This window comes from Xenopus tropicalis, chromosome 1 (genome assembly GCF_000004195.4).
Source record: "Xenopus tropicalis strain Nigerian chromosome 1, UCB_Xtro_10.0, whole genome shotgun sequence".
Taxonomy (NCBI): Eukaryota; Metazoa; Chordata; class Amphibia; order Anura; family Pipidae; genus Xenopus; species Xenopus tropicalis.
Window position 1 is genome coordinate 31,700,405 of NC_030677.2, and position 127,279 is coordinate 31,827,683.

The 127,279-nt window shown below is 40.6% G+C and overlaps 3 protein-coding genes, 1 long non-coding RNA gene and 1 pseudogene across 7 annotated transcripts; 3 read left to right on the forward strand and 2 right to left on the reverse strand.

Moving 5' to 3' along the window:
• Positions 1 to 17,987: 17,987 nt before the first annotated feature.
• Positions 17,988 to 20,107, reverse strand: LOC100492129 (annotated as a pseudogene).
• Positions 20,108 to 46,631: 26,524 nt separating this feature from the next.
• On the forward strand, positions 46,632 to 62,586 carry pi4k2b (phosphatidylinositol 4-kinase type 2 beta). The gene is given in 10 exon segments (NM_001016953.2): positions 46,632 to 46,924; positions 50,721 to 50,875; positions 51,977 to 52,177; positions 53,995 to 54,126; positions 56,090 to 56,243; positions 58,330 to 58,415; positions 58,597 to 58,690; positions 59,614 to 59,747; positions 61,397 to 61,456; positions 62,012 to 62,586. Coding segments are annotated over 10 exon segments (1,479 nt in total). The 5' UTR covers positions 46,632 to 46,635; the 3' UTR covers positions 62,186 to 62,586.
• Positions 62,587 to 69,078: 6,492 nt separating this feature from the next.
• zcchc4 (zinc finger CCHC-type containing 4) lies at positions 69,079 to 77,946 on the forward strand. 3 transcript variants are annotated; one of them, NM_001008133.1, is made up of 14 exons: positions 69,079 to 69,133; positions 69,409 to 69,581; positions 70,510 to 70,628; positions 71,274 to 71,356; positions 71,924 to 72,199; positions 72,517 to 72,597; positions 73,190 to 73,262; positions 73,913 to 74,060; positions 74,875 to 74,972; positions 75,092 to 75,213; positions 76,415 to 76,490; positions 76,944 to 76,995; positions 77,283 to 77,427; positions 77,521 to 77,946. In NM_001008133.1, exons 2-14 carry the CDS (start codon positions 69,491 to 69,493, stop codon positions 77,618 to 77,620), a joined length of 1,464 nt encoding a protein of 487 aa, NP_001008134.1. In that variant the 5' UTR covers positions 69,079 to 69,133; positions 69,409 to 69,490; the 3' UTR covers positions 77,621 to 77,946. The 3 variants fall into 3 exon arrangements, with proteins under 3 accessions (NP_001008134.1, XP_012810057.2, XP_017945078.2); XM_012954603.3 differs by lacking the exon at positions 69,079 to 69,133 and adding an exon at positions 69,182 to 69,204; XM_018089589.2 differs by lacking the exon at positions 69,079 to 69,133 and adding an exon at positions 69,215 to 69,237.
• Positions 77,947 to 78,852: 906 nt separating this feature from the next.
• anapc4 (anaphase promoting complex subunit 4) lies at positions 78,853 to 96,769 on the reverse strand. Of its 2 annotated transcripts, none has more exons than XM_031896353.1 (29): positions 96,627 to 96,769; positions 96,132 to 96,287; positions 95,559 to 95,664; positions 94,310 to 94,442; positions 93,633 to 93,707; positions 93,024 to 93,050; positions 92,887 to 92,931; positions 92,181 to 92,265; positions 90,244 to 90,348; positions 90,074 to 90,157; positions 89,881 to 89,967; positions 89,103 to 89,167; positions 88,836 to 88,878; positions 88,680 to 88,756; positions 87,920 to 88,020; positions 87,502 to 87,553; positions 87,047 to 87,102; positions 86,363 to 86,409; positions 86,076 to 86,132; positions 84,648 to 84,704; positions 83,684 to 83,777; positions 82,844 to 82,941; positions 82,236 to 82,297; positions 82,110 to 82,148; positions 81,918 to 82,019; positions 81,519 to 81,596; positions 81,178 to 81,348; positions 80,767 to 80,890; positions 78,853 to 79,655 (listed from the first exon to the last, which is right to left on the reverse strand). In XM_031896353.1, exons 2-29 carry the CDS (start codon positions 96,237 to 96,239, stop codon positions 79,464 to 79,466), a joined length of 2,370 nt encoding a protein of 789 aa, XP_031752213.1. In that variant the 5' UTR covers positions 96,240 to 96,287; positions 96,627 to 96,769; the 3' UTR covers positions 78,853 to 79,463.
• LOC101730811 lies at positions 96,463 to 99,734 on the forward strand. Its single transcript, XR_001169351.3, has 3 exons — positions 96,463 to 96,542; positions 98,490 to 98,563; positions 99,694 to 99,734. It is a non-coding gene; the product is annotated as an uncharacterized LOC101730811 (long non-coding RNA).
• The last annotated feature ends 27,545 nt before the right edge of the window (positions 99,735 to 127,279 follow it).

The following is a 127,279-nucleotide window of genomic DNA, read 5'->3' on the forward strand; positions in this document are numbered from 1 at the left end:
CTACAAAGGAGCTTATTTATAATCTATGAATAACACTAGACCTTCTGAAACAAACACATGCTATTTAGAGATGCATAGAAAGACTATATTAAATGTAAATGTGACGTGTTGCTGAACTAGCTTATTCTAACTACTATTCCCAGCATCCCTTGACAAAGGATGAATGTAAGAGAATTCTGGGAGTTGAACTTCATGGATTAAAAGACCTAAACTCTAATTATCCTCTTACTTGCATCTTGTAAACAAGTTGCCTTAGCAGCTGTAGATAACCTAGTATGTCTGTCCTGGCTGCTCCCAACTAAATGAAACTCTCTGCCAGGCCTGCAGGGGTGCTGCTGAGCTATGGCTGGTAGCTAGCATTGTGACATCACTGCATAGCAACAGTTGTCATAACATTGATAAACGCCAGCAAGTAATAGCAGATAATGCAATATTATCTGCAGGCAAAACCATATGAGATATCCATATTGCACTGACCCTTATCTCTCATCTAACATGTACCAAAATAACTGTAATTTATATTGTAGTCACTACAGCTTATTCTTTAGCACTACAATCCCAAATATCCCTCCTTACCAGCCAATGCTGAAGCCTCTGCATGCACATTACAGGGCCAGTAACAAACAAAAAAGAAAAGGATCAAATCTGACTTTGCCCTGCCTGGCTGCACCCTAACAACCAAAGATCTCTGTCTCAAAAAAACACCAAAATACATACTTCCCCTGTTTATAGTTTATAAAGTAATTTTTATCTGTTGAGTTGTGCCTATATTCATGAAGGAGCTTATTTATACTGTATGAATGGCATTAGAAAAAGACTACATTAAATATACAAAAGTTCAATAATTTTTTGTGTTGTTGGACTAGCTTATGCTAGTCCAACAACACCAAATGGAATAGGATGAATGGAAGAGGATTATGGGAGTAGGTTATGGAGTTTTCAAAACTCTATCGGGGGAATGTAATATACTGTAAGTCGTTAACGGAAAAAACTCCTTACCGTAGCAGCTATAAATGACCTTGTCTGTCTGTTGGCTGCTCCCAAACAAATGATCTCTTGGAGAGACTTGTATGGGTGACACTAAGCTATGACTGATAGCTAACATTGTGACATCACTGCATTATGACATCACTGCATAACAAAACTTGCCACAACATTATCTTTCGAAATGCAAAGCATTAACAATCATACAGAATAAATGAATGATATTTGATTTGTATAAAACTTGCTTTTTAAAGGGTTAGTTATGAAAACAATAAAAAAATTGCTTTATATACATTTGGTTCAATTACAATTGCAATTGCAGATAACATTTTTTTGGGGGCAGTGACAGCCCCGTATGACATCTGTCCCATTTTAATATCATGTAGTAAAATAACTGTAATTTATATAGGAGTCAATGCAGCATTATAACTGCCTGCACTGATCCATGGAAGGCAAGAGCTGCCATCCTGCTAAATATTACATTTCTATCAGCCAAAAGCAGGCTGTTACTATGTACCCAAACCCTGCTGTATACAAAGTGGTGCCCATATGCCTTCCTGCACCTATACAGGAGAGTGACTTCAGATGACAGAGTGCCTTAGATGGCATTACAGCTTCTGAAGCAAACACATACCTTTTACAAATACAGGTCACTACATTAAATGTAATGCTAAACTACAATTTCCAGCAGCCCTTGATAAAAGATGAATGTAAGAGAATACTGAGGGTTGTAGTTCAGACTAAACACCAGAACTCTGAATATCTTTTTGCCTGCATCCTTAACAGCCAAAATCAGCCTGTTTCTTTCTGTACCCAAACCCTGCTTCTTTGTTTAACCTGAATATATGTCAGTTTCAACATCAGAAAATAATTTTCTGCACAAAACCTTTTTTTATAAAAATATTCACAATAAATAAATCACCTACAAATTGATCCATGATCACCCCGGGAGCAGAGAGAAAATTGTGTGGTTTTATGTCAAACTCAAAATAAATAGCAAAGACCCCCTCTAGCAAGTATAACTAAATGAAATATACTGTATGTAGCACCATATTTGTACCAATGCTCTTGGGCTCATGGTTAGCAGCTACTTCTGTGGGGTCTCCTAATTTTAATGATCACAATTAGAAATATTATACATGTTAAGGCTTATGGAGTGTTTCTATAGAACAAATCTCACTACTACTACTACTACAGTTATGGGATCTGTTATCCAGAAAGCTACGAATTACAGGAAGTCCAGCTCCCATAGACTCCATTATAGGCAAATAATTCAAATTTTTAAACGTGATTTCCTTTTTCTCTCTAATAATAAAACAGTTCCTTGTACTTGATCGCAGCTAAGATATAATTAGCCTATACTGGAAGCAAAACCACCCTATTGGGTTTTATTAATGTTTACATTATTTTTTAGCACACTTAAGGTAAAGTGATCCAAATTACAGAAAGATCCCTTATTCAGAAAACGCCAGGTCCCATGAATTCTGAATAATAGAACCCATACCTGTATTAGAAGGTGCAAAAACACCTAAAAACTTGCAAAATGAGAAAAATAAAGCAATTGCTTCTATGTGAACAAATGTCACCCAAAAGGTGTTCCTTCCCTTTGTGCACTGTTTCTTGAGCCAAATTAAGGCATGTACTGAAGGGGCCAATAAGACAACAGTCACACCCTGTAAGAGTGAAGCCCACAATGATACAAATGCAAGTTGCTCACATTTTACAAGTGGGCGCTTCTATACTTTCATAACCTGTGCCTAGTGTTGATTGTAAAATTTTGCAACAACCTGTATTATTTTAAAATGGTAATGAAATTCTAGAGCAAAAAAACCAACATACTGAGCAAAACTGTTTTTGCAATTAAAATTGCAAAAATGAATCCTCATAAAGGGCAACAAAACCTGGAACTATTTAAAAAAAAGTGGTTTACATTTGGGGTCGATAGGTGTATTGCTGATTTTATAATGAGTAAGCAGCGCGGGGGAAGCGTTTTCACTAAACAGAAAACTGGTGTAAATCAGAGACCTAATGAATTACTCAGATTATCTGTGGGGACAGCAGCAATTCCAGACCCCTGTAAAAATCCTAACATCTGAGGCTTATTTGCCCCTCAGCTTAAAGGACTAGTTGATCTTCAAATAAACTTTAAGTATGTGGTAGAGAGTGCTATTCTGAGACAATACGCAGTCGGACTTATTTTTTATTAGCTTTTTGTTTAGCAGCTCTTTCGTTTGGAATTTTAGCAGCTATCTGGTTGCTAGGGTCCAAATTTCTCTAGCAAGCAGGCAGTGGCTTAAATAAGAGCCTGAAATATGTATAGGCGAGGGCCTCAATAGAAAGATAAGCAAAGAAAACAACAATAAAATTGCAGCCTCAAAGAGTAATAGTTTAATTTAGAGTGGTGCTGCTGGTTTGCTTACAGTGTCTTGTTTCAGACCCATGAATGGTTCTCCCATCTTAATGAGTAACTAATCCTACACCGGGATTTTGCTCTCTGGGATACTGACATTGCTTTATGTCAAAACTAATTGTAAAACAAAAAATGAATGAACGGAAATATTGCATTAGTATCCAGTCCCCATTTAATTTAGACCCCAGAAAAATAAAATGCAAAGCAAAGGACAAAAAAACACTTATTTCTGCACTTGCCTACCTCCCATGAGGTTGACAACGCTGCCCAAATGCAGTCAGCCTTTATTGCACTTGTCACCCTACCTTGCAAAAATCCATTTAAGATAATATTTCTACATTGAAATTTAATCCTGCAAAAAAAGGGTGTGGATTTAAACTGAAATTCAAACTGGCATGTAATGTATATTCTCTAAGCAGTAGCTGAATGGGAGATCTATGACCTGCAACCTGGTTATGAGCCGAAGGGGGAACCCTAACCAAATGCTGGACAAGGAGGGGGTTATGTACTGAAAAAAAGTCCAAAAACCTCTGTGTATCTGAGGGGGCATGAACTGGTCCTTTGTGTATGATACAACCTATTAGTGTTATTATTCGCTATCATTTTAACATTTTCTCAGCATTCCTGTTCTATGATACAAGATACATTAGAGCCTGCTAAGAAAAAGCCCGGGGCAGATGGATGTGAATGGCTCCTGCCCCCAGTAGCCTCTCACAGTGAAGTCATCCCAACCACAGAGAATCTCTCTCCCAGAAATTTAAAATGAACAATTCTTAAAACCAATTAAAAACACAGAATACAATGAGAGGTGCCCTGAAGGCAGCCATTGCTAAAGCTAGATCGCACTCTAAATACATCCTGTTAGATTTGGAGACAGCCATGAGCTCCTATGAAACAGCTTACACCGCTGATCCCACTCCAGAAAAAAATGCTAGTTTCGCAGACGCCCTTAGACGGCTTAATTTGCACAGAGTAAACCTAACCAAAAAGCAACTTCTCCACACGGCTAGTACTATGTTCGCCTACGGCGATAAAAACGGTAAACCATTAGCTTTCTTGGCTAAGCCACTTGAGAGCACCACGGCTGTCCCCAAAATACTATCCTCTAATGCAGAGACAGTACTTGCTCCCATAGACATAGCCGCAGAGTTTAACAAATTCTACGCCTCACTCTACACATCCACTGCCCACTACTCCAATACAGATTTACATAACTACCTTAATAGAATCCCTTTACCCAAGCTATCACGCATGCAATTGAGATATATAGACTCCCCCATTACTAAATTTGACATAGCGGAAGCTATCATGTCTCTTCCCGCAAGTAAATCCCCAGGCCCAGATGGCTTCATTGCAGAATGGTATCAGTCCCAGATCCGAGAAATAGTCCCAAAACTACACGAAACGCTACTCTATGCATTTGAGGAATTCTCCCTCCCTAAATCATTCTCAGAAGCAACTATTGTAGTTATCCCCAAACCCGGGAAAGATCCAACTCTGTGTTCCTCATACAGGCCAATTTCTTTACTCAACATAGAGATCAAAATTCTCACAAAAATCCTAGCAAAACGCCTAGCCAAAGTAATCTCCACACTAGTAGAACCAGACCAAACTGGATTCATGGCAGCAAAATCCACAAGCTTTAACCTTAGGAGATTATTCCTTAATTTTTAACTACCTCATGAAAATAGGGGTTCCAGATTGGTAGTATCTCTGGATAAAGCCAAAGCCTTCGACTCTTTGGGAGGTAATCGCTAGAATGGGATTTGGTCCCACCTTTGTCAAGTGGCTTAAGCTGATGTATAGTGAACCCAAAGCAGCTGTCAAAGTAAATGGAATCTTTTCCACCCCATTCCAACTCACTAGAGGTACTCGCCAAGGATGCCCCCTCTCCCCACTACTCTTCGCCCTAGCGATTGAACCCATGGCAATCCAAATTAGACACTCCCTGCAAATTAAAGGACTTATATACAAGACTGTTGAAGAGAAAATTTCTCTATATGCAGATGACACGCTGTTATATGTAGCAGACCCCAATGGCTCATTCCAAGCAGTATTACAAATAATCAAGTCCTTTGGTACATTCTCAGGCCTACAGATCAATTGGGAAAAATCTATAATCTTTCCTCTTGATGGCCAAATCCCAACAATGACAGACCCTGACTGCACCCTCAAAGTAGCTAACAGCTTTAAATACTTGGGAATAACGGTTCATAAAGATCCAGCACAATTCCTTGAACACAACTTACGCCCACTATACAACAAATTCTCAGAGACCCTCAGACATTGGACAAAACTACCGCTCACATTAATAGGAAGAATCAATTTATGCAAAATGATCTTCCTACCGAAATTCCTATATCAATATAGTAACACTCCATGTCATATACCCAAAAACTTTTTACTAGAAATAAACCAAACCCAATCTGCATTTATCTGGGGAAACAAATCTCCAACGCTTTCTAGGTACACATTGAATACCCCACAAGACCAACTAGGACTAGCATCTCCTAACTACGAGCTCTACTACCTAGCTTCCCAATGTGCCCATGTTGCAAACTGGAAAGTGTTTGACCCCGAAAACCCAGCCTCAATTTTAGAAGCCCTTTACTTCACCTCAATAGAAAGCATGCACAATGCCCTATATAGAACAAGGAAGGATATTAGCCCACTACTCCCAGTTTCAGATGCCACCAAAAAAGCATGGGACTCCATGACCCTATTAACCAACAAAACAGGAATAATATCACCCGACGCCCCACTATGGGGAAACAGTAACCTACCGCACTTCGCTTCTTTCCCAGAAGCAGGATCCTGGGCCAAACTTGGAGTAAAGCGCATTGACCATCTATATACAAAAGGAGAACTGCATACCCTACCTCTCCTGCAGCAAATTATCCCCCGACCCAGCTTGTCATACCTTAGATACGCACAGATTACACATTTATGTGGAGCACAGTTCCAACAACCACCGAATATACAGCACCTAGACTTAGAACTGCTGACAGCTCAGACAAACAAAACGAAACTACTCTCGAACTCCTACAAAATCCTGATCGCTAAAAGGTATGACCCAAGACCAAGAATCAAGCTTAAATGGGAAACCTCCGGGGTACACCTAGACCCAGAGGACTGGGACGAGGTCATTAGCAACTTATACCAACCCTTAATAAGCACAAGAGACAAGCTTATACAATTTAAAATCATACACCAGACCTATCTCACCCCGCAAAAGCTGCATATCATGGGGAAAACTGACTCAGCGAACTGTCAGAGATGCAAAGCATATATGGCTAACTTCATGCATCTGATATGGGACTGCCCCATAATACAAAAGTTCTGGCACAAAGTCACAGAATTTATGGGTACAGAACTGAACCTCCCTCAAATACTCAATCCAACTACCTGCATACTGGGCCTCCTAGACTCACTGGAACACAGAAGGAACACTAAATTACTAATGAGATTGCTACTATTTTATGCTAAAAAAACTATCGCCCTAAACTGGATGGGCCCATCACCTCCAACACTCCGCAGATGGATTACTCTTGTCAACTCACAATTGGACCTATATAAACTTACCTATCTTGCCAGAGGATGCCTGGCGACGTTTGAAAATATTTGGTCTCCTTGGACTGATTCACCAGCTACAATAGTGTAACAACCGTTAATCTCCATTTTTCTCTCTCTCTCTCTCCCTTTCCTTCTTTCCTCTCCCCTTTCCATTTTCTATTGTTGTTGTAAAACTCAATAAAAATCAACCTTTAAAAAAAAACAAAAACACAGAATACAGGATTTAAGTCCTAGCCTAAGAACTGTAGGTAATGTTGAGCATTTGCACCAAATGTTAGAGTACTAGAACTAGAACAGTACCCCCCATAGAAAGTGCCCCCATAGACAGTACCCCCCATATACAGTGCCCCCAATTGAGACAGCGCCCCCCATACACAGTGCCCCCAATAGACACAGTGCCCCCAATTGACACAGTGCTTCCTTCTTCTTCAGTGGATCCTCTGCATATGAGGCTCCTTTCGTGGCGGCGACAGACCCTTTTATAAGGTTGGGCACCGTGTGTACGTGTGTCGTCAATACGCATGGAGCACAACCTTATAAAAGGGCCTGTTACCGCCACGAAAGGAGCCGCATACGCAGAGGAGCCGCTGAAGAAGAAGGAGCGCATCGCGCTGTCCCGGATACTTTAATGAATGTTCGCATTTCTGATGCGGGACATTCATGGAATTATCCGGGACTGTCCCGCGGAAAGCGGGACAGTTGGGGGGTATGGAACTCAGCAACATACTTACACAGATGAACTACTTGGACAATGATAAATGTTGTTGTAGGCTCTGTCAGTCCAGGACAACTGGGATCAGCTGATGCTCACTATAGGCAGAACGGTCTCAAGAAAAACTGCAGCAAACGCCAACTCTCTAGCCGGTGTCCCCACTTTTACTGGTTCTGTAGCAAAGCCTGCCAAACAGAAAAATCAACCATAACTAGTGGTGCTGCAGCTTATCAGCACTAGCACCCAGCACTCAGCTACTACCCCAGCAATATCAATCTATCTATCTATCTATCTATCTATCTATCTATCATCTATCTATCTATCTATCTATCCTATTTACATATCTTTCTGTCTATATATATAGGCACCCAAGGGCCATGCCTAGAGTGGCAGCTTAAGTGGAGTGGCCCTTAGATGCCTGTACATATGTTTAACCTCAGGGTCGGACTGGGGGGTGAAGGGCCAACCGGGGTTCCCGACCCAGGGTCCCTGCAGGTGCCCGCGCCCCGCCCCCCCTAACCCCCCTCGCAGGGTCCCCCACCCGACGTCCTCCCCCGAGCGTGTAAATTTAACGTGTCAGGGGGAGCGTCAGAAAGGGTCGGGTCTGGGCCCCCGGGGCCCACCGGGATTTTTCCCGGTGTCCCGGCGGCCCAGTCCGACCCTGTTTAACCTCATACATTCCCTGTGTCCCCCAGAGACGGCAGAGAAACCATACTATAAATGATCAGCAAGAGGAGGGGGCAGCTGAAGGTCTGGTGCATAGAACAGACCAGAACAACTTAAATACTAATCTGCCTGCACCCAAAAGGGCACAATGTTCAACTGACAGTACAGACCTGCAAGAAAATGAATTTTCTTTTCTGTGTAAGGCCTTTCCTGTCTGTGCAGGACCACTGGCAATTTCCCATCACTATCCTAAAGATGTGGAGACAAAAAAATCAATCTCTGAAATCATAAGAACAAAACTGAAGAGAGTGCAACCAGCAGTTAAAGAGGGTGAGCCGGTGGAAGCTCTTTAGTTTTGTGCCTACAATGAGATGCAACACCAATCCCCTGCTCCGCCAGGTAAGGCCGCACATAGAAATTCTGGCTAATGCTGCTTTATACCGACTTATGAAAGAAATCCAGGTGTGATACAGAAACATTTGCAGGTTTCCAACCGCCAGATGGCACCTAGGGTCCACTCCACATTTCTTGTGGTACCAGGGCATCTTTGCTGTTCCTCTTGTGTAGCTTGAATAGCACATCATGCCGATTCAAGGAGAGAACTGCAGATCTATAGGAAAAATAAAAATATTGCTTAGATTTTAGCTTGCTGGCACCATAACTAATGGCTCATATTCCCCAAAGGCAGGGTCGGACTGGGGGCTGCAGGGCCCACCAGAGGCCCTGCAGGCCATGTCCTGCGCACACCCTAACCCCCCACAGGGGGAGCCTCCTTAACCCCCCGCTCAGCCTCCTTAACCCCCTACAGGGTCCCCCACCCGACATCCTCCCCTGAGCGCACATAAAGGGTCCCCCACCCGACATCCTCCACTGAGCGCACATAAGTTTAATGCTTCAGGGGAGGATCGGTCGGCTGGGGGAGCGCCAGCAAGGGTCGGGTCTGGGCCACTGGGGCCCACCAGGTTTTTTCCCGGTGTCCCGGTCCGACGCAAAGAAAGCACAACAGACATACAGCAGGGAAATGACATAATATCACTCATTTCAAACCAGCAGCCTCTACATTTAACAGAATGCTATCATGAGGTGCAGAAGTTATTTTTGGCATTGCTTAACTACATTATGTTAAACTACTATTCCCAACAACCCCTGACAAAGGTTGAATAAAAGAGGATTCTGGGAGTTATAGTCAGGGGCATTTATGCAGCCTGAGGCACCAGTCCCAAAGTATGTGCTGGAGTTTCTCCAACTGTTGTACACAACATTAACAGTAACTGGAGATTTGTGGGAATATCTGTTTCTTGTGTAGTATGCCCTGTGTATCATGTATAATTGTAATGGCCTGTGCCTCAGAGATCCTCTTAGGGGCTTGTAGAATTCTGGCCCACTGATAATCAGTGAGTTGACTATTTTCTTTGTCCCGAGCCTTTCTGCTCTTGATAGGAACATTCACCATCTTATAGTTTAGGAGTATGCTATATACTGTAATTGGGATATTTTTGGCTTTGGGTCTGATGTGGAGTCTATGTTGGGTAGTGAAGATGGATTTGTATGTCAGCCATTGTGAGTTCGGTGGGCCCTTCCTACATTTCCTTTTTCAGCAAATGGAATGACTTCTCTATGAGACCATACCTTTTCCAGGGTCATGTTTGGACCAGTAGAGGGTGGCATAATCATATACGGTTTAGGAAATGGTTTATTACCCCAGATAGGTATAGCTGGGTATATGGACTGACCTGGATATACTGCATGTGCGTTAGTTCTGACAGTGGTACACTTTCGTATGATACAGTTGGATGTTACAAGGGGCTTAGCTGGTACCACCTGAATTGGGTCTGCTCATTATATTTCAAATACGCATTATATATATATTATATTTTTATATATTAATAATAATAATAATAATAATAATACTTTAAAACACCTTTATTTTTGTTGGTGTTACTGTTCCATTAAAAAAAGTGGTTTCCATTTGGCGTGGATAGGGCATGACTGTTTTTTGTGTGGCTGAGGCACAATATGCAACAATTTATAATGTGTTTATTACAGAACCGAGCTACTGTATCAGTTCCTATAGATGATCCATATGCATACGCCATCTTCCCAATCCCCAGGTACCATTCCAGGCCTCAACTCTTAAGCAAGATCATCTCCCCCAGGCAAAACATATGTGCAATGGGATGCCACAAACTACCAGTCTCTAGTGTGCAAATATGAATCTTGGGACGCAAGTAAATATTAAGAAGCCACTGTACAGTTAAGAGCATCTGACGCATTGCTCCAGGAGTCATTACATATGCCAAATGCTACCACTAGAGGATAGCAAAGCATTGAATACGATCATGTAAGATAGTATTTATTATTATTTCCTGACATTTATATAGTGCTGACACATTTCCGCAGTGCTTTACAAAGCTATATGATTTGCGTCTGTCCCTGCCCCAGTCTACAATCTAAGGTCCCTATCACAGTCACACACAGTGGGGTCAGTTTTATCAGGTGCCAATTAACCTGCCTTTTTTCATACACAAAAGGTCTGAAAAGATGTTTCTTTGGGTTATTTAGTCCAATGTTTCAGTCCCTTGCTGGGACTTTCGTCAGGGATACCAACACCGTGTACAAACACGTTTGTACAAGGTATTGGTATCCCTGACAAACACGTTTGTACACGGTGTTGGTATCCCTGCTGATAGTCCCAGTAAGGGACTGAAACGTTGGACTAAATAAACCAAAGAAACTTCTTTTCAGAACGTTTGTATATGAAGATTCCTGGGAGTGCCGTCATTTACCTAACTACAGTATTGTGAGGCGCTCTGCCGGACCGGCGCGTTCTCCTACCTTAGGTCGCGCCGGCCGGCAGACGCGCTCTATTAGGAGCCCGCACTTCCGGGTTCGGCAGGGACGGCGCGGCGTTACTGCGCATGCGCGATGACGCGCGGACATGCGCAGTCGCGCGCCTTGAAGCATTAGGCGCCATCTTTGTGTAGGTTTTCTAGGTTTCCGGTTCCTTTGATTTTTGGCGCCAAATTCGGCTATTTAAACCCCTTCCTTCATTGTTTTCATTGCCCAAGCTGGCTTCTGTTATCTACAGTACCTGCTCTTGCGTTTTGTTTGCTGTTTCCGGATTTGACCTTTGCCTGTACCCTGACCACGATACTTGCTACCTGCCTTGACCTTTTGCCTGTACCCCGACTACGAATATTGCTGCCAGCCCCGACTTGTGCCTGTACCCCGACTACGTTCTGCCTTTGCCTTGCCTGTACCTCGTATCTTGTCTGAACTCTGAAGGTTTGCAGGACCCCAGCTTGGACCGCAGCAGAAAGTCCGGGGCCCCAAAAGGGCGTCGGTGAACACCGGAAAGAGCTGGGAGTTCCTGTTATACTGTAGGAGTCAGATTTTGCATACAGCGGTCGCACACTGGTTCCATTCTAACTTGAACGTTACAAGTATACTATGAACTCTAAACGAGCACCCGGGTATTAGCTTTTTCTTATGGAGTGGAGTGCTGCTTATATATATATACACACAAATTTCTGCTCCCCTTGCTGAGGTTGTGTGGCTGGTGCATTTGGATCACACACTTCACTCTTGCTTTAAACTTTAATTTTCTGTGTCATACATATGCATATTATTGGGGTAGGCCAGATTAGGGTCGGCTGCAGGTTGGAAAATCGGCAACTTGTGCAGTGCTAGGAGTCATGTAGGCACCCCCTTTCTGATCCCTAAATTAGGGGGCAGCTGCTAGGCACACAACAGGGCCCTGGACTTACATATAGCTCTTTCTGGGGGTTAAAAAGCTGCACTTACAGAGAGAGAGAGAAGCTCTATTCAATATATATATATTTGACAGCTGGCTATAATAAGATAATTGGACATGTGCAAAATTGCCACTAAAGGCAAAAAATTCTACCCCTGCATCTGCAAAACTATCAAATTATGTCTTTAAAACTCTTACTGCGCATGCGCGCCCGGAATTCACTGCAGGACTTGGGGAGATTTCAGAAAAATTGAGAACGCAGCTGTGAGACGGAAAACCGGGGGTCAGCCAGCAAAATCTGGTAACTCCTGAACAAATTGGGGGGTTGACAGCTCATGAGAAACATGCCGCCTTGGGCTGAGGTGCTAGTGACAGAGAGACACCATTAGAATTGCTGCTTATAGATTGCCCAGAGCCACCATATATGTGCTTCCTATATATAACTATGGGAAACTGATAGTTGCACCCCCCCAGTTCCAAATCCTCTGTGTACTATGGGCCTAAAGCTTATGAGAGCTATTCCAATGTCATATAGTTTTATATTTACTTGGCAACTCTAAAGGCATGCATATACAGCTACAAAGTAGGCTGAAAAACAGAAATGCAAAAACAATGCAAAACAAAACACCCTAAGCAATCTCCCTGAAATAAAGTATATGTCTCTGAATTCAAAAGAGCAGTCGCACCAGTCCCTCGTCCCTATACCACTTGTTTGAAAGACATTTGCCCTTTCTTGAAACGAATTGTTATTCCGTTATTTAGGAGTTATGGGGCTGTTTTATTTGGGAAACAAATAAAACTTTTTTGTTAGATAGCACTAAAGCAGACACAGGACAAATAAATGAGGGTTTACCCAAGAATCCACATGTAATACACAGAGCAGGGCCCTCCATATGGAAATTGGGGACATTTCTGGAAAACCCAGCTAGAAGGGCTGAATTGGTGACATTTTGTTTAAATGCAATTTATGCAGCTTTTTGTTCTGGTAACTGTACCCTGTTTGCTATGAGGGGATCACTATGAAGTATGTTGGTGCATAAGGGTGAGATCACACGAAGTGTAGATCCACTCGGATGGGGACTGGGACCCCAGGGGCCCACTAGAAACCTTACCATAGGCCCACTCTCCAAACTTTTTTTCCTCCTTTCTTCAACCAACTCCTTTATTCTCCTAGTCTCTTATATTAACATGCTAGCATCTATTCTTCCATCTATTTCTCTTCTTTGAAAAATGGAATGACCATGAAACAGGCCAAATGCATACCCCCCCCCCCCCCCAACTGTCCCGCTTTTCTGGTAACAGATAATAGATTATGAAAATGCGGGACATTCATTGAACCAGCACAGCGGGATGCCCTGGCTGGAGCCGGGCGCTCCGACTTCTTCTGCTGTGCTGCTTCTCATGCCGCTACTTGTGCAGCGCGTCAGGCCCTTTTATAAGGTTGCGCCCAGTGCGTACGTATGACATCAATACACACAGGGCGCAACCTTATAAAAGGGCCTGTCACCGCTGCACAAGGAGCCGCATAAGAAGCAAAGCAGCAGAAGAAGTGGGAGCGCCTATGGGGGCTACTGTGTATGGGAGCTACTGTGTATGGGGGCACTTACTATGGGGGCATTGTGTATGGGGGGTACGGTCTATGGGGGCACTTACTATGGGGGCATTGTGTATGGGGGTATGGTCTAGGGGGCACTTTCTATGGGGGCATTGTGTATGGGCAGTACTTTCAATAGGGGTACTGTCTATGGGGGCACTGTGTATGGGGGGTCCTGTCTTTGGGGCACTGTGTATGGGGGTACTATCTATGGGGGCACTGTGTATGGGGGTACTGTGTATGGGGGTACTGTCTATTGGGCCATTGGGGGCACTGTGCATGGGGGGGGCAAAACTGGTACCTAGTTATAACTCACTTATAACTGACTGCCTTCTCTCTATATTTGTATTTAATATGTAGGAGTTGCTATATTGTTTTAGGTAGTACAGTATGAGGGTATAGCACATTTGCGTCTGATCCAACCATTTCAACTATATAAAAGGAGTATTTTTTGTTTAATGGGGTGTGGTAACAAAAGTGGGCATGGTCCAAAAAATTGCAGTGCTGCACGTGCCAAATCTTTTTGTCCCTCTTTTCATTTTTCAAATGTTGGGAGGTATGCCAAATGGTCAGGAGCAGGAGGACCCACTGACACATGGGCCCACCGGGAGTTTTCCTGGCAGTCCAACACATCCGCTATTGCCAGCCCTGCATTTTTCTGTCAGCCTGAGAAAAGCGGGTCCGCTTCCCTACACTGCCCCAGTGCCTGCACTGAAAACTAAAGAATTTGCTTCAGGGCAGACACAGACACAGCGGAGCACAGGTCCACCTGTAAAACGAGAAAGAAGGCAGATGCACGAAAAAATGCAGGGTTGACAGAAGCAGAGGTGAGACCTCGCCCTAAGAGCTGACAGTTAACAGGCAGCAGGTGTATCTATTAATGCACTAACAGGGTTAGAACTGACAAATAATGTAATAGTGCACAGCATCAATATACCATCCAAAACAGGTCCCAATGCACAATTTGCACAAAATCAGATATTAGAAATATGTCAAGTCATCAGCAGCTGCTTGAATGGGAAATAAAAGAACAAATATGTGCCATTGGCGCGCAGAAGGAATATGTCTTTAACTCTTTAAATGGCAGCAACATTTCAACATTTCAAATTTCAGTTCCACGAAATGCCAGACATTTTTTTTAACATTTTGTGCTCTCTGATTTTAGGCACATTTCCTGGGGGGGGGGGGGGGGTAGTTTAGGTACGAAAACTGTATTGTTTTTCTTAGGTAAAGCTGAGCTTTCTCAATCTGTCTGACTTAGACAAAAACACAAAAAAAGACACTGTCCCCCCAAAACAACATGTTTCTGGAAAGTACACATTAGAGTGAATAAAAAATGGGTACCAATGTCTTTCTTCTTCAAACTACTGAGTCGCAATGCTTTCCCAAAATAAAGCCGGAAATACCGGAAAATCGCCATAAAATAACATTCTTAATGCCAATGTATTGAAAATACATTGACTCCCAAATCCATAGTTGTAATGCTTTCCTGAACTTGGTGTGCCAGAAATGCATAAATGCAATGCTTTTATGGCATTTTTTTGGGGGTGAAAACACACAAAATTTATATTGACCCCCGAAACCATATATTTTTGGAAAGTACACATTCGGCAGAATCAAAAATGGGTACCAATGTCTTCCTTCTCCAAACTCCCAAGTTTTGTTGAAATACTGGAAAATCGCCTCAACGCTTCCACTTTCAAGCACCTTATCTCCCATATAGCATTGGGTACCATGAAAAAATACCCTAAACATTAATGCCAATGTACTGAAAAATACATAGACCCCCCCCCCCCCCAAAGCCATATATCTTTGGAAAGCACATTCACGTGAGTCAAAAATGGGCACCCATATCTTTCCAAAGTTGGATCTCCTGCACAGTTTAATGTGCTCCACATTCAATGCTAAATAAAAGATCTCTGTTCTAAAAATAAATATCCCACTTAAAAAATATGCCCCTCCCCCGCCAAAGACTTTGTTATTCAAATCAGCCTTCCCTATAAGAGTTGTAGTTGAGCCACATGGGAAGGGCTGGCCCTGCTACATTAGGCTACTGACCCCCAGATATGGCTTGGGCCTGCTTACTACCCTAGTCCATAGCAGAACAAATACCAGTGTCAGGGATAGGGTTTATCTCACAGCACTGCTGATGGCTAAAGCTCTGTGTGCGGCTCCCATTCCCAGTAAGGAGGTTCCAGAAAGTTCCAAGAGGGAGTGAATCTCCAGCAATGTGCAGAGACAGAGGGGCCCAGTCACATGATCAAAGCTGTCAGGGAGATGAGATAAAAATGAACTGTTAATATCCTGACATCTACTGGCAGGAGGTCATATAGCGCTCTCCTTATGCAGAGACCTCAGCAGGGAAATTGTATTTTTTAGCACAGTGAATCAAGGGGTATTTAGATGTTATACTTATCTGAGATGTGGTCATCTGCAAAACAGTAAGTGGTCCCTTCTATATTTCCCTTAATATAGGGAAATAATGTATAGACTTATAGACTATAAGCATTTTCTAGTGAAAATTCACAATCTAATAGCACAAAGCACCATATAAAAGAAAACACATGGTATTGCACAAGCTATTTATGGCAACGGCCCTAGTGGGCCCCTGACACCCCAGTCCTCACCAAGTGGTGAGGCAGGTGACACTTTGGGGGGTGAGCCAGTGACATCAGGGGGCAATTGGCTGATGACACGGCACCACTTCATAGTCCTGTCAATGTACATGTGTACAAGATTCCCAGCTCACAGGCACATAATAAGCAGGCTGCGGGTGACACAGTATAGTTGACTTAAGACTTCCCCTAATTATAACAGGATACATTTTAGCTGTTGTTGTACTACAGTTCCCATCAGTCCTTACTGTATGTTGTAGTTGCAGATTTGCAGGGGTAGCAGTTATATCTTTAGACAACCTCAGTAATTATTGCAAAGGAAGCCTTATTTCCTGCAATAACTGTATAATTTGTTTTACTACCTCTCAGTGTAATGGGTGAATATGCAATGTATTAGAGCATATATTGAAGTAATATGTGTCCCTAGATCTCTTCAGGCAAGCACCAAATGCGTGCAACTTTTTAGCACATTCTGTGGTGCGGATAGGTACTTATATCAATTATAGTACAAGCCCATATGGATTCTCAGATGAAACAAGACGTGCCTGTCCCTCACACTGATCTTTGGACAACACAGACTATTTGGCCACTACAGGAGCATTTTCAGATTCAACAAGGCTGTGAGTTAGACTTAATTTTCAGCACTCGCTTATTAAAAGTTAAGGGAACTCTCTCCCTGAAGTGGTTGCACTGACAGACATTAGATAAAGTACAGTATTGATCCAATGAGTGGTTCAAAGGTATTTGGAGTCAAGTACTTTTATCCCTTATGTGCCAAAATACAAACAAGACAGCTTTGGGTGGGTTTTTACACCACTCTCTGGACCAACTAGACATTTATGTATCCACATTCACACACATTAAGTTTCAGCCACTGCAGAAAAAACAATGTATATTTCCCAGTTGGATCGTAGATGGATATACTGTTTTCTGCAAACATCATGGAGATCTTTTACTAAGACTACACTAAAACAACTTGTAACTAACGGCTTACCAAAACTTTCCCACCCTAGAAACAAAGAGCAGTAAATGAAATTGTGTCACTGTTGGCACACAGGCCAGCAGGGAGGCACCATCTTAATCAGGGGCGGGCCAAGCCGACCTGGCGCCCTAGGCAACACGGTCGGCCAACTCCGCCCACCTCCCCGCCCCCCCGAACGGCGCATGCGCGCCAAAGCACAGGAGAAGGTTTGGGGGGGGGGCGGAGCGATTAGATCGGTCATTGCCTCCGCCGCTAATGACAAGCAGCGGAGGCAATGACAAAGTAGCACTAGGAGTAGGCAGGAGAGGCTCCTGCTTGGCGCCCCCCAATCGTTGCGCCCTAGGCAGCTGCCTCTTCTGCCTACCCCTAGTTCCGGCCCTGATCTTAATAGAAGGATACACTGCATCCAGGTGATAGGTGAGAGTTTTAGTCAGTTGTACAGAGAAACCAGTAGGGATATTAAATTCAGGAAGTAGTTTTATATGGCTAGAGATCTAAATCCACAAAATAAACTGTAGACATAGGTGTAATAGGAGCACCCCCCTGGATTAAGACTGTCTGTGTATGGTAATCAGCAGCATAGGTAATCCAATGCATGAAGAACAATTTGGCAGGAAAATGAAAGTGGACAGGCACCATTTAGAAAACATAGGAGCATGAAGTAGGTTCTTGCAAACAAATGTAAGCTTGAGATTTATTTTTAAAAAAAAATTGTTTTTAATTCAGTTATTATATACAAAGACAGAATACTTTATAACAGCTGAAAAACTATAATTAGCAAATGCAGGTCCCGATTTTTCTCTCCACTTCCACATTAGCCCTGGTCTAACCCGTCAGTGCATTTCTATCAGGTTGGCTTCATAGGTGCAGGGATATTGGCTGAAGCTTGTTCCAGGTAAGCCAGTGGCCTCTGTGGCATCTTACTTGTCTTTTTATGTTGCCCATTTATTTCTTCTAATACCTCCGGAGTTTTGTCAGGTGTTTCTGTATAAGAGCTTCCTTACGTTGCAGCTCATTTCTAAGCTCAGAAACATCCTGCAAATGAAAAACAGTTATTAGCAAAAACTTCCAATGATGAGGATAGGTCATGCCTTTGTCCAATGATGGGGGCAGGTCATACAATTGTTACACCTCCTATAACATTTACGTTACATAAAACATACAGTGGTGTAATTACTATTTAGCGGGCCCAGGTGCAGATCCCCCTCCCCTCTGCAAACACGTTCAATCTTCTTTTGATGGGTGGGCACTCAAAATTCTCCACAGATTCAACACCATTGTGTCTCCTGCAGGCCCCAAGTGGGTGCCAGTCTGGGTGCAATCGCACCCCTTGCACCCCCAGTAGTTACGCCACTGATTGCATAACAATAACTTGGAATTGTCTGCATAGTGCATTGGGTATAGGGAAGTACACAAAATACTAAAGAACTGAATTAGTCTATGTTCAAAGGCAAGAAATACGAGCTGGGTGTGTAGAGAGACCTCACAAACAAAGGAAGGGTGAAACTTGAACTATTCTGACAACTCCAATAAAAGGAGCAGTTCACCTTTAAAGTACCATTTAGTATGATGCAGACAGTGAAATCCTGAGGCGATCAGCAATTGCCCTACATTTTTTTTTATTTATGTTTTTGTCCAGGAGCTCTCAAGTGTGGAATTTTAGCAGCTACCTGGTTACTAGGGATAATTTACCCTGGCAACTAGGCAATAGTTGAAAGGACAGAGGGAAAGATGAATAGGAAAGGTCCAGAATAGACAGATAAGTTATAAAAAAGTAACAATTAAATCATACTCAGAGAGCAAGAATAGGCATTCTATAACATACTAAACTTATAGGTAAACTACCGCTTTCATGAATCACTGTGTAGGACCAAATACCTATGCGTCTATATAAACTGCATGTTCCAATCTGGAGAACGTGTAAATGATATGCAGGTTGTCTTAAAATTCAGTATTCTGAAAACACCCCTCGTTAGTTACTCACCTCTTAAATAACCTGCTCAGGTTTCTGAACAGAAAGCTGTAACTTTTTCTGCAGGAGGAAACATTCCGTTTGTCTAGCGACATCTAGAAACGTCTGGATACACTGCTCAACTCCTGAGCAAAGAAAATAGGGCATTTCAAATGGTCATCTTTAAAAGGGTATATAAAATAAAATTCCCTCAAACATCAGCACTGTTCATGTTCAACCATGTAACTTGGTTCACGTTTTTATAATCTGAACCTGACTTACCCTGTGGAATGATTATATGCTTTTTACCATTACATGACTTAGTTATTAGCAAAACTACTTGACTACTAAGTTTATTCATCTTACATTATAGTTTATAATAGTGCACCAACAAAAATGTTGCCCTAAACTTGGGGCTCCTGTCACATTTCTCATGCACCCAAACCCAAGTGTGCCTTTGTGGACATTTGCTTCTTACCAGTCCTGCAGTTCTTCTGTACCATTGACATAATCTTGACTGACAAGTGAGGCAAAATAAGCCTGGGGGAAGGAAGAAAAACATTAATACTTCAATTCAACAAATTTAGGTTAAAAAAAAAAGTGACTGAACAGTAAATATAATATATAATAGGTGTTAAACTGTGCCAGGAGGTGTCTGCAGCTGCAGTGCATCATAGCAAAGCGAGTTGCTGCCTTGCTAAAGCACCCCAATCTCTCACCTCAAAGGAAGACTCCAAATCGTCCACTAAGGTGCTGCTAGGGTTCTTGGCCCCGGGCGGAGTGGACATGAGTCCAGCCGGTGCTCCAGGCTGAATGGGCGGAGGAGGGCCCGGCTGCTGAGCAGAGAACATTGCACTAAAAAAAGACGCAGTGATAGCGCTCTAATAAGCCCGGGCGGCTATGGCTGTGAGGGCGAAAAACCATAAACGCCATCTTGAGCGAGGGTATGGAATGGGTACATTGGAGCACGGGAAATGACTGATATTAAGGGCAGCTATCATACCGCGGCTATCATTGTTATTGCAAAATGATATGTCAGTCACACATCCCCTAGGAGTCAAAGAAAAGGGTGCAATGTTGAGCTAAGACGAAGAAGAAGCATTTATCATGTCAGTAGGTAGGTAGGCTCCAGCCACCAGGCAAAGCGCACATATTCAGTTGCAGATGCATCTACTGCGGTCCTTCTGTTATTTAGCTGATACTACCCACAGGTGCATTGCTACAAACCCACAAGACAATAAACGCTGGGAACTGGGGTGATGGCTATAAGTAATATGGGGCTATACTGAGCATGCAGTGCAGCACCTTAGCTTGCTGGAATTAAGAAGTCACAAGGGGCAATTTCAACATATTAATACCCCTGGTTCTGAGAAAGCGGTGCCAAATATCCACCAGTTGCTTGTTATGATAGTTGCCTGAAATCGCTAGTACAATTGCTTGTGGCAATGGGATAGTCTTCCTTGTTTCCTAGCGGCAGTCGCATGAAAGCAGCTCTGCAAGCCAGATATCAGGGGGCTCTGGGGCCAAACGATCGAATTAGAACGCCAGTAATAGGCGCAATCAGTTCGGGGTTCATTTTTTTTTTTTTTTGACAGACTTAAGTTATGGAGATCTAAATTACAGCAATATCCCTTATCTGGAAAACCCCAGGTCCTGAGCATTCTGGATAACAGGCCCCATACCTGTACCTATTTGTACATATACAGAATATAAATCAATAATATGTGCAGTGAAATGAGTCTTGGTGTGGTTTTGGCATTACTTGTTTTTTGAAAATTTATCATGAAGGAAAACAGCAAATGAAAATTGGAGCAATTTGATTCATTAATTCAAGGTTTTGTGGATATTTAAAATGTAAAGGAAATGTTACCGTGGTTCTGTTTTCTAAGGAAGAATTTCTTTCTGTGCAGGACAAGACAATAGCGTTGTTTGAGCAGGAGCTCAACAGGCGGCCAAGTGAAGAGAGAATTGGGGGGTCCTTGGAATTTGCTTTGAATTGGTAAGTTGCAAGGACACTATCAATATTATATAAACCATTTACATTATCAAACATAAAGGGGCTTATGTAATCAAAGGTAAAGGGCACATTTATCAACATTTTCATTTTTGTGGTTTTATAGGTTTTTTGAAATCACAACTAAACTCATTTCCACTAAAACCACGAATGCCAAGTGATTTATTAAAACAGGCTTTTAAAAAAGCAAGAACAAAAAACTGGAATTTATACATTTTTTTAGTCAAAAATAAAAGCGTTGAATAAAACCCAGAATACCTTTAAAACCATGAAGCAAAGAAAGGTCAGTCCATTGAAAAAGGACACCTGCCATTGATTTCTACTTGACCTCGACTGCTTTTAGATGGTGTATTTTTACTTTGGGATTTGTCAGTCTTAATGCATAATAAGTGGTGAAAAATATCATGTTTTTTTTCACGAAAAGATTGCATTGAAAAATATAAATATATAAATACAAATCGTGAATAAAAACACCTCCTTTAGTATATGGGCCCCTTGTTTATACAGGTGCAGAAACCCATAGCTACCAATCAGCAGTTAAAATTTATTGGTCCCCTGTTTAAAAGGAAACATCTTATTGGTTACTGCTAATGGGCAAACTTAGTGCTTTTTATTACATATGGGGAAAGAATGTTCTTTTAATTAAATTTATGAATAAAATTATGAATTATTATGTAGTATGTAGATACAGGATACTACTGGCTCCAGAACAACATATAGCAATACCAAAAATTCTCCCACTCACATAATGACTTCCACATGCAATGACAAAGTGATTCCAACATATAATGGTACAGAGTAACTAGTATATAAAAAAACATTTACGGTTTGGGATTCGGCCTTTTTACAGTGGTCCATAATGTAAGGTATGGTAAGGTAACCCCCTGCATTTAATGGTATTGTAGTTGCTGCACAGCACATAATAGCACAGAGACTTGGTGGTATTTATGGTTCTTACTGCACCCATGCCCTCACTAGCACCACACAACCATGTGACTCTTTGGGGGAGATTAATGAATGTTCCAGTTTGATTATTTTTTCATGATTCAAGTTTTTTTGCTGAAAAAAAAAAACTTGAATTCAAATTATGGTTCAAAAACTTGAATGGCTGATATTAATTAAGTGCAAAAAACCTGAAAATGACAATGTAAAAATTCACCATCTAAAGGCTGTAAGTTTTTTTTATTCTGACAAGTTTTCTCTATTAATAAATAAGCAAACATTTGATACGTAAGTTTATTTCATTTAGAAAATTTCGAATTCACTTGAGTCCCCTCTCTACTTGGGTCCCTTAGCAGTTACAGGGTCTTCCTATACTGTTATTCCACTGCCTAGTGTCAGGGGGCAGCTTTTTTCCTATAGTCCCTTAAAAGCTGTTGCTTGATAACTGCGCATTATAGAGGTAGAGCAGAGCAATTAAAAAATTGTGCTATTTTGTTCATGATACATATACATATAAGCAGCATTTTGACCCAAGCTCTTTTTTCCTGGCTGAAAATATGGGGCCAAATCATCACAAATTGTCCAATATAAACCCTATTAATATCAGTGAATATCCCATGATAAGGCAGTCACACACAATGTTTGCATTATTCCTGGCCCAAGATATTGCTAAACTACCACATGTGTGTACCCTTGTGTCTGTCAGAGGATTCTGGGAGTTTTTGTACAGCAACCCACCCAAAGTTAAGAACAAGGGCCCATCAGATGCAGGGCCGGATTTCTCTCCGGTGCGCCCCGAGGCCGCCCCCTGTGGGAGTCCCCCATGCGCATGCGCGAACGCTCTTTTTAACTCCCATACGGAGCAGTGGGGAGAGGTCCCGACTGCTCCGTATGGGAGCAAAATTAAAAAATGTTCTTGCGGCGGGGCGGCATGCCGCCCCTAAACTTCTGCCGCCCTAGGCCCGGGCCTTTGTGGCCTCTCCACAAATCCGGGCCTGATCAGATGCAGACAATCAAAATGTGTGTGTTACTTTATCTTTATTTTCTTTTATGTTAAAGGCTTTTTGGGGCAAGAAGATCATCTTTAAATGAACAGACCTTACAGAGATCTTTTGAATGCAAGTTTAAGGAGTGCTTAAGAACACTGCCTATAGGGACAACATTGAAGATACAAAAAGAAGAGTATGTTCTGAATAACATGGGTAACCAGTAATACAGGTATAGGACCCGTTATCCAGAATACTCGGGACCAAGGGTATTCCGGATCTCCATACCTTAAGTCTACTAAAATATCTATAAAACATTAATTAAACCCAATAGAATTGTTTTGCTCCCAATAAGGATTATTTATATCTTAGTTGGGATCAGTTACAAGGTACTGGTTTATTACTACAGAGAAAAAGGAAATCAGTTTTAAAATTCTGAATTATTTTATTAAAATTGAGTGTATGGGAGATGGGCTTTCTGTAATTCGGAGCTTTCTGGATAGAGGGTTTCCAGATAAGGGATCCCATACCTGTATAAGCAGTTATAATAGATTCTAACCTCAGTCACCACCCAACAATACTGTACAACTAAGATACTCATTTATTAAGTGGTAATACCTTTTAATCCTATTTTATTACAGAAGCTACACTTCTTTCTGCCTCTAGACCTTGAGGTTCAGTATCCAAACCTACAACTGACCTGTTGGTTCCTGTGTTTACATATATAATGGCAGAAAGGCTCAGGAGACCAATAATATAGCTCTGAAATAGCAGGTAGCAAAATGCTCTGAAACTTTCTAAAGGTATTTGAATGGAAATTGGCTCCAATTGCAGTTGCCCTCACATGTTTGGGGATTATTGCTTGGAAAGGCTGACTCCCTTATATCCAATCTACACTTGCCTAAAAAATTATAGCACCAACAATTGTAGACAACTGCTAAGCAATTATTAGTATTTTTTACAGCTGCCCACAGAGATATTAATCGCCCGTGTGACAATAAACTAGGATCTCAACATATGCAATGGCCCTTTTTTTTAAAGTAATTAATGTTGATAGAGATACAGTAGGTATTAAACCACAGTTAAATAGAATGCGGAGAACAACGGCTTTGCTTATAAGTTATCGTTACCAGATCTATTTACCTATGCATACAGCAGGAGCAATATAGTGAAGGATCTTTGGTTCTAATGAGCCGTTTAAGAACCATATGCATCAGTGGTGACAGGCAGTTTCCATTGATGTGGATGGCTGGTTATTTCAGGTGTTGCTCACCTACTGGAAATGCATCAGGGGAGGAACCACCTGTTGTGATGTTAGCCTTGTCTGAAACATTACTAAGGCTCTAGCCCCCATATGTTAAAAATGCAAATAGTTTACCTATGTGCAGTAATTCATAGCAACCAATTAGATGTTTGCTTATAAACAGGTGACCCAAAATAATACCTATGGATTGTCTATTATATATAAATCTAGAGCAACTGGACTAGCTGAGTAATACATGAAAGCCACCTCTGGACGCACTCTAATCATAGGTGGAGGGTGACTTTTTTGTTTGGGGAGGCTAAGGATGGGCCATACATAGACTGACCTACAGCTAATGTGAGACTAAGTGGATTCGCTGCTGGTGTAAAAAATGCAATAGTGTGGGTGGGAATGCTTTTTCACCCTAAAATGTTTAGGATGTAAAAGTATTCATACATGCACTTCTGTGAGGGGATCTCCATACATTTGTGTTCAGTTAGTTTAAAGGGGTAGTTCACATTTAAATTAACTTTTAATATGATGTAGACATTGATATTCTGAGACAATTTGCAATTGGTCCTCTTTTATTTTTAATGGTTTTTCAGTTATTTAGCTTTTTGCTCAGCAGCTCCATTTGGTAGTCCAGCGGTTTTCGGTTGCTATGGTCTTTACCCTTGCAACCAGGTAGTGGTTTAAGCAAGAGATGGCAATATGAATTAGTTTAGGGGCCTGCATGGAAAAATAAGTAATAAAAATTACAATAGTAATAAAATTGTAGCCTCGCAGAGCAATACTTCTTGGCTGCTGGGGTCAGTGACCCCCCATTTGAAACCTGGAAAGAGGCAGAAGAGAAAGGCAAATTATTCAAGAACTATAAAAAAATGAATTAGGAAGACCAATTGCAAAGTTGCTAGGAATAGGCCATTCTATAACATACTAAAAGTTAACTTAAAAGTGAACCACCCCTTTAGATGTGTTTTAGTTAGTTTTATAGAAAGAGGCAGTGGGTGCTTACACCCCAGTCACATTATATGCAGTGAGATGCAGTGGGTACTGATGGCAGATATTCAGGCCCTGGCACTATAACACTGGCACTGATACACAACATTGGCCCCACTGTAACTAGAAATGAACAAAACAATGACAAAAGTTAAAAAAATTAAGTGCAAAAAACAACAACAAAAAATATATAAAAGCACAATGAGCTTTTTCAGGTGGTAAGTGTTAACTTACCATCCATCTGTTAGGGTAGCGATAGGGATATTATAGATGCCTTTAGTTTGTAATATCTCCCCAATCCTGCATCTGTGGCTTGAGTCGTCAATTTTACAGTCTGTCAAGAAAGCTGTGCTCTGATTGGCGAATCCACAAGAAGAAAGATCCAGTAAGAGCACAGCTGATTACAGTAGAACGGAGCTTGGAGGAACAGGAGATTTCCAGGACAGTGCAGAAACAGAGTGAGTTTTTTTTTTGTTTTGTTTCTTTTAAGGCACCAAACAGGTTTTGGGGGGCTTAGCCTCCACATCCTGCACTAGTTAGATGCATGTTACTTGGCCGCACAAAATCCAGTTCAGTCTGCAAAATGCAGCTAAATTAGACATGCAGATGCACTAAGTGCCTGGTATTAAACAGGGGAGAGGGCAACCCTACAGGGGATAGGGGTGTCTGGTCTATGCCCCACAGGCCCCCCACTAAGGCAGGCAGCCCTGCCTGGACATATCATGCAATGCTACTCAGCAGCCCTGTACACATTAACGCCCTTCCTATATAACAACGCATTCCTCCAAACTCACAGTTCTATACAAAGCACCAACAGCACTGCTTTCCTTTCCGCCACAATTTCGCACTGCCAACTAGGGTTGCCAGATTTACTTCTCCAAACCAGCCAAAGTCAGTTCTGAAATCAGCCCAAAACTAGCCAAAATCCACTTTGAAAGTAGCCCAAAAATAGCCTAATACGCTTAATGAAAAAAATGTCTAAAAAAACATGCCTTTTTAAAGCATATAATCACTACCCATGCCCTGTACCCCCACTCCAGTTACTGGGATGACTGTTTCCCTGCCCTCTGTGCCCAGTCCATGCAGGTTATAGTAGTTTTGCTGCTTCAGGTCCAGTACAGAGGAATAGAAAAGGGAGCTTCTGTCTATAACTGCATGCTGGGTATTGTAAGCCTAATATAAAACTTGCATGTAGGCTAATAGTAAGATACAAACTACATTACCCAGCATGCACTGGCAAAGGCACATCCGAGGAAAAAAACTTTGGCTAGTTTCAAAACTACAAACCCGCCATGCTAAAGTTGTAAGTGCAGAGTGGGAGAGAGGGGGCGGCATTGCGACTGCTGCCTCGGAATTGGCACTGACTCCATTAATCTTGGGGACAAACTCTTTGACATTCTGAACGTGATGCACTACCAATGGGGCTAAGATGTTAGTATTTCACAATGCTGTAAGTCACTGAACTGATGCTGCTGACAGTAGGCCTGAGTGGGGCTCCTTCCTTGTGTATCTTAGGGAGTCCATATAAGCATAGTGTGGCTTCTCTGGGGTACAAGCGATGGTATAAAGCTTGATCAATGGCTTCCACCTTTTCAAGTTGTTCTAAGCAGTTTATCACCTTTTTCTTGTAACTGCTGGTCGGTCTCTCCTTAAAGGTTCCTATGTATTGCTATCACTGAGTAGCATGGTCATTTTGCAGTGATAATCAATGGTTACTCAGCCAGTTGCTCTAGATTTATTTATACGAGACATACCATGACCTGCATTAATGAAAATCTTCCGCAGGGGATTGGCTGCCATTGGATACCAGGTTACTGCACCTGTACCTTTTTTGGGTACCTGTTCAGCCATATCTACTTTCACAACTGCCACATTTCCCTTCTATAGCTCAGACATAGGTATACCACTAACTGTTCCTGAGGATGATATGGACACCAGGTTACAGCAGAAAGAATGTTCCCAGATACCATATGTAGAGTTTATGAATGGAGGAAGATGGGCTATTTCTAAATTACAGGACATTTATACAAAAAATTAATTGAGTTAGGAAGATAACTAAACATCCTCTGTATAATATCATTTGTCTAAATGATTGCAGATACTCTAGTGATTGCTAAACAATCCTATAAAGGTCTGACATACAGCAGGGGGATCTGGGTTTAGGGGAATCCAACTACTTAAAGCAATTCCAGATAATTTTAGCATTAACAAGAACAACCATACTGTACAAAGTCACACGTTTAATATATTTCTGTTTTTTTTTTATGTAGATGAACAGCCAAATAAGACTTGTTTCACAGAAAGTGAAGGAATTATTCTTACAAACCATACTTTCCCTTTACAATGAGAGGTAATGTGAAACTAGTAATGTAAGATAACACGGCCTTCAATGGGGGCATGGCAGTACAAACAGGGTTGTAAGTGGAAGTCAGCATAGCTGGGGCAACTCTTTAGGTTTCTTCATGACCTGTATGGAGGCATCCTATATAGGCATTCTATAGTATTCTACTCAACCAAACCCTTTACCACGCCCTGCCATTGTATAATGACCCCTTAAAATACAAACAATTCCTGATCTTCACCACTAAGGGCTCTGGCACACGAGGAGATTTGTCGCCTGCGTTTTTTCCCCCTGGCACTTTGGCGACAAGTCGCCACGACAATACCCACGAAGAGATTTCATGCGAGTTGAGCTCCAGGCGATCTGCTACCCATGGTACACTCAACAGTTAACCCCCCCCCCATGTTTACTCAAGTCGCTCAGAAAAGGGTCTGTGTGTGATTTGAAACAGCAGGCGATTTGAAGTAGCCTCGTATGTTTTGACGCTGGCGATTTCCATTGATTTAGCAATGGCGTCTTGTCGCTCGTCTTGTCGCCAAATCGCTCTTTTAAAAATCGCCGGTGACAAATCTCCTCGTGTGCCACAGCCCTAAAACAGATCAATGTCTCTAAATCACCCTACTTCTTCATATAGTATGATATCAGCCTTTTGCCCACCATGCCTTCAATACCTTCAACTGAAGCACACATGCCGTTCCAATTACCCTATTGTGGAATATGGGGAATTGACTTCCAGAGATTAGATGATCTACTGATGAAGCAAGGATCATATGATACACCTGCACATAACAGATAATCCCACCCTTTCAAGTGAACAAATAAGCGGATGGGGAGGGATATCCTGGGCTGAGCACCAGGAGATGTAGGTCCGCCATGTGCAATAGTAGATTTTTGAGGAGGATGGTTTCCTGGCCGCAGTCATAATGGCGATAACACTGTCCCCAAACCTCTGTTGACATAGAACAAGGGTTTTAAGAGCCAGGCCATTAAACGGAACAGCGGAAAGTTCTGGTGGAACACTGGTCCCTGGCTTAGGAGGTCTGGCATTCTGGTAGACGAATGGGCGTTGACTTGGAGAGATTGATTGAAACCAGGCTCTCTGGGAACAGTGCGGAGCAATGAGGATGGTTCTGACCCTCTCCCTTTTGAGGTTTTTGGGGAGCAGAGGAAGAATGGGGAAGATGTAAAAGAACTGGTAGGGCCAGGGAGGTGTAAGCGCATCTACGCCTATGGTGGCTGGATCTCTGGACCGAGAAATGAAACAAGAGAGTTTGGATTTGTTTCTGGAGGCCATGAGATCGATCTCCGGAGTCCCTTTAAGTGAGATCAGAGTCTGGAAGACCTCTGGATGAAGAGCCCACTCGCCTTGGTCAAGGTCTGTCTTCTGAGAACGTCCGCTGTCCAACTGTCAACTTCTGAGGTGTGGATTTCCGACATGACTGGGACATTCTCCTCTGCCCAGGCTAGGACGTGAGCAGCCTCCTGCATTGCCCCATTGGTGCGGGTGCCCCCCTGATGGTAGACATACGCCACCGCAGTGGTATTGTCGGTCTGAATTCTGATGGGCTTGCCCTTGAAGAGATTTGTCCAGTGAAGGAGAGCCAGACGGATGGCTCGTAGTTCTAAGATATTTATGGGAAGAGATGATTCCTGTGGTAGCCACCTGCCCTGAGCCCACCCATTCCTGGCAGACCGCACCCCAACCCCGGAGACTGGCATCTGTCGTGAGGATGATCCAGTTGTGCAATGGGAAGGGCTTGCCTTGTGAAAGACGAGCTGGTTGCATCCACCAGGTCAAGGACCTTCTCCCTGAGGGGGGGAGGGCGATCTGGAAGTCCAGGTTGGGGTACTCGGGATCCCACTGGTTGAGGATGGCCCGTTGGAGGGGTTGGGTGTGGAATTGCGCAAAGGGGACTGTGTCTATGGCGGACACCATGGAGCCCAGGAAGCGGTGGTGAGCTTTGTGAATGGGAACGTGCAGATAGGCGTCCTTGATATCTATGGAGGAAAGAAATTCCCCAGGTTCCATTGCTGCAATGACCGAGCGGATGGACTCCATCCGAAAGGTGAATCGCCTGACGAAGTCATTCAGCTTCTTGAGGTCTAGGATGGGTGGGACGCCTCCGTCTTTCTTGGGAACACAAAAGAGGATGGAATAGAATCCTTGATGCTCCTCCTCCATGGGTACAGGAACTATGACTCCCGCTTGTTGGAGGGAGAAAATGGCCTTCCAGAAGGTTGCTCGGCGGGAGGAGAGGACAGGAATCTTGATGGGGGAGGTCGCAAGAACTCTATGGCATAGCCCTGAGAAAGAGTCTCCTTCACCCAGGAATCTGTGAAGGAGTGGTCCCACACCTCCCAGAGCAGGAGAAGACATCCGCCTACACCTGTCGTTCCGGGGGTGGATAGTGGACTTGTCTGGCGCAGTGCTGGCGAATCTGGATAAAATCTGGGGACGAACACCTTGCTCCCCTTTTTATACCCCTCTCATATGTGCCACCTGAACTACCTAGCTCCCCTCAGCCTATCACCTGCTGGCCTACTAGTTCCCCCACCTGAAAATTAATTACCTACCAGCCTAATATAATAAGAAACACCTGAGAGTGCCCAACATTAACCCTAGTGCTGCTGTACACAATTAAAGGAGAAAGAAAGGTAAAAACTAAGTAAGCTTTATCAGAAAGGTCTATGTAAATACAGCCATAAGCACTCACAGAAATGCTGCACTGACCTCTCTGTCAAAAGATTTGTTGTGTCTGTAATTCATGTGCCAGAGACACGCAGCTCTCTGCTCTCTCCTCTCCTGCTCCCCCTTCCCTCAAGAATGCTAAGAACTCACTTCTCCCCTTAGGAATGTGGATCTGAGCCAATCAGCAGAAAGCTGACTCATAGGGGCTGATTTACTAACCCACGAATCCGACCCGAATTGGAAAAGTTCCGACTTGAAAACGAATATTTTGCGACTTTTTCGTATGTTTTGCGATTTTTTCGGATTCTGTACGAATTTTTCGGATCCAATACGATTTTTGCGTAAAAACGCGAGTTTTTCGTATCCATTATGAAAGTTGCGTAAAAAGTTGCGCATTTTGCGTAGCGTTAAAACTTACGCGAAAAGTTGCGCATTTTTCGTAGCGTTAAAACTGCGCAACTTTTCGCGTAAGTTTTAACGCTACGCAAAATGCGCAACTTTTTACGCAACTTTCGTAAAGGATAGGAAAACTCGCGTTTTTACGCAAAAATCGTATTGGATCCGAAAAATTCGTAAAGAATCCGAAAAAATCGCAAAACATACGAAAAAATCGCAAAGTACCGATCATTACGAAAAAAACGCAATCGGACTCCATTCGACCCGTTCGTGGGTAAGTAAATCAGCCCCATAGTCTAACTAACTGAGCATGTTCACTTGGTCTGGGTCTCAGTGCAGGAGTGAGGCATTATGGGAACTTTCTTTACACAGCTCAGCATTTTTTTCTTCCTGTTTGGCTTCTGATCATCTAACAGGTGAAATTTTGGGAGACTTAAGGGCACTATTGAGACAACTGAAGGTATGCCTGCAGCTTGGGATTAACTCTTTATTAGCCTTTCCTTCTCCTTTAAAGAATAAGCCAGCTGCTGTTTCATGTACACCTAGGGCCAATAAGCCCCTAATTATCAGAAAATCTGGATATTTCAGGTATGCAAGCAACAGCATCTTGTGCTTATTGGTCCAGGTTGGGTCTGTCTGCAGTGCCTCCTGTTGTGACAGGACAAACAATGTTGCAGACTTTCAATTAATCCAGAGAAATCCTATAAATCACATCTGTGGGGGTCATTTGTAAACTTTTTACAGTGCAGAATTATTTGCATAGTTAACATAATTGCCCTGCCCGTGTTAATATTTATAAAGCTGGACAAGACTGGTGCATTTAATGTGCAAACATAATTGTGAAATTTGTATTTGCAGTGCAAACATACTACAAGCTTTTTAAATATGACATTCGCAAATTGCAAATATACATGCGCACACTATGGGGCACATTTACTAATCCACGAACGTCCTAAAAGCGTCCAAATGCATTTTTTTCGTAATGATCGGTATTTTGCGACTTTTTCGAGCGCTCAATACAAAAAAGTCGCGACAATTCGCGAAAGTTGTAATGGATATGAAAAAGTCACGACAATTCGCGAAAGTCGTAATGGCTATGAAAAAGTCGCGACAATTCACGAAATTTGTAATGGCTATGAAAAAGTTGCGACAATTCACGAAAGTCATAATGGCTATGAAAAGTCGCGACAATTCACAAAATTTGTAATGGCTATGAAAAAGTCGCGACAATTCACGAAAGTCATAATGGCTATGAAAAGTCGCAACAATTCACAAAATTTTTAATGGCTATGAAAAAGTCGCGACAATTCGCGAAATTTGTAATGGCTATGAAAAAGTCGCAACAATTCGCGCAAGTCGTAACGGCTACGAAAAAGTCGCAAAAAATACGAAAAAGTCGCAAAATGTCCGTTTTCCATTCCCATTCGGATTTGTGGATTAGTAAATCAGCCCCTATGAGTCCGACTTTCACCACAACTTTAGTGGCAGAAAAAATATTCACTAAGCTGTTTTTGCAAAGAGAAAATCTGTGCTATATTCGTGCATAATAAACACGCACATACAAATTGCAATTTTGCATTTCACTGCGATTCGCAAAAAAAGGAAAGATGGGAGCAGCAGTGCAAAATTCAAGTGTTTAGGGGAAAACATGCGCAAACAACCATTTGCAAGAAAAATATGCACTGTGCAAACTTTATAAATGACCCCCTGTATATCTATTCTGAATACTAGTCTACAATACACCAACGGCATACATTCAGTTGTAATTTTCATATTACCCTTATGGAGAGAATGCCTTCATGCAGCTGTGGGCAGTAAATAGAGGCACAATGATAATATTTCTGCCTATAATATGCACGAATAATGAAATTTAGGCATAATGCTGCTGATGTAAGTTATGTATTCAGTCTGAGAAACACAAATTATAGCTCTAATGACCCACCAAATGTTTAAAACAATTGGCCCAGGTAATCACAGGTCCCCAATAATCTGTGAAAATGGGGGGTGGTCCACAACCAATAATTAAGTATAATTAAAAAAAAAAAAAAGAATATTGGTGTATTGTTGGGCACACTAATGCTAACACCATATCATTATTAAACAGGACTGAAGTCCATTTATTGTGTCCTTCTATTTGGCAATACTCAAAATAGCACTATAACGAATGCACAAAATATAACTATAATGTATAAATATAATTTTGCTCTAATGATGCTTAATACAGTAGAACCCCTATTTATGTTTTTGGGGGGCCAGGAAAAAATGTTAAATCCGGAAAATTAGTTAAAGTGACTTATTTTTCATCTATTCAAAGGATATAAGCACTGGAGTCAGTTTTACTTTGAAATGTAATACTTACAGTGTTAATGACATGGGTTAACCATTTTAAACAAAGTTTTTGAATTTCTTAGGATCTCTGTAGTTTTTTGCAACAGCGGGCTCCAAAAGACCCCTTCTCTCTGGGCACACCTTTTTTTCAAAATAGAGTACACTATGATCAAGCACATTTACACAACCTTTGGGATACCACACTGTTAAAGGGTTAATTAAGGTGTTTTTGTACCGCACCAAACTAAAGGTGCATAACACTGTGATTTGTTGTACACCTTTTGGAATAGTAAATGGGTACCCACAAATCTAGATCATGCCTTGAAATAACCCCCTTAACTCTTTTACTGCCAACGACGTATGGGATACGTCGTGGCAGTAAAAGGGCTTAACTGCCAACGACGTGTCCCATACGTCGTAGGCATTTAAGCGCTGCTCTCTGCATCGGCGGCATGTCCCGCCGCTGCAGAGAGCTTCTATCCATGACAGCCCCCCTGGGCAATGTGCCAGGGGGCTGTCATGAGGGTCCTGCGAGACGATCGCTCGCAGGACCCTCCAGGAAGCAGCAGACGCGATCGCATCGCGTCTGCTGCTTCCTGCTTCCTACTTCCCCCCCTGCCGGCCGACCCACTGAGGAGGAGGCGATCGGGTCTTCAGGACAGGTAAGGAGTCTTTTTATTTTTTTCATTTACACACTTACACACACACACTTACATACATTTATACACACTTACAGCACACATTTTAGTAGTTTTTTTTTTCATTTTTCACACTTGTATACACTTATTTACACTCATATACACACTTACACACTATCACACAACTTTTACACATGTACACACATGTATACACAAACACTTTGGTTTTTGTTTTGTTTTGTTTTTTTCATTTTATCACTTTGTTTTTAGTTTCTTTTACCTAAAAACTGTTTATTTTGACAGCGTGACTATTGGATCAGATATTCTGACCACTAATTACACTGTCATGTGACTTATTTTGTTGTTTCACTGATTTGCACAATTTTTGTGGTTTTATCGCATTTTATCCCTGTATAAGTGTTCCTGATCTGTTTTTAGCGTAGCTTTGCCAGGTGTAACTTTGGTGTACAAAAATAACTTTACCTATTTTGAATTCATCAGAATGTGTACTTTCCAAAAATATATGGTTTTCTGGGGGTCTCTGTGTAGTTAGGGGAGGTTGCTGCACATAATACACTGACAGGGGGCTCTGTGTGCAAAAGCTGAGTTGGCAGGCGAGAAATCCATATGCGCTATTTTCATTTTGGGTTCAGTACATACCGCAGACTTTGGTATATCTATGCATATTGGGCATAAAACTGTTCAGTAGGCCTCTGGTGTTCCTATTTGGGGTGACTTGCTTTTGTACGCAAGAAATTGTGTGAGATAAATGTGGCAAATTGCAACATTTTTAGGCGATTTTCTGAAATGTCATAAAAACCAATAACTTTAGGAAAGCTTTGCAGATTGGTACTTTGGTGTAGAAAGGACTCTTTACCCTTGTTGGATTTGTCAGAATGTGTACTTTCCAAAAATATATGGTTTTGTGGGGGTCACTGTATAGTTAGGGGAAGTTTTGGCACATAATACACTGACAGGGGGCTCTGTGTGCAAAAGCTGAGCTGGCAGGCGAGAAATCCTTATGCGCTATTTTCATTTTGGGTTCAGTACATACCGCAAACTTAGGTATATCTATGCATATTGGGCATCAAACTGTTCAGTAGACCATAGGTGTTCCTATTTGGGGTGATTTGTCTTTATCTGATCTTTATTAAGAAATTGTGAGAGATAAATGCGGCAAATTGCAACATTTTTATGCGATTTTCGAAATGTCATATAAATCTGCAAACTTAGGAAAGCTTTACAGCTTGGTACTTTGAAGCAAGAAGAAATGTTTACCCATCATAGATTCGGGGGGATGTGTACTTTCCAAAAATATATGGCTTTCTGGGGTGAGCATACTTTTTTTGTAGCATTATCCCACATAAAGGATGTAAATGTGTTGATTTTGCAGGAGCTGAAATGATAGATCATATGGGGGTATGTTCCCATTGGGGCCCCTATATGCCACATACTTAGGTAAACCTATACATATTGGGCATCAAACTGTTCAGTGGACCCCTGGCGTTCATATTTAGAGTGTTTTATCTTGGTACCTAATGCTATGTGGGAGATAAGATGCTGCAAAGTGGAAGCTTTGAGGGGATTTTTGGAAATGTCATCAAAATTGCCAACTTTAGAAAAGCTGTGTGGCTTGGTACTTTGCAGTAGAAAGACATGGGTACCCATTTTAGATTCGGGAGAATGTGTACTTTCCAAAAATATATGACTTTCTGGGGTGAGCGTACATTTTACTAGCTTTATCCCACATATAATGATGTAAATGTGTTTATTTTGCAGGAGCTGAAATGACAGAAATGACAGTACATGTGGGGGTATGTTCTCATTGGGGCCTCTACATGCCACATACTTAGGTAAACCTATACATATTGGGCATCAAACTGTTCAGTGGACCCCTGGCATTCAAATTCAGGGTGTTTTATCTTGGTACCTAATGCTATGTGGGAGATAAGATGCTGCAAAGTGGAAGCTTTGAGGGGATTTTTGGAAATGTCATCAAAATTGCTAACTTTAGAAAAGTTGTGCGGCTTGGTACTTTGGAGTAGAAAGACATGGGTACCCATTTTAGATTCGGGGGAATGTGTACTTTCTAAAAATATATGACTTTCTGGGGTGAGCGTACATTTTACTAGCTTTATCCCACATATAATGATGTAAATGTGTTGATTTTGCAGGAGCTGAAATTACAGAAATGACAGTACATATGGGGTATGTTCACATTGGGGCCCCTACATGCCACATACTTAAGTAAACCTATACATATTGGGCATCAAACTGTTCAGTGGACCCCTGGCATTCATATTTAGGGTGTTTTATTTGGTTACTTTATGACCTGTAGGAGATAAGATACTATAGACTGGAAGCTTTGAAGCGATTTTTTTAAAAAATCACAAATTTTGATAAAAACCAGTAAGTTTAGGAAAGCATTGCGACTTGATAGTTTGGAGTAGACAGACAATTGTGCCTATTCTGTATTTCCCAGAATCTGTTCTTTCCAAAAATGTACAATTTTCTGGGATAAACCTTCTGTTAGTGGAATTTTTGGCCTTGAAATCTAAAGTATGCAGCTTTCTGGAGCAGTGCTTTGGAAATTTGGTAGTGTACTGCTGGGAGTTTTTGACCTATACAAGTGAGAATTCTCCATAAAACTATATATATTTGGTATTGGCACGTTCAGGAGACATGGGACTTTCCAAATCAGTTGTATTTGTGCATAAAATAATTTTTGTTTCTAGTATGTGTGATTATATTATGGAAAATTTGATTTTTTTTTTGCATTTTTAGACATTTAGAAGCCTATATCTTGTTACAGAATTGGAATTACACAAAAATTCTACCATATTTTGAAAGCTTAGGTTGTTCTGAAAAAAACAATATATTGTTTTCCTGGGTAAACTAAAAGTCCCCCCGAGGAAAGGCCCCTAAAGTGAAACAGCGCAAAATGTTCAAAAACTGTCTGGCAATACAAGTTCCGCTTTGACCAAAACAGCTGGCAGTAAAAGGGTTAGGAGTTCAGATCTGCCCAAATGACTGAAAGAAATGCACCTCAATATTGGGGGAAGACGCAAGTGAAAAGATCAACTCATAGGCAGCAGTTATAAGGGCAAGGCCACATGGTTCAATTAAAGTTACACAGTTACAGCGTGAAAACCGCTGCATCCCCAGTAGAGGTCTTGTTCAGAGTAAGGATACTGGTGAAATGTCAGTAGGGATTCTTCTCTCTCAGTCCATATATAATAGATTGTCAATACAGCAAAAATATGATAATATGGATTTATTCAACAAAGCGAAAATGTGGGCTGTTTCGAATTCCAACATGTATAGCTTGGCATATCTAAGTATCTAAAAGAAAAATGTAAATACATATATTAAAACAAGATTAGCGAAAGATCAAATTAAGTTTATGTTCCCATTAAGGCCAATAAATGGATCCATCTAGTCTCTTTATTGAGTACGGGTATGGGATCCCTTATCTGGAAACCCATTATCCAAAAAGTTCTGAATTACGGAAAGGCCACTTTTTCTCTGTAATAATAAAACAGAACCTTGTATTTGATCCCAACTAAGATATAGTATATGCAATTGACTCTTCCATGTTTTTAGTTTCTTCTATTAAATGAAACCACTCTGATATTGTTGGTGGGTTTTCCATTTTCGTGGAATGATTGCTTTTGCTGTTGTAATAATATATTTGATCAACAGAATCGTTATCGTTTCATTTTTCTTACTATCATATAATAGTAGTATTGCTGTGGAGCTAAGTTCAAGTTCTTTTGTAAATATTTTCTCAATTACTTTTTGTATAAAATTCCAATAATAATCTAGTTTTTTATATTTGTACCATAAATGTTCATATGACCCCCTTCCTGCGTTGCAAACAAACATCAGAAACATCATACATATTTTTCAATTTTTCTGGGGTAAAGTACCACCTTGATAACATTTTGTAGTTGAATTCTTGTAATTTGGTTGATATGAATATTTTTGCATTATTATGACATTGTTTCCCATTTTTCTGAAGTAAGTTGTAAGTTTAATTCAGTTTCCCATTTATCAGCAAAGGGTGGTTTAACGTCATATTTTGCTATTAATTTTTTATAGATGAATAACAGAATTCTTGTTATTTGAGTTCTTCTATCGAGATCTTCAAACCAGGTAAGTTCTATATTTAAGTTTACAATATGAAGAGACTGAATATATTTAAATATTTGTTCAGATAACATTGGAGAATTAGTATCTTCTCTGAAAATAGTAAAAACTTTTTCCAATGTTAGTACTGAGTTATTTTCTAAGAAGTCTTTTATTCTAACAGGTTTATTTCTATGTTCTGTCCACATTTCAAGCAACCTATTTTCTATTCCTGTTTTGAAATCTAAATTATTCAATAGAGGGATTAATGGGGAAGGGTATGGGGCTAATCTATATTCTTTATTCATTTTGAACCACCATTTAATGGTCGGATAAACTGTTGTTTCTACTTTTGTAGTTTTGGTATTTCCTATTTTTTTTGACCAAATCAAGGTAGAAAGTGATTTAATATTATCACCTTCTTCTGCATTGTTGTTTGGAGTGATATATCTCTCATTACGCCATAAAATAATCTTTGACAGCTGCCCATGTGCTAGAACTACAATTATCCATATGTTTGTATTTTGTAGGAACATATAGAGTATATAGGCAGTTAGTTTTCTATAAGATGAGTACTGGGGGGTAGTGGAAGATACACCTGTATCTAAGCAGCAAGTAAGTTTTCAATATCTGACCACATTTCTACCCTGAGTATATTTTACTGGATTCAAAATATTGAGAAATAAATGTATACCTATTTCTCTCTTATGCCCTGCATAGTAAATAGTGCAATATGAGTTAAGAGTATCATTTTGCTTTCTTCAAAAGTGATATTTTTCACTTCCTTTGATTTAAGCAGAATTTCTTCTTTTAAAGAATAGTCATGCAGTGCACACAAAACATCTCTTGGGGAGTCTGCTGGAGCATTTTTAGTTTTAAGCAAACTATGGAATCTGTCCATCTTTATTTCAGAAGACTGTTCCCTGTCAGGAATGCTGTTAACTATTTGGAGTAATGCCCCTTTAAGCTCTCCTTGTGAAGTCCCTTCAGGAATTACCCTTATTCTTATATTTATCCTTCTGCTTCTATTTTCAAAGTCCTCCATTTGTCTTTAAAGTTCAAGGATTTGTTCAGATTGATTATGAATCGTTTTATGGAGGTAAGTATTGTGTTTGATCAGTTTCTCATGACCCTTTTCAAACGCATCAGTTCTGGCTGCTATACTTATTATGTCCTTTTTGAGATCTCTCATCTTGTCTCTTATTGCTGTGGTAAGCTCCTGTAACATACAGTGGTGTGAAAAACTATTTGCCCCCTTCCTGATTTCTTATTCTTTTGCATGTTTGTCACACAAAATGTTTCTGATCATCAAACACATTTAACTATTAGTCAAAGATAACACAAGTGAACACAAAATGCAGTTTTTAAATGAGGGTTTTTATTATTTAGGGAGAAAAAAAAATCCAAACCTACATGGCCCTGTGTGAAAAAGTAATTGCCCCCTGAACCTAATAACTGGTTGGGCCACCCTTAGCAGCAATAACTGCAATCAATCGTTTGCGATAACTTGCAATGAGTCTTTTACAGCGCTCTGGAGGAATTTTGGGCCACTCATCTTTGCAGAATTGTTGTAATTCAGCTTTATTTGAGGGTTTTCTAGCATGAACCGCCTTTTTAAGGTCATGCCACAACATCTCAATAGGATTCAGGTCAGGACTTTGACTAGGCCACTCCAAAGTCTTCATTTTGTTTTTCTTCAGCCATTCAGAGGTGGATTTGCTGGTGTGTTTTGGGTCATTGTCCTGCTGCAGCACCCAAGATCGCTTCAGCTTGAGTTGACGAACAGATGGCCGGACATTCTCCTTCAGGATTTTTTGGTAGACAGTAGAATTCATGGTTCCATCTATCACTGCAAGCCTTCCAGGTCCTGAAGCAGCAAAACAACCCCAGACCATCACACTACCACCACCATATTTTACTGTTGGTATGATGTTCTTTTTCTGAAATGCCGTGTTACTTTTACGCCAGATATAACAGGACACGCACCTTCCAAAAAGTTCAACTTTTGTCTCGTCGGTCCACAAGGTATTTTCTCAAAAGTCTTGGCAATCATTGAGATGTTTTTTAGCAAAATTGAGACGAGCCATAATGTTCTTTTTGCTTAAAAGTGGTTTGCGCCTTGGAAATCTGCCATGCAGGCCGTTTTTGCCCAGTCTCTTTCTTATGGTGAAGTCGTGAACTCTGACCTTAATTGAGGCAAGTGAGGCCTGCAGTTCTTGTCCTGGGGTCTTTTGTGGCCTCTCGGATGAGTTGTCTCTGCGCTCTTGGGGTAATTTTGGTCGGCCGGCCACTCCTGGGAAGGTTCACCACTGTTCCATGTTTTTGCCATTTGTGGATAATGGCTCTCACTGTGGTTCGCTGGAGTCCCAAAGCTTTAGAAATGGCTTTATAACCTTTACCAGACTGATAGATCTCAATTACTTTTGTTCTCATTTGTTCCTGAATTTCTTTGGATCTTGGCATGATGTCTAGCTTTTGAGGTGCTTTTGGGCTACTTCTCTGTGTCAGGTAGCTCCTATTTAAGTGATTTCTTGATTGAAACAGGTGTGGCAGTAATCAGTCCTGGGGGTGACTACAGAAATTGATATTGAAATTGAAAATTGAAATTGATAAACCACAGTTAAGTTATTTTTTTAACAAGGGGGGCAATCACTTTTTCACACAGGGCCATGTAGATTTGGAGTTTTTTTTCTCCCTTAATAACGTAAACCTTCATTTAAAAACTGCATTTTGTGTTCAATTATGTTATCTTTGACTAATAGTTAATGGTTTTTGATGAGCAGAAACATTTAAGTGTGACAAACATGCAAAAGAATAAGAAATCAGGAAGGGGGCAAATAGTTTTTCACACCACTGTATTTTTAATTTCTGCTTTGGATGGAGGGCATTTAAGGTAAGAACTGATGTCTTCCTCGCCTTCACTATCTGACTCGGAAAGTTTGTGCTGGCTTTCAGTGTCTTTTTCTAGTGCACGCTTTCTAACCGGCGCCATCTTGGATTTGTTTCTCTCCTCTCAAATATGTCTAAATATCTCACTTTCGGCCTCTAAATCTTTAGCGATTTTGTTTGGTTTGGCTTTAGGAGTTTGTGCAGGAGTCTTACCGTGCTTTTTCATTTTGTTTGCAGGGCTTCTCTTGTCTCAGGGTAGATCTGGCCACGGAGCTCTTTAAGCCCACGACCATGCAGGTAGACAGCAAGCCACGCCCCCTCTATTGTCTTTTGATTTTTACCTAAAAACTATTTATTATTTATTTCACAGTGTGGCCATTGGATCAGGTATTCTGATGACTAAAGTAAAAATAGAGTAGAATAATTAATTTTGTTACTTAATTGATTTGCTTAATTTTATTTAATTTTTGTGATTTTATTGCAGTTTTATTTAGACTTGCATTGTTGTTTGTTGCATGTCTTTTAGCGTAGCTTTGCCGTTTGGTGTAGAAAGATGTCCTTACCCATGTTTGATTTGTTAGAATGTGTACTTTCCAAAAATATATGGTTTTCTGGGGGTCTCTTTAAAGTTAGGGGGTGTTACGGCACATAAAATCGGGGGCTTTGTTTGCAGAAGCTGAGTTGGCAAGTGAAAAAATTCATAAGAGCTACTTTTATTTGGGGTCTGTACATAACCACATACTTTGGTATATCTATGCATATTGGGCATCAACCTGATCTGTAGACCTCTGGCGTCCATATTTGGGGAGATTTGCCATTGTGTAAGATAAAAACGGCAAATTGCAATGATTTTAGGTGACTTTCAGAAATGACATAAAAACGCTAACTTTAGGAAAGCTTTGCAGTTTGGTTCTTTGGTGTAGAAAGGTGTCTTTACCCATGTTTAATTTATCTGAATGTGTAGTTTAAAAAAAAATGATGGTTTTCAGGGGGTCATCCTATATTTTTGCCTCTTTTATAACACACAAAACTGCCCGTGTGTTTATGAATTGGTTAAATGTAAGCCATAAAAATAGTGTGCACAAGGTATATTTTGGGGTCTGTAAGAGCCATGTACTTTGATAAACCTATGTATATTGGACATCAAACTGTTTGGTAGACCTCTGGTGTTCATATTTATGGTGTTTTATATGGTTACCTAATGACTTGTGAGAGAAAAGTGCAAAGTGGAAGTTTTGAGGTCATTTTAAAATTTTTTAGCAAAATCACCAATTTTAGAAAAGCTTTGCAGCTTGGTACTTTGGAGTAGAAAGACGTGGGTACCCATTTTAGATTTGGGGGAATGTGTACTTTCCAAAAATATATGGTTTTCTGGGGTGAATGTACTTTTTTTATAGCTTTACCCCACATAAAATGCAGTAAATGTGTTGATTTTGCAATTGCTAAAATGACACAAGTGATAGATTGTACAGATATGGGATCCTTTATCTGGAAACAGGTTATCCAGAAAGCTCCAAATTACGGAATGCCCATCTCCCATAGACTCCATTTTAATCAAATAATTCAGAATTTTTAAACTGATTTCCTTTTTCTCTGTAATAATAAAACAGAACCTTGTAATTGATCCCAATAATCCTTAGTGGATGCAAAACAGTCCTACTGGGTTTAATTAATGTTTTATTGATTTTTTAGTAGACTTAAGGTATGGAGATCCAAATTACAGAAAGACCCCTTATCCGGAATACCCTTGGTCCCGCGCATTCTGGATAAAGGGTCCTATATCTGTATAGGGTATCTTCACTTTGGCGCCCCTACATGCCACATACTTAGGTAAACCTATGCACATTGGGCATCAAACTATTCAGTGGACACCTGGAGTACATAATTAGGATGTTTTATCTTGGTGCCTAATAGTATGTGGGAGGTAGAATGCTGCAAAGTAAAATCTTTGAGGTGATCAAAATCGCCAATTTTAGGAAAGCTTCGCAGCTTGGTACTTTGGAGTATAAAGACGTGGGTACCCTTTTTAAATTCGGAAGAATGTGTACTTTCCAAAAATATATTGTTTTCTGGGGTGTGTGCTTACTTTATAACTTTACCCTCATAAAATACAGTAAGGGGGAGACTTACTGATCCACGAACGGTCCGAAGGCGTCCAAATGTGGTTTTTTCGCAATGATCGGTATTTTTGCGACTTTTTTGTCGCCGTCGCGACTTTTTCATGTGTTCCGTGACTTTTTCGTCACCATCGCAACTTTTTCGTATATTTTCCGTGACTTTTTCGTCACCGCCGCGAAAAAATCAGATTGGTTTTTCCGCCGTTTAGAATCGCTCAATATGAAAAAATCACGACGGCAACGAAATAGTCGCAAAATTTTTGTTTCCAATCCGTATTTCCTTTCGGGATTCGGATTCGTGGATTAGTAAATCTCCCCCTAAATGTGTTAATTTTGCAGTAACTGAAATGATACTCCGTATGGAGGTATTGACATTTAGAAGCCTATATCTTGTTACAGAAGTGGAATTACACACAAATTCTAGCATATTTTGAAAGCTTAGGTTGTCCTGAAAAAATATATTATTTTCCTAGGTAAACTAAAAGTACCCTCTAGTAAAGGCCCCTAAAGTGAAAGAATGCAAAATGTTCAAAAACGGTCTGGCAATACAAGTTCCGCTTTGACCAAAACGGCTAGCAGTTAAAGGGTTAAATGTTGGTAAGTTACAACATCTGAAAATGGTTGCATTACCTGTTTACTATAGGACACCTTGTCTATTATTACCAATGCTCCACTGGCTTCACTGCCAAGTATCATTATCTCTTAACTCATGTAAAGCCATATATTCCCTCCTGCTCAAATTATAGGGGACAATGGGGTGCTGGAGATATTTACCACCCTATGGGTCTGCATTGATCCCCCAGCCAGGTTTCTTTGGGATGTTTCCTGCCCTTTCATCTTCAAACATGCCCCTGATGCCTTATGGTCACTGGAACATTTATTGACTATGGCCTCCCATCTGTGGCAAAATTCCTTATCATTTGCAAATAAAGTGGGGCTTATGTGGACTCTCAGTCAACGTGGTATGCGATGTATTCACACACTTTGATAGTGTTCTCAAGTACAGATCATATGCAATAAACATACACTTTGATATCTGGTGGTGCACCATTTACATTTTTACAAGAAGAAGCGATAAGAAATCAACATTTCCTCTTCCTGCAAGTACTGTATATCACGTCAGGTACTTTCTCCTTCTGCTTCTCTAAATGTCTGTTAACAGCAGCAAGGATTATGCGCTAGTCCAATCACGTGGCAGACTTAAGTTCTGTGTGTGATATCCAGCTTCTCTGTTCAACCTGCCATTTAGGGATGCAAACAATCCCAGCAGTAGAGAAAGGTTTTATATTACAGAGTACAACAGGCTACTGTTCCCTTAAAGGGAAACTGAGGAGGGCGGAAGTCTTGGCATTGCTGCAAGAGCAAAAAGAAAATCACAAAAAGCAAAGAACATAGGAGATTGAAAGAAAAATTAAGAGTAAGGATCCAGGTCAGGTAGCAGAATGGGGGAAATGGTAAGGCAACATTAAAAATAACATTGTGAAAAAGAGAGAAGGGAAAGAAATAGAAGGAGAAGACAACTTAGGCACTGCTGATTGTACTCTTTTTTTTACTATAAAGTGTTCATTCTGTCTTCTACTTCTTCCTACTGTGGGCCTGTACCCGAGGCAACTTATATATCTAACAATGGCCTTTGTGGTGGTGCAGCAACAGTGAACTGGCTAATTGTACATAGGGCCACACTGTGCCTTTCAGGAACTACCTTTTGCAGTTGTGCCCTCTGCACTAGTGATGCAGCCTCTCTGGCGCTGTAAATGTAAGCACAGGGGGCCAAGGGTAGCCTCAGGGCCAAAAACGCCCCTGATTAGCCCAAAGAAGCACTATCGTTCAGGCAGCTGAGGTGCCAGGAATCTATCTTGCTACCTTCCCATTGTCCTGCTAATCGGCTGCTGGGTGGAAAGAGAAGGGGTGACATCACACCAACTTGCAGCGCAGCAGTAAAGAGACTAAAATTTAGCAGCGCAAAAGTCACATGGCTGAGGGCAACTGGGAAACTAAGATAATATCTATCCCTTTGTCAAAGTTTTTTTAAATATAAAAAATCTGTTCTGGAAAGGCCATTGTTTCGGTATTCCTCCTCCAGGCAACTTCGCATGACTACAGCCCAGTGCTGGTGGGGGGGTTTCGAAAAACTATTGTTTCCCCCAACAAGAGTGCGGACTCTTTTAGCCCACAACTCTGGTGGGGAACACATTATAGGGGTGGTAGCTGGCCTTTAACTGGCATTTGATAAGCCCTGACCCTAATGTGATAGGGACCTTAGACTGTAATCTCCATTGGAGCAGGGATTGATGTGAATACAAATAAAAAAATAATAAATTATAGGAATACCAGCAGTAAAGCTGGCCACACAAATAACAACTACGATCTTTCCTGCAACCATTGGTCACAGCAAAGATCGTTCCCACCCTCCATTGATGTTCAGGGCTGAATCGTCAGATATAGAGGGAGAAACAATAGAGCTGGCCATACACGCACCGATAATATCGTATGAAACCTCGTTTCGTACGATATTCGGTACGTGTATGGCAAGTCGGCGAGTCGACCGGTATCGCAGGAGGCTGCTGATATTGGTTGACTCGCCGACTGGCCAGGCCATAGAAGGCGCCTGAGCAAAATCTGCTGTCAGGGCTGAATCGGCAGAAGGTAGAAATCCTATTGTTTCTACCTCCTTATCTGCCTTTTCAGCCCTGAACGGTTAAGGTGGCCATACACGTGGCGATCTGACGATGTTTCGTACGACCATCGGTCGCACGAAACATCGTAAGATCCGCCACACACCATTCAGGGCTGAATCGGCAGGTAAGGAGGTAGAAACAATAGGATTTCTACCTCCTTCTGCCGATTCAGCTCTGAAAGGAGAATTTTGGTCAGGCGCCTTCTATGGCGCCCGATCAAAATTTTCAAACTGGTCCGATCGGCGAGTCGTCCGATATCAGCAGCTTCCTGCGATATCGGTCGACTCGCCGACATGCCATACATGCACCGATTATCGTACGAAACGAGGTTTCGTACGATAATATCGGTGCGTGTATGGCCACCTTTAGTGGCAGATTGTACGATCTTTTGATCTAAAATCACTACGTGTGTGGCCACCTTAGGAATTCTACCCCATCTGACAATTCAGCCCCAAACGCGTGCTTTCGCTTGGGCTTTTCAATGATGCCCAATCAAAATCTTTTGTCCTGCCTGACTGTCGATACAACCTATATCCAAGGCTTTTGCTATATCGGTCATCTCGTTGACCATACACAAGCTAAATAATATACAAAACCTTGTATTGTACAATAATTACTGTGTGTGTATGGCCAGCTTAAGACAGACACCCTGAAAGTAAAATGGGCATCTTTACTCATGAAATATAACAACACTTTAACAATAAATACAAAGTAGCCAACAATATCACCCAGCACATACACTACTCATTTACAAGAAAAAACAGCCAACTTCCCTGCTGCTGAACACGGAACTCACCCTCAGCTCAGTGACACTGTGCGCAGGCGCAAGGATAGGAGCGCAATTGGGCGTGATAGTGAGTTGGCCAATAGGAGCAGGATATACCCCGGCAATGAGTGACGTAATGATGGGCGGGCCTCAGCGCGTTATCAGTGCAACGCTCTAGTGGAGAGTGTAGTTAAGGGGTGGGCGATGCGGTGAGTTGGTTTTATTGGGAAGAGAAGGGACATGGAGCCGAAGCAAACAGCCGACGCTAGGGACTCCCCGCCGCTGCTGGTGTTCCTGGAGCCCGCTGCTGAAGAAGTGACAGCTCACACCGCTCCGCTCTCTCCCAACCCCCAGTCAGCCAGAGCTGCTCCTGGCAGCGCCGTGCGCTTCTTTTCCGATAGCGCCCGGGAGGAAGAGGCCGGGGAGGATGAGCCGCTGCTGAAGAAGTCTGGCCCGGTGTCCCCTCGGGCTGCGAGGAAAGGGAGGACTCGGCTTAGTTCGTCCTCGGACAGAGAGAACATGAGCGGGGGTAAGGGCTGAGCCGGTGCGGGGGTAAGGGCTGAGCCGGTGCGGGGGTAAGGGCTGAGCCGGTGCGGGGGTAAGGGCTGAGCCGGTGCGGGGGTAAGGGCTGAGCCGGTGCGGGGGTAAGGGCTGAGCCGGTGCGGGGGTAAGGGCTGAGCCGGTGCGGGGGTAAGGGCTGAGCCGGTGCGGGGGTAAGGGCTCCAGCTGGTACACCCTTAGGCTGTGTGTGTGCGTAGCTGCTAGTAGGGCCAGCCATTGGGCAGTAACAGCCAGTGAGGTTCGGCCTGGGAGGGGGGCAGGTATGTGCGGCACAGGTATGTCAGGTAAGTGCCCCCCAGCCCACGGCTGTGACACCCAGGCACCAGGCAGCGCATACCCGACCTGTAGCTCTGCTTTGCCTCTCTACCTGCCCTGGAGGGTAACACTCAGCTTGGCCTACTAGCAAAGCCACAGGGGGGTATAGCATAGAGTGGCAGAGTAACACAGGGTATATTTATACATATATATAGATTTTGGCCCAATCACCCCCCCTCCCAATACAAGTCAGGTCAGATGGTGTGTATTGTTCCTGCATCTACACCCAACAGTCAGTGTATTTCAACAAAAAGAAAGTCTTTCAGATACCATCGGCTTTTATCTTATTGAACAGATGCAGCATTCCCTTCTGACAGGTGTGTCATTTAAAATAACAGCAACACCAAAAAATCAAAGTTTTTTAATTGTAATACAATGCACTGGTAACGTGTGTGTTTGCTACAGAAAAACTTCTATAATTTATATGTTTAAAGCTGATGTGTAGCCTCGGGGGCAGCCATTTAAAGGAGAAAAGGCGCAGGTTACATAACAGATAAGTTCTGTACAACACATTGATATTTTGTCTGCTATCTAACTTGTGCCTTTTCTCCTTTGAATTGCTGCCCCCGTGGCTACACAGCAGCTTTGTTTAATAAATTATAGTAATGTTTCTAAAGCAAATACACCAGTTGTACCAGTGCAGGGCAACAGTATATTATACTGTAATGACGATTATAGACTTTCATTTTTGGTGTTGCTGTTTCTTTAATATCATAAGCTCCATGTAGTTAACACACCATATTTTTCTATCTGTACAACTGGATTTTGACCTACACAACTACATTAGTCACTGATCTGACACCATGCTATGAAATCTCCTGTGCAGTTTAGTGTTCCACTGTACAACAGAAAGATGTGCATGCCATGTGTGGTATCTTATAATATCTCCATATGTTTTGGGCCCCAGGCTGATTGGAGAGTGTACCAGATTGGACCATGTATGCTTGGGTATTGCTTTGGAGTTGCAAACACTACTTAACAAATACCATAAATGACCTGGAAGTGCAGTTGCACAAGTTTGCTGCAGTCAGTTGTTTGAAAATATCCAACTCTTTAAAGGTAGTGGGATCCAAAGTAGCTTCTTGCACCTATTCATAGTTACACTCAGCACTGCTGCCTTGGTCTCCCCTCCTGATACAAATTTTGCACAAGTGGGTCCATTGACACAGGGGAACCCTGGAGCTACAGTTACCTCCTAAGGTAGTGGAAGCTCCAGGCTTCTTACAGCATCCTGTACCAATTGCCATACAGAATTTGCACCTACAGGACTGGGCCCAGATGAAATTTCGATGCTAAATGATGGCAACTGTATTTAGTATGTATGTCCAAATGAGTTCAATGCATGGTAAAGCACACACACAACTGCACTCATTGGGAGGCGTCAGCTGCAGTTGAGTTGGTGTATCGTCCCTCCACTGTGACCTGGAATTGGGGGGGGGGGGGGGATACTGTGCATAGTAGGTAAAGAAAAGCATGGAGACTTGCTCTTCATATTGAACTTTGTTGGGAGCATAAATGACCCATAATGCCTACTCTAGATAATGTTTTCTGATCCAGTAAATCCAAACTGACTGCAAGGTTTCTCCTTGTATGATCCTGAACTGGTAAAAAAAAGCCATACAGCCCAGGTTTTGTTGGATTTGGTTGATTCCGCCCATGCAGCACGACTTTAAGAATATTTGTAGATAGTTGGTCAGTTTCAATAGACCTTGTTGCAGTGATGATCCATCTGTTCAACCTATGGGCGACCAGATACCCTGATGGGTTGGCCAGCGTGTGTGCTTAATACTCTTCTTTATGTTCCCGTGTAAGGGAAACCCTACTCCTACCTGTGCAGTATTAAGGCAAGAGGTGACTGGAGATCAGATGGGTGCTAAATCACACCATTGCAGTGAGCCAGAGCAAATTATAGCAGCTACTTAGCTGTGCCATATTAACTGGATTGTGAGTGTGTTTGTGTTTCTGGTCCCTTAAATCTAATACTAAGTTTAATAAGGTTAAGTATAACATGCAAAGTTTTATATTTCTACTGGGCACAGTAGACACCTTGGTGGGATTATGCAGCTTTGTCTTCTATTTCATTAACACTCTCAGAAATGTTGAATTGCAGGCTGTAATAATTATTATTTTACTGCATACATTTTATATTCAAATTGGATTTACGTTGACCTCAAAGAAATTGAGCGTTCATACATAATACTTTGTATCTGAGAGGCTTCAGCAGAGAGGTGCTAACACATTGCTGAAAAGCTGTGAAACTGTATCATGTTCTTCTCACACCTCTAATCCCTTCTCACAGGAGGTGTCCTGATAACCTCTCTCTATAGACTTAACTAGGTGTTAAAGGATGCAGAAACTTTTTTTACTTTTCTCCTACTGCTGGTTTAGTGGATTGTTGCCATCGTGAGAATGATCCTCTGGGGATTGAAATACATAGATGTAGCACATGAATTAAACACCTTAATTTTTTTGCTTTCAGAGTGCTTCGGAGTGACATGAGCTTAAATGAACACCAAAACATGAAAGTGTTTTAAAGTAATTAAAATATAATGTAGTGTTGCCCTGCACTGGTAAAATTGGTGTGTTTGCTACAGAAACTCTACTATAGTTTATACAAGTACCCTGCTGTGTAGCCATGGGGGCAGCCATTCAAGCTGGAGAAAGGCACAGGTTCCATAGCAGATAACAGAAAAGCTCTGTAGAATATAATGGGGCTTTATCTGTTATCTGCTAAGTAACCTGTGCCTTTTCTCCTTTGAATGGCTGCCCCTTATTGATCTGCTGTTCATGTATGGCAGTGATCCCCAACCAGTGGCTCGGGGGCAACATGTTGCTCCCCAACCCCTTGGATGTTGCTCTCAGTGCCCCCAAACCAGGGAGTTATTTTTGAGTTCCTGACTTGGGGGCAAGTTTTGGTTGAATAAAAACAAGATTTCCTACCAAATAAAGCCCCTGTAAGCTGATAGTGTGCATAGAGGCTACCTAATAGCCAATCTTAGCCCTTATTTGGCTCCTCAATGAACTTTTATGATGCTTGTGTTGCTCCACAAGTCTTTTTACATTTGACTGTGGCTCACAAGTAAGAATGGTTGGGGACCCCTGATGTATGGCCTCTTAACCCTTGTGCATATAAGACATAAGGCCCAGAGCCTATTGCCTCCATTAATGCTGCCACATGAGATGTTGGTCAGTCACTGTATTGAGGGATTTTAGATTCACCATAATGCAGCTGCAAACCTGTTACTTTTTTAGACAATACTACACAATAGAGATGTTATTGGCATTAAGGCTGTGCAATGTATGTGCAAGTACAAATTTGTAATGGTTTTTGAGTTATTAGCTTTCTTCTTGTTACTTGTATATTACCATGAGAAACCTCAGACATGTAGGTTGTTGTTGAAAGTTCATGTAAAAGTTGCTTATTTTTTCCTGTGCCTATCTTTATTTAGGTCACATTGGAAATGGGGAGTTTAATGTCATTTTGGATGACTTGGAATTTGCTGATATAATTCACCGAGCAGAGCAAGCCATAGAGAGCGGTGTGTTTCCAGAAAGAATCTCTCAAGGATCCAGTGGAAGTTACTTTGTTAAAGATCCAAAAGGGGTATGTCTGTCAAATACTGATGTAAAATCTAGAGGTGGAAATTAAAAGCCTTACAATTATTTCATGGGTTAGGGGATTTGTTTTTATTTTGTTATGTATCATTACCCCAGTAGAGCTTACACTCATTGAAGCAGCGGCCCAGATCTGAACCTCCCTTTCCCTACCAGGGCTTCCATTGGGGGGTGCAGGGGCCTCTGATCTGCTTTGACCCCACTGGTCTGACCCTGCTTAGAAGCCTGCACAAGCACATGGTAGGAAGTCGGAGCCGTTGGAGAAAACCATGCAGGCCTAGGGAGATCATACACACTCAATTTAGTTCCCTAACCAAAACCCGGGATCTTAGCACTGCAAGGCTGCAATAATAATCACTTTAAACAGTTTTAATTGAGCTACAGTGAGTACAAAAATCAGTGTGGGAGAGCATCAAATATCACTCCACCATCCATAACAGCACCATTTGATAGGGTTTCACTTTTTAACTTAAAGCAACATTTGTAATTCAGTAAACCTTAGTATATTTTCCATTGACATAATTCACAGTACAGGTATGGCACCCGTTATCCAGAATGCTCGGGACCTGGGGAAAAGGGGTCTTTCCGTAATTCGGAACTCCTACCTTAAGTCTACTAAAAAAAAATATTTAAACAGTACCGGTAATTAAACCCAATATTATTATTTTTCCTCCAATAAGGATTAATTATGTCTTAGTTGGGATCAAGTACAGGTACTGTTTTATTATTACAGAGAAAAGGGAATCATTTAACCATTAAATAAACCCAATAGGGCTGTTCTGCCCCCAATAAGGGGTAATTATATCTTAGTTGGGATCAAGTACAGGTACTGTTTTATTATTACAGAGAAAAGGGAATCATTTAACCATTAAATAAACCCAATAGGGCTGTTCTGCCCCCAATAAGGGGTAATTATATCTTAGTTGGGATCAAGTACAAGGTATTGTTTTATTACAGAGAAAAATTGTGAATTATTTGATTAAAATGGAGTCTATGGGAGATGGCCTTTCCGTAATTTGGAACTTTCTGGATAATAGGTTTCCAGATAAGGGGTCCAATACCTGTAATTGCTTTTGCTTTATTCATACAGAAAATTATTGGCGTGTTTAAACCAAAATCAGAGGAGCCTTATGGGCATCTAAATCCAAAATGGACCAAATATTTTCACAAGATTTGCTGCCCCTGCTGCTTTGGTCGTGGATGTCTTGTTCCTAATCAGGGGTACCTTTCTGAGGCTGGTGCCTATCTGGTAGATGAGAAATTGGGATTAGGTGTTGTTCCAAAAACCAAGGTAAGATGGTCAACTCATAACTTCGGAACTTTGTCCCTGCCTCTGACAATTTCTTTGATTTCAAAAAAATGTTTTTGTTTTTAATGTAAATCTGATATTCCGAAATGTTTTCTATTAGCTCTTTGTTTATGGGCAGTACTTGCTGCAGCTGGGACGTGTGTAAACTAATGGGTTGTCAACCTGGCAGGTGAAGGCCACTCCTTTACACTTGGGTGTGTATTTATGCCTTTTTGTGTATGCGTGCATATAACTGTATTCCTGGTTCCGAAGTCTTCAAGTTCGTGAGGAGACTGAAATGTTGGTATAAATAAATACCGTATTAGTAACAACAAAACAAAGGCACTATCTGTCGATCTATCAGTCTACCTGCTGGGCGTCATTTTGAAAGGGTTGAACTTTAAAGGAAAATTATACCCCCAGAATGAATAACTAACGAACAGTTTATATTATGTTAAGTGGCCTATTAAAGAATTTCACCAAACTGGAATATATAAATCAGTAAATATTGCCCTTTTACATCCTTTCCATTGAGCTGCCATTTAGTGATGGGCTGTGTGCTCCATCAGAGATCACATGACCAGAAATAATGCAGCTCTAACTGTAACAGGAAGTAGTGTGGGAGCAAAAGGCAGACTGTCCATTAATTGGCTGATGGGGCCTAGCATGTATGTGTGCCTTGGCTTGTTTGTGTGCACTGTGAATCCTATGATCCCAGGAGGCGGCCCTTAATTCATAAAATGGCAATTTTCTATTTAGGATTACCCAATAGCACATACTACTAAAAAAGTACATTTGTATGAAAATGGGTTATTTTGATGAAGCAGGGTTTTACATATGAGCTTGTTTATGCAATATATTTTATAAAGACCTACATTGTTTGGGGGTATAGTTTTCCTTTAATGGACTAGTGTTTTTTTTTTTTTCCAACCTACCTTTACTATGTAATATCACTTCAAATATGCACACTTGACATTAATAGAGGCGCTCTATTGTAATGTCTATGCCACAGGTTTTCAAGATGTGGCCTATGCATCTATTATAGGTATCAATTAAAGGGCAGAAAGAAACTAGCTGCCTACTCTTAGCCCTTCCAGGCAGAGTTTTTAACCTATTGGCCTGTTAATGGCACCAACATTTTTGCATCAATCTGTAGTCAATGGATTATAAATAAAAAGCTTATTTGTAAGTATCATAATTATTTCAGCCTGAAAGCAATCTGCCTGTCACTGCACACAGGACAGAAAATAACACTTTCTGGCCAAAATCTGCCCTGTGAGCACATGGGCACATGGGATCCAGAAACTGGCCGAATCCGCATGTTCTCCTTTTCACTGGTGGAAAAATGCTGTGTGTGATAGATGCCATAGATGAGGAAAGAGACAAATTCCAAAGTGGCTGTCCTTTCCCGTGACTTCATTCTAGCTACAAACCCATGATGGCAAGCTGTGTATGGGTGTCCTTCTATATGGCAAGGATAAAACTGAAGCAGGTTAAAAAAAAAAAGCTTCTATAAAGGCAAAGAGTGTGGCTTGTTAGAGATGGGTGCTGGTCCAAACAAGATATCCCTCAAGATAAGGGCTGGCTCGTTTTACATGTTGTTGCAGGTTCCGACATTAAATCAATACAGTTTTTCTCTGTCCCATTGCTTTATTTGTGACATAATTGCACATTCTGATGACTAGAGCTAAATAAAAAAAATTAATCCGGTTTGGCACGTCAAATCCTCATTTACTTCAGTACCTCAGTACTTCTGGGTACAAGATGATAGTATATTTTGCTAATATTATAATTGATAATTGTCCTGTTTTTATTTGCAGGTAGTGTGGCTTGTAAGCGAAACATTCAATTACAGTGCAATAGATCGAGCAAAATCGCGAGGCAAAAAATATGCTTTAGAAAAGGTGCCCAAAGTGGGTAGAAAGTTTCACCGTATCGGACTACCTCCTAAGGCAAGTACCCTGTTTTTCTCTTAAATGGTTTGGGGGCAGGGTGGCAATTATACACCATGTGTGTGTGTTTTTTTTAATTATACAGTGACATTCCTGACTTCTGTGCTTCCTACCATGAGGCAACAGTTTTGTCAAGGTCCTTATTTAGTGTAATGGCCACGAGGACCTTGCAGAATTGGTTTGCTGAGATAGCAGTGGAGGAGTCCGGCTGTCTCGCAACAAAGCCTTGTATTAGTACCTGTGATTTGAAGGGAAACGCCAGCTGTATGCCAGGGCTGATACAAATATCATTGCCCTACCTCACTAACACTGACAATGTCCCAACATCTAGTAAAATATCACAGAAGAGATTGTTATACCATTAATTGGATGTTGGACAGGTAGATTCACACTTGTTTCTAGTCTTGGGTCACGTTAGTTTTCTTTGATAATACTGTGGCCAGATTGAGCCTGAAAATGCAAGATGAGGAAATTATCTCTAAGCGAGCCCACAGGCCCTCATCTGTTTGGCTGCTTTGACTGCTTACTTTTGTGTAAGCTTTAAATGGTATCACTACTGATTGTTCACAGCCCAGATTCAGGCTCTAAGCCCTTGCATTGTTCACACCTGTAAGCCCCTCTATTGTTCACACCTCAGCTCTATGCCCCCTGCCTGACCTATGCTGCCTGTGTGTGCCATACTCTGCCTGACCTTTGCCGCCTGTGTGCCATACTCTGCCTGCCCTATGCAGCCTGTGTGCTCCATACTCTGCCTGCCCTATGCCGCCTGTGTGCGCCATACTCTGCCTGCCCTATGCCGCCTGTGTGCGCCATACTCTGCCTGCCCTATGCCGCCTGTGTGCGCCATACTCTGCCTGCCCTATGCCGCCTGTGTGCGCCATACTCTGCCTGCCCTATGCCGCCTGTGTGCGCCATACTCTGCCTGCCCTATGCCGCCTGTGTGCGCCATACTCTGCCTGCCCTATGCCGCCTGTGTGTGCCATACTCTGCCTGCCCTTTGCTGCCTGTGCGTGCCATACTCTGCCTGTCTTGCTGCTGTGGGAGGTGAACCTGGCAGGGTTTTGTTCTGGAAATTTGTTAGCATTTTGAAATGGTCATTATATGGTGCATAAGGGTTGCTATGCTGTTCACAGGGGAGGAGGAGGCATATGGATTTAAGGGTATGTCTTAATATGACATAATATAATTGTTTCACATATGATTGAAGGGTGATATCCCTACAGTGGGCATTGTGGTCTTAAAAGCTCTTGTGATAAAATGGTGTGGTTTAAAGTGGGTGCAGTTTAAAATGGGGAGTGGTCAAAACTGGCTTCCAATATCAGCCCTCCACCATGTAGGCCAGAAACATTCCAGCCCTCTGTACCACAAGTTGGACAGCACTGACTTTGGCTAATGCCAGACAGGGCTAATTCCTGGCCTGTGGATAAACACAGGCCAAGAATCAGCTGATCTTCTGGCTCCTGTGTCTGCGTCAAAAGGCACTCTGCTGGCCTGGGTTCAGATGCACCGATGCCCAAAATGCGTACTTACGAGTTTCCATGCTGAAATTCATTCCATGTTTTGTACCTAGACTGACTCAGTGCCTTTTGGTGCAGACATAGGAGCCAGCATAGGCCAACTGTGCTGAATAAATGACTTGGCTGGTCTGTCTTCTAGCATAGAGTGCTCTTGTTTACACATTGTAGTTAGGCAACCAACTTCAGCAAGAGCCAGGGTCAAGGAAAACCTTAAGGCATAGGTGAGAATTTGAAGTTTATTTTAGAATGCTGTTATAATTAAGTGGTGCTGAATGTTTGTGGATATATTTACTTTACCAGGCAGATGACGTTCATATGATCTAGCCAGCTGTTATTGTGCCAGTCCCTTCCCCCTGCAACCCAATGGTTTGTGAGCCATAATGCTACATGAAAGTATTTTTAAAATATATGCGAAACAATAAACCTTTTTTTATTTATTATTTTAGGTTGGTTCCTTCCAGCTCTTTGTTGATGGCTATAAGGAAGCTGACTACTGGCTAAGGAAATTTGAAACAGACCCCTTACCTGAAAATACCAGAAAGCAACTTCAGTGTCAGTTTGAGAAATTAGTAATACTTGATTATGTTATTAGAAATACGGGTAAGTATCCCTAGCTGAGCGGCATATTGCATGGTAGTAAGGTGTTGTACTATGATAGCCATTGAAAAACTGCAGAAAATGTAAGGTTCATGGATACTTGTTATTGGCTAAGCAAGTAAAAATTGCAAGCTTTCGAGATTATAGTGTTAAGTCTCTTCTTTAGGCTTAAAGATGTTACATTTGGGATATTGCACTTATGTCTGGAATCTAATGCACATTTACTGATCATTTCTTTGTCTTGAAGATAGTGTTGTGAACATTTCATGCTTTAAGGCCATGGGCCATGGGGAGATTAGTCACCTGTGTTTAAATCTCAGCTACTGCGGGCAACTAATCTCCTTGAAATGCCTTCCCACTGTCAAAAAAGTGAATCGAAGGTGAGAAGACATCTGCGTCGTTTTGTGTTCCAAGCAATGTAAATTCCTTTCCACTGGTGATTCACTGTATTCATGGTGGGAAGGCATTATAAGATGATTAGATGCCTGCAGTAGCTGAGATTAACCATGGGCAACTAATTTCCATATGGGCCAAGGCCCTAACAACGATCCTATATCTGAAATGTAGCTATGTAATCCATGCGTAAACTGTTCTTTCTGAACATTCAGTAGGCACATCTAACACTGGCCATACACAGGCCGATGCAGTCTGACAACGGACTGAGTCGGCAGTTTATCAGCTTGTGTATGGGGCCCTCAGACAGGCCTACCCGACCAATATCTGGGCAAATGTTGATCAGGCAGGGTTAAAGATCCTATTGAGGTGAGGAGCGCATCGGCTCATTGATGCCTTTGTCCCCACAGCCTCAATCCATCACGTCAATGAGTTGTTTGGCCCTTTGGCTGAACAATCCGATCAATTTGACCCCACCAAATGAGCAGATATTACTATGGATGGCACCTTAACAGTGCAGTTTGCCTATTTAGTTAGCACATTTAAGAGTATGGTTTTATGTTCCCAACTGACTAATATAGCTACGGGATAAATGTCAACATTTCAGCTTATTGCTTTTAGGCCACAGTGGCACACAGCTGACCTGCTTCTCCGCCTGCGTCCACTTCTCTCCACCTTTGTTTTCCCAGGCTGTGACTGCACCCTTAAGGTGGCCATACATGTAGCAATAACGATCTTTTGTGCGACCGATGGTCATTCCCACCCTCCACTGACGTTCAGGGCTGAATCGTCCGATATGGAGGTAGAAATAATAGAAATTCTACCTCCTCCTGCTGATTCAGCCCTGGATGTAGATTTTGCTTGGGCGCCTTCAGTGGCACCCGATCAAAATCTTTTAACCTGGCTGATCGAGACAACTGATATCTGCAGCCTTCTGCGATATCTATTGCCTCTTCGAGCCGCCATACATGCACCAAATATCGTACAAAACGAGGTTTCACACGATAAATCTGTGTGTGTACAGTCGGCTTTAGTCTAAGCATACACAGTCTTTTCTCCCTGGTGTTATGGTTGTATGTGTACCTGTGTAAATCGATAAACACCTTGAAGAGGTTCTCGATTTCACCTCGGTAATCAGGCAGATTTTTGTAGGGTTTTGTATTTGGCAAAATACAAAAATTATGAATTTTGTGCATCCTACATAAGACTCAGTGAATGGGTAGTTGGATGGTGCTGAGGAAGGCTGCTAACAAAGTAAAGCTTTCAGAACCACTGCAGGACTTTGATTATCAGATTTCAGCTGTTTGGAATATAGTATCAGGAAAACTAATGCAATGGTCACTAGCTCTGCTTCGCCCTCAAGGACTGCTGTTTTTCTCTCCTGTGAATGACAGTATACTTTTTGCCAGAGAATGAAAATGCGTAGGTGATACAGAGCACACATTACAGCAAGTGCCTTTTGTCAGTGGGGTTTAAAAGATCAGCTGATCTATTTACCTGTTTCAAAATGTCTCAAATACTACTCTGTACAATGGTGCTAATACCAGTTTTTCTTGTTTGGAATATGAGTGACCAGTTTTTGCATAAACCCCTACCCCCCCCCCCCCCACACACACACACACACACACACACACATTGCTATTCTTAGACACAGCTTTGCTGCTAATTCATGCATTTTTTTTCTCCCCTTTTGCAGACCGAGGCAATGATAATTGGCTAATTAGGTATGACAGTCAGGATGAAGATGAGTTGATGGAAAAGGGAGACGATTTTCCTCTAAAGGTAGTGGTTTTTGAAAAAAACTTTTTTATGAATTTCACAGAATTGTGGTATTTGGACTGTATCCTTATTAACATGCCAGCTGCCTGCAATCATGATAGTGACAGGAGATTGTGTTGTATGAGATTATCTATCATTATGCCACTAAAAAGCTGAGCCTATAAACAAATATTTTTTTTTACAGGATTGGAAGGAAATCAAGGAACCAGTAATCAAAATTGCTGCAATTGACAATGGTTTAGCTTTTCCTTTTAAACATCCTGATGAATGGAGAGCGTGTAAGTAATATACACTTCTGTGTTTCTTAAAAGATAATGATCATCTACTTCTGTTTGGCAATGCATATGTGCGTATATATATGTATAATATGTATAATATGTATATAATAACAATATGATCCCTGTGGGGGACTAAAACGTACTGCACTGGAAACTCCAATATTGTTTAGGCAACACTCCCAGCTCAGGCATGTGTCACTTTTATAGTTATTACTTATGGAAGCTTTCATTCCCCTTGCGTTGAACTGTAAATCTAATGCATATTCTATTTTTTGTGGATAAAAAAAGAGATATTCTATTGAAATACCTGCCACTGCAAATAGTTTTTTTTTTAGCACTTGCACATGCCTAAAATAATGAGTGGGACCCAGCACAGAAAACTACCAGTACACCCACACCTCTTATGCAACAAGCTTAGTGCCCAGTATAGGGGGTCGGCACCCTCTCCGTATTCAGTGCAGGACAAAAAACTGGAACAGTAGAGCATCTGTAAGCGGGAGAAACCCCCCTGTGTTTTTTAATATGTGAACTGCAATGTTTCAGTAACACTGCCCTTCGTCAGGCATCCTTATAACCTCAGCGATGTTGGCAGAGAAATCTGCATAAACAAAAGTATTTGCAAGGGTCGGCAAACCCCAAAACTGAGCAAGGTCTTCCCACCAACTTGTAGTGGACAATCAAAGTTCTTTTAATAGTGATAGGGTTCAAGTAAGGGGAATGTGCTTCCCATGAAAGGGTGAAACGGAAATCTTTTAATAGCCGATAAAATTCTAATAAAATTTTTGTGCTCTCCTTGTTTGGTAAAGAACAAGATGGCAGCCCTGTTGCAGTTTGTGGAGGAACTGTGCTTGTGCCTATTTGTATATCATTTATATTATATTCATTTATATACTTGTCTGTGTGTGGTTACATTTCACCTACAGACCCGTTCCACTGGGCTTGGCTTCCCCAAGCTAAAGTTCCTTTCAGTCAGGAAACCAGAGATTTAATTCTGCCACGCATCTCTGATATGAATTTCGTCCAGGACCTTTGTGAAGATCTTTATGAACTTTTTAAGGTAAAAGTCTAATAAAATTCTAGTACTTCATCTAAAGCCCATTATGCTGAAAATAACGTAACCTTATGCCACATATATATGTAGCTATTATTTTTGTATCTTGCCAGAAATGCCATGTCATGCTAACTCTCTTCCAGCTTCTTGCAGTTTTAGCCTTATTTTTGTGTTGTAAACCTTGCCTTTGGTAATAATCTTGCAAAAAAGGTGAATGTTATGCCCGTGTTTATATCTAAATAGCTTGCTTTATGTTCTTGATATGGCAGAACATTGCGCCAATGCCTACTATGTACTTCTGCCAAGCTGCAGGCAGCATCAGGCCATTAAGTCTGTAAGTGAAATCACCCCCCACTACTTTGCACACATTTAGTTTACAGATTGCATACGGGTGCTGAATTCCCCATTATCTATCACAAGCTAAACAGTGTACAATGCCCCGTGGGCCCTTGAGCTCTGATACAGAACTGCAGTCTGACATGAATGCAAACACTGATAACCTCTGGCTTACAGGCAAAACATCATACCTGAAACTGGACTCTACTCCAGGATCAATAAATCCAGCAGGTATTAGTTTCTCTGACAAATTTTGCCTGCCAGGACTTGCAGCTACTAACAAAGTATCTCTTTCATAGCAGGAACTAGAATATAGAGATTTGTCTCTGCTGCAGAAGGCTCTGTTACTAGAGCAGCACCAATCAATGTTTAGCGTGAACCAGCCACCCTGTGTACAGTTACAAAGCTTTCAGCAGTCAAGAGGTGTTATTTAATGGCTTAGAGTTGTAATGAGGTGGAACAGATGTTCCTTGAATTATTAATATGGCAAATCCTTACTCTGCATTGTATAAATGGGGTTGTTTCAGAATGTATAATACATGTAATATCCTTTGTAGCAGTGGACACCATGTAAGGTCTCATAAGGCTTTAAAGGCCTCTTGGAATACCAGATAAGCCGAAACTAAAGGTTTCCATACACGTAGGATCTTCTTTTGATATCCTCACCTATAGGTGGGCGATATCGGGGGAATTTAGGCTAATACGGACAAATTATAATGACTGTTAAGGGCACAGTAGGCGCAGTCCTTACGATCAAATTATAACAACTGTTAAGGGCGCAGTCGGTTCGGGGACCGCATCAATAAGCCAATGTGGTCCCCAATCCGACTGAATCTTTTAACCTGCCCGATTGAATTTCAGGCCAGTTCTCGGTCGGGCAGGCCCGTCGTTGCTGCCCCCACACGGGCCGATAAGCTGTTGAATTGGTCTAAGGGACCGATATCTGCAGCTACAATCCGGCCCATGTGTGGCCACCTTAATACAGAAATGCTGAGAAAAAAATTAAATAAGTGCTCGCTAACCACTTATAAGATGAAACAGTCTTTGTTGTGTCAGTGCCATATTAGGAGTTTTAATGACCATAATCAGAATGCTTCATCTGCAGTTCCTTTCACTTGAATAGACAGTGACTATTAGAGAGATTATAAGACCATTCCAATTGACCTTAAAACTTGGCAAAGTAAAACAAAAAAAAATTTGGTATGAATATATATGTGACATGCTAAAAGTTATCTTAAGGTAAACATCTCCTTTTAAGTACATTAGGGTTGAAAGGTTTTGCTCATGATTATGGTAACTGTTATTTTTTGCCTTTTTAGACTGATAAAGGATTTGACAAGGCTACATTTGAAAAACAGATGTCTGTGATGAGAGGACAGGTATGCTTGTCTGTGTAACCTATATGCTTCACAGGCCTCTGGTTTGAAATCTAAGATGTATGTGAGTAACTGCTAACTGCACACAACACAGCTGAACACATTACTTGCTACTTTGTGCTTGGAACTCAAACCAAAGCTAATAACATAAAGGGGGAGTATGCTAAATGAATAGATGGTAATAAAATACATTTTTTTTGCATTTTATTAACTTTTCATACAAACAAAACACAAAATAACACATTTAACAATGCAATGAGGAAGACGCATTAGTCTTTCTTTTCCAGGTCTACCTTTAAGATTTGTTACCAACATTGAATGGATAGGTATGACATTACAGAGTGTGTGTGTATCTAGAAGTAGTTCCAGCATCTTGGGTCCATCACCCTACCGAACTACGTATTCAGGGTGTGGCAGAACAAGTTGGGAAGACGTTGGGGTGCTTACAATGTAACTGGGAGCGGGATTGTTCAATTACCCTCTAGATCACACCAAGGGCCCCAGACTTTGTCAAATTTGTCAATAAAATTAAATTTATTCTACTTTTTCCTCCATTAGATTCTGAATCTGACGCAGGCATTAAAAGATGGCAAAACTCCTATTCAGCTAGTACAGATGCCTCGTGTGGTGGTGGAGCGTTCCTGCAGCGGCAGCCAAGGCAGAATTGTGCAGATGAGCAATGCATTTACACAGACTTTTCATTGCAGAAAACCCTTCTTCTCTTCCTGGTAACAGGAGAAATGTTATTATAAAGCTGCTCTTTTGCACAAGCACTGCAATAAAGTGAAACCTGCTGTCGGTCGTCAACTGCCAAAACCCTCGGGCTGTGGTACTAATTAGTATTCTGAATGTAATTAAAAGGTTTACAGTTCAGTCCGTATTGTAACGTCAGGGATTCACATAGGACTGTGTTGGCTGTACTGTATTTTTATATGACTAATTAAACTTGTACATTTTGGAGGAAAAAAAATGTTCAAATGGTTGTGCTCCTTCAGGGGGTTCCTATATGCTGGAATGATAATGCCGTAAATATAGCAATGCAAAGTAGATTTATTTATAATGTAAAAAGCTGATATTTTGTAATATTATATTTGCCATATTAAATGATGAAATAAAATGTTTTTTCTCACTTTTATGTGATGCACTATTCGCCTTTTCCAGAAGTGTCCTATAAACTACGGTAAGGGAAACAAATCTGATTGTAGTACTTACACCATTTCCTCTGTGCTTTTCCTTTAGGACCAAATACCTGCATTTTAGTTCACCAGGTGCAAAAACGTTGTATATTTGATGTACCAAAGGGCAAGTTCTTTGTTTGAGAGACAGAATTTGTAAATAGCATCATTAGGGCTTTAACAAAACTTGAAAACTGGCATATTCCAGTTCACAAATTGCGATTTTGATTTCTTTTCATTTTACCTCTGGTAGTTGGCTGCCTTTTCTGATTGAAGGAATATTTATCTGTTTCAGTAAGAAACAAAACAAATCAAATCCACTTTTGCTTCATTTAATGAAAGCTATTTTTACTGTGAATGCTCAAACCTGTTTACATGTTGCTTCATAGTGTATGCTATCTCCACTGGAACTTTGTCTGGGATGTAGCATTGCAGTTGCGTGATTAAGGAAACGTGTTATTTAATCCTTCAGTTTGTGGATCTGTCCCGGACCCACCTAGATCCTAATTTCCTGAATCCTCCAACATATAAGCAAGGATAAAACCAATGTCTTGGGACCCAATGGTAGCTGACAATATATAATAGGGGTGAAATAAACCTTTCTGCTACCTGAGCAGGTTTTTAGTAGCTTAGTGTACAATTTGAGTATCATGCAAGCGCTTGTTGGGTCATTTTTCATCTAGAAATGCTATGCAAGTAGGGATGTACTCAATCCTGGATTGAATTTGGGATTGTATAGGTTTGAAATTTGAAACTGAGCGTTTTTCAGAAGTACTTAGCTGATTTCAAGTGCCTGGCTGAACCGAATCCTAACCCTTAAAATCAATAAGATCAAATTTGTCATTTCTTTCTACGGCCTGCAAATTGGGGATTGGATTTGGTTCTGGATTCGGCCAAATCCTTCATGAAAGCTTCAGGATTTGGTTGAATCGAAATAGTGGATTTGGAGCATCCCTACTTCCAAAGCGACAATTGCTTAGAAGTTTTCTGTTTGAAAGTTTTGTCTAGCCCTTAACTGCCTGTTATCGCCAAATTAGCCTGGCCCACAGGCTGCTGACTCTGCCCCCTCCCTCTGCAGCTTATGGTCCTGTATATGGGGTTGTCGGGAGGGCTTGTCTGACCCATATCTGCCAAAAAAATCTAGAAATCTATCAGGCAAGGACTGTATCAGTGGTGTGGACACTCTGATATGGGGTAGGGCTAGAGCCAATTGGTAATGTATACATTCACTCTAGGATTTATGTGAAAAGCTTTCACTGGCTTTTGAATTAGGCCATAGACTATAGTACTTAAACAAGAAAGTCTTCTGAAAGCATAAGCTTTTCTGTGCACAAATACATAAAAACCATTAAACTATGAAACCTATACATTTCTTTTAAAGCTTTGCCTCAGTGAGAGATATGTACATCATGTTATATTGTACTGTCCTTTGACGCCATTATTAATGGAAAAGATGCTGAAGCTGTAAATACATTTGTACTTGTAATGTACTGAAATAAATCAAATACATTGTGCACTACTCATGCCTTCAACTTGTGTGTGTTTTTCTGGCTCCTTTCTTCCAAGTGGAATGCTCTTCATAATAATTGCATGTTTTTTGGCAATGTTGAAAAACACTTCTGGTAAGGGGTATAGGCTTCAGGAGAGAAATAATTCACCGTTTCCAACAGTTGTTGCCATTCTTTAGGTTGTTTTGGGAAGTCTACTAACTGGTATCCTCCATTGTAATTCATTTTTATTTAAAATGTTTTTCATTTTGAAGCTACAGACCAGGATTAGTGCTGCTAAAACTCTCTCCTCTGCTCTCTCTCTTTGGAAGGTATCGCAGACACCAACTTGCATTTTGGCCAATCAGGAAGTTGACACTGGTTCTGTGCATGCCTTCCTTCTGCTTCATTTGCATTTTATTGATTGGATTGGCTGAATTTTGCCAGCCAATGTTATTTGTGTTTTTTTGTTTTTTTTAAACATTTTAATCTCAAGGTTCCTTGAGTAAAGGAAAATTGAATATAATTTAAATATAAATTAAATAGTGCACTTCCTTTCATTAAATTTTCCTTGAATGTTAGCTCCATTGAAATTCCTTTTCTCGATACAAAAGTTTATAAAGGCAATGACAGGTTACTTACTGATCTCTATGTTAAACCCACAGACCGGAACTTGTCACTACATTTCAATTCTTTTCATCCCCCTCCGTTAAAAAGAGCGTTACCGAAGTCTCAATTAAGTAGAGTTAAAAGGATAGTTTCCTCTGAGGAAAGGGTGGATGAAAGATTGAAAGAAATGTGTAACAAGTTCAAAGATAGGGGGTATCCAAGTGATCTGTTACAGAGACAGCTAGAAGAGGTTCAGACTCAAAATAGAGATGAGATGCTAGAGATGCAGCCAAAGAAGGCAGAAAAACATGTGACCTTTGTGACTCAATATAACACCTTGAGTAAACATGTTGCTCAAATTCTAAGGATACACTGGTCACTGGTTAGAGATAATTTGCCATATATAAAAGAGTTCGAGAGGCCCCCAGTCATTGCTTACAAGAAAGGGAGGAGTGTGGGTAACTATTTAGTAAGATCAGATTTGGGAACTAACAGTGTACAAAGAGATGATATGAGGAGGAAACAAGGCACTTTTCCATGTTACAATTGCAATTGCTGCTCAAATGTACAAGTAGGAGAGGGGATATATCACCCTAGAAAAGGTAATGCAATCAGGTTACGTGGGAGATTCTCGTGTTGCTCAACCTATGCAGTATATGTCATCAAATGCCCATGTGGGCTGGCATATGTTGGGCAAACGACGAGAACAGTTCGCGAACGGATAAGAGAACATAAGTCAGCAATTAACACAGGAAAAATAGATCAGGCTGTTGCAGGCCATTTTATTGAATGCGGACACAGAGTGAATCCGCTTAAATTTCAAGTTGTTGAAATAGTTGAGCCAAAGAGGAGAGGAGGAAATAGATTAAAAGAATTACTATATAGAGAGGCTTACTGGATACGTAAACTGGAAACATTAAGTCCTTTAGGGCTGAATAAAGAATATGACTTAAGACCAATCTTTAGATAAAAAAATATTTTCTCTTTCTCCCTTATTCTCCTCTTGTCCTGGCCTTTGTTTTTAATTTCATTTTCATGTTTTTTTAAAATTTATAAGGGTATTGTGTTGCAGTTCAACTAACACTTAAAGATACACATTGATCACTTAATTGTAACACATGAGTGTCTACTTAGCTCCACTGCTGTTTTATACATTGTTGTAATATAGGAACATCTCCACTAGAGGGTGCACAGGGGATAAAAAGGTGCTGTGTGTAATTGCCAATTAGCTTGATAAAAGGTCTTGTGACCTGAAACGTTGCTGCTATTGTTGTTTGCCCCAAAAAAATGTTGCAATAAAGGCATTTTAATCTACAAAGACAAGAGGTGCTGTTCCTGTTCTTCTGTAAAGGAAAGTTGAGACAGGTCTCGGAGTAGACTGAACAACTGCTGAACCAGGCATACTGTTTGTAAATGATGTGCAACCTAACTATATATATATATATATATATATATATATATATAATATATATATATATATATATATATATATATATAATCATTCGTAAGGGGTTAATATTCTGTGGAAAATGCAACTGTATCATCTTCATTTATGATTCGCACCATCAGGAGGAGTTAAGATGGATTTAGATTCACACCCTGAGCGTTACTTGCATAAATAGTGTTCTGTTCACACTTTGTTCTCGCACTTGATGCAAGCAGAATACTTCATTTCATGTGAGCGGAGCTGACAATTAGCTGCTTGAACGACTCCTGTAGAGAGGTCATACTGTATAATTCATTATGCACTGTTAGCTGGTGCTGTTGCTCTGAGACATCAGTAGCTTACCTAAGAATCAGGTTAATTGAGCCCAAAAGCCCATCACTGTACATTAAATACAACTAAAGCTTTCTCACCAGGAGGTAGGGCCACGGGCAAATACAAATTGTAGCTAACATTTTCAGGTGGAATTGCAGTGCTTCTAGTACTCTGCCTTAAAATTATGTTAGTGTGCTATACTGCTGAGCAATTTTGCTTCTATTGATTCAACCCTGGAATTGTTACCACACTCGGGGGGTTGCAGTTGCTCTGACAACTTGCACATGCTTAAGTAAAATAGGCAGGATAGACACAATGGCACTTGGCACAACTATATGGAAGTACCAGGAGCAACATTTACATCCATTTTAGCATGACTGTGTCTGTGTTCATTAATCTACCTCAGAGCTGTCCAACTGGCGGCCCATAGCCCTCCATCTGTCTGGCTGCTGTGACTGCTTACCTTTATAAACCTGTAAGCCCCTCCATTGTTCACACCTCAGATTCAGGCTGTGAGGCCCTGCAGTGTTCACATCTGTAAGACCTCAGACTGTAGGTGGCCACATTATTCACCTGGTCATACCTCAGACTGTAGGAGCAGCGCCAGCATTGCATCACTGTACATACTGCAGTACAACCTGTTTGTCTTGGAGTGGTGCCTGAACGGGTACTTGCATAGTTATGGTAGGTTTCCCTACGAAAAAATTATATATCCACAGCACATAGTTAAAGGGGTAGTTCAAACATGGAAATTAGTTTAAAAATACAGCTGCCCATCTGAAAAAAAGCAATACAGGCTCCCCCACACAAAAACTGCTCACCGCTCAAATCCTCTGGTACAGGTGCAACTCCCTCCCCTGGCGCTCAGGTGAAAAAACTCACGACCAGGGAGAACTCACTGCCATACTCTGGCTGCCCTATACTGCTTGTGTGAGCCATACTCTGCCTGCCCTACCCTGCCTGTGTGTGCCATATAATGCATGCTCTATGCTGCCTGTGTGTGCTATACTCTGCCTGCCCTACCCTGCCTGTGTGTGCCATACTCTGCCTGGCCTATGCTGCCTGTGTGTGTCATACTCTGCCTGCCCTATGCTGCCTGTGTGTGCCATACTCTGCCTGCCCTATACTGTCTGTGTGTGTCATACTCAGCCTGCCCTATACTGCCTGTGTGTGTCATACTCTGCCTGCCCTATGCTGCCTGTGTGTGCCATACTCTGCCTGCCCTATACTGCCTGTGTGTGCCATAGCTTGTCTGCCCTATACTACGCCCTATACTACTCCCTATACTACTTGTGTGTGCCATACTTTGGCTGCCCTATACTGCCTGTGTGTGCCATACTTTGGCTGCCCTATACTGCCTGTGTGTGCCATACTCTGGCTGCCCTATACTACCTGTGCATGTCATACTCTGCCTGCCCTATGCTGCCCTTTATGGGGTCCCTGGCTGAGAAAGCACCCAGGCCTCCCCTCAGTAATCTGGTCAAAAAAAAAAACAATAGAGACATTTAGCTTTAGTTCTAACTGTATCAATATCATATCCAGTCATGTACTGATAAGGAAGTCTGTCATTCTGGAGCCAAAATAGACCATCAGACTGCTGTGCCAGGCATGAGTGTTCAGTTGCTAGCTGAACTGAAATGGAGAGGTCTTAAACTCTCAGAACAAATGATCTCCCCAGCTATAGGCAATTGCCATCACTACTTATTGTCAATCCCACTATAGCCCTGTATAACACTTACTGGCCATTGGCACCACAAGTGAAAACTAGCAGTTTCCAGGTAACTGACAGCATTTCCTATACATTATCTACAAAAAAGCCTTTCTGTGCGTTTCTTGCCATAGTTTACTCAGAACCCTGGCTGTTATAGTCAAAATATAGCGCGCTTTTATTGCGTCACATCCAAACATCATCCAGGCAAATATCTAAAAAAAAAAAAAAAAAATTTAAATCCAATGATCTGCACAAGATGCAATGCTGCGCTGAACTGTAGGACTTTGTTACTGAGTACCACAATAACAACGTGATTACTGCAGAAAGCTCTTTGCCCTTAATAAATATGGTGGCTCATGTATTCAATGTGGTCACATGTAGAGGATGAAGGTATAAATACCACAAATACTGTATATATATATGTGCAGATTAATATAACACCGCACTATAATGATAAAATAGTCCAGCAAAACTAGGATCCACTCCTCCACTTAAACTCAGTACAAATCCTTCAAAGAAAAAAAATCAATCCTAGTACCACCTGATCATCTACAGCCAATCACACTGTTCCTTCTCCTACCAAGCTAGTCACAACAGAGCTGGATCGCGTTTTTAGCAAGCAAAGCAGGACTGATTCAATCTATATGCTTAAAACCAAATGTTTATTAACCACATAAAATGGCCATTTAATGTAGTTAATAAACATTTGGTTTTAAACATATAAATTGAATCAGTCCTGATTTGCTTGCTAAAAACACGATCCAACTCCCCCCTCCCACCTCCCTGCTCTGTTGTGAGGAGAAGGAACAGCGTGATTGGCTGTAGGAGAGGGAACAGTGTGATTGGGTGTAGGAGAAGGAACAATGTGATTGGCTGTAGGTGATCACATGGTACTAGGAATCCCCAGGACAGGAAGAAGAACTGAGCTGCTGCATGGAGGTGAAAGTTACTGCAGACAGAACTAAACAGTGGAGAAGGATGATGTGCATGCAAGTTTGGACACACTATAAGTAGAATTGAAGTGTTATTGTGCTCTCCTGTCGGTACACTCTTCACTAGCAGCATTTAACTGTTTAGGTGCTGGAGGGTGGAGGGGGTAGGCACATTGCTGCAAACTAACTGTGACATGCACATGTAGAACATACACTTTGTATGTAGGATTTATTATTTATTATTAGTTTTGAACCATTGTGGTCTCTATATTTTACTTGCAGAGTGCCCTGGAACAAGGATTGATTTTTTGTATAAGCGCACCTATGCAGGACGTGTAGAGGATGAGACTGGCTTAGCGCTCTCATGGAGGGAGCAGAGGGAAGCGACTCCTGTGATGGGATCCAGGTTTTACTCAGCCGCGAAGTAATCGACGCAGCTCCCCAGTGCCCTCATGGTGAGAGCCGCTGCCTGTAGCGGGAACCCCTCAAATTAGATGCGTCATGGCCGCCCCCTCACTCTCCTGCTCTTTCTTAACATACCAGAGAAGTTCAGTGCTGTGCCTGCCATTGATTGTACTAGCAGTTAGTAACAAACACACAGCTGTCTTACACTATGCCCTTTGGTAACACGATTGTTAAATATGTTTGCTAAATGTGTAGCATGTTTAGTAGTGTACTACAACTTTCAACATCCAACTGGCAGCCAAATGCTTTCAGGGGAATGCCTGATGTGTTTGTTTAACCATAGCTTCTGACATCCCTGGGCTCCATTATTTCCTCCCTCAGATTAAAGCCCCATCCGTCCTGCTATGACTGGAGCCCCATGGAACTCCAACCCTGGTAGTCAAGCATACAAAAGGGGAAATATACATGTAAATAAAGGGTCACAAACAAAATAAAGAACACCTTGTTTTAGACTGGTAATCTGTGGATTCTGGAAAATGCTGTAAGGCGCCAGAGACCCGTGGGGGGATGTTTAGAGCCTCTGTGCACTTGAAATGCCTCAGATGTAATAATTTTATTTGTTGCAACATACATTAGGGGCTTCATAGCCCAGTGTATTTTCAGTATCGACAGGTGCACTCTTGTTTTCTGACAGTGTCCATGGGTCATAAGAGTTATCCCTTTTGTCAAATGGTCCTTTAAGAAAGCGACTGACATGATTAAATTTACTATTGTAATAAGCCTGGATTGCCCACAATGAACATAAGTATTGAGGAGTGAGTGAGGAATCCCTGGCATAGATTAATGAGTATCTCTCTCACGTGTCTGTGCACCTGGCTGGGGCTAATTTTGCACTTGTGTAGAACCCTAATGATCCATATACATAAAGCTCAGACAGGACCCTGTGCCTAAATGCTTGATTCTCGGCTGTCTCCCTAGGTCCCACCCTGCTGTTTGTGAAGGTCTCTCAAGGCAAGGAACAGGGACGAAGATTTTATGCGTGTTCAGCCTGCCGAGACAGGAAGGACTGTCACTTCTTTCAGTGGGAAGATGATAAGGTACCAGTGTCATGACTAACTGCCATGCCTATGTCTCTACTAACCTTTTTCTCACCTGAATTACAATGTCACTGTGTGTGGCTGATAATTCCTGCCTGCTGGGCAAGTGAACATTACAGAAGGTGTAATTCACAAGCACAATGTGCTTTTCAGCCAGACATTAATAAGGCTGTATCAGTAGCTTGAGCACAGAAGAATTCATTGCCAGTTCATTAACTACAGATGAAAATCTAGGAGCTGCCTGGCTGCAATAATTCCACAGAAACAGAATATTGCCAGTGGTAAATGATATACAAAGTATTCTCCTGACCCAGAACTACATTCTGTAAAGAAATGTGTAAAGGTATCATATCTGTCCCTGTTGGTTGAAATAAATGTGCGTGTCCCACCGTATAAAACTTCACAAAATGAATCAGCATGGTGTTTTCCAGAAAGCTGCACAGTTAGGACTATGGGTTTGGTAACAATTCATATAGTGGAAATGCCGCCCAGCAGAGGAATCGGAGATGCACTTGCTCAATAATAAACTGCAAACTTATAAATAGTTCATTCTCTACGGATGTATGTTAAATATTCTGCTGCACTGTAGCTTGTACAATATAATTGATCACTTCCACTAACAACAGGAGAAATGTTGATTTTCAGGTTTCACAGGCTAGACTTGCGGCTAGAGAAGAATACAACAAAAGCCACCAACCCCCTATGACGCATGCTCAGTACGTTGGAAGGTAAAACTGCTAAATCATTTACTCTGACACCAGTGAAGTTTATTTTAGTGTGGGTACCATGGGGTTCTAGTGTTTGAATCCTATCCATCTGGTTAATAGTAATGTGAGTTGTAGTTATGGTAATGACCTTATGATGAGACCACACATACTGGGAATGCTGCTATTATTTTTGGGGCCACAGCAGCTTAATTAGTGCTTTAGGCTGTTAGCAAGCCAAATATCAGTGCTCCTTAGGCACTAAGGCTAATGCACTCCCCTGCGCTATGCTGTGTCTCTGCACAGACAGGTATGTCGGCCTGCTGATGGCAAGTACAGGTGCAGGCTGCATCTAGGAAGGAGGCTGGGGGTGCATTGCAATCCTTATCTGGCCCACCTTTACCCTTGAGTAGGGATCTACCATTGCCATTAGGGGGTGACTAAAGTGGAAGCATTTGCTGAATAAATGAAAGTTAGAGTGAAATTTAAGATACTAAGTGAGGACATGCATTTGCCAAAATGATGCCAGCATAACATAATTCTTGAATGGCAGTGAGCTCGCAGGCATAGCATTCACTTGTTTTTTTATAGGTTTCAGGAATTCACTGAGTTACCACTGGCAAAAAGAAAGTTTTGTAGTGACTGCCAACAACTTCTCCTGCCGACAAATTGGGAGAGCCATTCAGGGCATCGTGTGCTTGGTGACATCTCTCTGTCTCAGCTCAAGAGACCCAGCCAGTTGTTACATCCCTTGGAGAACAAGAAGGCCAATGCCCAATACCTGTTTGCTGAGAGAAGCTGTACATTCCTCATGGATACTATTATTGCTTTAGGATTCAGACGGGTGCTGTGTGTTGGCACTCCCAGGTACATGCCAGTCTCATATTAACCCTTGATATCAAGTAGGACTTGGGATCAGAACGTGCCTGTTGGGGTATGTTGGGAATTGTAGCACCATGAGAGCAGGGAATAAATAGCGAGACATATAAGTAAACTTTATCTTTCTATTTAACAGCACTCCACTCAGTACCTTTTGAGACCATTGCTATGGTGTCTGTATAGCTCAGAGACAAAACATCCTGTGTGCCATTGGCCTTATTGCAGAACTCCTCTCTAGAAACCAGTCAGTGTATCGGAATTCCCCCTGATTATATTTATACTTAATGTATTTCCTTACATTTCAGGCTACATGAGCTCATCAAACTGCGAGCATGCGAGGGGGCCACACCACCAATAAAGAGCCTTTTGCTCGACATTGACTTTAGGTACGTAGCAAAATGATTGCGCTTGTTAGAAGTGAGCATTGTACAGTATCGGCCTCTTGTTTATGGCTTAGAATGCTGAAACAGTAGTACAGAACAGGTTATAGCACAAAATTCATATCTATAGGAATGCTTGGAGTTCTGGGACAGTCCATTTAACATGAGGTTTAACATTCAGCATTAAAATAGAAGCAAAATACAGTACAATTTGATGCTGTTGATAAAGGTGCTTGCACCTAAAATGTTCCTTGCACCTTGTGGCGGATGCCAGTGCAGCAGTTCAGCTTGCTTGGGATTAACACCGGCCTTGAGCTACTGCTAACGCCAGGGCTTCCCACAGTGGGCTATACCAACACGCAGCTGTAGTTCCCACAATAATGCTGGAATTCTGGGGGAAAATGCTGCAAATAAATACAATTTTTACTCCTTTAATTCTCTGCATTCTGCTAGTGTGCACTCTGCTCAGACCGGCTCAAGTTATTTCTGAGTGGCGGTGTACAGTTGCCTGTTGCAACTTGTTGGTCTTTAGTGTGTCTGTGCAGCTTTACCTTCAGTGCCACAGTGTCATACTTCTGAATGTGCTCATATTTTGTAGGTATTCTCAGTTTTACTGGGAGGAGGAGTTCTGCCATTACAATATGTTCAACCATCATTTCTTTGGTGGTGAGGTAAGAATATTTCATTTATTTTATTAAACATTCAAGTGAAAAAGATACTTATTCTGAACTTGCTGGTTTCCAGTGGTAAATACATTTAAAGAATAAGTAAACCTTTTTTTTTTTTCTATGAATAAAATTACTCTAAACAGCCTCGAGAATTACCTACCTTTGTCCCAGCATTTTCTCTGACCTGGTTCCTCAGTCAGAAGGTATTCTTTTTCTTTGCTTCCTTGTGCAGAGTGAAGCCCCGCCCCCACTTCCTGTTCAGGTCTCTCATCAAAAAAAAAAAAACCTGGCTACTGTCTCCTGCTGCCTCCAGGCATGTGCAGAAGGCTCTTCACTCTGACAACCTTGTCCAATCGAAGAGAGAACTGAACAGGTAGTGGAGGCGGGGCTTCACTCTGCACAAGGAAGCAAAGAAAAAGAATACCTTCTGACTGAGGAAACAGGTCAGACAGAATGCTGGGACAAAGGTAGGTAATTCGGGAGGCTGTTTAGAGAAATTTTACTCATAGAAAAAAAAAAGGTTTACTTATTCTTTAATGCTTTACTGTCCCTGTTGGGACAAAACACGAAATAACTTTAGTTCTGCCATTACTAGCAGAGCAGAGTCAGAGTGACTGCTAGTAAGGCTCTGTGCTCCAAATCTAATGTTCCAGGCAGCAAAGATGGTTTGTCAGAAGTTCCTTCAGGAAGAAGATGGTAAAGGTGCCCTCTTAGTGACTGACCCTCCATTCGGTGGACTAGTGGAACCTTTGGCTTTTAGCTTCAAAAGATTAAGGGAGATGTGGAAAACAACTAATCCAGGTAATTTTATATTACATGTGCAATTCCTCTGTAATGTAACTGGTGCCATAGGGAAAAGCCACCACCAAGAGTCTGGTCAGTGAAGCTCTGCCCTTCACGTCATGGTCTGCTCTGTGTTCACAAGCCGAGGCAGAGACAGACCCCTGTGTGTGGATGTGCAATTTGCTTCTTTTCTCCTTTGCTGTAGCCAGTAGTGGGAGGAGCCATGTATGATCTGGAGGTTTTGGTCACTTGTAAGAAATCATAGCAATATTGGCAGTCTGTTCATACATTGTACCTTCTGTTTAAAGGGAATGGAAGCTATTTTTTGTTGAATATTGCATAATATGGGTATATGCTTTGCTGGACATAGTCATCTCTCTCTCTGTAGGTTTGGGGCAAATATAAGGGGTTATTCCTACTGACTTTGGCCTCATATTTTTGTGATAGACAACTTTTATGTAATTATACCACAATTTTATCAGACACCTCCCTGATGCTGCCAGCCCAAACCCTTTGCTGTAAGGGGATTAACTCTCTACATGAAAGAAACGAACAATGGAGTTTTGTGCATAGCTGAGTCTATAACACCTACATTCTTAATACTGTTTAAATTTGTCTTGTGTTTGATTACTGTCCTACCCTTCAGCCAGGACAGTGGCATTGCAATATTTGGATGGCTCCTGTAGTGGGTAAGTGGAGCCAATAGCTAGTTAGTGTGCTGCTTATACAGCAACCACATGGCAATAGGCTTTATTTTGGCTTTTCCAACACCTCAGTACTTGTAGAAACAAACTTTGCACAGTTACATATGACACATTCTTATTTATTTCAGAAAATGAGAGCAATTTACCCATATTGTGGATGTTTCCATACTTTTTTGAATCCCGTATCCTTCAGTGTTTCCCAGACTTCACTATGCTGGATTATCAGGTACTCACTTATTCGGATACCAGTTGTTGGTCTCCTGGTTACAAATCTGTTGCTTAATGTAGACTTTACCTGGTGTTTATATTTTATTGTTGCATTTGAAAACACATTTCTACTTTTAGGTGGATTATGATAACCATGCCCTATACAAGCATGGGAAAACTGGAAGGAAACAGTCGCCCGTTCGCATTTTCACGGATCTTCCCCCAGACAAAATTGTCCTCCCAGCAATTGAAGGATATAGGTATGGAATGCAGCCTGCTTACATTTCATGTGATCAGATGACTCTGACGTTGCACACATACACATATTAAGGGGCTTGACTGCAAAGCAAGAAAGGGTGAATGTAATTAACCTACATAGAATGAAATCTACAGGTGGCTGCAAAATATAAGGAACATTTCTGTTAATGGAAGAACACTGAAACCAGGAGTTTCTACACAGCTGAGCTTCCATGAGTGTGGTTAAACAATACGCACCCCGCCCAATGCTTGAGGTCAGATGTCAATAATCTGATCATAGTCTAACTGGCCAGTATATTTGCTACCATGGCTTAAGGCAGGGATCCCCAACCTTTTTACAGGTGTGCCACACTCAGATGTAAAGTGTTGGTGAGCCACACAAGCATGAAAAAGTTTTTTGGTGATGCCAAATAAGGGCTGTGATTGGTTATTTGGTTGCCCCATGTGGATTCCTGGCCTGCAGGGGGCTCTCCTTGGAGTAAAACTGTGTCTCTGTGATTCTATAACTCGCCTTTATGTCAGAAATGTAAAAATGGCACCTACTTTGAGGTCACTGGGAGCAACATCCATGTGGTGAGAAACATGTTGAGCCACTGGTTGGGGATCACTGGCTTAAGGAAGAGAACTCCCTTTAACATGCGGTATCGTAATATTCCTCCTACTATGTGTAAAAAGTTGAATAGTGCAGTGCTGTAAGATACTGTTAGTATTGAAGCGTTAGACAAAGGCAGAGTTATCAGAGCTCAGAGCCAATGTGGAGAGAGGGGCATTCTAGACATTGTTCAACATGCAAGGGAAACCAGATCATTCTAAATGAATTGACTGTGGGTAACAATGCAGAACATGAACAGGTAATGCCATCAAATACAGCTCACAGAGAGGAACACTATGGCTGTATTGCAGTTTATAAAGAAGTGTGTCAGGTCATGCCGTGGGGTTTGTGAGCCCAGTACTGCTGGAATGAATGCTTCTCCTGTGCGCCTGGTGACACGTAATACAGAATCTAATATTGGAGTTTGTTTTGGATATGTTAGTCGGCTAGTGTCCCTAGATCTCTAAGTTGCCCAGCAGATGGGACCCAAATATGTTCACATTTAAGTGATAGTGCCTCTTTGGTGCTTTTATGTAAGAATAGAATTTCTATTTCTTTGTGTAGCTTGTTATTTATTGTGTCTGTATTATTCCCTGCTTGTATCACTTCAGGTTCTGCTCCGTGTGCGAGAGATTTGTGTGTTCAGGGAACAAGCACTGCAATATCTGCAATTGCTGCACGTCTAAGGTAACAGGTTAATTATTTGCACATCCCTAGATTCTATACGAATCCTCTCCATAGCATTTGGCAGGGTTTGCATTTCTTCTGTGTTAAGGTGGCCATACATGTTCAGATTTCAATTGTACATTTAAATGCAACATTCAGACTGATATTGTAGGATAAAGCCCTAAAAATAACAAATGGGAGGATGTTCTGAACATGAAATAGTTGGCAGACACCAATCATAAGAAAGTGACTTCCATTGTAGGTCCCTATAACCATGATATTGTGGATATTCCTTTCTCTGTTTATTATCTCTGTATTGGAACCAGTTATTCTTTGTCTAGTGCACTTGTAAAAGTACCGTCTACTCTGTGGTGCTACCAATAAGCATAGTATAGCATATAGTTTTATTGTACTATGTCCCTTTCAAGATAAGGAATATGAGCTGTAGCTGATTGTGACTGTCTCACCCTACAGGATGGCAGGCCATGGAAGCACTGTACCCAATGCAACAAGTGTGTGAAGCCATGTAAGTAATAGTATTCTGGACTTTGGCTTCGGCCTAATTCCCTTCAGAATGTTTCACATGTCAAAACTTGCCAGGCAGGCAGTGCAGTGTATGTGACAAAGATAATCAATATAAGCAATGATGCCTAAGCTCTGATCGGTTCCTTTGTTGTCTATAAACCACCATATTTAATTTGTATAAATGAGAGAGATGTAACTAAATTACCAAAATCATAATAAGGCATAAAGAACCCCCATGTTGCACCAGTTCAGGAGCCCATTTAACTCCTCCTAATGTTTCGTGCTTAGCTTGGACTCACTGCAGTGCCTGTAACCACTGTGCTCTGCCCGACCACCCATGTGGCACTGCTGGGCGCGGCTGCTTTCTGTGCGGAGGAAAGGATCACAAACGCAGGGGCTGCCCTCACCAGTCTGTCTCTGCACATGGCAAAAGGTGAGTTGCAAGGGTTACTATATAGCTGATAAATACATATGAGATCACAGACATTATTTATATCCAACTGTGCATTCAATCTATTTTTTTAAGGATGGAAAATCTCAAGCAAAAGAATATTAAGGGAAGTATGAAAAAGCAACCCATTGCAGCAACCAGTAAGAAGAGAAAGAGAAAAAGGAACAATCCCTGATAACTACTCTGCCAGTATTTAACATGAGAGGGTCATTGATGGACAGGCAACTGCCACACACACATGGATCTTTCCTGCAAAGCAACAGTGACTCCGAGCTCTGGACTGATACCGCCCCATCCTGCTCGGCTAAGTACACTAATTAAGATTGCAAATTGTAGGTGTACAAACACAATCTTCGTTTGCCCAATCCAATGTCTTTGGGGCCGCGAGGCTAATTAACGTAGGCAAGATGGTTATAGTATCGCTATGTTGCAGGGTGCAATGTATGATATTCTACATTATTTATTTGCATACAGATTTGCCAATAAACTTATTTTACTACATTTTGCCTATTTCTTTAAAGCATAACCTTCTCATGAAAATGGAATTGCGCTTTGTGGCAGGGGCCTCATCCCAACTTCGTACTGAAACTCCTAACACTTAAAGGAACAGTAACACCAAAAAATGAAAGTGTATAAAAGTAGAAGAGTAGAATATAATGTACTGCTGCCCTGCACTGGTACAACTGGTGTGTTTGCCCCATAAATTTACATAAACAAAGTTAGCCACATAGGCAGCAATTCAAAGGAGAAAATGCACATAGCAGATAACCTCTGTACAATACAATAGTGTTTATCCATTATCTGCTATGTAACCTGTGCCTTTTCTCCTTTTTTCAGCTTGAATGGCTGCCCCAGTGGCTACACAGCAACTTATTTATAGCTATAATAGGGTTTCTGTAGCAAACACACAACACCAGGGCAACAGTACATTAGATTTTAATTACTTTAAAAACTTTCATTTTTTGGTGTTACTGTTCCTTTAAGTATGCACTTGCCTATCTAATTTATATTCTCTATATCCCTGTTTGTGTTTATGCTTTGTAAAGCACTGGGTTCATTTTTGGTTCTATGTAAGTAAAGAAATACACTACTCACACTGGACTGCAGAGGCTTGATTGGTTTAAAGGACGTCAACCCAAACAAATAAAAAAAAAAAATTGTGCCTTAAAATAGAGAATGTTTTTCTAAATACCTTTGCAATATACATTAATTACAAATGTATTTGTATATTTTATTGAAAGCAGCGTAATCTATTCTCTGCCCTGGTGGCTCAATGTAACACAAGCCAGCTGATTAACAGACCTGTCCTGCTGCTGGAGGAGACTGGCTTTTGCAACGTTGTTTAAAAAGACATAACTAGAAGTTCAGCAAATGTTGCTTTCAATAGCAATTACATTTACAAACGGCTTTTAAAGCACTACAACATTTAATAAATCCATATCGGAAAGTTGCCTAGAATTATGTTTTCTTTTATTAGGCAAAAATAAGTTTTTGGGTTGAAGTGTCCTTGAAAGGTTGGCAGCATAGAAATACAGTTAAATGTAGTATCTTCTTACTGGAGAATTCCAATGTATTATAACACTATACAAATTTGAAATGGTGACTGGGTTCCATAAAAAGCTTGAGGCGTCACCTACGGCAAATGAGTACTAGGAACAGACCAAGTTTATAAGCCTGTCCCCCTCTAGTGGTAGAAATAGATAAGAGATAATAAGACTTAACTGTGTCCCCTTATGCATTACTAATCTGACCACTCTGGCCTGCCTTTTGCACACATCTCTCTCTTTCCAGCCATTTTAGTTTTGTGCTTTCCCTTTCCTGTGTGCCATGCACGTAGGGGACATCTGAATCCCAAACCTTTATTTTGTGGGACTAACCCAAACAGTAAAGTTTTGCTCACAGACTAAAATACGGATTGGCTCAAGGAGTGAGGATAAAAAAATATTTCAGAATCCAGCTTGCTGTGTCCTCTGCGGTCACACAAAGGAACTGGTCCCACTGAGAGACAGGGCGGTACATCATGAGTCCAAGCTTTCCTCTGTCACATCAACTGCTTCCGCTGAATTTGTCTGTCCATCATCCGCAGACTGGTTTAATTCTTCCTCCTCTTCCGTCACATCCTGAGAATGCAGAATCTCCTCTTCTTCCTCTTCCCCATCATCTTCTGCATCCATCTCGAAGACTCGCACATGGCGCAGGTTTGAACTGAGCTGAAGATAGACACAGAAATTTTTACGCAAAATCTAATTTTCCCACTAAGTACCTATTTGTGAATAGGGTTAAAAACCCACCATATCTGTTTACTTTACTATAATAAGTGTCTAATGGAAATATTAGAAGGTGAATGTATATTTATTTTCCTATACAGTGACATGCCAACACAAATATTCTCCTAAAAGTAGGAAAAGTAGTCTATAGCAACCCTGCAGATTTCCTTCACATATGTACTGACCCAACAAAGTCTGATCTAAACCTCCTATGTAGTTTTGCCCTTAAACTGCTATGAGGCAATACAAAACACAGGGAACCCCGGCTATAAAAATTAAATTAGTGATTGAGTTCATGGGGGGACATTTCTTGTCCTGTAACTTTATACACTTTCTAACTTCAGCTGAATCACCCTCACTGGTTCTGTAGAACAGAAAGAAGCAGTAAAACAATATTAAAGGGATACTGACATGATTTTTATGGGGTACTTTTTATTTCTAAATTACACTGTTTACATAGACAAATCATTAAGGTTGAGGAGACTGCCTCATACAGATACAAATAAACAAAAGGAATTCTGGGAATGAATTCCTAAGCTGTTTACATAGCAAATAATTCACTCTACATCGTAAAATTTTATTCTTGAACCAACAAATGTATTTTTTTTTTTAGCTGTACTATTGGTGTGTAGGTGCCATCTCAGTGCATTGTGCCTGAGTCTGAGCTTTCAGAAGGAGCCAGCGCTACACATTAAAACTGCTTTCAGGTAACCTATTGTTTCTCCTATTCCCATGTAACTGGAGGAGTCCCAAGCCAGACTTGGATTTCTTACTATTGAGTGCTATTCTGATACCTACTGGGAGAGCTGCTATCTTGCTCCCTTCCCAATGTTCTGCTGAAAAGCAGTAAAGCGAGACTGAAGTTTATCAGAGCACAGGAAATGAAGTATATGGCTAGCCCCATGTAAAATTTCAAAATTAAATATAAGAAAAATCTGTGTTTTTGAAAAACAGATTTCAATGCAGGATTCTGCTGGAGAAGCTCTATTAACTCACATGTTTTGAAAGAAACATTCCCGTGAGAGTATTCCTTTAACACTTGAAATATACTCACCACACATGCAACTTTGCGTATGCCATTCACAGAGACATAGTGCGCCTTCATGTTCTCCAGCAGCCGCCCCTGACTCTCCAGAAATACAGTGCGTGTTGGGATGTCTTGGTACTGCTCCTCCAACCTGCACAAAGGGCAAGCGAAAACAGATTAATCACCCCGGCAATTTGTATCATCCTTCAGTGTTCGTTTTTAACTATCTTTGGTTCAACATTTGGTCAGGCAGATCCCCAGTGAAGCAGCAGGCACTCAAGAAACCTCACACAAAAGCCCTGTAAAGGATTGCATGGCACACAAATAAACACAACAGAAAAAAAATAACAACTGCATGGCACATGAATGTGAAAGCTACTAGTACTGTGTTCAAGTGTGTGTTGTGCAGCGTAGCGCTTTTCAGTGGACTGCACCCACCTTTTACTTGTGTCCCAGGTAAAGCCATCTTCTGTTTCTTCATCACTATACAGGAAAGAGAGTGGCAGCTGAGCCAATACCCTATCCTTCCCTTCCACTTCAGAGTTGTCCCTTAACACCACAGTCAGGATATCGTCATCGTAGAAACGTGCATCTAAACAGCTGTAGGAGCTAAAGGTTGGAGAGAGCAGAAAGATAACCCCTGTGTTCATAATTTCAGCAGTAAAGGCAATGTACTAAACTAAACATTTTTATTGGACCGCACAAGTGAATTTGCCTTTCCTTCACCTTTAAGCCTCTCCATTAGAGCATTCTTGCATGTTTATTAATAAAATGCTCACCTGGTTTCTGTGTCTTCGGCAGCACTGCTGTTTAAAGAGTTTCCAATACTGACAGCTAAAAGTGCATCATTTATGGACCTGGAAACAGTAAAGGTGATTTAATCAGCATTGATGGTCTGTATATCAGCCTGGAGAGATATCCACGTAACACGATATATAGATCCTTATGTGCAATGTTCCCTTGTAGATGGAGCTCACTGCATTACAAAGTACTTTCCACATCAGTGGATTCTGTACAAAGAACTGCATGGCTACTTTGTTTTCCTGACGCAGCAGGAAGATGGTCACACTACCACTGCTCTGTGCATCACATTAGCAAGTTACAGTGCTCTATGGCCAGTGACATTACATAGCACCTACAGATCAGGGTGTAGCTATGGCTCCCTGTACATCTCTCACCGTGACAGATCAGTTGGCCGCCTAAGTAGGAACACTTTAGAGGACGAGCTCTCCAGCATGCGGAATATCACGTAGTGAAGATTCTGGGACTTGTCGTTCCAGCTGTAAGCATACAAAACAAAAGTCCAATGAAGCAACAATACATAGGCCAATAGTTACAACTGGAGTAATATATATATATAAGGATCTTACAGACAAGGGAGTGAAATCAGTCTCGGGCATGCCTCCTCACTGCAAATCAAAGGAAAACTTTATGAAATAATTATTTTACTTTCAAATGACTTCTGATTGTGGTACATACAGCAGAGAAAGGATCACCTCGCAGGCACTTGGTACAAGGGAAGGCACCGCTTTTGTTGTACAGACATTCCTATGATTTGCTGCAATGTAAGATACATGTTACTGCCATCGTATTTTAACACTCAGTTTAAGACAAAACATTAATCTGCTGAATTCTATGGGGAAATCAGAAATGTAATTAGGTGATTAGGTTTTCTCATAAGGAATAGAGACTGCTGTCCCCGTATAGAGTTTCTCACACAAAGACAGTTGACAGCGATTTGCCAATCACCACGCAACATTTACTAACCTGCATCTGATTGGTTGTAGCCATACAGTTATTATGTCATTGCTAAAGCCAATTACTGATTAGGAAGCTGCCAGGAAACCCACCAGAGGCACCACACTAACAATGCCTGTCATAACCCACTTATGCAGGATGAATCAAACATCCAGTCTATGCACCATCATAATCCTTTCCAACCTAGCCAATCACAATAAAGCAACTGTTTCCAGTACAATCCTCTTTTCATCAAACTGCCATGTCATTCAAGTGGTTCTATATGAAAGGTGTGTTGCTACAGCCTATACATCGCTAGGGATTATTCTCACCAATCAGGAGAATAATACAATGTACATATGCTTACTGCTGGTTTAGTCAAACAGTGGTCAATGACAGCTTCCATTTGCCTTTTCACATAGTGCAAAGACTTTTCGGGGTAGTAGGGAAACAGCAGTGGGCTCTCTGCAGGGATGAAAAAGATTAGTTAGATCTTCAGAATCTATTATAAATGAAGTATTGTGTTACAGGTCAGCAGGGCACAACATTTACTCTTACTTATTATGATGTTCAAGGAAGGCTTAGAAGAGAGGTATGCATTAGGGCAGGAACAAGCCTGAAACCCCTTTTAATTCCTACAACGTAATCCACACTCTTTACTACAGCCAAACCTCACTCACTCAGCACCTTTGTGTTCCCATTCCTAGAACTCTGATCAGCCATTCCTTCTACTCTGGCCCATATTGATTGTTCTCTTATGCTTCTTGCTAGCAGTTCAACATTTTATCCCATCCCATCATCCTATAAGATCCATGGCCTCTCTAATCATTCACTCTCCCCTCCCCCCCCCCCCCCCCCCCCAAACCTAACAGGGTTTTCGTTCCTCTCCCCAGTGCACTATTTGACCCAGTTCCACCCTATAATGTTGACTTCTCAGGCTCAGACTGTAAATTTGATGGTCTTTGAAGGGACTACTATAAGATGCCATAGACAGTCACTATTTATTGGGCCTGTGGGGGCTCTTTGGGTCTCTGTGTACTGGAACTGGCAGGGCCCAAATCCCAGTCTGGGCCTGTGACATCTTCTAAACCAACAAGCCACTCCCTGCCCACAGTTTCTTGTACCTTTCAGTCTGCCCTAATTAATCCTAATGGTTTCTTGCTTTTCCTTCCTTAGGTGCCCACTAAATGACCCAGTAAAGCCGTACCTTTGAGGTGTGTGCTGCTCTGAAGGAAGCTAAACCACTGATTCCCTTCAGTGTTGGGCGGCGACATTAGGATATCATCTTCATCCTTCAAATACTAAGGAATACATAAAAGGCTATAAACAAATGCAAATTTTGCAGAAATACTGATTTGTAGGCCACAACCATTAAAGTCTTTGGCTAAATAAGCATTTTTATTAATGGGACAATAAACAATATTTTTCCCTGCTCACCAGACCCCAAGCATGGAAGCTTACACTGGGGTGGGCGTGGAATCTTACACTGGGGAGGTCCTTACAGATAAAACTCCCTAAACTGTGTGGGGTTGAACTGTGGTACCTGTATGAATTCGGTATTGGAAGGTAAAAGAGTTGGACCGCTTTGAATAATACAGCAGCTCCTGATATTGTCTTAATAGATCCAAAAAGGTTTCTCTGCACTATTTCAATATTCAGAAACATTTTCTATTTAAACAGCCATTATATATATTTTGAGGATTAAACATGAGGTAGGAGAAAGATCTAGACACTTGAGGAGGGATGGAATGCAGCACTGAAAAACAATTACCAGAAGTGCTGGAAAAACACTCAGAGCATGTGTTACTCAAAGGCCAGAGATAAGGGGCCTTGAATAGAGAAGGAGCAGTGAGGGTTCTGCCTACAGTGTGCCATGGCTCAGTTAACCCTTCACATGAGTGTTTAATGCATGAAGCTGCAGACAAAACAGCTGTTAAGTGCATCATTTCTAAAATGCATTTCAAGAAAAGTAATAACAGGCATGAATGTCTCAGCTTAGGAGAAGGCTCCATCCCATGCCAATTACAGGTTAATGTGCCAGTTTGCACCTTGCTGCTCCACAGCGCCACCTACAGCAATTGCAACAGAACTGACTGCTCATAATGCCAAACTGCCGGAAATAATGGATCAGTACTGTCTTTAGTACTTTACAGATAGGACCAATACATTACCTGGCCAACTCTTTCAACATTGAAGTATTTGCCTTTCTGATTATACAGGTCTGGTGCCTACAACACAGATATCAGCTGATAAACAGGAAAGTGATAAACACAAACACAGCAGCTCTTAAGCATACATCAGAGAGCAACTACAGCACTCACATATTAAATGAAAAATTTAAGTTACGTGTTAGTATGTTATAGAAAGGTCAATTCTAAACAACTTTTCAATTGGTCTTCATTGGTTTATAGTTTTTAGCTGATGCTTTCCAGCTTTTACTGACCCCAGCAGCTAAGGACTCTTGCTCTGTGAGGCTATAATTTTATTGTTACTTTTTATTACTTATCTTTCTATTCAAGCCCTCTCTTGTTCATATTTCAGTCTCTCATTCAAACCATTCCCTGGTTGCTAAGGTAATTTGGACCCTAGCAACTAGATATCTGCTAAAATTCCAAACTGGAGAGTTACTAAACAAAAAGTGAAATAACATATAAATAACCAGAAATAATATAAAATGAAGACCAATTACAGATTGTTTCAGAATATTACTCTCTTCATAATAATAAAAGTTAACTCAAAGGTGAACAAAGCCTTTAAAGAAGAAGGAAAGGTAAAAACTAAGTAAGCTTTATCAGAAAGGTCTATGTAAATACGGCCATAAGCACTCACAGAAATGCTGTACTTCTATCAAAAGAAACACAGAATTTCTTGTCTCCTTTATTGTAAACATGTTCTTCGGTATCAGACTTCCTGCTCTCAGAAAAATCCTTCAGGGCACAAGTTTGCTCAGTTTGCACCCCTCTCCCTCCCTACTCCTGCTCCCCCTCCCATCAGACTATGCACCCCCTCCCATAAGAATTTGCTCCCCCTCCCAACTTTTGCTGTGCAATCTTAGCTACCAGCAGCTAGTGGAAGCTACTGAGACCAAGGTAAAATGGCAGAGAGAGGGAGCTTTTAGGGCTGTTTACTTAGGTATGGAAAAGCTTTCTGCAGAATAAATATATTTTTCTAGGTGGCACTATTGTGACTAATCTATTGACAGTAAAATGCCAAAATGCCTTTCCTTCTCCTTTAAGGTAAAGAGCTGCTGTGCCAAATGCCATGTGCGGCTGTGCAGAACAAAGTTATGCACCCAATCTCCCCATTCACTTTGCTTCCATGTCCAGTTACTTTATTCCCTTCTCTGCAACAGAAATAATGCACCTCGTCAGTGGGATGCCCCAGGCACACATAACTGCTGCACATTCTCATCTGCTCCTCTGTATGATATCACTAGGAAAATAGGAGCCCACAGCCCAGCAACAGGTAAGCAAAGAGGTTGGTGGCTTGGCCCAATGGAATCAGTACAGCAGCCCAGTGCAGAAACTGGTATTCTATTGAAAGAGGCCTTAGGCCTCTTTCAATAGAGGAATGATAGAAATGATAGAGTAGAAACTTACTTCATTAAAATGCTCCGTTAGGAAATCAGCCACAAATGTTATATCTTTCTGAGTCATCTGAAACAAAAGCAAAATGTCAATTAAGGCATCACCCCAAAGTTCTTAAAAGCATCTCCAACGCTGTGCATACGTGCTGATGTAATGGCATATGAAAAGTGAAGAATGAAAAACTAATCAGCTTTTCACTGAAAGAACGGAGCTCTAATTAAGACTTAGAGAGAGGACCATGTAACCAATAAATCAGTGGCAAAGCTAGTTTGTAATGTTCAGTTAAAAGACCATATTACCTTGTTTAGTTCGGGAAGTACGTGGTCCTCTGACATTCGGAGCATGGCTAGAGAAAGACATTTTTTTTAACACAATTATTTTTCCTTTCAGTTTCCAGGAAACCTAGCCACACATTCCCATTTACAAAGTGTAGGTACAAATTAGCTTTAAAGAGGTGGTTCACCTTTAAGGTAACTTCTGGTATGTTATAGAATGGCCTATTCTTGGCAACTGTGCAATTGGTCTTTTTCTTTTTTCCTTCCTACACCATCTTTCAAATGGGGGTCACAGTTATTGCTACTTTGTATTATTATCTGTGTAGTCCCTCTCCTATTCATATTCCAGTTTCTCGTTCAAAGCACTGCCTAGTTGCTAAGGGTAATAACACCATAGCAACCAGATAGCTGCTAAAATTAAAAAATGGAGAGCTGCGGAACACAAAGCGAAATAATCGAAAAACCATAAAAAATCAAGACCAATTGCAAACTGTCTCAGAAAATCAATGTCTGTCCTACAAAATGTGAATTTAAAGGTGAACAACCCCTTTGAAACCACTTATTGTTTTATGTTACTGTTGATTTTTTTTTCATTTTCAACAAAGCTATGTCAAACCCTATAAAAAACATTCCTATATATATATATATATATATATATATATATATATATATATATAAAATTTATATGATATATAGTGTATTGCTTACCCACATACAGCCATCTAAAGAAAGCCTTGAAGTTTTTCATGCCACTGTCTATAACTCTACAATAAATCAAACAAAACAAAATAAAAGTTGAATACAAAAAGGTTTAAAAGTCTATATAACAATTTTTTGCAAGGTACAAGCACGTTACAGCAGCAAAGGCAGCCATATTGGGCCAGGTATGCCAGGAGACTAGAAGAAACATTCTGAAGGTTGCTAGGTTGGCAGAAATTAGGATATATTATATATATATATATATATATATATATATATTATATATATATATGGTATATAAGGACATCTTTTACTATATGTACCAAAAGTTTCCTCCATGCAAATATGTACCAAAAGTTGGTACAGCAGTTCTCCCTGAGAGGAAAACAACAGCCATTAACACTATAAACCTTAAAAGCCCAACTACCATCAAAAAAAGTACATTAGAAGAAATTAGTTCTTACTGTAGAAGTTCATGTGCTTTGAGGATGAAGGAGCCGACAGCTGTAATTGCATCTGTAATCCAGAAATAAGCACAATATTTAACTGTTGTCCTAGATGTTCTGTGCTTAAAAGAATGATTTTGGAGCTGCATTTACCCACCCATACAGTGTATGGTAACTAAGATACTGCAGGGCTCCTGTTACCAGTGGCCCTGTAATCACTCCCTGCAGTTGCTGAAAATAATAGGCATTCTTTGCAGGCAGCAGTCCTCAATGCCTCCCTCTGTATTTGTATGTTACAGGCCAGATGTGTAGGCCGAACCACCAATATTAAACCAAAGGGCAAAAGATTATAAACATCCCTGGCCTGGATCAGTAGGTCTTATACTGAACGAGCATCCATTTTTGGTCCTTTAAATGTTCCGTTCTAAATACATACCCTCAATTGCTTTGGCATCAAGTCCAAGTGGTTCATACTTCTGTTTCCACAAGGCCATTCCTTTTAATTCACTGAGATGATACAACAAGGCTTCAGCTCCACTGCAAAACATAAGATGTGATAAGTTTAGGGTTCAAGGTTTTCACAATGAAGAAATAAATCATATAGCAATGAATTCCATTCAGTCAGATGTATAGGTTCAGCTAAGTAATTCAGGCCGACCCCCTAAAAAGCATACAGTAGAATACTGGGCCTTGAAACAAAATAAGCTAACCAGGCCTCACATAGATTTAATAATGCAAAAAAAAAAAGTAAACTCTGTAAAAGACTGCTGCATGTATCCCACAGATTCAACAAACATATGACAGTTAACACTCGTGTGAAATGTTGCAAATAGCCTGATCTGAATTAATGACACATAAAAGTAATACAGACACACAGAAAATGGCTGGTATATGCAGATACAAAAATACACACATATGGTCAAACACAAAGAGACGTTTACACATTTTAAGACTGACATACACACACATACACATATTCAGGCATATAGAGAAATAAACACACGTGCAGACATGGCTACAAACCCATCAAACGCACAGATATAGAAAGGACAGTACCTTTAACATGAAGTTAGCATACATTACATTACATTACATTAACATTTATTTATAAAGCGCCAACATATTCCGCAGCGCTGTACAATAAGTGGGTTACATACATTGGACATACAGAGTAACATATAAAGCAATCAGCATACCTCTGTAAATGGCTAATGACTAGTTTTTGTATGGTAGAATAAGACGACTCAACTGACTGTCCCAGCTTCTTTAGGCCCTGGGAAAATTAAAAACACTAGTTACTACAGGTAATCTAATCCTAGGACAAAAAAAAAGGAGTTACTTTAAGGACTTACTTTAACAGTTAGTTGGTTCATTAGAAGTGCTTGGAGTTCAGGGCTAGATCATAAAAAAGAAAATATGCTGTATTATATATATATGTGAGGATTCTACACACAAACAAATATCCCGCAACATGTAAGTGACTGTAAGTGAGTATAATGGATAACTGTCCCCACCATCCCAAACATAAGAGATATTAGCAGATATAGCCTGGGTCGGATATAAAACTAATAATGCATATTGACAGTCTTTCAAGGAAAATGAGAAATTAAAACAGATACCTTGCTTTGCCCCACAGGAGTAACTGCATGAATTCATCCTGCACAGACGTAGTTGTGTTTTTTTCCTGAAACAACAGAAAGAAGCAACTCACTGGGATTGTTGTTACGCATATCATCTGTTTGCTGTGGAAATTGACTTTATACTTTCCTTCATGGTTGTTTATCTGCATAGTACTATACCTACAGCTAGGTAAATCAACCATATTTGCAAAAATAATTCACTAGCAGGTGTTTGTCATGAATTTAACAGGACTGACACTCGTTTGAGTGGCCAGGGGTTCAACACTTTTGTAAAAAATGGCCCAGCAGACAAAATAAGAGGGCTATGGGAGGAAAACAAAGACTATGGAGATGTATGCATGGCCAGTAGCCTACTTATTGAGAAAAACAGAGCAAGTGTAAAATATCTATGCACTCACCTCTTTATATTTCAATCAGAACTGGGATCAACTTTTTTTGGACAGAACAGGAGTGCAAAAGGAAGTTTCAGCACACTTCCTGATCTTCAGCTCAAAAAGCACTTACATGGATCCAAATTAAGACAAATAAAACAAAAAACATTTTATTGTGCCCTTTAAATTGAGCTTCCAAAAACTTACCATCTTCAGCTGCCAAGTTTACAGCTGAACATGCCTCTGGCTTTTTGAATAGACACCTGCATTTTACTAGTCTCCCTGTACCTTACCAGGTTATACCTACACAGTTATGTACTCAATCAGAACTGATAAACAAATTTGAGATTTGAGATTTTGATTTCTAAGAATCTTCCTATACCCACCTGTACAAACTTTGTTAATCGTGAATCCATCTGCATCAGTATTTCTTCCCAAGCTTCACACATACATGTCAGAGACAACTGCAAATACTGGAAAACAACAGAGGAAAATTACAATGCGACAGAGGGAATGTGCTATGAACCGGTGAAAAAAGTGAGAACTGTAAGATCTCAACAAATCTGATACCCATTTTACCTGAAGGAGTGTTGAGATGTGGGTAAATTTTCTGGCCATCCGAGTCACTTCAGGTAAGCAATCTGATAACAAACTGGTGTCCAGCTATAGAAACAAACAACAAGGCTGGACATAAAAATCAGGGTCTCAAAAAAAACTATTGGTTTACACATAACCAGGTAGACACAGACCTGAAAATAGGTAATTTCAGGCATACTATTTGTTGTCAGTTCAGTGACAACAGAGAGAGACTTGAGATCATTAGACAGGCAAAGTCCCAGGCAAGATCCATAGACCTGTAGAAAAAGCAGATATTTTGTATTATGTAACATAATTCTAGTTATACCTCAATGAATATGAATGTAGGATTCTGCTTAACATGCAACTAAAGTAACATATGAAGTAGGCTAGAAATTACGTAATGTATAGGGCTAGAAGGGCAGTAGAATTGACAGAGAATGTCCATGCCCCATAGTTGTCCCTGAAATCTTTTATAACCAAATGTGGCTTGATTAGTATGTTGGCTAAAAGTACATGCATAAACATGAGATGACTCAACGAAATAAACAGATCCGGAGCGCATAGAATGGGGGAAAAAAGAAAAACAATAATAGTGTAGTAACGTTTAAATATTGTGACAGTATTAAACCCCGTTTAAAGTTCCCAGTGTTCAATAAATTAATATTAACACCAAGTGTGGTACTGCTAACTGCTCACCAGATGGCAGTGTTGTTGAAGTAAAATAAACGTCATGTGTTCATTGCAGACTTGTAGCTGTTTGAACGGATATTGTATCCCTGGGATGTGTCTCAATTGTATCGATGTATCCTCCACGTCTGATTATCCTTATGTGCACTGTGGCTATATCCTCATTGAGGCATACAAAAAGGAAAAAACCGCCACTAGTGCAATATGATTTATTATAAAACAATATATAAAGAATAAAACTTACAGTATGTAGTCAGATATAGGAACTCAATAGCCCGAAAAGCCCAACGCGTTTCGTGCACTGCTCGGTGCACTTCCTCAGGAGCAAGAATCAAGTCTTGACTTGACTTGACTTGATTCTTGCTCCTGAGGAAGTGCACCGAGCAGTGCACGAAACGCGTTGGGCTTTTCGGGCTATTGAGTTCCTATATCTGACTACATACTGTAAGTTTTATTCTTTATATATTGTTTTATAATAAATCATATTGCACTAGTGGCGGTTTTTTCCTTTTTGTATGCCTCAATGAGGATATAGCCACAGTGCACATAAGGATAATCAGACGTGGAGGATACATCGATACAATTGAGACACATCCCAGGGATACAATATCCGTTCAAACAGCTACAAGTCTGCAATGAACACATGACGTTTATTTTACTTCAACAACACTGCCATCTGGTGAGCAGTTAGCAGTACCACACTTGGTGTTAATATTAATTTATTGAACACTGGGAACTTTAAACGGGGTTTAATACTGTCACAATATTTAAACGTTACTACACTATTATTGTTTTTCTTTTTTCCCCCATTCTATGCGCTCCGGATCTGTTTATTTCGTTGAGTTTACTTCGGAACCCAGTCAAAGGGGTTGTTTTAAGACGGAGCTGCAGTAAAGAAAACTTTTACACATCTAATTTTGTTACACGATTCAAGTAAAGACTGGACACTTTATTATTTGCTAGCGCTGAGGACTTTTTTGGTATTTTTGGTATTGTTTTTTACCTCACTACATAAACATGAGATGGCAAATCTATATACAACTAAGATTTGGGGTAAGAACCCACGGAGTGGTTTCGTCGCCCGCAATAGATCTCTGCTATAGCAGCATGCGACAAACTGTTCTGAAAAGGCTTTCCACCAGCAACAATAGAAGTCACCGATGGAAAGCCCTTCACATCGCTGCGGTAATCCAAAGCCGTGTAAAGTTTCCTCCTGCAGGCAACTTCGAGAAAATTAAGGGATGCGAAGGGCTTTTCCCCGGTGACTCCAATTGTTGCTGCCATAGCAGAGATCTATGGGCGGGCGACTGAACCGATCTGTGGGTTCTTACCCTTAGAGGTAGGAACTTATTAACCTAAATACCAGTTTCATACCACTCTATAATGTGATTGGTGCGTTTAAGTAATTTATATTTATTACCTCTGAAATTGTTGCAATTTTGTACATTCCATAGGCATATATTTCAATTTGTCCTGAGTCTCCTCCAAGAACCAAAGCATTAAGTCTGAAGGAGCAGAAGTGTGCAAATGTTAGTAATAATAAGTGACTATAAAATATAAAGTTATTATAAGTCACTGATGCGTTTCATGACCATATAAAAGCAGAAGGCCAAAGGCAGAGTGATGTCTAATATCCTCATATGTTACAAGCAGGATACATTATTATAATACATAAGTTTCAGTGAGTCAAATGACATCACTAAGCACCCATTATGACTGATATTGTCACTAAACACTGGTATACACAATGGTATAATTTACAGGATATTCATGGCTCTTGTGTATTATAAGGATGTAGTCACTATATAAAGGCTCAAAGTTGAAGGATTTTAATTTGGCAATGGAACTTCAAAGTGGCTTTATACATTTTTCCGCAGTAGTATATCATTTTTTCTCTTTATAAGACACAAGTTACAATGAGTCATGTGACAAGTGAAGTGAAATCAATTTAAATTATTTTAAAAGGTTATTCATGACTCTTGTGTATTCCAGCCATATATAAGGATAATATTACCTAGTTACATAACAGCAACAATATAAGAGGGAGTTTTTTACCCTATTAAGTGTCAACTTTTTGTTGTCAGCGCAAATTATACACGTTTGCCTCAAACAGTATCCTTTCTTACCTCACATCTCCTAATAGCTTTAATATTTCATCAGACTTTTCTTCACTGGAATATAAAATATACATAAAATACATATAAATTGTAAGAAATGTTTATGTGAACAATAAAAAAGGTAAAAATATAAGAGAACAACTTACCTGAAGATTTTTGCTGTGGCAGTATAACTAAAGAAAGAGAAAATCATTTTTAGTAGTATAACAATTTAGGGGTGTTTGTTAGCTGCAAAGATGACACAATATTTAAAGGGGTGTTAATCTACCCAAATTGTAAAGAGGTTAGCATGATAAGAACAGTGATCCTTGTGTTTTTTTGTTAAACATGTTACAGCTTCTTCTATATGTCACTGTGAGTTGCCTGTCGACTTGCAAACCTTCTTGCGGGACAAACTGGCTAGCATTTAAAGAGTTAAACTGCTAATTAGTTGCAGGGGATACTGACCCAAGAATCAAGCCAGCGGACACACAAGACCATGAATATTAGAAGGCCTAAATCATCAAGATATACATTTTTGGGTGGCCAGGGTCACTGACCCAAGAAGCCAATTGGCATTTTTAATGCCAATAATATGTTAGGGAGTAATTAATTAAGAAATGGAGCATCTGTTTGTAAACCAGACATTGACAGTGAGGTTTGAGTCCATTTAAATCATTGAATCAAAACACATGAGTTAGAAACAGAAAAAAAAGCATTCATGTAAGAGTTAAGAACATACTGTAACCGTAATAATATGCTTAGCAAATAATTACTTTTTGGGCAGTGCAGGTAATTTGGGCAGCAGAACATTAGATTCATCTTCAGCATTGTAAAACGAAGTCAATACACTGAATGAAAAAGAGAAAATAGCATTAGGGGCACCCCGTATACAAATACACGCTCCAGCCCTATAGTCTCATCTGAAAAACAAATAAATAACATAAGATTTAAACCATGAAAAAAAATGTCAGTGAGTGTTCTGAAATTGTGGTACACCGCTGAGCAACAATATTTGAGTCAGATTTTTCTATGATTAAAACAATGGGGCAAAAAGTACGTTCTGCACAAACTGAACTAATGTTTTACAAGGGGGTATACACATCCTATAATGATGCAATTAAAACTATTGACATTTTTTTTATTTCACTTTTTATTTGTCCAGCACCTCTTTAGTTAGGCATTTAAAATGTTATTTGGTTGCTACGGAAAAGACTAACAAAAACGCACACAAACAAATCTTCCTCACAATCTGATTTCTGGATGCAATGATCGCTGGGAGTTTGGAGAGCAACAGGGAGGCAAATAATTTGAAACTTAAGATCAGATACAAAATTTCTTGTATTTCTTCTGTCAATAAATCCTAAAAGTTAATATTTCAGTGAACTTTCCTTTTTCGGATTGGTTAACTATGCAGCATGATTTGCATACAGTGCCCAATTTCAGGACTTGCCTGTTTTCCACCTTTACTTCCATCCACTGCATACATGATATTGGTGTTTCCAGTGAGAAGGAATGGAGACTTTCAGGTTTCTCTACATCACACAAAACAACTTTCTTTGTATCAGCAAGACCAAATGCCAGTACTGCCAAGAAAAGGGAAAATTGTGTTAAACAAGTGCTCTGCTGAATTAGAAAATGTGAAAGTTAAAAGGGCTCATTTTCTATAGGACATAAAATCACCAGTGTGTTTGTGCAGATTCTAGGAGCACATTTTCACATTACAGAAATGAAAAAATATTTGCACAGGCTCTCATCAAGGGCAGATAACAGGGAGGCAATAAAAAGATAGATGCGTGGCGTTCGGCATACCCCATGCTAGTGATTTTAGGTAACCAACAAGAGTCCCATCAGCGGGTTCCTAAGAACTTAGAACCCCCAATTGATTTCTAGGCATCCTTCACCTTTAAACAAAGGTAAGGAGCAAAGGTCCAAATATAGGTGCCAATCAGTTCAAAGATTTGCATTGTATAGTGAATGGCACCAATGTATGAGGAGCACATATGCGGCCCATGGACATCTATGTGCACACCCCTTACCCATGCTACAGGTGCAAATGGTGCCACTGGCTCCAACAATATTGGGAGCCCTATACTTGCCAACTGCCTACGACACAAGGTGCAAACTGTTAAACCTAGCAAACAATTTTGTAATGGAATTTCTCAAAGCTAGAACACTATATGCATAACGTTGGCATACAACTCCAGTAAATATTTGAACAAGCCCATAAAAAACCATGTAGCAAGACCTACAAAGCACAGGCTTGACTGTCCGCTGGAATCGCCAAAACAAGTCAGGGTGCCCGGACTTCTACTTCCCAATATAGTATTTTAGAATAAACAGAATTATTAGCCAAAGGAAACAATGACATTTTTATTTCAGCAACTTTAATGGCAAAGATGTGGTCATTATGGGGGCGATGTGGATATAACTATGTGGATACAGGTGATGTAACAGCAAAGGAACATGACTAAGCACAGCTGCATACAATGGCATACTGACCTACAGAATCCCACAGTAAAATCATTTTAGGGGCCCACATAAACTTTGGACTTTCATCCCCTTTGCATTTCTGCCGAGTTTAGTACAAGCCCTATATTTTACAAACCATGTCAGCAGTCACTACAGTCTATACCCACACACTGTAGTCCTACACAGCTGCAAGAACACTTTTTGAATAGAGCATATTCAGTTCACATTACTTTTGCCATCTGGTCTCCATGCCAAACAAGTAACTTCTTTTCCAGTATTCTCACTGGGGGGTAAACTCCACACTCTCTGAATATTGGCAAGCCGATGGAGTAGGACCTGAATGGGGAAAACACCATTAGTTGTTTGAGTTGCTGCTATACACATACCATTGCAACACAAATTCAGAACTGATAAAGTAATCATCTGTTTTTAGAGCAGTGAACAGGGACCAATAAATCAGTTCTTGCCTTTAGCCAACTATGCACTCAGTACCACTGGTCTAACAGGGCAGAATCATGTAACCCCATGTGCACACAGACTGGCGTGACCAACCTAAGTCTCATCAGTGCACAATATGAGTCCATGGATACTGAGATGTACTGTACATGGTTATATTCTGCAATAAAGAGTAACAGCAAACAGGGAGATTTGCCACAAATATAACTCCTCACTAAGTGAATAGGAAACCCCCCAATCCTGCCTTGTTTTACCTGTAAAATAAACAAATACATATATACATATACGTTCAACCTTTTTTTTTTAAGCAAGCTGCCATTCTGTAAAACATACTGTGCACAATTTACCTCTCCAGCTTTGTTGACGAGGGCAATGAGATCTCTTTTAGGTGACCAGGCCAGAAAGATTATTTCTTGGGGCAGCTGCTTCTCACCAACTTGCCGAAAGGGTGGCATTTTGATCCCCCCCCAGCATACAACAGCCTAAAATCTGCTTCCTTGTATCTGCAGTGGAGAAAAAGGGAACCTGTCACTTTCCAGTTAACTTCAAGAATGTATTTAAACATCAATAATAATAACATACCTTTATCTTTTTTTGCATTGCTGTAACTAAAACAGCAGCTTTCTGAAAGTAGCCTCGCAAAGCCCCATGGGAAATCCTACATTGCAGGCAAAATCTCGCGAGATTTCATGTCAGCCATTTTTAGAAAAAAAAAAGTGCTGGAAAGAAGAGCAAGAAGATCGCTGATAGCTGCCCAGGTGCTGTCTCTCTCCCTCCCAGTGCATTTTTAACAAAGCTGTAATTCTGTTTTCCCTCTCCCCCCACCATGTTTCTTTACTTACCCAGCCCCCCTGCAGCTTCTGACGGGCTTTGAAATAAGGAAGGTACTCGCTGCCCTCTCCCCCCTAGCTTCTGATGGGTCTTGTGCTTTTAGACAAACAGTAGAAGGGGTAGGGTTTTCGGAAGCAAGCTCCGTTCTTTATTTACACAACCCCCCCCAAGCTTCTGAAAGACTTTGAACTCCCTCCCAGCCCCCCCTCTCCCCCTGCCTATAGCTCCGTTTACAAATATCCTCTCCCTGTGCCTTCTATACTGATTTGTGAACGGAGCTGTAGGCAGGGGGAGAGGGGGGGCTGGGAGGGAGTTCAAAGTCTTTCAGAAGCTTGGGGGGGGTGTAAGTAAAGTTCGGAGCATTTCTTCAGAAAGCCTACACCTTCTGCTGTTTGTCTATAAATATATTCCTGCCTGCAAAAAAACGAGCTATATAGAAAAATATTGCTTACAACTGTCCTAGTAATTCCCCTCATACTTGAAACAGGACTGGCAATAGAAGCCAATACTATAGGTCTGTGATTCCCGAGAACAAGCTTATCCCTTTGAAAAAAAATGTTTCTTCATGAAATCAGTTATTTAGCACTGAAGTTTGTGTCTGGCCACTGCTTCCTATGCACACTTGCAATCGACCCTACAATACATGTTATCAGACATTTGGGCAGCAGTGTTTCCTTGTGGTGTTGGGATACACTGACACACACTCACATATACACTTTCCCAGGCTATAGTTAGCATTCCTCTGGTACATTCCTGCCTATTCTATATCTATACATTTCTCTAAAATATTTCTTATAAATCATTTCTTTCCTTCTATCTTTTTCTCTGGTACAGACTATCTGCTCCTAATTTTTCTAACCTGCCCACCATTTCTTATTTCTCTTGGAATTTTGTATCCCCCCCAAGTTTTGTGAAACTGTCCTGATTTGTAGGATTTTCAACTGGCAATTCTAGATATTGTCTGTATATGTCAACCAGAATAAAATGTGTTTATAGCATGTTAAGTTATGTTGGCTGCATGCAGGTGTTTGTGCTAAATATTGTATAAGGACCCAATAATGACTCCAATCAATGCAGAGATATAGATATTTCGATGGTTGTTACAAGCCTAGAAATATTGTGGATCTTCCATTATTGCTTCTTCCAATATTTAAATGGAGGGTGCGTGTGGAAAGTGAACTTGTAGTAATCCATAGTTATATAGGATTTTCTTTATTCATACCTACTGTGATTTTCTTCTGCTAGACTGTCAGTGTGTACCAACTGGCGATCTTTTTTCAAGATCCCATGTGAGGATAAAAACGTCAATCCAATATAGATTGATAGGCTTAGGCACACACCCTTTAGGACTTTAACCTGGGTGCAAATCAGAAATGTAATACAAAATTTTGAATTAAGCTCATGCACAACAGGATTTTATACCAAAATAAAATATATAGCTGATATTATATATTTGTATTTATTTTAGCCCATTATTAAAAAAAAAAAATTTCATAGGTATGATAGGATTTCCTGATCCTTCACCACTGGGCACCACAACATAACATTAGATCGTACAGATACATACAAACATACATTTCCAAACTTACTAATCTTTTGGTATTAATGGAAACTGCCTGCTCCTGGATCCTTAGGAAAGCAAAATATATTCCTATACCTATTATCTATATATTTTCCTATATATTCTTTTGCAACCACTTAACCATAGTGCCATGGAAGGCTCAATAAAGCACACATATGAGTGAAACCCTTTTAGCACTTATTGTTATTCACAAAAGGATTGCGCCCATATGATTTCTTAAAGGAGAAGGAAAGGCTAAGTCACTTGGGGGTGCCAAAATGTTAGTGACTTTAATCGCTTACCTTTTTTTCAGCTGCACAGAGCGCGAGGGCGGAAGAAAGTCCCTCTCTTCTTTTTAACATGGCGCTTCCCTGCTTCGCTTAGGATGTAAGTTTCAAAAACTGTCTTACTCTACTTATTTTAAATAATAATGAAACTCTTATGCTGTTTATTATATTTGCAAATACTTCCATGCTTTTTTAAAAAACTGACAGGTCCTCTTTAAAGTATCTTTAATGTGTTAAGAACACGCATTCTCTTGCCAGCTACAAGCAGGATGCTGCAAGTTGGAGTTTAAAAGCAGGTTGTTTATCCCTAGTGCATAAGAGGACAGATTTACTCTGGCCATGAGCTACTTATTCATTATATTATGGGTATCACACAGTTTTCTGTTCCCATAAACCACTGAAGACAGGATGTATACAGCATATGAGCCTCATTTTAACCCATGCATTTTTCATCTGTACAAAAAGAATGGATTTAATGAAAACAATTGTTTGCCCATAGACTCCAGCTGGTCTTATACCAGGACTCCCATTATCCCCAGAGCAGCTCTTAAGGAAATGTGTCCCTATATTCTGATAATTGAATGTTAAAGGGTTTGTTCATCTTTGAGCAAACTCTTACTTTTTGTTCAGCAGCTTTCCAGTTTGGAATTTCAGCAGGTTGATAGGGTCCAAATAGCCTTAGCAACCAGGGAGTGGTTTAAATGAAAGACTGATATATGAAAAGGAGAGGGCTGGAATAGAAAGATAAGTAATAAAAAATAAAATAAATTACAGGCCCTCTCCTTTTCATTTTCAATTGTTGTCTTCTAATCGTTTCCAGCTTTTAAATGGGGGTCACTGACCCCAGCAGCCAAAACCTATTGTTCTATGAGGCTACAATGTTATTGTTAATGTTACTTTTTATTTCTTATCTTTCTATTTTGGCTGCTCAAATTCCAATCTAGAGAGCTGCTGAACAACAAGCTAAATAATATTAAAACCACAAACAATACAAAAACAAAGACCAATTGCAAATTGTCTCAGAATAGCACTCTCTACATTATACTATGGGGCAGATTTATCAAAGTACAATTTTCATACGTTTTTTGTATCGTCCTTTTTAAAGTACGAAAAATTTGTATTTGAAAATACGAAAAAATCGTATCTGATCGTATAGATAGATAGATTTTTTCGTATCTGAACGATCGTAAAATGCAGGAAACCCTTGCTGACTTTAAACCTTCTGTGCAGGATTTTGGAAGCCTCCCATAGGACTCAATGGCACCCTGCAGCTCCAACCTGGCCCAAGGAAAGCCTCCCATAGGACTCAATGGCACCCTGCAGCTCCAACCTGGCCCAAGGAAAGCCTCCCATAGGACTCAATGGCACCCTGCAGCTCCAACTTGGCCCAAGGAAAGTCTCCCATAGGGCTCAATGGCACTCTGCAGCTCCAACCCGGCCCAAGGAAAGTCTCCCATAGGGCTCAATGGCACTCTGCAGCTCCAACCTGGCCCAAGGAGAGCCTCCCATAGGGCTCAATGGCACCCTGCAGCTCCAACCCGGCCCAAGGAAAGCCTCCCATAGGACTCAATGGCACTCTGCAGCTCCAACCTGGCCCAAGGAAAGTCTCCCATAGGGCTCAATGGCACTCTGCAGCTCCAACATGGCCCAAGGAGAGCCTCCCATAGGGCTCAATGGCACCCTGCAGCTCCAACTTGGCCCAAGGAAAGTCTCCCATAGGGCTCAATGGCACTCTGCAGCTCCAACATGGCCCAAGGAGAGCCTCCCATAGGGCTCAATGGCACTCTGCAGCTCCAACCTGGCCCAAGGAAAGCCTCCCATAGGGCTCAATGGCACTCTGCAGCTCCAACCTGGCCCAAGGAAAGCCTCCCATAGGACTCAATGGCACCCTGCAGCTCCAACCTGGCCCAAGGAAAGCCTCCCATAGGGCTCAATGGCACCCTGCAGCTCCAACTTGGCCAAGGAAAGCCACGATACCGAAACATGAATGAATCTGAAACTTTCGTACTCGGCACGACAATACGATTTTGTTGCAATTTTTGTGGCAAAGAACAAAAAAAGTCACACAAATGTACGAAAAAGTTACAGAAAATACGCAAAAGTTTGGATTTTTTTTGTATTTGGACCAGTCATACTTTGATGAATGTGCCCCTAAAAGTTGATTTAAAGGTGAACCATCCCTTCAGGAAAAGCATATTGCATGTAGCATACCCTTAAAGCCCTATATATAACCCCTCGTCTTTCACTATCAGCCCTATACACACCCCCTGTCTTTCACTATCAGCCCTATACACACCCCGTCTTTCACTATCAGCCCTATACATACCCCCTGTCTTTCACTATCAGCCCTATACATTACCCCCTGTCTTTCACTATCAGCCCTATACATACCCCCTGTCTTTCACTATCAGCCCTATACATACCCCCTGTCTTTCACTATCAGCCCTATACACACACCCTGTCTTTCACTATCAGCCCTATACATACCCCGTCTTTCACTATCAGCCCTATACATACCCCGTCTTTCACTATCAGCCCTATACATAACCCGTCTTTCACTATCAGCCCTATACACACCCCCTGTCTTTCACTATCAGCCCTATACATACCCCCTGTCTTTCACTATCAGCCCTATACATACCCCCTGTCTTTCACTATCAGCCCTATACATACCCCCTGTCTTTCACTATCAGCCCTATACATACCCCCTGTCTTTCACTATCAGCTTTCGTCCAGTATTTTTCCTGACCAAGGGGCTTTGGAGCTCTGAAAGCTTTCAATGTATTTTATTGTTAGCTGATATAGATATCACTTCTACAATATTTTTGTATTTGTTTGTTTATTTATTTATTATTTTTGCTACTAGTAAAACAGTTTTTATCTTGTGACTATGATAGAGACCACAGACTGTAAGTTCCACTGAGGCAGGGTCTGAACGATATATAATCCCTGTACTGATGATACTGTCGCGCCTCAGCCCCCTGTAGCCATGTGTGTATCACAGAGTGGTCCTGTCACTGTTCGGGGAAGGCTTTAATCAGGCACCAGGTACTGGAAGAAAAATGCCCCTAGAGTACAGTACAGAATCCCTTGCGCTCTCCCAGCATCCCGTACCTCTCGCAAAGCCTGTATATTAGCGCTACCGCTTTCATTCATTGGAAGCCTGGCCGCCAGCACATCGCTACAGTCGCATCTCCCGCTCCTTTCACCCTGGCTGGCCCACAGCCGCTCCACCAGGAAGTGCCCGTGTCATAACCACGTGACAAAGATGCGTGACGCCACACGGGCGCACTAGCTCCGCCCAGCGCTACAGCACCATGCCACAGCCTAGAGCCTGCGCTGCCTATCCAGCGGGGAAAGGTGCTTGGTCTAGAGGTGTGAGTTTGGAGGAGTGCGTTGTTATATTGGAATGGCGGTAATGTGTAGAGGGCTGCTGAGTAGCATTGCATGATATGTCCAGGCAGGGCTGCCTGCCTCAGTGGGGGGCCTTTGGGGCATAGACCAAACACCCCTGTCCCCGTTTAATACCAGCCACTGAGTGCATCTGCGTGTCTAATTTAGCTGCATTCTGCAGACTGAACTGGATTTTGTGTGGCCAAGCAACATGCATCTAAGTAGTGCAACATATATAGTTATAGTGCCAGGGCCTGAATATCTGCCATCAGTACCCACTGCTTCTCATGGCATATAATGTGACTGGGGTGTAAGTACCCACTGCCTCTTTCTATAAAACTAACTAAAACACATCTAAAGGGGTGGTTCACTTTTATATAGAATGGCCTATTCCTAGCAACTTTGCTATTTGTCTTCCTAATTAGTCTTTTTATAGTTCTTGAATAATTTGCCTCTCTTTTGCCTCTTTCCAGGTTTCAAATGGGGGGTCACTGACCCCGGCAGCCAAGAAGTATTGCTCTGCGAGGCTGCAATTTTATTATTTTTGTAATTTTTATTACTTATTTTTCCATGCAGGCCCCTTAACTATTCATATTGCCATCTCTTGCTAAAACCACTGCCTGGTTGCTAGGGTAAATAAGACCCTAGCAACCAAAAAACCGCTGAACTACCAAATTGAGCTGCTGAACAAAAAGTTAAATAACTGAAAAACCATTAAAAATAAAAGAGGACCAATTGCAAATTGTCTCAGACTATCAATGTCTACATCATATTAAGAGTTAATTTAAAGGTGAACGACCCCTTTAAGCTAAATGATGACAAACACAAATGTATGGAGATCCCCTCACAGAGGTGCATGTATGAATACTTTTATATCCTAAGCATTTTAGGGTGAAAAAAGCCCTCGCACCCGCACTATTGCGTAGTATCCCTGGAAGTCAGTGGAAACCGTAAGAGGTAGTTGGGAGGTTCATTTTTTACGCCAGCAGTGAATCCACTCAGTCTGTGTATGGCCCATCCTTAGCCTCCCCAAACTAAAAAGTCACCCTCCACCTATGAAGCTCTCTGTCACAATTTGATAAGTATGCCCCTGTCCTGTTGGAGCAGTAAGGCTCCATAGATTTTAAATTTTCAATTTCAGTCTGGTTAAAATCCACATTGGAGGGAAACCCTTCCCAGTAGGGGGTAATTCATTGGGGCGGAGGTTTGTTTGGGGGTGCTTGATGTTAGTCCAACCTGTGTGAAAGGTGACTGTGTGTAACCCCCTTGTACCCCGTCCTGGTGTCAGGCGTGTCTCACAGTGGCGTATCCCTGACAGCCCCCCTTTCTGATCTTCTAGTACTTATTTTTGCTCTTTTGATCTTTTCATATTAACAGCACACTATAGTACTTGCTTAATATTTTTTGGATCTCATCCTGTTGATTGTTTTATGGCCCAATATACCTGATAATTGTTTTTCCATAGCGTCTTGTTTTATCTGCTAATAGATTAGAATTAACGTGTCTTAAGGACCTTTGATAAGCCAGTTTTAGCCATTTTATACTCTATAGCAGTGCTGTCCAAGAATTTTTCTGGCCTACATCGTGGATGCCCGATAATGGAAGACAGTTTTGACCACTCCCCTTTTTTAAAACTGCACCCACTTTAAACAACACCCATGTTATCACAAGCGCTTTTAAGACCATGCCCACTTTAATGGTGGTAGCGCAGCAAAAACCCAGACGGCTGGTGTAGGATATCACCCTTCACTCATAAGTGAAAGAATTATATGATGTCATATTAAGACACATCCTTAAATCCATATGCCTCCTCCTCCCCTGTGGATGGCACAGCAACCCCTAGCATATAATTATATACCTTAGGGACCATATAATTACTATTTCCAAATGCCAACAGTTGGAAATAGTCATTAAATGCTGCCTGTATGTGCTATACTCTGCCTGCCCTATACTGTCTGTGTGTGCCATATTCTGCCTGTCTTATGCTGCCTGTGTGTATGCCACACACAGGCAGCATAGGGCAGGCAGATATGGCACACACAGGCAGCATATGGCAGGCAGAGCATGGTACACACAGGCAGCATAGGGCAGGCAGAGTATGACACACACAGGCAGTATAGGGCAGGCAGAGCATGGTACACACAGGCAGCATAGGGCAGGCAGAGCATGGCACACACAGGAAGCATAGGACAGGCATAGTATGGCACACGCAGGCAGCATAGGTCAGGCAGAGCGTGGTACACACAGGCAGCATAGGACAGGCATAGTATGGCACACACAGGCAGCATAGGGCAGGCAGAGTATGGCACACACAGGCAGTATACAGTGACACAATGCTGGCACTGCTCCTGCAGTCTGTATGAGGTGTGAGCAATGCAGGGGGCCAGTTAATCTCAGTACTGATACCATATAAAGCTTACACAAAAGTAAGCAGTCATAGCAGCCAGACAGGTTGGGAGACACACACAGGGGGGCCGCGGACCGCCAGTTGGACAGCCCTGCTCTATAGCAAAAAAGAAATCTGTCTATTAAAATCAGCAATATCTGTACAATTTCTCTTCATACTAAGGTATTCTGTAGTTTCTTGTTTTGTTGGTTCTGGATAAGAGCTTGTTCGATTTTAGTTGCAGTCATTTTCCAGTAAACTCTTGTTGCCAAGTTCCCCTGATTATCTATCAGATGGTCTCAAAACGAAAGTTTGCCCTCCTTTATCTCACAGGTAAGTCTAAAGCTGGCCATACACGTGGCGATCCGACGATGTTTCGTACGACCATCGGTCGCACGAAACATCGTCAGATCCGCCACACACCATTCAGGGCTGAATCGGCAGGTAAGGAGGTAGAAACAATAGGATTTCTACCTCCTTCTGCCGATTCAGCTCTGAAGGGAGAATTTTGGTCAGGCGCCTTCTATGGCGCCCGATCAAAATTTTCTAACCTGGCCGATCGACGAGCCGACCGATTTCAGCAGCTTCCTGCGACATCGGTCGGCTCGCTGACATACCATACACGCACCGATTATCGTACGAAACGAGGTTTCGTACGATAATATCGGTGCGTGTATGGCCACCTTAAGTCTTTGCGGTTCAAAAACTGCAATCAGTGCAAACTTCTCTTAAATGTTGTTCCAAATTATATCTGCATTTTTTAACATTAAAATATGTGGAAGGAAAGTATACCCAGCCTCCTCATATACCTCGTTCCCCTGCCAATAACCTAAGAATAAATTGGCATAGCTGGGGGTCTACACATTTTAATGAGATTTTCTGTGACATTATTACCCTGCCCTATAGCACTCGCTTTTAGTGATGTCCTTTGTGTGTGCACGCGGGTAAGTAAGTGGTCAGCTGTGGCAAGGTATGGGGAACCTCCATTAAAAAGTTAAGCAAAACTAGAGTTCATATAGACATAGTGACACATTCCTGTTAAAACTGTAATGTGTCACTATGCCTTTAAGCACTGAAAACACAAACGTTTTTTTACTCAGAATTCTACATAAGGGGAATAATAATAAAATTAATACTCTATCCTGTTTCCTGTAAACAGCTATTATGCCCATCAAACATACCACCCTAGATTTTAATTGAGTTGATGGCACCACTAGAAATAGCCAGCTAAAAATTAGAACTGCAATCATTTTCTAGTGAGAGTAGGCAAAAGAAGCACGTGCCTAGGGTGCAAATATGGGCGGTCATTAGGCACGCACCTCTTCCTTCCCCTACCCCTACTCTAGGCCCTCGATCCCCACTCCCGCTTGTCAGCGATGCTCCAGTGCACACTCCCCCCACCCCCCTGCAGGGTTTGTATAAAAGAGTGCGCACATGCGTGGTGATACTGCAGGTCCTACGTCTGGTATTAACCTTGATTCAGCTCTCTTCTGTGTTTGCACCTGGAGCAGTTGCATAGGTGTAGGACCAGACTGAGTGTAAAGGTGGCCATACACGGACCGATTTTTTACTTACAAACGACCGATTCCCGAACGATCCGATGCTATCGTTAAGTTATCGTATAGTTGGTGGTGTACGAACGATCGTCGGCCCACTAAACGAGCCGACATTATCGTCCCCAAAATCGATCGGCCAGGTTTAAAAATTTTGGTCGTTTAACGATAAAATCTGCCAGTTGGTGTGAGTGTCAGACATTTGTCTTTCAACGATTGTTCTCTGCGCATGTCACGATTGCCAGCAACGACATCGATCGTACGTAGATGTACGATCGTAGGTATTTTACGATAATGATGCGACAAAATCTTTCCCGAATTATCGTTGCCCGTGGATGGCATATCGTATGGGAACACGATCGTTTGTCGATATAATCGTTCATCGCACAACGAGCGAAATCGCCTCGTGTATGGCCACCTTTATTCTGATATGTACTGGGAGCTGCTATCTTGCTCCCTTCCCATTGTTCTGCTGATCGGCTGCTGGGAGGGGGGAGCAGATATCACTCCAACTTGCAGCGCAGCATAAAGTGTGACTGAAGTTTATCAGAGCACAAATCACATGGCTGTGGCACCCTGGGAATTGAAGGATATGGCTAGCCCCATGTGAAATTTTAAATTAAATATAATGACATTTGTTTGTGTTTTTTAATAACTAATTTCAATACAGGATTCTGCTGAGAAGCTCTATTAACTGATTGTGTTTTTAAAAAAAAAAACATGTTTTCCTATGGCAGTATTCCTGTAAGTGGAACTCAACATAGTTAAGTAAAAATAAAAGCACTGTATTGCCTTTTTACTACACTAGTAGTTATGCATTTGGATTAAAAAGCTTTCAGATGTTACAGAATACACAGTTTTACTTTAAAGCATTCAATTACCAAAAGTTACAACTATTCATAGTATTTCTTTATCCACAGCAATTAAGGGTCATTACTTTTTTATTATCTATTTTCAATTCAGAGCATTTGGAGCTGAGTTTTTTCTTTATTATTATTTTTGATAATTGCAGGGCAGAGTGAAAAATAAAGTCATTTCTGGTCAAGGTTACCTATAAAATGATTAACATGCTATCTAATCATGCTCTGCAGTTTTATTTTCCCTGAATTAGGTTTTATTGCATTTTCATAGCAATAAAATTAGTCTCTTCCTTGATATACAAAGCATCTTGTTTTTCTATAAATATTTTCTTTTGAAGTGGATAAAGCAGCATTCCATGTTAAAGATTAAATATAGCACAAATGTAATGGCATGCATGAGAAATCTACCATGCTTAGAGACTTAATATTTCTTTTCATTTTATTTAAACCTGTACAGGGGCCTTAATTATTTATTATAATTATTATAATTATTTGCTTACAATTGAGAAACATGGGGGGGGGGGGGTGATTTTACATCACACAGTGCCCCACTACAAGAATGAATCTGATAGTGGTACTTAATCATACACTTAGGGGCAAATTTATCAAAGTTCGAATTTAAGTTTTTAATCTGCGTTCAAGGTTTTTGCACTAAAACTCACAAACTCAAATAGAAGTTTCCTGAATTTAAATATTTAAAATTTATTAAGAGCGAAAAAAACTAGAATGAAAAAATCAGCACATTAAAGGGGACCTGTCACCCTAAGAAATAATTCTGACTCCTTTTTTTATCATGTTAGTTGAGCAAAATAAACTTTACTTATACCATATCAATTATTTACATTTTGTTTCCTTCAGTCATGGAATTCAAAATCAGTCAAGCAGGTAGAAGCCATTTTGTGGACACCATTATCAAGACAAGTTGGCATCATCCCAAAATCTTGTCTTTGCAGAATAGGGGACCTAATGCCCATGCCCATGATACACAATTATAGGCCACGAGGAGGGCAGGGGAATGTGAGGAGGGCAGTAACATCTAGGAAGCACTGAATGGAATGTGAAAATAATTTACTGCCCCACCCTCGAGTTACAAAAAAACTAAAATTTCACAATTTGAATATAGATAATATGCCTCCAAGGTATGGTGCCTATGGTTTCTCTTTGGGGTTACTCATCCTTCTTCTGTTCTCCCACAGCTACGCTACTCTGTACTGATTAGTGCTGTTCAGTTACCTTGCTATTTTGTTTCACTTAATCTGACGTAACTAACCCTTACAATAGCCATTACCCACTTGGGGCCCCTTCCTCAATTTCTACTAAGCCTGCCTACCACAGGGTCTTGACCCATATTCACCCTCATCCATGGGGTGGGATTACATTTTGTAATGTATAGTAATACCAAGATATGACTTTAATGAAAAATTCAGCGGTTACTAAAATTCATAAGACATTATACTGCCCACTTGTTTAGTGAAACAAGAACCATCCCCCTGTCATCAAGGTGGTTTGTTGTTGTTTTTTTTTCAAATAGTACAGCATTTAAACATTTTGCATGAAAAGGGAGATCAGAGTTTGATTAGAATGCTCTCATTTGCTTCCCACTGACTGCCACTGCGCGTTCTACAAGGAACCTTCACCCAAGAATTTGCACAAACCCAAAAAGCCCTGTAGGCTGTGTAATACGCCATGTTAATTTGTAACGGTGCTGCAATGATCAGGGACACGTACTGTGAACTCATTGCCTCTTACACACCCTCCGTTGTATATTTACAACTGTTGTCTGGAATGAGCCGTGGAAAGAAAGTAAGCCGTGGATACAACCTACATCTTCTTCTAATCTATTCTGCACTTTGTTCGGAACATGGATTTTACAACTTTTTCTGCTATCGATGTACCATACCTTTAATGAGCCTAGAGTAATAAAAAAATGAAACAGATCAAATAGAATTGTTCGGATTAATGGCAGTTTTACTGTTAACCTTATTTAAGGTCAGTATGGTAGCAGATCATAAAGGCTGAGTGATTTGCTGGTCTTTGCCGAAATTTTGGCATACTTAAAATAATGGATAGAGGTAGTGCAACTCTTATTTTTTGGTAACCTGTACACCAGTGATTCTCAACCTTCCTAATACTTCTACCCTTTCATACAGTTCCTCATGTTGTGGTGACCCCCAACCATAAAATTATTCCTAAGACCATCGGAAATATTTGTTTTCTGATGGTCTTAGGCAGCCCCTGTGAAAGGGTAGTTCGATCCCCAAAGGGGTCCCAACCCACAGGTTGAGAACCGCTGCTCTACACAGTGAGCTAGCTAGAACATTCCAGCCAGTAGTCAGCCCTTCTTACGGCAAAGTTGGGCCCCAGAACACCTATGTCCACAAATCCCTAAGCTGCTTAAAGAGGAACTCTGGCTTCCAAATCAAAATTTCCTTAAAGATCCTCACACAACACAGAAACTTCTTATATGCTAATCACTGTAATCGGAGACCAAAACTGCACGGCATATTCTAGATTAAAGGACAAGGAAAGGCAAAGTCACTTGGGGGTGCCAAAATGTTAGGCACCCCCAAGTGACTTTAATCGTTTACCTTGTACCCCGGGCTGGTGCCCCTGTTAGGAGAAAACAGCACCAGCCCGGGGTACCTGGGGCGATGCGCTTCCTCCTTCCGGCTTCGTTAAGCTGTGACTGTGAGTCAGGCGCATGCGCAGTAGAGTGAAAAAGCCGACTTCTCTGTTAAAGTTCCACTATTCGCTCTACTGCGCATGCGCGCACGGCGATAAAGCAAGGAGGAAACGCTACAGCTACCACGGTGCTGTTCTCTCCCAACAGGGGCACCAGCCCGGGGGTAAAAGGTAGGCGATTAAAGTTACATGTGGGTGCCTAACATTTTGGCACCCCCAAGTGACTTTGCCTTTCCATGCCCTTTAAATATAAATAAAGAAGTATCCAACATTTAGTTAATAACATTCGGAGACCAATCCATAAATGACATGAATAAATAACATTACGATTAATATGAGCGCAAGTGACGCACCTCCGTGCACCACACGGGTAAGTAACCTTTGTTGCAAGCTAGAAAGTCTTGGTCAGATCTCAAAAGGGTTGGGGAAAGAAAGTTAGCTAGTGTAGGAGCCTTACGTGCGTGAAACAAAGTAAGGTAAGAGGCTATTGATAATACCATTGATCTTGTAAAATTGCCTACTATAAGTTGTAATAAAGGTGGGAACATTACCATTTCTGTTACTGTCCCTATTTGCCACATTTATATCTTTATTGGCAGAAAAGGCTCCATCAGCAGCAGATAGCAACAGATATATCCATTCGTAGCCACATTACTAAAGACAGCCACAAGATGTTTCATTGGGTAACTTTGATCCGAAAAACCCACAAAACACAGGATTGCTCAACAAATTGTTTATCAGAGCTACAATAAGTAAATTTCAGAGATTTGTCATTTAATTGGTTAACAAAATCACATCGGGAGCCAGCCCAGACAAAAATGAGATTATCTACATACCCTACATATCCAGGCACACACATTACACACCATCAGCAAATTAAGCGAGTGGCAATGCCTCTTCTTGCAGTCCTTTATCTTTTTTAGTTGAAATCATGTGCTGTTCAGTTCATCGAATGGAATTTCTCCTATATAAAAAAAATAATCTAATGTTATGTTTGTTGGAAAGCAGAATTAATGTTATGAGTGATATATTATCACATTTAGCACTTGGATCTGCTAGAAAGTGGACTAGACTAATGGCCCATTAGAGTACTATATTTATGGAAAATGCTTAAATACTATCTTGGATTGTGACTGGTACTTCCGTGTTTATATAGCTGCAACCCTGTGATCTAAAGGGGCAAGCAAATATTTCATATCAAAAGGGGCCTAAACCCACTAGATGTAATGACCTTTCCTTGGGCTATGTTTTAAAGGAACAGTATGTAAAAATAAAACTGGGTAAACACTGTAGACAGACTGTGTGAAATAAAAAATGTTTCTGATATAGTTAGTTGGAAAAAATGTAATCTATAAAGGCTGGAGTGGGCAGATGTCTAACATTATAGCCAGAACTCTACTTCCTGCTTTCAGCTCTCTAACCTCTTAGTTAGTCAGTGACTTTAGGGGGGGGGCACATGGGACATAACTGCTCAGTTAGTTTGTGAGCACGCAGGTCAGATTCAATAGCAAACTAACTGAACAGTTTTGTCCCATATGGCCCCCCTCAAGTCAATGATTGGTTACTGACTGATGACAGGTTAGAAAGTTCAAAGGAGAAAGTAGTGTTCTGGCTATTATGTTAGACATCCACTCACTCAAGCCTTTATAGATTACATTAGATAACTATATTGAAACCATTTTTTATTTTTGCACAGTTTATCTATTTTACTGACATAAAAAAATAATTTTTATAATATTAATGTTCAGAAAAAGTTACCAATAGGTTAAATTGATCAGTTTTCACAAATAGGGCTGCTTTTTGTAAGTAATTGTTACCTGAAGTTCCTAAACCTGACTGTTTTGCCAACCTGACTGTCCCTTCTCAGTCTATCAGTTACAGCTTCTAATGCTAACGGGCTCCTGTTGCACAAATATGGCCGCCCCTCATAGTGGAACATATAGGTAATGTAAAAGCATCAGGAAATATAGAAAAATTATAAAGCTCATGCAAAGACATGTTATGATATATAACATTTCAGTATCTCTTTAAAGGAGAAGGAAATGCTAAGTCACTTGGGGGTGCCAAAATGTTAGGCACCTACAAGTGACCTTGATCGCTTACCTGGTGCCCCTGTTAGGAGAGAACAGCACCAGCCGGGGTAGCTGCAGCGCTTCCTCCTTCCTGATCGCTCACGCATGCATGCGCAGTACAGTGAAAAGCCGAACTTAAACAACTAAGTTGGCTTTTCACTCTACTGAGCATGTGTCGGCCCATGGATTTCGCAAGCAGAAGAAAAAGGAAGGAGGAAGCGTTCGCTACAGATACCCCGGGCTGGTGCTGTTTTCTCCTAACAGGGGCACCAGCCCGGGGTACGGGGTAAGCGATTAAAGTCACTTGGGAGTGCCTAACATTTTGGCACCCCCAAGTGACTTAGCCTTTCCTTCTCCTTTAAGGCAAGGTACTCTAAATTACAGAATGATCCAGTAGCTGACAGTCCCCAGGCCCCAAACATACTAGATAACAGATCCTTTTCCAAGTTTCATACCATGACAAACCAGTGCACTTGAAGTTTTTTTATTTTTTATAAATTATATAAAATTAGTAATTAATTATAATTAGCTTTAATAAACACAATTCACAATGTTAATTCCTCATGCAAATGCAATAAGCACTGATCAGAAAAGTTGTAAGTGTTAACTGTGGTTTACTCAGAGGCATAGTCTGGATTAAACCCGGATTATTTGCATTGCAAGGAGAACATTCCTTCCATTGTTGGGTTTGAAGTGTAGCCATGAACTGTTCTAAATGATTTACCATTGCTACACTGTTTGCATTACTTGATTGTTGCCTTAACATTGATTATGTGAAGGAGCCAAGACATTAACTGTTTAACAAACTCCAAGATCTGCACGCAAAGATAGAGAAGGCTTAGGCCAGTGGCTCACTCTACGTTTACTCCATCACTGTCTCCAAGCAGGTGGAGAAAAGGCTGATCCTTTATATTCCACCCCTTGTTCTGTGTGCACCAACCCCTGGCTTGGCATTTCTCTGTCTGCATTGTCTTCCGCTTCCATGTTCTGACAGACACAGCATCCACCTCTCAGGGCACACACGGAGCAGATTTCAGTGCAGAAATGAAAAAGCAGTCATTTTAAGGAGACCTGAGCCATGCAGCAGGCACTAAATTAGTGGGAAAGACATTTTAGGAGAACAGGTTGATAAACAGAATATTTTCATATTAATTGCTATAGATTGGCTCATGCTTTTTTTGTAAAGTTGCCAAGTTTTTAGCTACAGTGAGATTTTGCAATAGATTATAAAACCTAACCATAAACAAACAAATATCTTTTTGCATTTTCCTGTACAACTACACAATTTAAAGAGACAGCTTTAAAGTTAACTTTTTCCTCCTATGCTATCAAGACAACTTCTTTGGTACCAAGGGTCAGAATTTTTTTTGGCATACCTCTACATGTCCTCTACATTGACCACTCCCTTTTTTAAACCACACCCATGTTATCACAAGAGCTTTTAAAGACCATAACCACATTGATGGTGGTAGCACAGCAAACACCCAAATGGTCGGTGCTCACTCCAGGGATATCACCCTTCACTCATATGTATAAAAAGTTCAATATGTCATATTAAGCCACATCCTTAAATCCATATGCCTCCTCCTCTCCTGTGGATAGCACAGCAACCTCCAGCACATAATTACACACTTTAGGGACCTCCTAACAACTATTTACAAATGCTAACAAACTCCCAGAAAATCCTCCCTAGGTTCACCTCCCATAGGCAGCGTAGGGCAGGCAGAGTATGGCACACACAGGCAGCATAGGGCAGACAGAGTATGGCACACACAGGCAAGGTAGGGCAGGCAGAGTGTGGCACACACAGGCAGCATAGGGCAGGCAGAGTATGGCACACACAGGCAGCATAGGGCAGGCAGAGTATGGCACACACACGCTGCATAGGGCAGGCAGAGTATTGAACACACAGGCAGCATAGGGCAGGTAGAGCACAGGCAGCAGAGGAGAGGTGGAATATGGCACACACAGGCAGAGTATAGCACTCTGGTGATTTTAAACTATATATGTAATAAAAAGGTTTTACACTATATAGCACTCCTGTCTTATAGAATTCCAATCCTGCTGTTGGGAAAGAAAAGGGGATTTACTTAAGACAAAGACGTTTAATATATATATTGTGAGTACCCACCTTTACTATACAGTGTGCACTAACTGTAAGGATCAATTGCACTATTTCCTATCTGTATGGGGGAAAAGCTAATGGTGTAAGAATACACTGCTTTCTATATCCATAGCAACACAGGAGGGTGAAAAATCCCTATACAGAAAATGCTACACTATATTGTTATCTTTTCAATTTTTTCCTATGCTGTAAGAGCTGGCTTTAATCTATATATGTTTTGTTGAATACTTTATCCGGAGGAGAAATGGAGAGGAGCTGGCAAGGATATACCAGAGACTTGGGAGATTTAAAAAAGAGTTTAGAGCTTAATACATAAAAACTCACCCTCATTCTATTCATTCATTTGGGATTTTTAGAAGCTTATTTATTAAAGGGTAAAAGTAAGAACTCACTATTGAAAAATATGCTTCTAAAAATCCCATAGGAGTGAATAGAACGTGGGTGAGTTTTTATGTATTAAGCTCTAAATTATATTTTGATATATCTGCCCCTAGGTGTTTATAAAATTTTTAATCAGCTATCTTTCTAATCACACTGATTCCAATTTGCTTTCCTGTTTACTAAACCACTGCCTGGTCACTAGAGTAATTAGGGCTGTAATAGCCAAATAACAGCTCAGATTTGAAAGGCTAAAGGAAAATCCTCTAAGCATACCACTGTCTATATATTATGTCAGCTTCCCCTTTAAAAGTATCCAACAACCCTTTTTTTATACATGGTAATTAAAACAGATTAACAGGTTCATCTGCTCATATATGCAATATTCAATATATGCATATTTATATTTATTCAGGTCAGTAAGAATTCACTAACCTTATCCTCATCAAAGCAGCCAATAGAATATTTTGCACAGCAAATATTGAAAAAACAAATCCAGTTCTCTTACTCAGCAAGCAAAACCCTACAATTTACAACATAAGGTAACAGTAAATGAATGAGCAAAACGTATTCCTGAGAGTTTAAAATGTCAGTGGGGGCAAGAGCCAAGTTAGTCACAACAGAATTTCATGACTTATTCATTCTCTTGAGCACATACCTAACAGTGTTCCCGGAACTGTTCTCTTAATTTAGAAAACGGACATAAATACAGCTGATTTATGCTTGTCAGACATGGTGTTCATTTATCAGTTTATCCAACAAGACATGAAGCAATTGTAGACGGAAAAGTCCCTAAAATAATATTGCAACACGGATTTTATCTGGTTTGATTCACTGGAATGTGCAGGGCAAATATCTACTATCTCTCTGGCTTTTTCCGCAGTCGTAAGCGCTTATGTGCCCGTGGGCTAATGTCTTTAGCCGATGTTTTCCTTATTGCGCAAGTGAGGAGTTCTTAGGATTAAAACTCATAATATAACTCATTCCAAAAATAAATTATATTTCTAAACTAAATCACGTTTCATATTTTAGATATGATTATGAAGATTTTCATATTTTAGATGTTCTTTTTGCATGCGGCATAAATGTTTGGATTAATTGTCTTTATCTTTTGTCCACAAACAGTACATAAGGTGCCATTGTGCTGAGTCAGTATAAATGTTTATTTGCAGATGGTAATGCTTGCCTCAAGCGCTGACCTGCCCAGTGGCAATAAGTGATTCAGTTCATTAAAATTCATTGTTATTTTAAATATAATTACACTTTCTGGTTTATAACAGCCACAAACAAAATATTCAACGAACTGTAGTATAGGGCCAGTAACACCAACACGGTTTTTAAAAATACATTTAAATATACTATATTTGTAATTCTGTAACTCTGTAATTTGTGTTTACTATAGGTATTGGACCTGTTATCCAGAATGCTCAGGACCTTGGGTTTTCCAGATAAGGGGTCTTTCCTTAATTTGGATCATCATTCCTTAAGCCTATTCAAAATTATTTAAAAACGTATCAAACACAATAGGATCATTTTGCCTCTAATAAGGATTAATTATATCTTAGTTGGGATCAAGTACAGGTACTGTTTTATTATTACAGAGAAAAGGGAATCATTTAACCATTAAATAAACCCAATACGGCTGTTCTGCCCCCAATAAGGGGTAATTATATCTTAGTTGGGATCAAGTACAGGTACTGTTTTATTATTACAGAGAAAAGGGAATCATTTAACCATTAAATAAACCCAATAGGGCTGTTCTGCCCCAATAAGGGGTAATTATATCTTAGTTGGGATCAAGTACAGGTACTGTTTTATTATTACAGAGAAAAGGGAATCATTTAACCATGAAATAAACCCAATAGGGCTGTTCTGCCCCCAATAAGGGGTAATTATATCTTAGTTGGGATCAAGTACATGTACTGTTTTATTATTACAGAGAAAAGGGAATCATTTAACCATGAAATAAACCCAATAGGGCTGTTCTGCCCCCAATAAGGGGTAATTATATCTTAGTTGGGATCAAGTACATGTACTGTTTTATTATTACAGAGAAAAGGGAATCATTTAACCATTAAATAAACCCAATAGGGCTGTTCTGCCCCCAATAAGGGGTAATTATATCTTAGTTGGGATCAAGTACAGGTACTGTTTTATTATTACAGAGAAAAGGGAATCATTTAACCATTAAATAAACCCAATAGGGCTGTTCTGCCCCCAATAAGGGGTAATTATATCTTAGTTGGGATCAAGTACAGGTACTGTTTTATTATTACAGAGAAAAGGGAATCATTTAACCATTAAATAAACCCAATAGGGCTGTTCTGCCCCCAATAAGGGGTAATTATATCTTAGTTGGGATCAAGTACAGGTACTGTTTTATTATTACAGAGAAAAGGGAAATCAATCAAAAATGTGAATTATTTGCTCATAATCGAGTCTATTGGAGATGGCCTTTCCATAATTCAGAGCTTTCTGAATAATGGGTTTCCGGATAACGGATCCCATTCCTGTAGTATAATTGATACATATAAGCCACAGGCTGTAGAGACCACATTAGTTTTAGTACTTAACTGAAAATAAATGGGGTTAATCTATTGGCCACTACCTACTTACAGCATGAAAATTTATGTGAAAAACAGGAATTAAAAGTGTTCAGCTGAACCGAATCCAAACCCTTCATGTGACTTTAAGGCTGAGTGTGACAACTTTGTGTATACAACTGATGCTTTTTTTCTCAAATTTGCACAAGCACATTAGGACAAATGTTTTATAATAAACTAGGTGCATGTCTAATAATAATAAATAATTTCTTCCAAAGGTGGAAAATAGAATTTTGAAAAGGCATAGGCTCACAAAACAAGACCAGTTGCTAAATATCCATATTGGTAGTCTCTCCAAGGAGACAGATAGACAGACAGAGGTTAGAGACAGGGAGAATGAATCGTCACTAACAGATATATGTCTCTATAATAGAGCCTGTTACCTGTAATTCATGTTTGTGTTTTGCTAGCCATTATAGGCAATATAGAGAAACAAAGGGACTTCTTACAACAACACTACCACCGTGGCTGAACCACACCTAAGCACTCACAACTTGAATATAATCATGTGCAGCAATATATATATAGCCAATTTTATTAGTAAAAGCTCCTGGTCACCTGTTTAAAAGTAAACATCTTATTGGTTGAGATGGGTTAATGCTCCTGGACAAACGTAGTGTATTTATTAAATATAGGGGTTTGTCCACTAAAATTAGATACTGCACTTCTAACCAGTTAGAGTCCAAGTAATGAAATCCTTTATTTTGAGGTGAGATGACTCCAAACCACCTGTATACCAATTAACTGGTATTTAAAAGTCCCATGACCCAAATTAAGTTACACAGCATGAGTCCCAATGTACAATGTGACATCCTGGGTAAATATTTTTATTCATATTTTGACGTGTGGCCCCTTATGAATAAATGTGACAATCAAACATCATTGTGCTGCTACCGTGCCAGGGACATTATCATATAAGACGGTGTCACAAAGTGAACGTTTAAATCGGTAATAACATTAATCCACATAGCATAACATTACATTACATAAAAAATATAAAATGCCTTCCTAGTCCAACAAGGTAACCGACTTTGTTCAGAATTTGACAATAAAACATCAAAAAGTACGGTATGCACTCGATACTGAGAGATAGGAGAAACACCAGCAGTATTGATCTGGACTTATTGTGAAATTCCATCACTTTAAACCATTTTGATCAAATAACCATGTATTTTTAAAAACCTCAAAAAAAAAGAAGGTCCAAACCATCCAAGTACCTTAAACCAGAACACATTAACATATATATATATATATAACTGGCTTTATACAGGTGTAGGATCTATATTCAAAAATATAAAACATTAAAAAATGATGAGTAGAACCCAAGAGGATTGTTTTACCAACATGGATTTATGCCAGCTTACTTTTGGGTTTTTTTTTGCCATGAGTTTTTGCAAAAAATCAAATGTTTGCCCCAAAAAACTGCTGAGCTTTTGCCAAAACTTTCTATTAAACAGATTTGGAAAAAATGCAATCGATAGCAGAAAATGCAAGGTTGCTCAGGAAGCCTTTCACGTTTTCAGTAATCATTTAGCCCGTTTGGACACCTCAAAAAATTATAAATTTGCCCTAAAGGTCAGATTTATTAAAATGCAAGATCATTTTTTTCATGTTTTGAGAAAATATTAACAAATGCTCTCAAAACCCCGCCACCTATAACCAGGGCCGCCATCAGGGGGGCACAGGGGGGACAGTCATCCCGGGCCCAGGCTATAACCTGTCCTGTAGGATTGGGAAGTGTACCTGATGCATTCATTACTCGATGGGATGGCCACCCTACTGAACTGCACCACTGCCCTCCCCAAACAGCACAGTTTGCCCAGCAGAATAGTTGGAACAATATTTGTTTGCACTTGACTTTTTCCCCACTATTAACCCACCGTTGGAGGTTAATAGTGGGATAAAAAGTCAGAAAAAACAGGTAAAACTATTTGCCACCTTAAAGCTAGACACAGAATACATTTTAGCCAAATTTTCCATTATATGGAAAGGGAAGGGATCTACTAATGCTATGAATTATATATTCATATTATTAGTATTCATATCATTAGTAGATCCCTTCCTTTTCCATATAATGGAACATTTGGCTAAAATGTATTCTGTGTCTAGCTTTAAAGTATCATCAAATTGCATTTTATCAAAATGAGGATCCCAAAAGGCCAGTCAAACAGGACCAAAGTAATTGGAATACAGCCTCCAGATTAAAGGGCAAATTAAATAATTTATCAATTGTATCCCAAAATAACATAAAAAGAAAAAAAGAAAATTCAAAACATATACGAACCCCAAAATATGCCGCATTTGTGATACAACTTGTAAATTATCTAGCTTTAAGGTGGCAAATAGTTTCTTTCTGTTTACACATAAATACAGGAAAAGTAAAAAGAAATTGGCACCATGTGGGCTTAGGGCCGTGACACACGGGGAGATTCCTAATAGCGCGACGACAATCTCCCCATGTGTCACTGCCCTTATAGTTGCTCCTTACTTTGGACAAAATAGATGAGATTGGTATACATATATTTAAAGTTTGTTTGCTAAAATGAAGGAATTTGATAGACAGTGAAACTGAAATACATTGGACACAATTCAAAAATACATACTATTTACAGTGTACACATTTAAATAACTAAGAAAGGAAATATGGGGGTTACAAACATGATGAGCAAATGCATAATATTTAAGAATAGTAAGAAACTATTTCTTGACTAAATCCCCACTTCACAAATACATTGGTTTAAATAAAAAAGGATATTGAGGGTGATCACAAAGGGGGGAATGTCACAAAGTGGGATACATAAACACATAATAAAGGGGGGAAAGGGCACAACAATTATAAACATAAAGAGAGGAAAATATTTGAGGCAAAGGAGAGCTAAAAAGAATGCTAAAAATGTGTAAGCTGTGATTGCACTTCAAATTATTTTTATGGTGATGGTCCTTTCAGCTACTTTATGGTTATGAAATAGCCCTCCTATGGTCTCTTGGAACAAGTGTTCCTACTGAAGTGATTGTCCTTTCCTCTAAGTGGGTACCTAAGACAGACCTGAAACGATCAAAGCTCCTAGTCCTGTGCACAAAGTCTTCAGCATCCTTTTTTTTTTTTTGTAATTTATATTTTTATTGGTTTTTAGAAAAAGTAAACAATAATACAAAACATAAAGAATGTAAGCTCTGCTGGTTTCAATTATCATGAAATATTAGTAGTTGTTATTATTATTACATGACCATATAATCTTCTAACTGTAAGGGTGCGTCCAGATTCTGCCTACTGTTTAGTTGTGAGAAGAAGCTTCTTTATATGTATGTATAACTTTATTTATAAAGCGCCACAAGGGTACGCAGCGCTGTACAGTCTTACAATATACACAATTACACACAGAGAGGACAAATAAAAAATACAATAAATAAGTATAAATACACAGGGAGTAAGTGCCATGTGGTATGAGACACAGTAGGAAGTAGGTCCCTGTTGCGTAGAGCTTACAATCTAAGTGCTTAGGTAACATACAGGCACAAATCGGAAGGTAAGAATGCACAGAAGCCCTTAAGAGCAGGACTAGGCAAAATAATGTTTTAGTGCTCCAGAAGGTAACAGCTGAGCTTTATTTTAAAGAGAGTTGGTGAGTGTCCCCTACGGAGGGATTCAGGGATAGAGTTCCAGAGGTAAGGAGCAGCGAGATAGAAAGGTTTAAGGGAGTGGATGGTTAATGCATGAAAGTATACAGTGCTCTGTTTCACAGCATACAGAATGGGCGCTAGTATTTGCATTACTATAATGATTTTAAATGTTTAAGGTGTTTATGTGAATTGTGGGATTGCCCATATTTTAACACTTACATGTCAAACTGTGCATGCGTTAGTAGATAAATAGGCTGAAAACATAACATCATATAATAACCCCCATTTATATTATTACCTTTTATTTTTATAGCATTGACATGTTCCACAGCACTTTACAGAGATTAGAAATCAGTCCCTGCTTACAATCTAAAGTGGAGCTTAGAAGTAGAGCTTACAATCTAAGGTCTCTATCACCTTCACATACACAGAATCTGCTTTGGACAGTGCAGTAGAACAGTTCACATACCTGTCTGTCTGCCCGGTGTTGCTATTTTCAACTGTTAGGTACAGGGTGCTGGGAAGCTCTATACTGTACTTACTGCCACAATTATTCTGCCCTTAGCGCTACTGCGCCTAAGTCTAGCCTTTGATGTGGGGATAGTATACATAATTTGTGCGTTTAAATCCACTACATTTATGTAATAATATTCTACCATGTAATTTGAGGTTATGATGCCATAAAAATAATTTTCTGACTGGAAGAGATTATTCTGTGTCTGGAAAGCAGCGCATTAGAAAGTCATTTGCTTATCAGAACTACACCTGGCTGCAATAGCCTGAGCCAAGATAAAGAAAACTACTTCAGACCAGTTGCTTTTACTGCCCTTCGACCTACTCTCTTGAGTTCATTACAACGTATTTGGTTTACTATACATAACTGCAAAGCCCGCTATCTATACCCCACTGAACTGTTATTTAGGAATATTTGAAATAAATCATTTTTTTTCATGTACATGCCATTTGAAATTGGTCTTAAATTAATTTTCCACTGTGGACACTGATGATCATTTACTGCTTTTTCGTGCCAAGGTGGAGAAGGAACAATTTATGGTGAGTTGGCACGTACACAAGAAAGTGATGTACTTACTGTCACCAGGTTCATAATATCACAAAACAAAAACATACCAAAGTTCATATAATCTTGTGCCAAATACAATTACAGATGAATCATTCCTGTGAAAATTATGTTTTTATAAATAAACTAATTAATATCTAATTAAAATGAAGGTGGTGGAATTTTCCCACTTACTTTGCAGTTGGAAAACATTTCATTTGTCCAGATGCTGGGAGCACTAGTAACTAGTTTACATGCTGTGTAAGCACAGATGGGTTAAGGGATGCGATAACTATTGAACAACTGGGTATAGCAGAAACCACTGTTTTTACTGTACAATATACCTGGGAGGTCAGGTCCTTCTGCTATCATTGTATGAGATGTTGTGTAATGCCAAGGTCCATTTCTCTCAATATATAATATGCTGGGTGATGCTGTTGCATTATATTAATTTGTAAGTTAGTAAGTTAGAAGCAATTGCACTTTCAACAAATTGGTAAGATATATATGTATCTCTTATTCCAACAAAAATATAGAAGAAGCAGAGCGCAAAAGGGGCTGTATATTGTATTCCAGGTTAATAGCAGGTATGAAGAACTGGTGTCTGTTTTAACTCGGCACCCCGCACTCAGATTCACTTAGATGAGAAAAGCTTATCTCCTAATGCAATTCAATAAAAATAGCTCACTGTGTATCACATAAAACTCTATTGTAGTCTAGGGGGGAAACATAAACTGAATTGGGCAAAAAGATTTCTCTGCTCAAATTAGAACCTGCCCATTTGTTTTCATGTGATAACGCATAAAACAATGTTCTCATGGAATTGTCACCTTCACTATTTATAGGTGGAATTAAGGCATTGGTGTTTGGGACAAGAAAAATAGTGGTTTTGCCTATTACAGTAAATGAGGCCCTGTTATACTCTCAGAAGGGAGACCTGTACTTTTTGCATAATGATACTTTTTAAGCCATCAATGTTTTACAACATCAAACCAGAGTTTATCCCCTGCATATTTTTCTCCTGGGTTATTTCTCAGGTCAAAATTTGGAGACAAAGTGAGAAGACAGTCAGCAGAAAAGACCATAAAATATTACACTGTCTAACCCAATGTAGAATATTAAATCTGACATTGCTGGTTTTAATTTTATCTGCACTTTATGCTTTCATAGAATGAAACTGCAAGCGATGAGGAGCACCACGTCTACATTGGCACTTTATTTTTCCTTTATTCAACAAGTATTCCACAACTACAAAGGTTTAGGTACTTAGGGGAGCACAAAATCTTGGGAATTGTGGTGAGCTTTGTTGCTTCGATAAATATGCCCCATATTATTGAATAAGAAGCCAATGGGTCATTGGGTCAGTTTTAGGAAGGCACAACAGTCCCATAATCACATTCAGTTTTACTGGGTGAAAACTTCATTATGATAAAAAAAAAGCAAAATACAACCTGGCATGGTTGTGTTGCTTCTTTCTACACAGTAGAGAGGTATTTTACACCCCTTGGATTTACAGGCCAACAGCGCTTGCATTTATAGTTATGTTCCTACTGGTTTCTACTTAAGGGAAAGACATCATAATGGAGGTTGTAGATGAACAAGTACTAAAACTGCTGAGACAATAATATCTTCATATAAGCTGGGGACAGGGAGCAAGAAAGAAATTATGAATGTGTTCACCTCTTGCAAATTGAGTTTGACACAAATGGGAAGTTATGGTGGCTTTTGAAAAAGAATGCTAGATACTAAGTAAATAGTGTATTCTATCAAGCATCTTCAGTTGAAAAAAATATAGTAATAATATAATATAATGCAAACTAAAATGCACTAAAGTGCTACATTTTTAATCTTAGTATGACACATAGGGGCAGATTTATCAAAACACGAGTTTGAATCCCAAATGGGAAAAATTCGGATTAGAATCGAAAATTTCTGAAGATCGCAAATATCACGAAAATGCCTACAAAAAAATCGTATTAGTCTCGATAATATCATATTGGTGATCCGAAAGTCACAAAATTTTTGTACCGAACGATTGTAAACAGCGGGAAAACTGATCCGATTTTTTGCACGCTAAAAAAAGTACGAAAAAGACGCAGAAAATACGATTGGACCAAACGAAAGCTCGGAGCGTTCGTGAATAAGTAAATGTGCCCCTAGCAAATGTATACCAAATATATTTACATGTACAAGCGCAAAGGGATATCCCTGACTTTATCTACTGGAGTAAAGGGATACCCAAACCTATCGCTCTATCTTATCTGGAAAACATTATGGCAGTAAGTACCATCATCATATTATCTGCCATTTTCCTCTTTTGTCTGTGATAGCTGGAAGATCATCACATACCCTTTGCACAGAGAATATATTGCTGTACCTCCCAGTATACCCTACCAATTATACTGGAAGAATGCAGCAATAATGTTTAACACTTGTGTTGTCTATACAATGGGCATGTTTCTAAGGCAAGTACACTATTAGGAACTATGTTTGGCAGTTAACTGTACTTTGTATCCTTTACTAAACTGTTTCCTTTACCTTGGTAGTTAAAAAAAAAAAAAAAAAAATATATATATATATATATGTATTACATTTAGGGCTGCTCTCTACGTGAAGATTTTTTTTTTATAGTAAAGCGTACTGTATATGGGTTTGACATTTACACACATTTATATGTGAGCAAACATTTATCAATAAACAGATTTTATGAGGCCAAAAAGCAACCTTGGGTCAAGTAAGGTAGACAATAAATATAACTACAGCAGTTTTACATTTGGCTAAATACACAGTATATGTTGATCTAGTCTACTAGAAAAAAATAATAGTAAATATTTTGTCATGTTGTCTTTGTACACATTTATAAATATCTTAAAGAGCAAATATGTGTCTCTCATTGGTCAAAAAGTTTGGCTTACAAATATATATATAGCAGTAAACAAGCATTCATCCCCAAATCTCTCCTGAAGTGGCCCACAGTCCGAGACTGCACCATCCAGTATTTAGATGCTTTAGGTGGCCATCCCTGTTAGGCACCTTTGGTTTAAGGAAGGTGAAAATCCTAAACATTTGTTCATGCATGTCCCTCAAACAACCAATAAATAAACATAATTTCTTTGGTGAGAAAAAGGATGTCCCATTTGCAGCACAGTACTGTTATAGAACATTGTTATTAGGTCATTAGCACAATATCCAACATTAGAACTGCAGATCGATCAGTTGGGTTTGTACAGGGGACTACAGTGGTTAAGTCGTTCAGGTGAGGGCAGATATTCTGCCAACAGGTACAGCAAATGGCGACAGAAGATCAGGAGCAGGCTAAACAGATTTGGGGCATAGGGGGAACCAGGAAAAGGAGGGAGTGGGCAAAGCATTAGAGACTTATATGAGCAGGGACAGAGAGGACAAAGAATCCAGGACAGGCAGAAACAAGGCAAAGTGTGTGAAGGATATGGGACATGCAGGAGTAGGAGCCAAGCAGGAACAGGACTAGAACAAGGTGCTCAGGTAACCAAGGCCAATGCTCAAGCACAGGGAGTGAGGAGAGCTCTGCTTATTTAGGGCAGGTTCAGCCCTCATTGGCTCACCCAATCCAATAAGGCTGCTGCTGGGAACATACTGGGAAAGGTCAGGTGCTAGCTAGCTGCTCACCTAGGCAATTGGATAAAGAATGCACCCAGAAACCTAAAGGTTCCAGGCTCAAATCCCAACAGAGCCCTACAGGTTATACAAATGTCTATGTATGGCTACCATAAAACTTTGAATACTGCAGCTTGATGAACGCGCTGCAGACCTAGTTCTCTGAACCAGCAGTGTACAGTAAGAAAGCATCTTTTTGGAAACTTGGGCATTCAAACTGCATAATGAGGGCCCTTTCACTCTGATACGGGGATGCCCGCCGATTCCCAATGCGGGAACACCCACTATTTTCCTCCCTCATGTGTGCACGTGTGAATCTTTCTGGTTTTGACACATACACACGCGTATTTTCATTCGTTGTGTAACATCTGATGCCATATATGGCGCAAAATTTAAATATTTAAAGATACCACAACCCTGTACTCATTGCCCAACATAGGTCAATTGTAGATTGTTCCTGGGTGTGGTCCTATTCTGCTTTCCTGTGTTTTGACTCCTGCCTGTTCCTGTCCATCACTGTATTGCTGCCTGAACCATCCTTTGCTGTCTGTTAGGTATTGACCCTGGCCTGTCCTTTGACTACGCTGACTCGTGCACATGATTTGGTTCCTTTGCCTGCTCAGAACTCTCGCCTTGGTTCTCTCTCTTTAGGTCCTACCAGTATCCGAGTAGAGAAGGGCTCGTCCCGACGTGAAAAGCAGCTGTTACAGGCAGAAGCGTGAGCCGTGACCAAATCTTTGGCACCTGTTCTAAGTTTTGGGATACCAATCGTGACAGTATGTGATTCTAAAAGATAGTCTGAAAGGTCAATTATAAACATAAGGTTGTTCATTGGCAAGAGGCCATAGGTGAGAAACCCTAGTACAGTGTAGATTTGCATAATAATATCTTCAGAAGGTCAGCTAATTGCATATTGGTCTCTAGTGGCCTTCATACCAAGGCAATATACTGTAGATCATTTCAAGCCTATCCTCCAAGTTTACATCAGCTTTCTGTTCTTATGCAGAAAATCCACTGTGCAAATGGTCGGACTAATAACATCTCTCACAAACAATTTAAAACCCAATATACTTATATTGGGTTTTAAATTGTTTGTGAGAGATGTTATTAGTCCGACCATTTGCACAGTGGATTTTCTGCATAAGAACAGAAAGCTGATGTAAACTTGGAGGATAGGCTTGAAATGATCTACAGTATATTGCCTTGGTATGAAGGCCACTAGAGACCAATATGCAATTAGCTGACCTTCTGAAGATATTATTATGCAAATCTACACTGTACTAGGGTTTCTCACCTATGGCCTCTTGCCAATGAATGAGGAAGGAATCAGGAAGGAATCAGCAGCATTTTGCACAGAGCTTAAAGCAGTGTAAAGAAATGCCTGATTGTGGTCTGTTTTTTGTCCACTGCGGTAAGCTTAGCAAATGACCAATGATGCCCTTCTGTCCAATTAAAACAAGGGCCACAGAGGATTAACTCCATATTTATCTATTCTGAGTTTTCCCTGAAGTACCACTGGGAACAAATCTTATTTGTAATTATTATTTCAACAGATCCTATTTTTTCCCTGCGTCCGGATCTGTGCTTCTACAGGTTATAATTTAAATCATCACCTAACTGCAACTGAAAGGGTAAACTAGATGAGCAAATTGATGGAATTTATTAGATACATCTAATAGATTTTTTTTTCATATGGTCTGATGTATGCAAAGTGGCAAATGTCATCCGGTTCACCACCTAAATAACTGAGATAAGGAAAGAAATTCTACTAACGTACAGTCAGCTGGGCCAAAGGGCACGGCACATTTAAAGATAATCCAGTAAGGAATAATAAACATGCCTTTTGAAGCTATATTTTACTATCATACTTTTAATACTTGACATTGGCTAATAGAAATGTAGTGTTCAAAGTGCATAATACTATAATTTTACTTCCCGAATATATTAAAAAACCACCAATAACCTGTAAGATATGTGTTATTATCTATTATTGCTAAAGTGCTAACACTTGCACATCCCTTTACATAGATTATATATTATTCACTGCTCCACTTGATCTTACAATCTAAAATCTGTAAATCTAAAATCTTACATACAGTAGGGTCAGTTTTATTAAGAACCAAGGACCCAATTGCTGCAAGGTAGAAGTGGAACCACTGAGCCATCATGCTTAGTGATGTCACCTGTCACCTGGTGAAATGAAAATTAAATTCCATATGAGTAAATTTATTTTATATAAGTAAAATATAAGGATATTAGATGTTACTGTGGAGTTCCATGACTACAGAAAGGTACCAGTGGCATAACTATAGAGGAAGCAGACCCCGCTGTTGCAGGGGGGAAGCCTGGGCCACGGGGCTGCTTATTCTATAGTAATGAAGAAACCCCCTCCACAGCCACTTTGCTACCTGCAGCCAGGAAAGGGGTATGTGGCGAGCGGGAGATGCTGA

Bases quoted from the DNA above. Each gene is read 5' to 3' on its own strand.
- zcchc4 (NM_001008133.1), top strand. From the start codon at position 69,491: ATGGAGGGAGCAGAGGGAAGCGACTCCTGTGATGGGATCCAGGTTTTA. The intron at 73,263-73,912 runs GTAAGAATATTT...CTAATGTTCCAG, and splicing joins ATCATTTCTTTGGTGGTGAG to GCAGCAAAGATGGTTTGTCA. The intron at 76,491-76,943 runs GTAACAGGTTAA...CTCACCCTACAG, and splicing joins GCAATTGCTGCACGTCTAAG to GATGGCAGGCCATGGAAGCA.
- anapc4 (XM_031896353.1), bottom strand. From the start codon at position 96,239: ATGCCACCCTTTCGGCAAGTTGGTGAGAAGCAGCTGCCCCAAGAAATA. The intron at 93,051-93,632 runs GTAATTATTTGC...CTCTTTCTTTAG, and splicing joins TTACCTGCACTGCCCAAAAA to TTATACTGCCACAGCAAAAA. The intron at 90,158-90,243 runs GTCTGTGTCTAC...TTGTTTCTATAG, and splicing joins CTGAAATTACCTATTTTCAG to CTGGACACCAGTTTGTTATC.